Genomic DNA, 144179 nt, shown 5'->3' with positions numbered 1-144179 from the left:
TGGTGACTTCCCCCTAACTATTTTGTCAACCACATACTTTAGCTCTTCTTCAAAGAAAGGGCGACCTAGTATAACAGTCTCCCCCTAAGAGACCAGGCCCCTACTTGGGTATAGGAAAGCTACCAGTTTAGCATCATAGTCATCCGGGACATCAACCTCCAAGCCTACAATAGCATAAAGGTGTTTAGTGAAGGCTTGGGCGATCTCTGCACTATCCTTTAAGATCTTCCCGTTGCCTTCATCAAACATGGTGATTAACTCTCTTTGCTTTTTCATTTTAAGTGCTCTAAAGCATGCTGCAGGTGCATCTCCCACGACACGCCACCTACTCTTCAACTAGATCTTAGTTGCCTCTATCTTGTGCTTCTGTAGAGCTTCTAGGAACCCTTCCACCTCCATTCACAAACATTGTAGGATTGGGTCATCCGACTGCACGTGCAATGACCACAGTATGCATTCCCTAGCATGACTACCACCTTCCCATCTTTTCCATCTCATTGTAGCCTATTTCCTACCATGCTACTTGGCAAGGTTAGTGATGCTTCTCATGTTCAGCACCCACTTTTGTGCATGGCCCTTTGCAGCAACCCTATTCTCAACCCCTCCAATCTTGAGCTGCTTACAAAAGGCTTCTTTCTGTAAGAAAGAGGTGTTAAACTTGAACAATGGTGGGCATTCCCTATCTTGTTTTGCATTGTGACTAGCCTTACAGTGCATAGGAGGGGCATGTGATCAAAAAGATTCTGAGTCCGGACATCTAGCATTGCCTACCACCCACCCCAGTACACCCTATCGAGCCTCGCGGCCCACCAATGTTCTCACATTTGTTTGTTGTGCCACGTAAAAGGAGGGGGGGTATCCCTACTAAAGACTGTGGCCACGTCAACTAATTCTTGCTCTACCTCCAAGTCATTCCAGTTCTCTCTTTCTTGGGCCATCATAGTACATTTTCCATGGGACCGATCCACTTCCTGCAAGGTCATATTCCAGTCACCTAGGAGCATTGCATTCTCATCTCCCCCAATAGCAGACAAGCGCTTCCATAATAAGGCTGCCCTCTCAGCGGAGACATTAGGGCCATAGATGGCAATCAACACGAGTTTATCCCTCCCTAATCCAACCATTACCGCAAGCATGATTCCATCACCTCTTGCAAAGACTACCTTAGGCATTAAGGTCTCCTTGATGATCACTAAGGTGCCTCTTTGACCCTGTTGGCAATAATCTCCTAGCACACAATACCCCTTGAAGATGAGTTTCTTTGCCTCATCCTCCCCTAGCTTGACCTCTTGCAACACCAGTGCGTCAGGTTTCCTCTACTTTTCCTTTTTGGCGTCACTTCCCAAACCTCTGATGTTACAGGTGATCGTTGTGTATCTATGCATTGGGCTATTCATAAATGATGATCTCAGTATCCTTGTTGTCTTCTTCTTCATCCAGTATGGTGAAGATGTTTCTATCCACCAGAGGTTTGCACGCAAGCTGCTTGAGAGATGGCTTTTTCCTCTTGACCTTCGCATCTTTATGCTTCCAAGGCAAAGGGGTCTCCTTCCCATCCATCGTACCCTTACTAGACTTCTTGCATGTCGTGTCTTGTTGGTTGCTACTCAACTCTTCTCTTTTCTCCTTCCCCTCGCCATTGATGTCTTTAATCTGACCGGGCTGCTTCCTCTCTCGCTTCAAAGTTAGTCCCTTGGTCAACCTTCAGCTGTTGTTGCTGCCCACTTTTGGGTTGCTCGCTTTGGTTACCTATGCACATTGGTCCGATTCGACAATGTAATCAAATAGTTGATTCATTTCTACCATTAGCAATTGGACTAGTGTTTTATCGATTATTGTTAATTGATTAATGGTTTTATCGATTAATTAAATAATGCCCTTAGATCATTCATTAGGTGATTAAAAAATTAGTTGAATGTCATTAAATTATCAATGTCCTTACGTGTGAGATGATTAATGCCATTAGATAATTGACTAGTAAATATTGTTAGTCAATTAATGTTATGTCCATTAAGTAAGCAATTAATCGTGGTCTTTGTCGATTAATTAATAAATATCGTTAGATGATCAGTTATAAAACTAATGTGATATTGTTAATCGAATTAATAGACAGTGTTTCTACCAACACACACACACGCACACACAGTGTGCTTGAATGTGAAACTAATAATTGTTGTACTTAAAATGAATGTAGTTTGTTCATTCAATTATGTCTCATCATTGCAAGCTTCGTTTTAACAAAGGCACTTGCAATCGTATGTAGTTAAAAATTTGCATAAATGTAATGGCTCGGGTAGTTGTATCTCCAACACATCCAGATCAACAATGTCCACATCTATGAAATCTTGTAGTATTCCGGCCAACAATATTGTTGTAACTCATTGGGTTGAACTCGTAGCATTTTTATAAGTCCCTTTAGTCTTTCCACTTGCTCCTCTTGCATTCTCCTAAAAATGTAAGCCTATATCTCGTGTTATGCCCATCAAGTAACATTCTAAATTTATTATAAGCATACCCATGGGTGATGAAGAATGAAGCCTAATGCCGATAAACCTTCGATTTTGTGTTGCATCACTATATCTGAAATAATGTCATAACATGATTTGCATATAACCAAAAAATTTAGAAATTGTAGGTAATGATGCAAAACTATTCAAATATAAATCTATACACCCTTAGAGATCACAACTAGTAGAAATTTGTTAAAAGTTTTAATTAAGTTTGAATAACTATGTGCATAAAGCTTTAAAGGAAAGCACTAAAAATAAATTATATTAAGTGCATGAATTACTTATAAGTTCCAACCCATCTCAAAAAATATCTTTAATGTGTAGATTTTTCCAATCTTGTTGGCTCTGAAAGGGGGGTAAAACCTCAAGACACCTGCTTAGAATTCTCTTGGATCGCTTCTTCTTCTTCTTCCTATCCAAAGTGCTCTTTGCTACCTAAAAACTACGATTGTGCGTTGCATGAATTCAGGAGCCCTTCTTTTTGCATGAGATCTCCCAAACTAGTTGAAAAGAAACTTGTTTTTTGCATGTCACCCTATTCTAGACACTTTCTACACCTTTTTAAGATATTTACAAGAAATAATATCAAAAATATCAAAAATAGGCTAAAATTGTCTAAAAATCTCGTATTTTTGAACCATTCATACTATGGACATTAACACTAATGACTGACATGACATTGGCTCTCTAGATTAATAAGAAAACCAGATGATGATGCACTCCAAGGTTTTTCACACTATAACTGTGCAGCGGCATGACAACATTATATCTTGACAAGAATTGAAAAGCTATATTTTCAACTAACATTGAAAATATCCATTTTTACACTTTGCATTATCTCATGTACATATTTGACAAGTTATTGAAGGTTGCATATCAATTATGTATACACAATGAAATCTCCCTCTAGATTGGAAGGAGCTATTGAGAAAGTAGAAGAGCTACTAAATTCATTAGGTGTATATGGAGGAAAGATAAAGATTAAAAAGGACCAAAAAATATCAAACCTAACTTATAACATAGCACACAAAATATCAATGAGAAATAATATAATCACACAGTAGCATCTTCAAAAAATGATACATCATTTATATACTCTTGACTCTTCATACAATATAGATGTTTGATTGTTTTTACATTGTCTAGATTTCAACGTGCTCACATTGTCTAGATTTCAACGTGCTCTCTTTATTCATCCAACCTTTAAAAAGTGTTAAAACTAACATAGTGTTAAACTCAATGTTCACAAAATTGTTAAAACATGTATTCAGAAACCCATTAAATGCAGCGTTTAATCAAAGCAAACCCTAATAGTAGGCTTACATAATAGAAATTGCATTTAAAAATAAGTTCAAGCAAGCATTAACATAACCTTTTATGAAACCATTCAATCAAGCATTAAACTCAAAGTTTAACAAATCGTTAAAACAAGCATTCAAAAATCCAATAAAGTGGTATTTAATCAAAGCAAAGAAACCTTTGTGGTAGGGTTTGCATAGCCAACATCATGTTTAATAACAAGTTTAAGCAAGCATTAGCATGCCCATTTATAAGATCATTAAAAATATCTACCTAAAACATGTTGACTTGAGCATTGGAAAGAAATGTAATGTATGAATAGAAATTTGAGATCCTTCAACAATAAACAATGAAGAACAATAACAACGAACGAGCTTTACATAAGCAAAAGAAATTGATGCAAACCATAGATTCTTGTGATAATTGAAGTGAGTCAAACCCTTCGATCTTTCAAGAAAAGGGTTCTCTCCACCTGACGAAAGCTCCCATGCTTGGATATACAAGCTCGAGCACCTACTAGCACCATGGATGATCTCTCTCTCTCTCTCTCTCTCTCTCTCTCTCTCTCTCTCTCTCTCTCTCTCTCTCTCTCTCTCTCTCTCTCTCTCTCTCTCTCTCTCTCTCTCTCTCTCTCTCTCTCTCTCTCTCATCTTATTTCATTTCTATTTGCACCAATGTTTCTCCTTTCTTTTCAGGGGGGAGGGGGGTTTGGAATACTTAAGTTTGACTTGCATTGAATTTACCATGCATGTTAAATGTTGTGGAAATATTGTTCCTTTTATTCATGTATAATTACTCATTTATAAGAGTGTGTTTTTCATTCACAACCATGCAAGGTTAAATGAGGGATGCATTAGGTTGGTAAATGTTCCCACATATGTATGTCAACCTTTTAAATCTCTGCTTCCATTCTCTTGTAGTAATTTAACTTCCCTCAAAATATTAGAGCCTAACATTGTGGAACATTTTCAAAACATCCAAAAATGACTTGCAATCATGCAATGGACACATAGAGGATGGACTAAGTATGTTTTATACATTATAGTAGACATGATTGATCTCAAAGTTTTTGGCAACTAAGGACCAAATATTGTAAGGGATAGTGTTTCAAGGTTTTCCCTCATGATTAGTGGGTTGTTACTTGGAACCATGGCTATTCATAGGGACTTTTGGGATTTTGGGCTTGATATGAAGGCCATTCATATTTTGAAGATTTTACGTTTGATGTCTTTTGTTTTTAGAGCATGTGTATCATCATCAACATAATGATAAGGTTATTGAAGCATTGAGCAATCATAAGTTCCAAGGTTTTTGAGAACTAGTTGTTCATCTACAAGCTATATCCAATCCTTAACTTGACCACCCTAATCTTTTTTTATACTATATAGCTCGACATGCTATGGCTAATGTCAAGCTAATCTAGGCATTTTTATCCAAGTTTCATTCTCAATTATAGCGTTTCCCCCTTGCATTTGATCTTTTGAACTCATCTTATTTATCACTATGCCATTGTTATACTTTTTTGAAAAGAGAGTACCCTTAGACTGCTTATGGTTAGGATTTTGTATGATTGTTAGAGTGCATAGTTGCTTACTTGGTCTTTTCATAGCATAGGATTTCTTGGATGTGTGATTTGACTTTGATTTTTATCATTTTGATTTTGTTTTGCATGGCATACTTGATGTTCTTGGCCAAGAGGGTGTTTGTTTTGGTCACTGGTGGAACTTGGACTTTGATGGGAGTTGCTCAATGTGGAGATCAAGTATATTTTCTTTGCCTTTTGCATATCGCCGATCTGGGTTTCATGAGCAAATCACTTGCACATCTTGTCGATTCACTACACTGCGAGGTCGTCTCCCATTCTTTGAAATTGCTTCCATGCCATGAGATGGGTTTTTTCACATTGCACCATAGTTGAGCACAGCATGACATGAGGCCCACTACAACTATATGGCACAAACACATTGAGAGTGTACCATTCAATGAGCACACATATTCCTTGCACATGCACTATTGGGAAACCCATTACTCAATTAAGAATATTAAGTAGAGAGTTTAAGGTGAATGAAGGATTGTGAAGGACTCCGGCAGTCATAAGCTCAGATTGTTCTTATTGATCTACATCATATGTCCAATTTTTTCCTCATGGGTTGTGAGTTTGGATTGGTGGAGTGAAACATTAATTTCCTTTCTCAATGGAGAGGTTTAGATAATAGTAAAGGATCTAGTTTAAACCAAGAAATCGTGTGTTGCATTGTTGTGTAGCACACAACACCTTAGATAGACTAGGCACAATTTTTCTCTGTGTATCCATCTCTTTGTGTGGTGCATTGTATGAATGGGTTGCATCACATTGATCTTGAATCGTACTCCTTTGACAATCATGAGTGCTAGAGCATGAAATTCATCTTCAAAGATATTTTCATTAGGAAGCGCCACATTCACAAATTCAAACAAAAGTTGAAGAAATTTTTGAAGGACCAAATCTCTTCTCATGCAAAGTTCTATTATGTTCACGCTTAGCATGGCTCTAGAGCATGCATGACATTGGCAGCACCTTGATACAGTAGTGAATGAAGCTTTGATAGCATTATAAGAGAAGTGATATTGAAATTCTCACTTCAAGCTTCTAGCAAATGCGTACTCCAGTGTAATGGACAATATGTGGTACTATAACATACTAAGACTTTTGTACATAGGCAAATTAGAGAACCTTTTTCATAATGTGATTTTATTTTTATATTTAAAAAGAAGAAAAGCTCAAATTATTTTTCAAAAATCATCAACTAAAAATCCAAAAGAAGAAAAAATGTAGGAACAAAGAATGGAGAAGGACGCATACTAAAGGCTAAGGCTCTCTAGCAAAATAGGCAAGGGTGGTGCTTATTAGGGGGGATAAGCAACTTGAGGTAGAGTTCCAATAGGTAGATGTTACATAAGATTACGAGTGTCAATATCTGAAGTGTATATGTAGTCTGAAGGCACTAAGGAGTCAGGGTACTAATATGTTAGTGGGATGACTATTATCTAGGGAGCTAATGCAAATTTTCACGCTAAGGCCAATGGCAATAGTGAGAGCTAATCATAATTTTCGAATACTACTCTCCTTTGGAAAATGTGATTATACAAAGGGATTACTAGCCATGACCTTTAGTGTGATGTCAACTGAAGTTGTTGTGGTGACATTCGAGAAGGTGGCACATGTGATGTGCCCAATGGTTATTGTAAAGGATGCAATTTGTTTTTTTGATGGGCATCAATGCTGTAGAAGTGATAGCATTGTTTATGGTTGTTCCTCTACTGGAGATGGCTAATGTAGATGCAGTTAGAGAGTGAGAGTTCTCTTCCATTAGGTGGTAGAGATTCTTTCACAAGGTAGCATTATTGAAGGGATTTTTTACCATTGCGATTGAGAATTTATGCTTTATATGAAGGTAAAGTTGTAGGGTAGCAATTGACCATTGGACTTGGAGATTGAGTTTCAAAGTTTGTAGTCGTATTTTATTATATGTTGGTAGTGATTTCTTGGATGGTGGTTGTCCAAGGAAAAAGGTGATAGTTTTTAACTTGGAGGAGGTTATTTCATCAACTCAATCAATAACTTTTAAAGCATGGTTGTGAAAGCTAGCATCCTTAGAGTGAAAAGCTAAGACCTTGCAAAGTTCGCATTTATTGTGAATGTGGATCATAAGGCTATTGGTGGTGAACCAAGGGATTAGCCTTGTTGGGATGACATGCTACTTTGAAAGACCAACCACTTGTTGGAATGATGGTAATTGTTACATGAAGCCTTGGCAATGTTCTAATGACTTGTGGATCTAGGGTCACACTTGCCTTGCGACATTGGCTTTCAAGTTTGTACGAGGCAACTTCTCCTCTTCTTTGCTATTTCAAACCCAAAGTTGGCATTGTTCAACTTTTTTCTTAAGTATAAGGTTCTTTTGAAGAATTTGGATTATTTTTTTGTTAGATTGGAATAGAATATTTTATATTTGTACATAGTAGCAAGCTTTTTTGGTTGGTGTTGGAATTGGATAGTAAGATTGTTTTGTGCTTCATTGCTTCCCTTTAAAGACAATACTTCTTCATATTCTTGTTGGAATTGAGGGTGAAAACAAAAAGGGCGCAAACTTTTATGTTCTTTTGTAGTTCTCTTTACAAGAACTACAATAGATATGTTGCTTTTGGGTGGTTTTGTGATTAGATGTTATCCCCTAAGTATTGTTTGTGTCATTATTTGAGTTTTGAGCAAAATAGATAAAGAACTCAAGACCTTCACATTGTATTGTTGCTTTACCCTAACTACTAGAGGCACTTGGGGCTATTATATTGAGTTTTTCCTCGGTTGGGTTGTGAGTCATTTATTTTTTCATTGAATTTAACATCTAGTCAAGGTCAATCTTATATGTTGTCACTCCACTCCACAATGTCAAGTTGTAGATAGTGTTTTCGTTGTCTTTCGCTTGCTTGTCCTATGAGAGACCATATTGAATGTCTTAATCTTGATCATGAGCTTCAAGAGTCCTCCATTAATTAAAGAGGTCATAGAGATAGTCTATACATGATCCAGATTCTTCCTTAATGTGTGTATCTTCTACACCAAATTTCAATATAATAAGACTAGCCTCTTCCATTATTTTGAATACACCAATATATCTTGGTCTTTTCTTGACCATTTAGTTATAATGACAAGTCTAAGTCTTCTTGCCATGTGGCATCCATTACAATGTTAACAATTGTTATAATAACAACTAGTGCTCCTTGCACGTGGAATGCTATGCCGCTTCACAACAACTGCATGCTATCACACAAAGTAGCATCATGAGGAAAGCGTTGTCATGCTACCAAAGTTACCATGCGTTCCCTTGCCAATTTTTTTCACTCTTGCATGTGGAATGTTATGCCGCTTCACAACTACACACTATCATGTGAAGTAGCATCGTGAAGAAAGTGAAGTTGTCATGCTACCAAAGTTACCATGCGTTCCGTTGCCAATTTTTTTTCACTCTCCAAATGTTTTTAATTCTTTAAATCTCTCTCTCTCTCTCTCTCTCTCTCTCTCTCTCTCTCTCTCTCTCTCTCTCTCTCTCTCTCTCTCTCTCTCTCTCTCTCTCTCTCTCTCTCTCTCTCTCTCTCTCTCTCTCTCTCCCTCTTTATATCCTTCAATATATATTTATATTTATATCTCCATTAAAAAAATTATCTTTTGTAATTGCAACTCACAACTCTCTTCAAAATTTTATGCTCTCTCTCTCTCTCTCTCTCTCTCTCCCCACTCTTTATATCCTTTCTTAAATATATATTTATATTTATATCTCCATAAAAGAATTTATCTTCTATAATTGCAACTCACAACTCTCTTCAAAATTTTATTCTCTCTCTCTCTCTCTCTCTCTCTCTCTCTCTCTCTCTCTCTCTCTCTCTCTCTCTCTCTCTCTCTCTCTCTCTCTCTCTCTCTCTCTCTCTCTCTCTCTCTCTCTTCGTACTCTCTCTCTCTCTCTCTCCTGCCTCTTTATATTCTCTTCAAAATTTTACACACATACACAACACACACAAAGGTTGGCCACAAAGTGTGATTCACTAATTTTTGCATACTAATTCTTGGATTTTGGGCCAATACTTGTCTTTATAGCCTACGTTAAGCATAGGCTCATGCTAAGTGTAGGCATGGACATGGATATGCATTATAAGATGTAATCCAAGCTCACATATGCTAGGCAAGATATCATGCAGATGTAGTATAGGCATAGATGTAACAAAGGTTATGTGTAGATGTAGATGTCTATTAAGCATGGGATATATAAGTGTAGTTATAAATGCGAAAGTAGTTTCATCTCCACTCCTAACACTTTCTCTTTCTCCATCCCACCATCTATCTACCCTCCATTCACTCCACCTCTTGGTGCATCATTAGGGGGAATGTCACCCTTTACACTATACCTTCTACATACCCCCATTTTACCACATCTTCCACTCTGGGATGGTTGTGATGGGAATCCCCCTCACTACCCCCAAACACTCACAAATCCTCCACATGACCTTTTAGAAGGAGGGATATCCATCATGTGCTTATGGACTGTCGTCACATATCCCTTGGGTCACTCCTACATAGGGATTTCCATCCTCTGCTCCCTGTGTTCCTATCCCTCCACCATGGGCTCCACAAGCGATTACCATGCCCATACCATGCTTGTTGTCATAGTGGGTTCAACCAACCTCATATAGCACCTAAGGGCCCCATCATGGCCATGGCAAAAAATAGATCTCTAATGAAATACATGACTACTTGTTGAAGGTTGGAATTGTCCCATACAAATTTCAAAATGTATCTCTTTAAGTAGAGTTTCAAAATGACATGATAACAAAACATAAGCATCATTCGAATCTGGCTTTAAGACTTTCATCACCATATTCAAAGGCCAACATGTTCCTTTGATGCTTTTGTAGATGAGATTTCAATCCCACATCCCATGGCTCAATGCAATGTGCCTTTAGTTTCTACCAACTTATTTGATCTATCTAACCCAAAGGTTAAACCCACAGAAGGCCACATTTTTGCCATCTGATCACATAGACCTCATCTAATATACAAGTCAGGACAACCACCGATGGCCTCACACACGGCTTCTCATCATAATTGGGTCCTTATAGCTTTGAGCACCATGTATCATTAGTGACATCTTTCAAGGGTGGAGCATTAAGCATGCTAAACATCTCCCTTGTCCCCCCTCCCCCCCTTTAAAACCCCCAATGCACTCCAAGGAAGAGATGGTCATGAATACATGTAAGTGCAAAAATATATCCATATATGCATGTTGCTTTTTGTATAAATTATTAGTGTGAATGTGTGCATAAGAGCTATACCAGAATTTGTTACTTTAGTCTTAAGGAAAGAGGTCATACAAAATATGGATATTTTTGTGATGGAATTGAAAACACAATGCACCTTTATGGATAGTAGTTCCTATATGATTTGTTATCAAGTCCCATTTTAGAGGATTTGACCACCGCTCATTTCAAAGCTATTCAAGAGGCGAAAGATCTCAAGATCTTCAATGTTTATCCAATCTCCTCAATCTAGAACATAATGATTTGGCTTTTTTCTTCTTATTGAGATATGGTAGAATGGATAGGAATGAAACATCGTTCTATGAAAAAGCTATTGATCTAAAAACTTTGTCTCACTTGTCAAATCTTCTCAAACAAGTGGGTCTTTTGTGCCTCTTGATTTTTACTAATTCTTTCTATCTTTCACATTTAGAAGGTATTTGAAATATACTTAAATATATATGTGGCTTACATACAATCTTTTTTGCCTTCAATGATGTTTTAAAAGCAAAGAGATTGTGTGTTTCATGCCCACTATTGTTGTGCCTTAATTAATTAGCATAGAGTTCATTAACATAACTTTTAACTATGTGCAAGTAAAATCCAATTCTCACTTGTTAATGGTTGTTTTCTCAATCGTATATGCATAATGTACATTGACGACAGTGTTTAGCATATTCAAAGAAAAAGCATTGTGTACAACTATCACCTATCATCACACAAATATAATGCATTTTTGTAAATTCAAAAATTAGCCTAACTATGAGTTTCCTTTTTATTTATTCTCCACCAAAAGTGCATAGACATATTGTGGGCTTAAACTAGAGAGAAAGAAAAATGGCTTAGAGTTCATTTTTTAAAGATAAGACATACATACTCAATCGCTTTAGAGGGAGGGGTGCCTCCCCTCCAAATACTAGCTAAGAGAGCAAGCAAAAGCTAGACTAGCATTTTTCTTTTATGCAAATACAATAGCTTGTAGGTCAAATGAACAATGGTGCTTGATCACACTAAACCCTCCTTAGTGACCCTACCAAAGAGAAGGGTCAATTCAATGTTCGAGCAGCTCACGCTTACATGAATGCACCATGTCAACATATGTGTTCAACTTAGTGATACACCTAGTAAGACTTGAACCCAAAGCCTAAGAGCCCCAATCATAAGTGTGAACTACTCAACAATCACCTATCGGACAAGTTGCTAGAGTTCCTTTTCTTCTTCTTTTTTCAAAAGGGCATATATCCTAAATTCTAGATTTTAGCGAATCATTTGAACATCAATGAGGCTTAGCACAATAAATCAAATGGTACACAAGGTATATGCATATCCAAAAAGTATGTTTTGATATAAATACAATAAAATTTAATTAATTATTTATTTACTAGAGATAGATATTCTAATAATGACCACAGTAATAACATTCAATGTCAAGTTCATTGAAGTTCTTAGAGGAGCAATAAAAAAAGCCACTCAATCAAGAGGCTTGGTCTTTCATAAAGTTGACTCATAGTGACCACATGTAAGCACACAAGGCTTTGATACTAAACCCTTAATAGTTGAAACTTATATTACATGTTATGCTCACGTTAAAATATTTGAGCATTTTAATCTCTTTATCAAGTAGAATATATTGTTTAAAGCTTTTAAAAAACAAGATGTTTAAATACATACATGGTTGAATTGCTTAATTCATGTAAATCATAATATCAATCTCTAAGAATCACTAGCATAGCATCAATTAGTTAAAAATTAACCTATATACGATGTTGTCACTGAATTGGGGTGAGGTGTGTTTTACTTTTGAGGGCGTCACCCAACATGTCGATATTCATCTCCTTCAATTGCTACTCCCCATCCTATAGGTATGATTATGTTGTAAAGGCCCTCCTTAGTTCTCTTAGATTCTTCTATGGAGCCCTCTATTTGTGAGCTATAGTCATCTACAAATACTCCAAAGATTCATATAACTAATCACTTGCAATCACTCCAACTATTCTTATTGTACCATTGTATCATGCTGCCCCTGAGCTCGCACTTCCTTCCACCAAAAAGAATGGAGGTGTGAAGGGACAAGTATGAGTCTTTTTTCTTAGCTTTTGACCCTATGATTCAAAGTTTCTATCTACCTATGTTACTTGAAAAGAATATTAAGGGATGGAAGTTTTACAATTCACTAATTGTCCTGTGCATCTATGTCTGCGTCCAATGTGGGCAAACAATCTGAACAGCATAGTAACCAATATTATAAAGAAAATGCTAGTAGAAAACAGCTCTCCACAGTAACACAGCCCATTATGTTCTTTTCATCAATATTCACCACACGTGCACTTACCATCATCAAAAATGTGAAATTGGTTTTTATCTTTAACCATGATTTTGCACTCCTCCGTTTTGGATGTAAGTAGTGTAGCAAAATCGAATCATAACATAATCTGAAATGTTTTGAGACACCCATTATAAACTTGGGGAAGATCCTACTGTGATATTCTTGGACCACTATCTGTTAGCTTTGCAAAGATATTGCTTTGGGGATGACTAGTATCCCCAACAAAGGAATGAACATTTTCTACTGAAATCTGTACACCAACATCGTCCTCACATCTTCCATGATTCGTTTTTAAACCTCAGAGCTTCAACCTTATCTGCTTGCTCTTGCATGCTAGAATCTGCATAAATATCACCCATTAAGACATATGCTGCAGCATCCTTTTCATCAAGTTGTGTTACATGTTCAAAGGCCAACTTTCCAATTTTCACATTTCCCCATTTTCGACAAGCACCTAACAGAGCAGACCACAGTAAAAAATATTCAGAAGAATGAGAAAGTGGCAACTTCTCAACCAATCCAATTGCCTTTTCAAGGTGTCCTGCACGGCCATAAAGGTCAACCATGCAAATGTAATGGTCTAGAGTCGGGATAACACCATAACTTGTGCTCATTGTCACAAAGTACATTCGACCCTGATCAATGAGACCTGAGTGACTGCATGCATTGAGCAAAATAATGAATGTGACTGCATCTGGCTTCGTACTTTCCCTTACCATTCTGTTAAATAGGTCAAAAACCATTTCAACCTTCCCAAGCTGGGCATATCCTGCAATTAGTGCATTCCAGGAGCCCACATTTTGAACAGGAAGCTCATCAAACACTTCTTGTGCTTTTGCAAGTGCACCACACTTGGCGTACATATCCACCAATGCAGTGCTTAGAAGAATATCTTTTTTAAGTAAACCCTGTCTGACAACCTCAGCATGTGTTTCCTCACCTTTTCCAGCTGCTCCTATGCTTCCACAAGCTTTCAAGATGCAGGTAAAGGTGACAGCATCTGGAGAGAGTCCCTGCTGTTGCATTTTTTCAAAACAAAGAATCGCTTCATTACCATGCCCATGTTGGGCATACCCTGCAATTAATGCATTCCAAGAAACCAGATCTTGAACTGGAAGCTCTTCAAACACTTCTTGTGCTTTAGGAAGTGCACCACATTTAGCATACATATCCACCAATGCATTGGCAAGGATAGTACTTGTTTCCAGCAACCCTTGTCTAACAACCTCAGCATGTATTTCTTCACCTTTTTCAACTGCTCCAGTGCAGCCGCACGCTTTTAAGCTGCAGATAAAGGTGACACTGTCTGGAGAGAGGCCCTGCTGTTTCATCTGCTCAAAACAGTTTATTGCTTCGTGTCCATAACCATGCTGGGAATATCCTGCAATAAGTGCATTCCAGGAGGCCAAATTCTGAACTGGAAGCTCATCAAACACTTCCTGTGCTTTAGCAAGTGCACCACACTTGGCATACATGTCCACCAATGCAGTGCCAAGATTAGGATGTTTTACTAGCAACCCCTGTCTGACAACCTCAGCATGTACTTCTTCACCCTTCTGAGCTGCTCCTACACGGCTGCAGGCTTTAAACACACAGGTAAAGGTAACAGCATCTGGAGCAAGCCCTAGCTGTTCCATTTCTTCAAAGCATTTCAGTGCCTCATGACCCTGCCCTTGTTGGGCATACACTGCTATTAGTGCATTCCAGGATTCCACATGCTGGACAGGAAGGTTGTTGATAACTTCCCGCGATTTAGCAAACGCACCACATTTGGCATACATATCTACCAATGCCGTGCTAAGAAGGGTGTTCCTGTCAAGCAACTGCTGCCTGACAGCCTCAGCATGTATTTCCTCACCCTTCTCAGCTGCTCCTATGGTGCTGCAGGCTTTCAAAACACTGAGAAAGGTGACGGCATCTGGAGATAGACCCTGCTGTTGCATCTGTTCAAAGCAGTTTAGTGCTTCATGACCATGCCCATGTTGGGCATACCCTGCAATTAGCACATTCCAACAAACAACATCTTGAACCAGAAGGCCCTCAAACGCTTCTCGTGCTTTTGCAAGTACACCACATTTGGCATACATATCAACCAACGCTGTGCCAAGAACCGTATTATTATCCAGCAGCCTTTGTCTGGCAACCTCAGCATGTATAGCTTCACCTTTTTCAGCTGCCGCCATGCTGCCACAGGCTTTCAACATGCAAGTGAAGGTGACAGCGTCTGGAGAGAGGCCTTGCTTTTGCATTTTTTCAAAACAGTTCAAGGCTTCATGGCCATGCCCATGTTGGACATACCCTGCGATAAGTGCATTCCAAGCGACCACATCTTGCACTGGAAGTTTGTCAAACACTTCTTGTGCTTTTGCAAGTGCACCACATTTTGCGTACATGTCCACCAATGCAGTGCCAAGAATAGTATTGTTTTCCAGCAGTCCCTGCCTAATGATTTCAGCATGTATTTCTTCCCCCTTCCCAGCTTCTCCTATGCTACCACAGGCTTTCAATATGCAGGTAAATGTGACAGCATTTGGAGAGAAGTCCTGCTGTTGCATCTGTTCAAAACAGCTGAGTGCTTCTCGACCCTGCCCCTGCTTAGTATACCCTGCGATTAGGGCATTCCATAAGACCACATTATGGGCTGGAAGCTCATCAAATACTTCCTGCGCTTTTGCCATGGCACCACATTTAGCATACATATTAAGTATGCCAGAGGCAACATAAACATTTGATCCAAGCAACCCAGATTCATGAATATCATTATGTATTCTGCTACCTTTGGAGAGGTCCTTTTGCTTGGCACAGGCCTTCAAGGAGGCCAGAAGAGCTGCAGTATCCCCTTGATACAGCCGGTCACTGTTGCTGGTGATAGCCATCTGGTTCAACCCTTGCGGATCAATTTGCAGCCCTCGCCTTGCCAGCTCCTCTCCAACCCACGCTGGATTGTTCCGGCCATCGATCCACAAGGGCTCCTTGGTCCGTTTGTGCTTAAAGTCTGGGAACCTTGAGTTGGTCTGCGAGGGCAAGACCACATCCTCATCAACACAGCAAGAGCATGACTTATATACATGTCAAGCAGATGCGTCATGCATACCTTGGTGTTTCGATAATCTTGCCACTGCGAGGGGTCTCGGAAGTAATCCGTCCACAGGGAATCAATGTCTCTGCACTGTACTGCCATTGCTAAGAGTTCAAGCGTTGTTTCCTTTGCAAGGTAGAGGTAAAAGGGACCGACATGCTGTTAATCTGCATCTGCAAGAAGACCGGCCCTCTTATGAGGTCTCTTTTATGAAGTTTCTATCTGCAAGAAGATCTGCCTTCCTATGAGGCCTCTCTGTTATGGCCATAGGCGCTATGGCAAGTGAAAATTCGGACTGCTGCCGTGATTCCAATGTTGTCGTACAGTGTCTTGGGAGGAGATGGACTGGGGACAGTTGCGCAAATGCATGCTCTCATAAGAGACTTCCCGTAGCTAGCGTATGCTGCAAAGATCATACTTCAAAACTCCTGCCGGACTATCTGTCGATGCCACTAGTGAAGCCATGGAAACCCGCTCCCGTGCCGGATATTTACTGCGCTGCAAGACCTGCAGTTGGTATCCATCCATATGTGCTTTACACTCAGAAGGACTATCCATATGTGCTTAAGAATGTGACACTAACACGGACAGAAAACGAAAAACTATACCGGTTTGCCTGGGTGTTTCTTGAGGCCGGATTCACCTTCATCCGGATTCCCTTCCAGCACTTTTCCCCAGCTTCACACTTCTGAGGCTTGAGCTTTCTCTGCATGTGAAATTAGTTAATCTCATATCAATGGCATCATAATCAGCATTAATCAATTATTGACACAGAAATTAAAACTAACAGCACTTATTAACACAATAGATCACGTAAGTTGTGCGATTAACACAAAAGACACATTGAATTAACAAAAGTAACATGATTAATTACAAACATTGACACATTACATTGACGTTAATATTCAGCAATCCACATTGACATTGAACATGGCTCTCTACGAGAGAAGGTGGAAAGAGGGAAATTTTATTTATAATACACCATCCCACCTATAATGCATACGAGTGGGACAAGAGGTTGCACTTGTGAACGAGGCCCCATCCGTACCAACTTCTATTTAGGTGCCTTTGGAAATATTTAAATGAATTTTGATTGAATAAAATGATTGATTTATTGATTAAATTGTCTAAATCTAGTTGGCTATTCTGACTACTTGCAACAATGAAGGGTAAAGAGTAGTTTTGTCCATGTAGTTAAGACCCTTGAATATGATTAAATTATTGTGCATTTAGGAGGGAATTACACCTTACAACATCCTGAGAATATGGAAATGAATTGTTCATTAGGAATTAATCATGATTATCCCTTAAAGGACATAATTACTAGGAGTAAAGATAGATGCATTACTAATGCATGCTAAACTATTGTACGTTAAAGCATTGCATCATTTAGAGGAAAGCTTATGATCTTTGAAAAATATAAAGAGGGTTTGAGAAATATCGTATCCTAAACACTAGGGGGACTATCATATACCGATTTATGTGATTGCGCTCTAAGGAGAAATAAATTTTGGATTGTATCTTCTCTTTTAGGATATTCAAAGGGGATTATTTTGGTTTTGATGAGATGTTTTAAGATATACTTGTTGCTTAGAAAAGAGATGGTTTCCTAGTTGGAAACAACTTGATTACCTTGTTTATGGATTTTAGAAATGAGATATTGTGCCCACATGGGCAGATTCTTGGATGGAGCCCCAAGAGGAATACCAAGGAAAAGGGGATTCTACTGCAAGAAAATCTATCTTGTAACATCAACAAGCTTTTGTTTCATTCTTTAGATGACCAAAACAAAGAAAACAACAAATCTTCACACGGCATCATAGTAGATATCTCCCACGGATTTGATAGAATCAACTATAATCTTCAACATCTTCATAAAATCCATCAATAGAACAAGGAACATAAAATAATACACTATTTTTTAATGGAAATCAATCACATAGTATTCATCTTCAATGTCTTCATAGTTTTCTCTCAATCTCTCATATACAAATACACTATTTTGATAGAATTGGCTCTCTCTCTCTCTCTCTCTCTCTCTCTCTCTCTCTCTCTCTCTCTCAATAGTACATCATCTCCTCACTACAATACTCAATAATTACTCTCAATAATTCCTCTTAGATCGAGGATGCACATCCCAAGATGTATGTTTGATGCGAAGAGGCACCAGAGCCACTACAGTGTCTCTTCATAGCTCACTACTGTCACTATCACTTCAGTCTTCAATAGCTGTTTCTTCCATTTGTTTTTAGCTCTTTTGAACTTAGATTCGTCATTTCCAAAAGTTGGAAAACTTTTCCAAAGTCACTTATACATTCTACAGAACACTTACAGAAGATTTACAGAACAGAACAGAACTCGAACAAAACATAGACAGAGCAGAGACAGAGGCTCTACAAAAGATTTACAGAGGGTCATCAAAGAACATCAAATCCTCATAACTCATACTAAAACCATTCCAAAATATCAAAAACTATTCAATAAGCTTTCAAAAGATTTCAACCTTCATCAATCATCAATCCATGCTTCATACAGAAGAAAATCAGAACAAAACAGAAGCTATACAAAAGGTATCAGAACCTTAACAGAACCTATCAGAATATCACAGAGCTTCATATTTCCACTAAGAATCATCATGAACTTTCAAAACATAATCAATATCATTCAAAACACTCTCAAACACTTCCATTATCAACCATACATCACTCTAAATCCATCAAAAATCAATTATTCAGACCTCAAAAATCAATCAAAAATTCAGTCTTTTTCCACTCTCAACATATCCCTACTCTTAGAAAGGAAGCATCCTCGCGACCTAAGGAAAAGAAGAATATAAGTTTGATAAAGAGCTCAATTTTGATCTTTTGTAGTGTCTTCAACAATCACTCCACCACGACCCCAACTTATCACATGTATATTTAGAAAAGAATACTACTAAAGGAAAACTTCATTATTCATTCACACATTTGATAAACAATAAAAAGTCATAACAAATTTGTAAATGATATAAGAGGTTCTTCAACTCCCCATCGTAGGCTTGCCATCCACCATCACCATCAATAGTTGAAAAGAGAGCTCTCGAACAAATTATTCAACCAGCACGAACTCGTCACATACAAATTATTACAACACACACACAAACACAACCATATGAATGGCACCTCCAAAAAAAATGTCTCATTAAGAAGCACAAAAGATACATCCAAGGGTATCAATGAAGATGATCCCTCTTAAAGGCTTGATGATTTCGAAAGCGATCCAGGGATAAAGACTTATCTACAAAGGATTTTGGAGGATTTTGAAAGAATTGAAGGCAGCACATCCTTTCTAGCAAAACAAGGTATGTGCTAGGTAGACAAAGAGCATGAAAATATAGGACATCCAACTGTTGGGAATCAATGTTCACATTGACATTCATACAAAGCTTTGGAATGGCCTTTTGATCGTTATGGGAATGCCTATACATATATGCTAAGTACCAAGCAAAATGGGATGTCAATCTCACTGAAGGATCTAAAGATTGTGAATATTGTTGAGAAAAATGGAGATAATTTTGGTATGCTTGACTAGCATTTGTCCAATTCCCTCGAATTAATGGCCAATTAATCTATGGTCCCGTGAGAGAATCAGTTGAGCTCCATCCTCTTCTTCTGATCATAATCTGATGATCAAATCCTTCGTACCCACTAACCAACTGAGGGGGTTGAGAAATAGTAGCAGGAGATGGAAGTGGGATAGGTAAAAGAGGATAAAGAGATGGGTAGGCAAAATCATAAAATGAGGAATAAGCTAAAGAAGAAGTGGCTGAAAATTTAAGCGAATCAGTTAGGAAAGGTGTCAATTGAGCAGGAAAAGTAGAAGGTATATGGATAGATGGAGAAGGGCATGGCGAAGAAGGGAAAAAGACTCGATCTTCAATGAAAGAACAATAGGTAAAGATTGTAATTTGAGGAAAACCCTGAGATTGGAAAATGAGAGGTAAGATAGCTGTTGAGTTGGATTTATAAAGGGAAAAATAAGCATCATAGTGATGAGCTATTTGTTGGTAGTACAATAAGCTAAGAACAGAGGGACCTAAAACAGATCGTCGATGGTAGGCATCAAAGAAGGATGAATCAAATGGATGGTTCTTGGAAAGATAAGCTAGGAGATCCACCCTCAGTTGATTAGTGCTCTGCACATAAGTAGAAGTTGTATTCTGGCATTGGTTTAGGACTACAAAATCAATCATTGAATGCCATGAAGTGTCAGGGCAAGTAGCCACTTTAGAAGAATAGCATTGGAACATGTCATCTATCCACAACTCCAAATAATTGACATATAAGACAGCTTGTAAGACCACATCCCCCACATACCAAGCCAGATCTACATCATCTGAAATTAACAGATCACCTTGTAGATATATATAAGACAGTGACATGGTATCCGTCGTCACGGAATCTTCAAAGACCATACGGACAACTTCTGTCAACAAATCAGAAGACCAAGCCCCACTCCAACCATCCCCTGGAAGAGGGAGATCCATCGTTGAGAGCTTAATATAGAAGGCCAACTTCTGCAATTGATAGTGGACAAAGAAGGAATGGTCGGGAGGAACATACTCTTGAAATTGCTCAAATATAGACCATAATAAATCCATCTTGGACTACAATCTTTCCACTTTATCTTGAAATAACGGACATAATGTGGCCTGTCTCTGGAGAACTGCCAAGTCCTGTTGAGATATAAAAGGAATCATAGGAACACTGGGGCTTGGAGGAATGGACCGTGACTGCACCAGTTGGTTCTGCAACTGCTTAATCTGGGAAGCTTGCGATTCCAATGTATTGTGAGCAATCTGTAAAGCTGAGAGTTTCATATCTAAAAGAGTCTTAAACTCTTGAGCTTCTTTGGACATTTTCTATTTCTCTTTCGAAACTCGAGTGACCTCTGACTGAGCTTCTACTAACTGGATTTTCAAAGAAGATATTTCTTCTCTCTGGATCTCAATCATTTGGGTTTGCCGCTCTATCTGCTTAAACAAATCGGCAAGAGTGTCTCTAGCAGAGGCTAACTCTGTGGTTGCCTTATGCAGCTAGTCTTTGGATTGCATCAATTCTTCATGGAAGGAAGCATATAACTGTTGAACACAAGCTGTCACAGAGAGTTCAATAGAACTCTGGATGTCGTTACAAAGGAAAGGAATGGCATCTCGTGACACTAAACTGTTCAGCGAAGGAACTAATATGTCCAAAGAACCCTCTCATTGTGCCCTGAATAAATTGTTGCATGTGAGGTAGGCAGGGAGGTCACTTCCAGAGGTAGCAGAAACTGTCATTGAAGGAATGACTGGTGAAACTTTCTCTGCTACATGCTTCAAGCGCTTCCGCTGAATGACCAATGGAGGAGGGGAATCAAGATCCTCGATGTCAATGGGTTCTGAATCCTTTGAAGGTGGAGAGGGATGAACTGGATCAGATGGAGGAGGAGGAAGCACAACCTTCTTAAGGCTTGAATATGTCAAGAAAGCATATAAATATAAACCATAGGTTACATTGGTAACATTCCCTCTAGTCACTTTGACAAAATATTGGTCCATCTTCGTAAGCAGGTAAATACTCCAGTCAATGGCAACCCCTTTTAACACCATCTTGGAAGCTGTGAAGAGCTCCTTGGACAAATAGTGAGATGGTGTCTTGGCATGCATAAACCTGTCTTGGAGAAATTGGTAGACTAGCTTCCAAAGAGGATCAGTAATCATTGAAAAAGACACTCTTTAAGTGTTAATCACCTTCTTGACATCAAGGACCTCTTTGGTCTGCTTCTATAACAACTTGAGAATCTTGTCATTTGAGAATAACTGTCTGGCTGTAACAAAGGGTTCTCCTTTGTAGGGAAGAGACAAAGCCTTCCCTAACCCTCTAGGTGTCAAAACTATGGAAGTACCACGAACCAAGCTTGATTTCTTATTGTAGGATGCAAGAAACTCATCACATAGGGCTGGATCGTCTAGAATCAAAGGTAGTGAAGCAACCACAAAAGTTGCAAGGCCTGCTTTCGTGATAGGCTCAAAAGTCAGTGGGGAAGAATAATCCCTATTGATCAATGGAACATACTGAATAGGAGGAGGAGCGTGAGGCACCATTCAGATGGCATACACACACCCCACAAACACAGACAATCACAGAGAATGCTTGTAAAACAACAAAATAGCTATAAAAAAGAAATCGATCAAAATAAGCACACACAGGCGTAACTAACCAATTGACCACCCAAACAACCCACATCCTAGAAAAAATTCAGCATGACCCTTGCACATATGCGATCGAAAGCTTCATGCTATGCAATAAGCAGGCACCCAAGACCCCGTATCAGGCAAAAAAGAGAAAAAACTACAAACCGCACCCGTAATCGTATCACACAAGCAAACCATAATACCTCAAAAACCTAAGAATTTGATAAACAATATTAGCTTAAAGAACAGTACGTGCCCATCCCACGAAGAGTATTTATTAAAAAGGGAAAAAAAAGTGCAATGAGGGGAATGATTTTAGTGAAGGGTTCATTTTAAGAAATTATTAACAATGGTTGAAATTTTATTAGGTGGTAAACCTTAATAAGAAAACAGCAGTTCATTTTTTAATTGTTAGTTACAATTTATTAATGTGAAACGGTGCCTTTAACAAAACTCAAACTGCAATCCCCAGACTCAGGTCTCTAAATGCATACTCATTAATTAAAAATTTAATGTGCCTGAAGCGCTCTTCTTTTTCAGCGCCTGTATTTTTGTGACGGCTAGTTCATTTTTATTTAAAATTAAAGTACCTCTGAAGCGTAGGTAGCGCGTGTAAAGTGAACGGCAGGTTGATTTTAAGTTATTAGAAAAATGTGTGTTTAGCGCGAGCATGCGTGGAAAAGTAGGTGGATAAAGTTCATTTTAACAATTAATTGTGATTAAGGGATGACCAAAAATTAAAAAAATATGAAAAATAAATACATGGTAGGGGTGTGTATGCAAGAGACTAAGGGCGCACTAAGTAGTCCCAAATGCAAGGAATCCAATAAAAAAAGCAAAAACCATTGACTAGAAAAAATAAAGCACCTTAGTTGTTTTAGTTTTTTTATTTGTTTTTTAAAAAATAAATAAATATCAAAGCAATATTAGGGGAATCACATTTGGTATAGGCAATGTTCATTAGTGTTTGGGTGAAATTGTTATTAGTATTTTTTAATTGTAATTTAGGTATGTTTTAATTTTGTATTTTGTATTTTTTTCTTTTTTGGGTATAATTTTTATTTTTAAAATATTCCAAAAGTAGTCAAATGCATTGATGGAATTTTTTGTGATTTTTTGAATTTAATTCTGATTTTTAGGGTTTTTAATGAAATTTTCTCAATTTTTAGTGAATTTTAAAAGGATTTTAAATATTGTTATTTTTTGGAATTAATTTCCTATATTATAATCAGCAAGGTCAACCAAAAAATTACCCAATTTAGTAAGAAAAATTTTAGTATTTTTTTGTTTTTAAATTGAATTTGTATGATTTTTAAAATATATTTTAAGGTATTTTTAGTGGGTTTGTGGAAAATCAAAAGAGATACCCAACTGCGTGTGAAGAGCCGTGTGTGCTTGGGGACGGCACGCACCACCGCACGGAGAAGACCAAACGCACGTCCTCGCGCATGAACACCTGCTGGCCACTCCCGTACGCACAGGCACACTAGGACGTTCGCGCTGCATGTGACGAGGGGGGGTAGAATGGAGAAGGGGTAGGAAAGGGGGGCTAAAACGAGTGGAAACAGGGGTTGGTTGAGGATAGTTAATTAGATGATCTAAGTGAGGTTAGGTTAGGTTAGGTTAAGTAACCTAGGTGAGTTAAGTGAATTAAGGTAAGTTAAGTTAATTAGGTGAAGTAAGTAAATTAGGTTAATTAAGTTAATTAAGGGAGTTAGGTAGGTTGATTAAGCTAGTTAGGTTAATTAGGCTGATTAAGTTAGTTAGGTGAAGTTAGTAACTTAAGTTAATGAGGTGAATTAGGGTAAGTAAATGAAGTAAGGTAAGTAGGTTAATGAAATTACTTAAGTAAATTAAGTAGGGTAATTAGGTCAATGAAATTAAGTAAGTAAATTAACAAAGAAACTAACCTAGAGAGGCGGCGGAGGGACGAGAGGAGGAAGGGAGGCGGCGGCACGGAGGCGCAGATGAGGCGGAGAGGCGTAGAGGAGGAAGAAGAGAGGGAGCATGACGAGATGTGGTGGAGGGAGAGGGAGTGCGGCGAGGAGGAGGAAGCAAGCGGCGTGGAGGTGCAGGACCGAGGGGAGGAGGACGAGGGGGGAGTGTGCCGGCGGGGCTGTGCAGAAGAGAGTGAGAGAGGCGGCGACGTCACAGAGTAGATAGGGGAAGAGGATGTGCGCAGGAGGAGGGAGGGGAGGAGGCTTGTGGGGGAGGGAGTCAAAGGAGGAGGGAAGGAGCGTTCGGAGGAGGGAGTCGTGGGGTAAGAGACAGGGCCGAGGGGAGGGAGATTGGCGCGTGGGGGAGGAAGGAGGCCACCGAATCGACATGTAAGTTGCTTTTTTTTCTTATTCTTATTCTTTTTCATTTTTTGTTTTTTTTAAAGTGTTGTTAATTAAGAAAAGTGGTGGGATGTTTTTTTAAAGTATTTTTTTTTTGGGTTTGCCTATTGTTGTTAGGATTGGTGTTTGTTGTTTTTTTTTTTTTTGGGTTTTTGTTTTGTTTTGTTTTTTTTTGTGCCTTTTTTGGTTGGTTGTTAATTTTGATGTTTTTAATTGATTGTGTGTTTTTAATTTGGGTGTAGTTTTTGTTTTTCCATTAAAAAGGGAGCGCACCCCCGACTCGCGCGTATGTGTAGGGCGGAAGTAAAAAAATTTGCATCGACAAGATCAGACAGGGCAAGGACGGCAACACGCGAGGCACGGAAGCGTCCCGAGGTGCTGAAAACCAAAAATAGGCGCGTTCACGCGCGACACAAGAGACGCGGCCACACGGCGAGAGGAAGAAAATTTAATAAAACCCAAACCATACATCGGATCGAAAAATCGTAAAAAGGAAAAATGTGCTGGGAGATGAGAGGAAGATGATAGAAAAATGAGACATGGGTTCTGGGGAAAAATCAGGGTGGTCACATGGAAAAAACACGAAAAACGGCTCTAAAAATACATACGAGGATTAACGTGGAAAAATCCACTCGCCGGAACGCAGGGCGAAAAGAAGGAAAAATGTGCAAAATAACGTGCCTGACAAATCTATCATAGCAAAACACAGTTCCGATCAAGATAGGATGCGTTCACATGGAAAAAACCCAAAAATTGTAATCGAAAATGGACTCGGAAATCAATATGAGAAGAACCAATTGCCGGAACGAAGTGCGGTAAATAGGAAAAATGTCTAGAGGGAAGGGGATTCACATGGTTGGCATATCAAAACTCAGTTTGGGGGGAATTAGGAGGGGTTCACATGGGAAAAATGTGAAAAATATGCACGAAAAGGTCCCGAAAAACCACAAAATGAATAGCGGATGAACCGTGCATCGGAATGACAAGGAGTAAAAAGAAAAAATGTCAGGGGGAATGGGTAGGACAGGGCTGGCACATCAGATCGGTGTTTCGAAGCAATAGAGGTGCATTCACATGAAAAAACCATCAAATTTACGAGAATTGCGTAAAAAATTAATAACTCAAGAACCATCGGTCGGAACACGGGTTGGTAGAAATGAAAAATGGGTAGTTCGAAGGGACGAACAGGGCTGTAAGGTTGGATGTGAGTCTCAGTGAATGTAGGATGCATTCACATAGAAAAATCACAAAATAAAGGATAAAGGCAAATGGACAAGGAACAGCCCTGGGGACAGGATGAAATAGAATAAAGGAGTGGGGAAGGGACCCATCATAGCATAAAAAAATGAATTTCCGCCTTTTGGAGGTGGATATATGTATTTCGATGATGATATGCAGAACTGATACGTAGGGACGCGTCCCCACACTTAAGACCTTACCGGGCAGGGGTAGATGCAGCAACATAACCTAGGACTCGTCAACCGACTGGATGCTAGCGTCCCCACACTTAAGACATTGCATACACTTGCAATCATAAGAATAGAGTTAGAAAGACTTGGCCCGTTTCGCGTATGGTTGAAGGAACCATCACTACTACAGAAGGGTTGGAGTCGGCTTCAGGAGGTACCACGGCTCGCTCCAGTGTTCAGCCAGCATAGTAGGGATCATGCAGCAGCACCCAGGGAGGTAGCTGGTTGATGAAGCCCGTCAGGGGAGATGTCGTTGACGAAGGATAGTCACTCAACTCATTGGCACTCAGATGGGATGAGAGAACAGTCGCTCGCCCCATAACTTACATCACTCGAGGTAATATTGATAGAAACCTAGATCTCACATCCGGTTTAAAAATTGACAAGGGGATGGTACATAGGGAGTATGCCAAGGTGCACAGTTGACGGTGCATCAGTGCGTCCAACCCGTTTGGCATAGGTGCAAGCAATAAGACCAGGGAGCCTTGCAGTACAGTGTACAGAACAGAGTGACGTGTCTTGTGCTGATAGCAAAGTCCCATCCTGTGGGTGCATAGGGAAACATAAACGTACCTGACTCCAATGGTCGTAACGTCCCTCAATCCTCACCTCTCAATAATTGAATGAAAAAACACCAATCACACTCAACCCACCCTCTGTCTCACGCTCTATTGAAAGATACAGAGGGTAGCCCATTCCTAAAACCCATTAATGTAATCCTCACTATCACTTGTGCAGAGATTGTATGCCTTATGCGCATTTGATGGTGCAACTGTGCATCCCGCCCTGTGTCGTCATACAGTGCAAGAAGGAAGGCCAGGGAGCCTTATGGTGCAGTGCATAGAAACAGATCGTGCATTGTGCATTGAGAGGCCCATCCCATGCGTACAACACTCCGTTCACACATCTCACCTCTCATTTGATTTGAAGGGAAAGACTGGTCACTCACCCCACCCTCTATCTCACGCTCTCTAATATATACAGAGGGCAGCCCATACTCACGTCCCTATCCTGTTAGGATGAAAGCTCACATCACTAAGGGGTTGGTGATGAAGATCATATCAGCTGTTGTTGTCATTAGGATATTGAAGACAAGGCATACCCAGGGAGGCAGCCAACAAGTCTCGTACTTCAATGATTTGTAAGAAAGGTTATCTGTTAAGAAGGACAAACAGACTGATATTGTAGAGACAGCGCATCGAGGGAGGTGGCTTCAAATTACTTGCTGAAAAGGTTCTGTTGATGAATCATCTATCCTGAATTGCGGGGTGTTACCACCTTTTCCATAGTCAGCTTTCCGCCCAAGGGTGTTTCCACCTTTTCTTGGATGAGGCCTGTTATGACAGGTAATTTCTTCCTTTTCTCCTATAACAGTTTTGTTTGTTTGTTTTTTCTTTTCTTTTTTTTCGTTAAGAAAGAGAATGGTAGAAATACCATGTGTCAGGACCAACCTCGCCATCGTTGTTTTGGATCAGACAAGAAGAGAACAAGGTTGGGTTGAGAGGTATCGCTAATAGAACGAGACCGCCTCATGAGGAGAATCATAAGGGCTATCAGAAGCACGAAGAGAAGGATAGTGCAACTCCCGAAAGGGAGAGGATAGGTCAACTGTGATTGTCAAGATCCCCAAAAGGAGGGAAGTACTTATTTAGACAATAGCCATTGATCAGGAAAGGATCATTAGAGGCATCAACGATCTGCACTTGAACAAAGCCATTAGGATTGACAGCAAGTACCTTGTATGGGCCCATCCACCGTTGTTGAAGCTTGCCAGGAAACTTGCCAGATCTCGAATCATAGACTAGGACAAGATCACCTTCTTTGAACTCTTTGTGCTTGATGAAACTGTCATGATAGGCCTTGCATCGTGCTTGAGTGGTTTCTCATCCAAGCATTCCAAGTGTAGGAGGCAGCGTTGCAGTGACTCATCATCTCCCAAGAGTTCTTTAACTGCCACTTGCAAAGAGGGCAATTCCAATTCAACAGGGAAGACAGTTCTGTACTATACACTAACAAAGGGGTCTATCCTATAGCTGCCTTATGGGAGGTTCTGTATGCCCAGAGGGCCTCTGTAAGTCGATTGTTGTAGTCGCAAGGATGTGCGGCAATCGTTCTTGTCAGGATCGAGCAAAGGATGCGATTGATGACTTCAACTTGGCCATTGGCTCTAGGGTAGTAAGGAGTGGACTTGTGATGGCAGATCTTATACAACTCCGTCAGCTCCTCCATGATTTTGTTAAGGAAATGAGTACCTCTGTCACTTACCAGCTCGAGGGGACTGCCAAAATGGGTGATAATATTCTCGTACATGAACATGGCTACGCTGTTACCATCGTCCCACTTCAGGGCTTTAGCTTCATACCACTTTGTGACATAATCCATACATACTAAGATGTATCTATTCTCCTTCCGTCTGATGGGTGGATCAATGGGACCCACAAAATCAATCCCCCACTTCTCGAACGTCTTTAGGAGAAGAATAGGTTGCAGTGGCATGGCACTTGTTTTGGTGGGTTTCCCCATTTGCTGACAAGCATCACATCTCTTACAATAGTCATATGCATCTTTGTGGAGGGTAGGCCACCAGTATCCTACTAATAGAGCTTTCTTGACTATCGCTTCTCCTGCGAAGTGTCCACCACATGGTTCATCATGGCAGGCTTTCAATATTATGCCGATTTCATCCCCTGCAACACATCTTCGCAGCACTTCATCTTTGCCTCTCTTGTACAGTGCACCGCCTAGCAAAGTGTAGGGGGCTGATTCTAACAGAAGCTTCTTCTTCTCATAGCTTGAGATGCCAAGAGGATATTGTTGAGTTGCCAGGAGGTTGGCTATGTCTACATACCAGGGAGTAACTGTTTCAACTAGAAACAAGGAAGCATCAGGAAGGTCTGGATCATCTTGTTCCTCTTCTGTAGTTTGAGGGATCCGTGATAGATGGTCAGCTAGGACATGGGAACGGCCAGGCTTAGTGACCACTTCAAAATCGAACTCCTGGAATGCAACCATCTCATTACTCGTCCTTTAACATCTGCTTTGTTCATCAAGAAGAACAGGGCTTCATGATCCACGTAGAACTTGAAATGTGTGGACAGTAGATAGTGTCAAAACTTCTCCAGTGCAAACACCATTGCCAAGCACTCAAGCTTTGTCACTGTATAGTTCCATTCCCTATCAGTGACCTTACAGCTTGCATAATATATTGGTTGATCTAATTTAGAGGGGCCCTTTTGACATAGGACAGCACCTAGCCCTTCAACTAATGCATTTGTGTGCACATGAAACTCCTTCGTCCAATTAGGAGGCTGTAAGATAGGTGCTTGGATAAGGCACTGTTTTAGGGTATTAAAGGCTTCTTCACAGTCATCAGTCCAAAGGAAATCCGCATCTTTCCTTAGGAGCTTGTGCAGAGGGGCTGCCTTGGTTGCAAAATGTGCAATAAATCTTATGTAGTAGCCCACATGGCCAAGAAATCCTCTCAATTTCTTGAGGTTTGTTGTTGTTGTCAAGGTGGTAATCTTGTCAATCTTCACCGGGTCTGTTGCAATCCCTTGTGCAGAGACAATATGGCCCAAAAGAAGTCCCGAGGAGATGCCACAGACACATTTGTCGGGGTTGAGAGAAATCCCATTCTCTCGGCATCTATCAAAACATTGCTCTAGGTGTCCCCAATGCTCTTGTATTAAGCTATAGACACAGAAGTCATCAAGATACACCTCAATGAAATCATGAAGATGATTCTGGAAGGCAGCCATCATTACTCATTGGAAGGTGGCATGAGCATTAAAAAGCCCAAATGGCATCGCTCTATAGGCATAGGTCCCCCATTTCGTGGTGAAGGTTGTTTTGGATTGGTCCTCTTCTGCAATTTGGACTTGGTTATATCCGTTGAATCCATCCAAGAGAGAATACAGCTCATGACATGCCATTGTGTCCAGTAGTTGGTCTGTAAAAGGGATAGGGGAATGATCCTTCTTTGTCTTCAGGTTGAGCTTTCGAAAGTCTACACATATTCGAAGTTTCCTGTTCTTGTTGGTCAGAGGTGATTTCAGAAGTTAATTCTAGTTGAGGCAGGAGGTATTCTCCCATGGACAAGGACTTTGCTTCCTTTGGTAGTTGGCTTACAGTGCCCACTGTTAGGGACTGTACCTCTATTTTCTTGAAAAAGATTTGTTTAACAGCCTCTTCGTCTCTTGATGTACCATCTGTTACCTTGTTGGAGGAGTCGGTTATGACTTTGATGGATGTGGATCCATTGCCTTTTTGCGATCCATATAATTTCAACACCACTTTGGTGGGTCCTCTGCCTAGGGTTAGGTTCCTTTGAACAAGTCCGTCCTGGCTCTTGCGTCAAAAAGCCAAGGTCTTCCCAACAGCAAAGAATATGAGGTCCCATAAGAATTTGGTTTGACCACCAAATATGTCAACCAATAGTATCTTCCTGCAAGGGTTGTTTTTACGTATGGGAGGATGCCCAACGGCTCAATTCTACTTTGGTCTGCCAATCTGATAAGTCACTGTGTAGATTGAATTCCTTGCAACCCTAAGTCCTTCATTGTCACATCCGTCATTATGTTTACTGATGAGCCTCCATCAATCAATGCATCTGATATAAAGCATCCTTCAATCCATACACTAATCTCTGGGGTTCCAAGATCTAGAAAGGCATTAGCCACATCTACTTCCTTTACAGGCTTTGGGGCTCTGTTGGACTTTATTGTTGTTGGGGAAGAAATCCTTAGTCTGCGTCTTCTTGTCAAGATGCTTCTGAATTTCTTTTGATAGTTGGGAGATAGCATCAGCAACTGCAGAAATGTTAAGTTTGGTTTAAAAGTATCTAGGTCTTTTACCAAGTCATATTCTTTGATAGAATCCACAAGCTTCTCCAACCTGCTGGGGAATGGGGTTACACCCATTTTCATCTTTCCTTTTTCTTCTAGTAATGGCAGTATTGACACTTCTTTTGTTTCAGGAGGTGCTTCTGCATCATTTATCTCCTAGACCTCTAGTCCTGTTTCTGGGACTGTCTCTGTGACTCTCCGTGGCACTACAATGCTCTGTAGTACTACACTGTTCTATCCTGTACTGCTCTATCCCTCTGTTGGCAGGTTGAAATTCACAGTCTTGGCAGGAGAATTATTTTCGTTCGGAACAACTGGTTCCTTCTTCTTGGCATGCGTGACAACGGCAACTTCCAACTCTACCAAATTGGAGGCAGGCTCTTGTACCTTCTGTTGGCTATCAATGGCATTCCTTGACAGGGGCTGGACTTGGACAGTCCTTTGTAGTGTGGCCTTCTCCTTTGCATCGGATGCATACGGGCTTGTAATCCAAAGATCGTTTAGGGTTTGGATAATTTGGGGAGATATGACCCTTTTCTCCACACCTGTAATATTCCACCTTTGATCTCTGACCACCGCCAGACTGTCGTCCTCTGTAACTTTGAGAGGGAAACCTCCTTGGATCAAAATTAGGACCAAACTCCCTAGGCTTTGGTCCAATATCCTGTGTTGTCATTTTGGATTATAGCAAGTTGAATCTTGCATTTTCATCCTTCTGTCTTCGTTCGTGCATCTCTTTCAGAGAGCAAATATCCTCTGTATCGTTCTTTCGCAAACAGTAGGAATAGAAGACTATAGGAATGGTTGGTTTTTGGGTACATTCAGTGGCTAAATGTCCCACTTGATGACACTTTCTGCACCATGTATTAGAATGCATCACATCTCTCCCAGCTCCCACAGGAGTGGATATATTGACGGTATTCACCTTCAGCGTCTGTAGCTGCTCTGTATCACATCCATAAGCTCTTTCTTGATACTTGCAACTGAGTTGGATAAGTAGTCCTTCAAATTTTCACCTCCTGAAGTACTTGTAGTAGGGTTTTGGGAAGCTTCTGTAATTACTGCATACACTGGTTGGGTCGATCCAGAGGGTCCTCTATTTTGGTTATGATTATTTAGAGCTCTTGCTGAGACTTCGGATTATTGATTCCAGTTGGTAGGGTCCCACTATTGTTGAGTCGCCATTGGAGGAACTGTTTGAGGCCACTATTGTTGTGGTTGAACCATCATTTGAGGCATTGTTGTCTGTGGTGACCACAGTGGATTAGGTGCACTATATTGCGGCATTATTTGCATCTGGGGATAGGGGTAGGGAACTGTCCCTGGAACTGCATTTGGTGGGTATACCATTCCTGGCATGGGAGAAGGTGAGACTCATGTTCCTGGAGTCATTGACAGCCTTGCTTCAACTTCGTCATACAATCTTGCACCTTCCATTGTAGCTTGCAAATTGACTAGTCTTCTCAATTCCACGAACTTGCGAACTTCTGGTTGTAGGCCTCTAAGAAACACTCCTTTCTGGATGCCTTTGTCCAAATGATGGTTATTCCATCTCTTCAGGATGGATTCCATTTGCGAGACATAAGCTTCTACTCTTTCTCTAGAGGACTGACTTAGGTTCATGAACTCCTCTCGCATCCGCTCTTCAAAACCTTCATGCTTGAATTTAGTGAGGAAGGCCAACCAAAAGTTGCTGCTGCTGCTTGTCTCTCATAGCATTGAAATGTCGCGCCCTTGAAAGTGACGGGGAATATCGCTAACCAATGCTCAGGGGTTCTGGCATTGTTAGCCACATATGCTACCATAAATTCTACTACATGAAGATCAAGGTCTTCATTGTACTCTCCCTTAAAAACTGGCAATGGGACTACATTTGCTGGACTATCATCAATATTTCCAGGACGAATCTGACTAGGAAGGGGACCTTGAGTCGCCATGGGGACTCTTGTAAAGAGTGCTTTTAGGGCGTCAAAGGAGGCTTCTGCTCTGCGAACTCGTTCTCAGCCTTGATTTTTTCCTTCTCTCTTCTCACGTACCTCTGGACTCGTTCTAACGCTTGCCTCTTGATTGCGTCATTCATTAGGGGCTTGGCTCCAACTAGTTGTTTAGTACTCAATAGAATAGAATCAGAGAGGGGCTTCAGTCTCTGGGGGATTCTCTGGCCAACATCTCCTCTACTTCTTTTCAACATCTTTGAATTCAGCTTTCAAACCACTACAGAGGCGGAGATATTCCATTTTAAAAGTATCAAAACTCATTCTTCTTAGGATCGTTGTTATGCCATTATAATAATGCCAGCTTCTGAGGGTTTCAACAGTGTATGTTATGAAAAACACTCTTTCTACCAACTTCCAGTGGGTTGCTAATTGGACAAACAGAAGATTGTCAGTGCACCAAGCATCCCACGTATCTTGCTGTTGAGCATCCACGAACAATTTTCAACTCTTTTCCTTCTTGTTTTCGTGAACCTCCACAGACCACGACTCCTGAAACTTCTTCACAATCTCCCACTTGATGATGTCTGGAAACTTCTCAATGAATACCAAATCTTCCATGGATAGTCATTATCCCTGCTTCTGCTCTTTAGTTTGTTTCCAAACAATTTGCTACCAAGATGCACGTTTCTGCTGCCTCAATAGGAAGAGGAAATAGTCCACCACATAGAGCTTGCATTATGATGCTAATATGTTTTCGCCATTGTGGGATAAACTTCTTGTGGAAAGTGGCTTTGATAATGAGAATCTCCAACTCTTCAGTGGAAGAAGGAACTTTGCAAACATCCATTGAATTCTTTTCTTCTTGGCAATGCCATTTCCTTCATTTTCAGCCTCTTCTGATGCTTGTTGATGGCAAGTTTCCTTGGCTGAGCACAAAAAACATGGAGCCCCAAGAGGAACACCAAGGAAAAGGGGATTCTACTACAAGAAAATCTATCTTGTAACATCAACAAGCTTTTGTTTCATTCTTTAGATGACCAAAACAAAGAAAACAACAAATCTTCACGCATCATCATAGTAGATATCTCCCACGGATTTGATAGAATCAACCACAATCTTCAATATCTTTATAAAATCCATCAATAGAACAGGGAACATAAAATAATATACTATTTTTGAATGGAAATCAATCACATAGTATTCATCTTCAATGTCTTCATAGTTTTCTCTCAATCTCTCATATACAAATACACTGTTTTGATAGAATTGGCTATCTCTGGCTCTCTCTCTCTCTCTCTCAATAATACATCATCTTCTCACTAAAATACTCAATAATTACTCTCAATAATCCCTCTTAGGTCGTGGATGCACCTCCCAAGTGGTATGTTTGATGCGAAGAGGCACCAGAACCACTATAGTGTCTCTTCATAGCTCACTACTGTCACTGTCACTTTAGTCTTCTCTTCAGTCTTCAATTGCTACTTCTTCCATTTGTTTTAGCTCTTTTGAACTTAGATTCATCATTTCAAAAAGTTAGAAAACTTTTCCAAAGTCACTCATACATTCTAAAAGCATTACAGAAGATCTACATAATCAAATAGAACTGGAACAGAACAGAGACAGAGCAGAGACATAGGCTCTATAGAAGGTTTATAGAGGGTCATCAGAGAACATCAAATCCTCATAACTCGTACTAAAACCATTACAAACTATAAAAAACTATTCAATAAGCTTTCAAAAGATTTCAACCTTCATCAATCATCAATCCATGCTTCATACAGAAGAAAATCAAAACAAAACAGAAGCTATATAGAAGGTATCAGAACCAATCAGAACCTTAATAGAACCTATTAGAATATCACAGAGCTTCATATTTCCACTAAGAATCATCATGAACTTCCAAAGCATAATCAATATAATTCAAAACACTCTCAAAAACTTCCATTATCAACCATACATCACTCTAAATCCATAAAAAATCAATCATTCAGACCTCAAAAATAACAAAAATCAGTCAAAAATTCAGTCTTTTTCCACTCTCAACATTGGATATGCCCTAGGTCTCTCCCAAGGCTAGTGGTAGAGCCTTTCACCAAGGGGCTAGATTTTCTTGCACTGAGTGCTAGGATTGGCCTTGGATGTAAGAGGTCTCTCTATAGGGAGGATGTTAGGTTAGGAGGAGACAATCATGCCAAGGGGCTCTAGCCATAAATCCCTTGGGCATCAAAGTGTGGCCTAACCCTTACAAGCCTAGGATAGGTTTTCCCAAATGGCCCAATGCTAGAAAAGATATGGTTTCCTAGTTGGAAACAAGCTAATTGCCTTGTTTATGGATTTTAGAAAAGAGATATTGTGCCCATATGGGCGGATTCTTGGATATGCCCTAGGTCTCTCCCAAGGCTAGTGGTTGGCAAAGCCTTTCACCAAGGGGCTGGATTTGCTTGCATTGAGTGCTAGGACTGGCCCTGGATGTGAGTGGTCTCTCTATAAGGAGGATGTTAGGTTAGGAGGAGACAATCATGCCAAGGGGCTCTAGCCATAAATCCTTTGGGTATCGAGGCGCGGCCTAACCCTTGCAAGCCTAGGACAAGTTCTCCCAAAAGGTCGATGCTAGTTAAGAGTGGATTGGTGGATTGTGTCCATGGCAATCGAACATAAGTATCAATGTACTTTAGATACAAGTCTCGATGGGATAGAATACTGACACACCATTCCACCTTGGAGAAGGTGTGGATAGATACTCAGTTGCAATTATTTTCAAAATACTATATGAATTATATTCGTATCCATACCTAATTTACACAAATAACATTGTTTAAAGGGATTAATTAATAAATATGATTTCTATATGTGCAACTAAACTGTGCTAGAGTAATTAGAAAACTAAAGAAAACCTTTGAGAAAAGTAGGTGATTAGATCCATGACATGCCCTTCGAATGGTAGGGTGGCCTTGGTTAGCTGAGAGACTTTCATCATAACTCAAACAATAGATTATGCAAGTCTAAGAAGGACCAAACATTGACTATCCTAGTGTGTTATCATTAAAACTCAACCAATGCTATTTTAGGGAACCAAAGTTAAGACTATATCCTATGGGTAGAGGGGTCATTAAGAATTGCTTCTCCTTATTTCTTATTTGCTTCGAACCAATTGTGGCAATGGTTCACTCTTTGGCTTGAGGGATAATAGCAATGTAGTCACCTCAAAAGTTGGCACTAGATGGCTGATAAGAGACTATATCATTTAAATTAGGTCCTCGTTTTTATTCAATCCTTGTTGGGTTGAGGTGAAGCTTCCCCTACAAGGTAGACTCAAGTGGTTCAAGGTTATGAATGTCTGGTTATTCTAACGAGTTCTAAACATTAGTAATCTTGATTACTTCTTTATGGGCCAGTAAAACATATACTATTGATGTTTGTTTAGGTAGGCATGTTGCACCTAGTAATAGAGCCAATAAAATTTTGCATTTAAATCGAGACATTGTTGCAAACTGTTAAAATTAAACAAGAGTCAATTGATTCTTTATACCACTAATGCTCAATGAATTTGGATTGGAGTGATAAAGCATGGCAAATATTCTAGTATTTTGAGCTATATTCATGTCAACCATGTAGCCTTTGAACTCCAACATGAGAGATTGATTCATGCTTATTTTGAATCAAATTTATAACCCATCTTCATTGTATGAGGGAAGGCACTGTGTAAAAGACACTAGACACATGAAGGCATATACTACCTCATCAATGCTGATCATCTTGGTTACATCCAAACAGACCTAAAGTGAATTTATTGGATGGAAATTCTCATGTTTATGTACTTATTTATTTTTGAAGAATCTAAATCAAACTCTATCCTCCACAACATAGATGGATGATTGATTCGACAAAACTACTATGTCTATGAGCAAGTGATTCGAGTTGTTTTGGTTGATAAAGTTGCTATCATATGTTGCTCTCACCATGAAAAGTATTCTAAAGAAGAATACCCAAACTTCCCTCCAAATATAGAATCCTAGAAGTATCATACTATTTTGATGTATCAGATTTCCATGGGTGAATCTTCATGGTAGAACCTTCATCATGATGTAGTACCTCTCACCACTGTACATAATCTAAATAAAAGGTGATTTTCTCTCTTCAATGTATGCAAAAACTATAGTCCTTAAAGAAAATGTTAAGATAAAATATAAGTAAGCTTTATGGCATGTATTAACCTAGTTCCTTACATATTGTGAAGTTAGGACATTCCAATCATCAATGATCCTATCAAACTACAAGATAAGAAATCTATTCTCAAACAGATCAACCTCTTGAGTTTGATGGGAAGGGTAAGGATGTGGAAACCAGTGCTGAAGTGAGGATTGAATCTATGGAAGATTGTTGTCAAGCTGTAGGGACAAGCACCCCTAACCAAGCCATGTTGGCTAAACTAAAACTAATCGAGGAAGTGCATCTTTGGTGGAAGTAGTGGTGTAGATATATTGGAGTCTAAAAAATTGTTGCTACATGGGAACTCATAAAAGAAGTTGTGCATGGAAGGTATCTTCCACCTTTCTATCACGCCTTAAAGATGAATGAGTTCTTCAAGCTTTGCTAGCTATAAGGATGAGCTTAGAAACATATTACTCCTAATTTGTAACTCTCCAGAAATATGCTTTGGCTATGGATATTGCCCAACAAGTGGCTAAGTTTTACGGAGCATTTGTATGGTGTGTGTTTGGTATAGTTGCTCAAGCAAGTCCCCCCGCCACGCAATTCTGACATGGCATCACAATTGCACCATTGATAGAGGTTGATTTTGGAGGGTGAAGTGAAGGAGAAGAAGCAAGGATTTAAGCAAGCAAGCAACAAGTAAGAACCTGTCCTATTATGTTACTCTTTCTCTTGGATAGTGCATGTGGAGGCACTAGTAGAAGGTAGAGAAAAAATATGATATATATGTGAGATTTAATGTGTGAGCAAAGCACATTATATCCTACAAGTTAGCTATCTAAGGCCATTTTGGGTTGCATTTTAGATGCGCAAGGTTGCAAACAATAGTTTTCTGGTATACAATGATTTTGGTTATGTCAATCGAAAGTGATTGCATAGGTTATGAATTTCAAATTTGTAAGCTCTAAGGTGTTTATGCTTCTACCCTAGTTTTGTGTTTCTTTCTATTCGTGGGAGAGTTGCTTTCATTTTGGTGCATATCCAAGGAAGAAGCTAATCTCAACAACTACAATTGCAAAGAGATTGTATGATGACTAAAAAAGCTAATATAGCAATGCAATGATAAGTTAATAGCATACTGATAGTTCACATAAGAAGAAGAGATTGACCTGAAATTTGGGCTCCTAGTGGCCAAGGTCTCCTAACAACATTCTAGCATCGGATCCCGGACATCTTACTTTACGTAGAGATACCCAAGCCAAAGCAGATCCTTCCTGCACTTGGTTCAAAGAGAATGGGAAACGAGAGGGATGCGCCACTCAACCTCTCTACCCGTAGGGCATAGTCCCATTCCGGTCCCCTAAAACGGCATGAATCGGGTTCTAACCTAACAATACCTAAAGATCAAATGATAGTAAAATCTTGTGAGAAGCCTCCCAATTCTCTAGACCCACCTTGCCGTAGGATAGACCCGTCGGGGGTTCTGCCCACCCGCTTCCCTTAATAACTTTAGTTTTCTAATTAGGTTCTACTACATTTATGTGTTGAAAGGTGAGAAGGATCGAAGCTTGCACGCGAGCTATGGCGGGAGAGCAAGAGCAAGAAAGAGAGAGACAAGAAATGAGAACTCCAACAGTCACAATGTGTGACCGGCACTAAAAGAATAAAGGATAAAGTGATGTGATGGGCGCCCGCCACCTGCAGTGTGCAGTGGCGGGTACTGTCAGTGTAGTAATACACGGGGCGGCACGGCGGAGGCGCCTTTACCCCCAACAACCTCCCACTTAAAGGCGAATTTGCCCTAGTGAGAGAGAAAAGAAAAAGAAAAGACAGTACAAATGTACATAGGTACAAGGGATGAGGAAAGGCGACATCTCATCCAACGCCCATCAACCTCTTGAGGAAGGCAAAGAGCTCAGTAGTGAGGCTCTTCGTGAGCAGATCTGCAGGATTCTCGTCAGTGGAGATCTTGACAAGGTCAACATACCTGTCCTCCACGACACCATGTATGAAGTGATACCTCACCTCAATGTGTTTCGTCTTCGCATGGAAGACCGGATTCTTAGCCAACTGAATGGCACTCATAGAATCCGAATGCAGTGTAGGTGTAGCATCAATCCCAAGGTCAGCAACTAGAAGGCCTAACCATATGGCCTCCTTGCAAGCCTCAGTGGCTGCAACATACTCGGCCTCAGTGGTAGACAAAGCCGTGCACTTCTGAACCCTGGACATCCAAGAGACAGCCCCTCCAACATAGGTGAATACATAGCCAGAAGTGGACTTCCTACTATCTGCATGTCCTGCATAATCGGAGTCAGTGTACCCCATGACCCTTGTATCCTGGCTGCCATAGCAAATACACATATCTGTTGTGCCCTTCAGGTACCTCATGATACCCTTCATGGCATCCCAATGTCTGCTGCCAGGTGTAGCCATATAGCATGCCACAACACCAACTGCATGCGCAATATCTGGACGAGTGGCTATCATGGCATACATCAAACTGCCCACGGCTGAAGCATAAGGGATCTTGGCCATCTCGGCCCTCTGCTCATCTGTCTACGGACAATCGGCCTGTGATACCTTCACATAAGAAGGTAATGGACAGCCAATAGGCTTTACGTCCTGCATGTGGAAGCGCTCAAGGACTTTATGAATGTACTCCCGCTGTGAGAGATACAAAAGCCCCTGATGCCTATCGCGCTTAATGCACATCCCAAGTATATGTGAGGCCTGTCCCAAATCCTTCATCTCAAAGCTCTTCTTCAGTTGAGATTTAAGAGCATTTAGCTCATCATGAGCTTTCCCTGCTATCAGCATATCATCAACATAGAGTACCAAGATAAGCAAACTGCCATCACGGGCTTTCTTCGTGTAAAGACACGGATCCATAGCACTCCTGCTATAGCCCTGTGACTGCATAAAGGCATCAAACTTATGATACCATTCCCTAGGTGCCTGCTTCAAGCCATACAAGCTCTTCTTCAACTTGCACACTAGGTGCTCCCTGCTAGGTTCTGCAAAGCCCTTAGGCTGATCCATATAGATCTCATCATGCAAGTCCCCATGTAGAAAAGCCGTCTTGACATCCATCTGATATAGATCTAAGTCAAGCTGTGCAACCAAAGCCAAGACTAAGTCCAGGGTGGTCATCTTAACCACAGGAGAGAAGACCTCATCAAAGTCCACACCATGTTCCTGCTTAAAACCCTTTGCTACCAATCTAGCCTTGTATGCCGGCTTGGGGTGTCCAGGGGTACTTTTCAGCTTGTACACCCACTTGCATGGCAAAGCCTTCTTGCCCTTAGGCAAGGCAACCAAATCCCAAGTCTCATTCTTATGCAGGGAGTCTATCTCAGACTGCATAGCCCTCTCCCAGGAGTGACTGTCACCCCTGCGCATAGCCTCATCATAAGTGAAAGGCTCTCCTGCATCTGTAACCAAAACATAATGCATAGAGGGCTGAAATCTGTCAGGTGGACGTCTGTCTCTAGCAGACCGTCTCACCGCAAGCTCTGCTGCCGTCTAACTGCCTGTCCAACACCCTAGCCCTGCGGAGGAACTGCTGTAGGCTGTACTACTGGCTGTGCTGGAGCTCTAGGCTCCTCCTGAAAGATCACTCTATGGATCTCAACCACCTTCTCAGGCTGCCTGTGCATCTTGTCTTCATGGAAGATGACATCATGGCTGTGTACTATTTTCTGCGCCTGCGGATCCCATAGGCGATAGCCCATCTCTCCTGACTCACCATAGCCAAGGAATATGCATTTAATGCTCTTTGGATCCAATTTAATCCTCTTGTCCTTGGGCACATGGCAGAATGCCTCACATCCAAAGACACGGAGATGCGCATAAGAGGGTGGTTTACCAGCCCAAACTTCCTCTGCAACCTGGAAATCCAATCCACTGGAAGACGATCAGTTTATGACATGCATTGCCGTACTAACTGCCTCAGCCCAAAAACTCTGGGGTAGGCCTGCATGGCTAAGCATAGAGCGCACACGCTCTTGAATAGTCCTGTTCATGCGCTCAGGCAAACCATTCTGGGGTGGGGTGTAAGGGGCGGTCAACTGAAGCTTAATACCCCTGTCATCACAAAACTGCTCAAAAGCATGCGAGACATATTCTCCCCCATTATCTGTCTTAAGGCATTTCAGCCTATACCCAGTCTGGTTCTCAACAAGAGCAAGCCAACGCTGAAAGACTGCCAAGACATCGGACTTTTGCTTTATGGGACAAGCCCACACTTTCCTAGAAAAATCATCAATGAAGGTAACAAAGCACTTCGCGCCACCCATAGACATGCAAGGCATAGGCCTACAAACATCGGAATGCACTAATGCCAAGGGCTCACTCATGCGTGGCCTACCCGATTTCTTATGCGTAGACCTATTCTGCTTACCATAAAGACAATGATTACACGAGTCAAAACATGCATAATCCAAAGGCGGAAGATACTGCAAACCAGATAACATTTTCATTCCCTTTAAAGACATATGCCCCAAACGGGCATGCCAAAGTGATACATGTGGGATAGAGCCCATTGCCAAAACATGGTCTACAGAAGACCCAGATACAACAAGAGGATAGAGGCTGCCAGCCTTGGCACCTCTAGCAAGCACAAGTCTGCCTTTGGTGATCTTCCAGGCAGAATCCCCAAAATAGACATGAAACCCTGCATCATCCAACTGCCCTGCAGACATAAGACTACGCGTAAGCGTAGGTACATGACGTACATCCCTGAGCAAAAAGGAACTACCAGTGGAAAACCGCAACTGAATATCTCCACAGCCCACAATATCAAGAGACCTGTCATCTCCAAGTCTAACTGATCCAGATACAGTACGGTAAGAGTGAAACCACTCATGGTAAGGCGTCACATGGAAGGACGCACCTGAATCCAATAACCAGCACTGTGCATACATACTAGGTGTCTCAGTTAAGTGTGAAGCATTAGAAGAACTAGCTGCAAGTATAAACTCATCACCACCATCGGACTCCTCAGTCTGCGTGACATTAATTTCCTCAATCTTGACGTTGGACTTCGCAGGTACTATGCTGCGATCAGAGGACTTCTCCTGCACTTTCTCTTTGCCCTTATCCTTGCGCTTCTCATTGCGCAACTCATGACACTGTGGTCTAATATGGCCCTTTTTCCCACAATGATGACAAGTGACATTTGCATTGCACCCAAGCGACTTACTACGCGACTTGCCACGAGATTTAGACCGACCCTTCTGCGAGTCATGGCCTTGGCCATTACCACGGTCATACCTGTCATTCCTGCCTCTAACTGTCAAAGCATGACTACCACGAGAGGCATCCAAGTTTTTGCGATTCACCTCTTCCTGAAGAAGAGCACTCTCAACATCTGCCAATTTTAGAGTAGCACTAGAGGCACAAAGAGCAGTACGGAAAACATCCCATGACTCATTCAAAGTCCCAAGCAAGAAAAGAGGAGTTACTTCCTCTCCAAAGGTGATATCCTGTGAAGTCAGGTTCTTCAGTATAGCATGGAACTGGCTCAAGTGAGCAGACATAGTCGCATTATCCTTCATGCGCAGATCCATAAGCTGCTTCAACCAGTACATCTGACTCGCCGGACTTTTCTTATCATAAAGATTCTTGATCTTATTCCATAGATCCCATGCACTCTGTGCTTCCTCAAATACATTATAATGTACCTGTTCAGTGAGAGACAATACAATCGTGGACTTGCATAGCTCATCAAGTTCAAGCTAGTCGTCATTGTCCATAGTTTCAGGCTGCTCCCCACTCAACCAAGTGGCTTAATCTGAGATTTCTACACCAAGACCTGCCAAATTTGACTCTTCCAGTAAGAGTAGTTGGTACCATCCAACTTTGTAATGTTAAAGATGGCACTATCATGCGAAGATGATGCCATTATGCAGGCTGGAAATGCCCAAACAGTCCAAAACTGCTTGCTGTTTTACTGCAGAAACTGCCCAAAAATGACCAAAACGGGGTCCAAAGGGCGAGCAAAGTGTGCCAAAAGTTGCTGCCCACTTAGTACTAGGTGCGGTACACCAAATCAGGATATTTCAGCATGAAAAGTACACCTCAGTCCACCAATAACTGCTTGCTGTAATAAATTGCAGGTATGCAGTCTAGAGAGCAAACTGTCCCAAAATAGGATCCAATGTCAAGGAAACAATGCTAGGTCCAAAGCCGGCATGAAACAGACACAAGCAAGGCCAATGACAGTGAAAAGAACATGAGCTCAACACCGAAGCATATCAAAATAACATCTGCCAGTGAAAGGCACACCCCCAGACACTCTAGGCAAAGTGTTCCTGTAACTGCCAAAACCTGACACAAATAGGTGTCTGCTCAAAGAGAAAGATCCAAATATGAGACTCAGCTCATAAGCATCCTGTGAACCAAGAGTACATCAATGCATATCTATAAAGATCGGAGTATGATCCCAAATTCTCAATGCGTATGTAGCTGCTCAAGACATAAACTGCTCCAAATACATGTAAGTGCTCCAATAGCATGCAACTATCAAAGGTCAAGCAAGCATGTAAAATGCTCCCACTGGAACAAAAGGCGTACAAAGCGAGCTCAGAAGCTCAAACAACCCAAGAGAAAGCACCAGTGATAAGTGACCCTGCCAATGCATCAAGCGCATCCAAGAGAGCATGACATACATGAAGCACCGATCGTATTAACCATGAAGCAATACATAAGCCCAAATAAGCTCTCGGTCAACTCAATGACATCCAAATAGCAACCAAGATCAGTGATCAAGTAAGTCGGGAATGCTCAAATACATCCAAATCCAAGCTCCAAATGTCAGTATGGCATACACGAACCAAATAGCATATGTCACAAACCAAAGCATGTAATGCAAAAGCCTAACTGTCAAGTAGAGACATGAGGCATAGGCGGTCCACGAGCATGCCAAGTCGGTCCAAATGCCAGTGAAGACGGAGCTAATGCAAAGCTCAAAAGCATCCCATAATCTCATACATATGCCCAAGCCGTCCCCAAATGTCAGAGACATCATGCCAAAGCTCATAGCATACATCCGGTATTGGTAGGTAAGTGCCAAAGCATGTAAAGTACCTTTAGCCCACTGTTATTCCAGCATGTATTTACTGTCCTAAATAGTAGATTTCAGCCCCAAATTCAATCCAAAATCATGGTCAAACCAAATGCATACATCCCCAATACATCCGGGTAGGAAGTAGACCGCATACGGGCATCAAATAAGGTAACCGGAGTAGAGTATAAGCATCAAATGCCAATGCCAAGTGTGGCTGCCCTGTTTCCAGCACTGTATAACAATAAATAACAGTCCCAAATCAGCCAATATTTCAGGCCAAAATCATGGCATAATCATGTGCATACATTCCCAAGGCACTAGGCATCATGTAGACCGCATACGGGCATCAAATAGCACAACCGGAATGGAGTATAAGCAACAAATGCTAATGCCAATGGTGCTGCCCTGTTTTCAGCCTATTATGACAGTTTATGATAGTCCCAAATTTGAAGAGATGAGCCCCAAATGATCAAGACCAATGCCCAAAGCTTGAATGACATCAAACATGAAGTCTATAGCCCTCTTGATCAAGGTAGAGAGCAAGAAGCAATGGCCAAGTGTGGAGCTGAAGTAGATGAGTGCTCACAGCGTGGAAAAAAATGATGCAATCTGCCCTGTGGGTGCTGAACTTGCTGCTGCTCCACGTGGGCTGAAAAGGGGGTAATGGGGGGCTCAAGAAGGGCCTATCGAAGGCCTATGACAAGCCTCTTTGAGCCTTGATAGGTGTAAGGCACAATATGAGGGGAATAAGCTTCAAGGGTTTGAAGCCATGGCTGCCCTTGCTGTTTGCAACCTGTAGACTGAAATAAAACCCTGAAAGAATGATCAAATACCTCAGTATCAATGCCTTGAAGGTGCCTCAATAGGCTGGGAAGGTGCTCGGGAAGCCGGGGAGTGACGGGAGCTCGGGGAGATCGGATATGGCTGCTGGGATGGAGATCCAATGCGTGAAGGGAGTTGATGCAAAGGTAGAGAAGCATCGAGTCGAGCTCGAGCAAGAGGAAGCCAAGCTCTGATACCAGTTGAAAGGTGAGAAGGATCGAAGCTTGCACGCGAGCTATGGCGGGAGAGCAAGAGCAAGAAAGAGAGAGACAAGAAATGGGAACTCCAACAGTCACAATGTGTGACCGGGCCTTCCTTTATTCAAACTGTCACTAAAAGAATAAAGAATAAAGTGATGTGACGGGCGCCCGCCACCTGCAGTGTGCAGTGGCGGGTATTGTCAGTGTAGTAATACACGGGGCGGCACGGCGGAGGCGCCTTTACCCCCAACATGTGTGACACTTAAAGTTAGCTTCATTAATTAAGCCTTTTAGGGAATAGGGTTTGTTTGCATAACTTACAACACATATACAAAAACAAAGCAAAGAAATCTATTGACAAACAAGTTCCTTAACTTATCTTCAAGTTAATCTTTATCTCCCACCCATACAAGAGAATTATGTATCCCTTCTGTCCAACAAAAGTATCCCTTCTGCCCTGCAGAAGTAACCGGTCCAAATCACATGGCACCACAAATTCAATCCTTTATCTAGAATAGGATCTCCCAACATGCCTAGATGTTGGGGGCCACGGAGGTCTTCAACTCCATTCTAGACCTAGCAAGGGGTGTCCAGAGCTCCACCTGACTTGCAAGCTGTCTAGGAGCGAAACATCATTCCCGTGGTTGGCCTTTTCACCACTTGACCTTCAGCCCATGAATTGAGCAGTGCCCTCTCATGTTAATCCATGGAGCGATCATGGAGGTGATCCACGCATGCAATATATCCTTCATTAATTAAATCCTTTAAGAATCCAGCATAACAAGGCATTCAGCCCTAATATCAATTTCTAGGAAAACATTCATTTATCCCCATGGCAACTTGTCATCACATACCCTTGCCATGCATTTAACATAAATCACAAGCACTTGGAACAATCATCCAAACAACAAACTAACAACCAGTTGAATGTAAAAGCATTTAGGATGTTGTTCAATCAACCAACAAAAAAACCAATTGTATTCTTCATAAACAATACAAGAATAGTTGTGATAATATTTCCATCACATATCTACTCTTCCCCTTGGGATCAAAGAGTGATTCTATGTAAAATTTACTTAACTCTTGTATGCATAATTTTTAATGTCATGATTATACCATCCATAACCCCAAACCAACTCTTTCTTGTAGTTGATCTATCAACGAATAAGCTATATGCAACTAGTTGCAATTAACTTTCCTTAATACAGGAACTTTGCAAGCTCGATCTTTTGAACATGTGAGAAAAAATTTATCCCTTCTGATGACCTATACTCGTGCATCATAGCATGGGCCTAACGTATCTCATACAAGAATTAAAACAAGCATCTATCAATTTGGAAATACATTACTTACGACTAGAACCGCAGTTGGATTGAAGGTGATGCCTTCATTTGAAGCTTCATTGTTGGTTATGACATTGCCATCTGCACGTGACATTCTTTGCTTCGGGGCCATCGTCCGCAGTAGACTCAAGAGATTAAGAAGGCAGAATAGATTAGAGATGGGAGAGTGTAAGAGAAGATGGTTAAGTCGAGGATTGAGATAGAGGGAATTGAGCTAACTCTTTCCCTTGCAGCCTCTTAGGGTAACTACTCTCTCTCTCTCTCTTAAGCTCTCTTTCACAATCTCTTGGAGGGGTATCCTTCTCTCTACCTCTCTCTCGCAGCCTCTCGGGGTCTCCTTATCCTTCTTGTGCCTCTCCATGCCTCATATTTATAGTGAATTAGAAAAGAGGCTTGTGGCGAAGAAGAGGAGCTCTTTGTGGAGGGGCATCTTGGAAAAATTAGTGATCTGATGCTCATATAATAAATTTGATGGTTCCATTGGCTCGGAAAGGGAGGTAAAACTCCAAGACACTTGATTAGAAAGCTCTTAGTTCACTCCTTCTTTTCTCTGTTCGAAGTGGTATTGTTTGTTTGTAGACTGCAATCGTGGCGTGAGTGATTTCGCAAATCTCTCTCTTTATTTTTTCTTTTGATAAAATCTCCAAAACTAACTAAAACATCACTTGCCTTTTTTTTAAAACAACATCAAGTTCTAGAAATCTCCATATCTTTTGAGGATAATATCTAAAATATCTAAAATATACTAGTTTTGCCCAAAATCTAATATTTTTGGACCATTCAAACTATACGTATTAATACTAGTGATTAATATAGCTCATAAGTCTCGTTCATGTTGTAACTTTTGTGAAGGGTGGCTACAGTCCTTGTCAATCCGAGAAAAATATCGGATTTACGACTCTAAAAAAATTTAACATATATTTTTAATTAAATTAAAATCCTTAATTATTAAGGTTAGTTAGTTTTTTTTCTTTTCTTTTTTTAGTTAGTCTTTAGTTAGTAATCTTACTAACTTATTAATTGACTAACAAGCTTTCAAACTAACCAACTAACTTTTATTGTGTGGAAATATTACATCCTCCTCCCCTTAGAGAAATCGAGATGTCCTTATCTCGAGAGAAACCAAGGGTATCATTATGGAACCTGTGGGTTATGGGCCCATCACGCTTCCGCTGTGCTACTTGGATTACTCATAGGCATGCGGTCTTTTGAAACAACAACCTATTGTATTTGATATATCAGAGTCTTGATTACAATAGAAAATTTATTGTAGTTACATCTCATGGATATCCTCTAGGTTTTTCCTAAGCACCTGGTATTTTCTGGATCACTGGAGCTTGTACAACTTCATTTCTTGTAAGCTCAAGTTCTCTTCAAGTTCTGTTGGGACAATTGATGTAGTTATGTCCAATGTTGTGGCACGCAGAGCATTGGTGTTTAGGGTGCTTTGGACATTCCCTTTTGAAATGACCTAACTCCTTGCAATAGAAACATCGCGGAACTTTATCACTTGTGGTCACAAGATTCTTGGTTGTCTTTGGTAGGATTTTCTTCTTTAGACCGAATTGTCCGAGGATCCTTTTAGCAGATTGGAGTGGTCCTTTATCTCGGAAACTATGTTTCCAGATTGTCCTCTTCTCAGTTCGGGACCGAGCTCCATGGACAATTGGCTTTGCTTGTAATACTAAAGAATAATTACAAGCTTCGACATTCTGGTAAGACCCAATCTATATTAGTTGAGAAGGAATGACTAAATAAAAATTCGTTGCAATTTATAACTGTCATTCCTTGCCAATGTATCTCTAATCATTTACAGGTTCTAGGTTCAAAATAGATGCAACTCATATTCCTCAGGTTAACTGTAGTTACAAGATTAAAGTTTTATTCCAATACAAGTTGTATTTCATGTCGATAAAATTTGTAGGATTTCTAGTCATCCTGAAGAGGTGTTGTCAGTTTTAGGTCTTCATCTTCATCTAATTCCTCTATATATCCATAGACTGCACCTGTGTAGCTTCGTTTTCTTGGAGGCTCAATGTCTTCAGGACTTAGATCAGGACAGTCTGCTTGGATGTGTCCTAGCTCATTACAATGGAAGCATTGACAGTAGAGATATCTCCTACGGATGTGCCCTATCTCTCCACATGTTACCCAGATCTTGGGAGTCATCTTTGCTACAATTGCCCAATTTAAGTTCTTGGACGATTGGATTTGCTCAGAGTAATGCATCTTGCAAGTCTGTTGGATGCATTTCTTCAAGACAGTGGTTCAAAGGAGTGTTTAGGCCATGGCAAAACTTGGATACTTGTTGCACAATATCCATAGGTGGCACATATTTTAGTAGGGTTACAAACTTTGAGTAGTAAGCTTCCAAGGTTAATTCCAGCTGCTTGAGCTTGAAAAATTCATTCATCCTCAAAGTCTGGTAGGTTGGCGGAAGGTATCGTCCACGTACAGCATCCTTCAGCTAAGCCCAAGTGATAGGAGCTTCGAAAATACCTTGATCCTTGCATTATTTCTTCCACCATAACCGGGCCTGGCCAACTAGCTTAAGTTTGGCTATCATTGCTGGATTGGTAGAAGCAGTTCCCGAAGCAAATAAATAATCATCCATCGACTCAATCCATATCTCTGCCTCTGCTGCGACGTTTATTCCTTCTCCATCAAACTCGAGTGGCTTAATTTTCTTGAGAAGACATTTCTTCTCTTGCATGTCAGCATTTGTGGGCGCAGGACATGCCTAACAATCAAGCCATACCATTTAGCTTATTTTGTTTAGGATATGTCTATGAACCATACATTAATCAATCAGACATCATTACGAAGTTTTGCTATGATACCAACTGTAAGGTGCCCGCCCACCGACTATCTAGGCACACTTTTAGCGGTCTATCGAGAAACGAATCTAAGCCTCACTGCCCGGCACTCCCATGGAATGTTTCGAGTTTTGTCGCCCAATGGGTTCTGATCGTGAGCGTTCCATTGTGAGGCGGATTCGGGGAACCCTAGGCAACAAAACTCAGAACATTCCATGGGAATGTTGGGCAGCAACGCTTAGATTCGTTTCTTGATAGATTGCTAAAAGCGTGCCTGGACTGCCGGTGGGCGGACACCTTACATTGTCTATGTCAAGTACTTGAAGTACTTGTCTAAAATTGGTTTTTATGGTGAAAAAATTGACTAAAATAGAAGGAAAAATGGATCAAAGATCAATGCTTTGATACCACTTGTCAAGAAATGATCTGGAGACAGAGAAGAGGAGAGAGAAGACTAATTAGAGAGAAGAAAAAGTGAAAAAGTGAGAGAAAGAGAGTGATGAGGAGAGAGAAAGATCAAAAAGAGAAAGAAGCCATTGAAGCTAAGAGCAAGGTAATGAGAAGAAGGACAGTATTGTATTAATGTGTCAAAAGATAAGAAAAATTACATGTCCCCTTCTTTTAATACCAATGTCAATGTGACATGGCATCAATATTATTTGCACACTAAATCCTTATTCTTCCTAGCTTCTTATATGTAAAGCACCTAGGAAGGGATTTGATGCAAGAGAAAGGAAATGAGATTATTTAAAGCATTTATTTTCCTATTTTGTCGACATTGAGAGACAAAAGCTAGGGAAGCGAATAGGATTAGATACCCTAGTAGTCCTAGCCATAAACATTGGATACTAAGTGCTATGCATATCGACCCATATAGTGCTGTAGCATTAGCATTAAATATTTGGGAGTACTTGAGTGGCTAGGGGTGAATCAAAAAGATATGACTATGTTCCTTTATTAAATTTTGAAGAGCCATAAGAACCTACAAGTGGGAAAAGAAGTCCTCCTTTACCCCAGAAGCATGTGACCATGGCAAAATAGATCTAGGTCCCAATACAACCAATGCCAAATAATAGCAAGAAACAACAAGCTAAATAGTATGATAGCTACACCTTGTAACTCCAAATACCTGCATTAGTTACGGTATCTCTGGTAAAGCTTCTATCGGCCCATGACTTTGTTACTTCGATGTGAGTCATAAGTGGAATAAAAAGCATGCCTTTTTGGGAAGAAAGCCCTGAATAGAGACCTTTTATGATGAAATGTATTGGCTACAAGCCAACAAGGACATGCAAGAATAATTGCTCAATATGCATTAGTGCTTGAACATTTGTGGCATTGAAGAAGGGAGAAACACAATTTTTTTAAAAAATATTGTCTAAAGCTAGAAATTACAAGCTATTATACTAAATTGTTAGTGGATGGGACCGGTTAGGTGAGAACAGTTAGGGATAGAACCACATGTGTTTATGGATTGAACAAAACTTAAGTAGTGGAAATGGTAGAATTTGCATATGGTGGTGTCAAAGGAATGGCTTTCAAATCGGGTTCAAATATTATAAACAAATCATAGTTGTGCTTTGTTTGTTGTTTGGATTCCCCTTACTTGCTCATGCTTTTATAACACAAGTTTTTACCACCCACTTTATACCCATCATCAATATATTGTTGGGTTTATCATGGTAGGGGCCATATTCTTCATTAGGGATTATGATCCAGAACAAAACAAAGACAATGCATTATCAAGAATGTTAGAGCATAAAGAAGAGATAATATCTCATTTAAGTTGGGCTAGCTTATTTCTAGGTTTCCACACTCTAGGTCTTTATGTACATAATGATGTCATGTTAGAGTTTGGAACTCCAGAAAAAGAGACTCTTATTGAGCCTGTTTTTCCACAATGGATACAATCCACTCATGGCAAAGTCTCATATGGTTTTGACATGCTTCTATCATCTATAGACATCCCAACATTAAAAGGTGCTCAAAGCTTATGGTTATGCATAACTTTTTTTTTGCATTTGCATTATTGAAAAAGAAATATGGTTATGGATGAAAAAGCTGGATCTTTCTTAACTTTACAAAATACTGTAACCACATTTTAAACATCCATTAGGTTTAAAGTTGTTATTTCATTTAGAAATCAATCCTGTCTTATAGTGAAAATATCTAGATTGTAAGCATTTATCTCTTGAAAAAAACGAGATTGGTTTATCATACGGTCAACTATAATGCATTAAAATGGCACACTATAAGAAAAACAATGTTAGTTATAATAGAAACAATGCCTATTTTAAAACCTAGCAAGAATTAAGACAAAGAGATCGAATTCAATGTTAAAAGATCAATTGAGCCGAACTTTAAGGGCTTTCCCTTGATTTATTACCAGAAGACAATAGCTAAAGAGTGTAGTATTTGACTATTTATTTGGCATTTCCTTCAATCGAAAAAGTGGCCATTGGTTCACGATAAGAATAATATGCACCGAGATGTTGCTAACAATTTTTGCTAGATATAAGTATTGTTTTGAATGGGTTGGCTCAATAGCAACTCCTGGTAATATAGCCATGGAAATGATGGTTTGGTACTCAACTGAGCCTAGGGGTTGTCTTTCATAACAATTGATATGTACAAATAGGATTGTTTTTATACAAGTTTGACAAAAAAGGAAAAGCAATAAATCCTTTAGTTTCTAGTCCCAGGGGGTCCACTAGGATTTACCGTATGGTACCACGTGAGTGTAAGGGAGGGGGGTTATTTAAGGGAAGGAAGGCACATTTTTTAAGGTAAGGTCCCATAAATAGGGGATAGATAAGGGGTATTTTCATATATTTCTTGCATGCAAGTGACGTCTCCTTATTTCTACTAGTGAATCCCCCGTGTTTCTAGTACATGGAAGATCTACATGAGTGATACAAGAATATTTAAAAAACAATCAATTAATAAGAACATATTCTTTTGGCCAATCCAACTAGTGCCATAGCAATCTTTGTTGTTAAAAAAGTGCTAGTTTTTTATTTCCTTTTTTACATAATTCTCTTCGAAATCGATGAGTCTTCTTTAAAGTACTAATGTTGCAGTAGCTTGAGCTATGCTCCACATATGGCCCTCGAGAGTACGTCTCCACAAGCTGAGGGTTAGAGTCTAGGTACTTGACCAAACGATATATTGACATTTGAGAACACTTGGTCTGATTGGTCCCCAACCTTTTATCTAATTCTTTGCATCAACTCTTACTACATGGAGCAGCATCAGCAATATCCTAAAGATTATGCCAATTATACCCCTTTTCTATGCTCAAATACCGGTAAGTGACTCGGGTCATGTCATAAATGCCTTAGCTTAACTGATTGATACTCGAATCCCAACAAGTATGTGATCAATCAAATCTCCTATGATGAACTTAGCTTTTGTAAACATTATTGTATAATAATGGATTTTCTTTAAATGAAAGGCTACATTCCATTGGTAATGGGCTTATGTGCAATATATTTTGTGCAACCCATGTTTGTAATAGATGTGCCTATCCTTGCCTTTGCATAAGAGGAATTGACCCCCTTGTAGCCTTGTGATATATGTGATTAGACTATTTTCAAATCAATGCAAAGAAAACCATAGAAAGAAGAAAGAAGCTTTGTGTGTCGTTGGAGCTATATGTGGATCAATTGGGCTCTTGCCATGTTGAAAAGAGTGGACCCATATAGGTCAAAACACAGAGACTTTGTGTAGCCTAGATAATTTGATTTTCACTTGTTGGCAGATGAGGTGGGGTATAGCATGGGGAAGGTGAAAGAAACTCTCTCATGAATAGAAACAAGCACAAAACCAAGGTAGAATCATGCAAAATCTATGCACATGGCTAAGTCATTAATCTCAAAAGCTGAAACAAACCACAAAGCTCTCTCTTAATAGAAAAAACGGAGACTCATCATCTTCATGATCTTTCGGTTCCATTGCACAAAAGAAAGAGCGAAGAGAGAAAAAAGGAAAATAGAAACTTTTACTTAGATAAGAGAGAGGAGAGATAAAAAATTTTACCACACAAAAGGAGAATGTGTCTTGGAAGAAAGGACATAAAGAGGCACACAATTAGCCATGCACTCCACCCCGCATTTTTCCCAAAAGACACACAACCCTTCATATTTATTATTATTATTATTTTGAATTGTTTTGATATATTTTTATTCGTAAGGCTTTAGCCTTCACATTTCAATTTTTCTAGCTCTTTAGAAGTGCATGCACCTATACTTTTATGCATACCATTTCTTTATGATGGATGTGGATGCGGGCCCCTCATATGTAAGGGTGTATTTTAGTGATTTTGAAACAATGTAAATGTTATTTCCTTTACAAAAGATGGAATTGTAATATATGCAAGGGCATTTTTGTGCCTTGTTTTTATGCTTCTTTTAGTGTCATCATTTCCTCCCAGATTGAAACATGAAGTATCCTCATGAACCTTGTCAAAGAAGAATCACTATCTAACACAAAACACTTCCAAAAATTTTAGTGAAACTACTTCGATTATGAGGCCTAGCCATGGTAGGTATGGGACTCCAAAGCCATGACCACGAGAGTACCTCTATCACTCCCACACTAAAAAGATTACTAGTCTTTCAAGGATAGGGTTCTTTGTCACAAGGGATCACAAGGGCAACATCTCCATCCAATGGAGAAAGAAGGTTGATGCCCTTCATCATATAACACAAAGACAATGGAAGAAAAAGACTATTGATTTAAAATGGGTCTTCTTATACCCTATAAAATTAGACCTTTGTCTCAACTTTTGAAGGCTAAGGGACCATCAATGGAATCACAAAGAACATGGAAATGATATTGCATGCGAGATTGTTGTTGTTTAAAAAATAAATAAAATAAAAAGGTTAATCAATCATTTTTATTCTTATTTGTTCTCTAGTGGGAATTAAAAGCACAATGGGAATAAGCCCTTTTCATGAGATTATTTTAAGGATAAAACTTATCTTGTTTTTTGCATTGTCTTTTCTTATGTGAGATAAGGTGGGGGTAGTCGGGTGGAAAATGGGGGTTGGGGTAATTGAATTGGTATAGGAAAATGAGAATGGGGATAGAGGAGGCACATGTTAGAGGATAAGATAGGGGAAGGGAAGGACATCGGAACAAAGTTTTCCCTTTCCTTTGAGAAAGGGTGGTTCAATGTATTGAATAGGTATACTATGACTTTTATTAAAAATTTAGGGTTACAGGATGGGATGAGGCATTGGGCAAAGAAAGGAAGGATAAGTCATGATGCTTGGTATGCAAGGGAACTGCCATGGCAAAGCAATCAGAAGGCATGCTTATTCTTGTTAGCCCTCTACTTGGTAGACCTCTTACTAGTCTTCCTCAAAACTTCCATTATCTCTTTTGTGCTCATAGATATTGGATTTCTTCCACAAGACTAAGGAAACACTTTCAAGGGTTGGATAAGAGGAATGGATGATGAGGAAGAAGAAAAGGAGGGAAAAAACCACTGTGTTATAGCCTTTTCCTTCTACTTCTACCTCTTCTTTTGGGAATATGGAAATGGACCTTCTTATACACAACAAGAGAGGTAGCAAGAAGGGGAAGATAATCACAAAGCAATGAAGTAGGTGATGAGAAAGGCTCAGATGGGTGGCATCCTACTATATTAACCAGTGAAGAAGATGTCAAATATAGTGATGGTAGGCCGATTAGAAGGCATTCTCTCTTCCACCTCTCTCTCTCCCCATGTGTGCCAATGATGTCTTCTCCTTCAATTGTTTATTTCCCCTACTTCTTCTCTATCTTATTAGATTGTGCATTGTTCAAAATTAAGCACACTTAGGCGACATGACTATAGGGGCTCCTTCTTCAAGGAGGAGGCATTAAGAGAATATGGTTTGGCTTTGAAATTGGAAGATGGAGAGACAAGGCTGCAAGCGTTTAATGAGGGCTACATTGTGGGGAGTGATGCCCGTGAACCCCTTCTACTTCTTCTTCCTATTATTTCTTCTTATTTCTTATTCATCTTATCAACATCTATAACATGATGACAACCAAAGTATGGAGACATGCTAGGCTAGGATAAGTCTTCCATATTGGCTCCAAGTCACTGCTATTGGAGAAAGGCCAGATGGCAATGGTAGGGGTAAGGCAGGGAAAGGTGTTTAATCACAAGATCTTAGGCCACATGCCATTCCCATACTTTGCAAAGGACAAGAGAATAGGGATGCAAAAAGGATTCCATTCAATGTAGATATTTGAGCAATGGTGTTTGTTAGGGCTCACAGCATAGAAGAAGGACATGATGTAGGCATCTACTTCTTCTTTTTCTCTATACTCATCCTTCTCTAGATTCATCTGCCTCTACTGTGCCTTTGGTAGGGATTATTGCAACCATATCTACAGTCTCTTCCTCTCTACCTCCAATTGCCTCTGTCTCTCCTTCAAATTCCAATTGCACATGTTGGCTAGAACTAAGGTTGGGTTGCTTGCCTTTCTTCTCCTCTCTCTTCATGCCTTTGTTCTTTCTTGTTGCTTCGGCCTCTGGCTTTCCCAATTCTAGGATTGGTGTAAGCTATGTGCCATAGAGGGTATTAAAGTTGAGAGCTTGTGTTTTAGGAAGGTGGGGGTGGGAGAAAAGAAAAGGTGCCAAAAGCAAAGACAAGAATGTAACAGAAAGGTGCCATGCTACTCTTTCATTTTATCCTCCTTCCTTCTTCTTCCTCTTCTTCTTATCTTCCTATTCTTTCTTCTTTCATCTTATCATTGGCATACTCAGTGGAGAATACCTTTAGCAAGTTTCAACAAGATTGGAGCCCTGATCTTCATTCCCTTTGGTAGAAACCCTAACACACAATAGGGAAGCCATAGCCACAAACCTGGAAGCTGATGGATGCCAAGGGAGATTGTGGGACAAAAGAGAGGTGACCTGATGGAAACTTTGCCCACCTCCCGGTGTTTTGGAGCTTGTGTAGGGAGCTTGTCCTACCATCACTATGTATGGCTATAAGGTGCCATGATCCATAGTCATCTTTAATGGAAGAATCGATCCTCATGGGAAAGAAGAATTGAAAATAATGCATACCCTTCTTCGGCAATGTAAGATGAATCTTAGGAAAGCTCAAGACCAAATGAAGATGTATGCAGATGAGAAGAGGTGACCTTTAGAGTTTTAAGAAGGAGAATTGGTTTTGTTGAAGGTGCCCAAGTCTCAGTATTCTACTTTGAAGGATGGATCTAGTAACAAGCTTGCTCATAGATTTTATGGCCCCTATCAGATCATGAAGTGCATTGGAGACTTGGCATATAGATTGGAGCTATCATCTTCCACTAAGATTCATAATGTATTCCATGTTAGTTAGCTCAAGCCTTTCTCTAGTGATCTTGCTGATATAGTTGATGAGCTACTACCTATTGATGAAGAAGGTCTTATTCAATACATCCTAGAGGTTTTCATAGGTCAACGTGAGAAGAAGCTTTGATCTCATTCCAACATAGAGTATTTGATCAAATGGAGAGGTCTACCACATGAGGAAGCTTCTTGGAGGCCTAATTCCATATTAGATGAGTTCTCTTTCCTAAGGGACTGAACAACACCCTACCACGGCACAAAATGAACCTCAAACTGGCCAAGAGAGACTGCAAATAGCTTGTTGGCTACAAAAACCTACAAGAAAACCCTCTTCTTTACCAAGAAACCATTGCTCCAAGAACACACAAGAGAAAGGCACATAAGAAATTGAACAATGCTTCCATCCTCACTCTCTTTTCTCTTCCTCACTCTCCATGAGATCTAGCAATGAAAGTACAAGAGAGAAAGAAACAAGAATGAGAGAGAAAGTGTTGTGCCAAATGAGCGAGAGAGGGAAATGAACCGTAAGGTGAGAAGATAAAGGAAGAGAGGGTATAACAACCTCAATGTCCCGCCTCTTTCTTGGCCAGTGCACCAAAGGAACAACACTTTGCCACGCCAAAGAGAGGCTGCAAAGAGCTTGCTGGATACTACAAAAGCCTACAAGAAAAGCATCTTCTTCACCAAGAAACCATTGCTCCAAGAACACACAAGAGGAAGGCACACAAGAAATTGAACAACTCTTCCATCCTCACTCTCTTTCTCTTCCTCACTCTCCATGAGATCTAGCAATGAAAGCACAAGAGAGAAAGAAACAAGGATGAGAGAGCAAGTGTTATGCCAAATGAGCGAGAGAGGGAAATGAATAGTAAGGTGAGAAGATAAAGGAAGAGAGGGTGTAACCACCTCAACCTCCCACCTCCTCAAATCACCTGACAAGCCTCCTCATTTTCCTTTCTTCATATTATAATATTGAGTTGCATACATTTTGGCTAAGGTCTAAAGGGCCTCTCATTTTAGCATGAGACAAAAGGTGTTTGACCTTTCTTTTCCTTTCAAAAATTTTTAATGTGAACCTTTTGGACTACACATTTTACATTGCTTCATAAATGAATTTTTACAAGAGAGTACAAAAGAAAAATGCAATTTCATAAAAGATGTTCCAATGTTGAGTACATTTTGGTGCCTATATTTGCACAAATTTCTTGGTTATCATTCCTTCCGCACTTAAGTGTGAAGCATCCCCACAAACAAATTGGAGAAGAACCATGATCAACACTTGAAAAAAAAAAATCATCTTCATAATCATTCTTTGAATCTTTGTCTTCTTGATTATTTATGCTTTCCTTGGGGGGAAAAGAGTTCAACACATATCACATAAAAAGAAACATCATATTTAGGTCGTATTTGCCTAGGTTTGAAGCACACCACATAAAATCACATGCAAAACCCGAAAGATAGGGCTCTTAATCCAACTTGCACACAAAGATAACATCATACCCAAGATATGTTGAAATAAAACTGTACTCTGAAGCACAATAATAAACCCGAGAAGGAGATAAACATCAAGCATTCCCTCACAAAGGCTATTCCAATGAAGTTCTCCACCCAGTTGAAAGGAAAAGAGATGTAAGTTTTATTGAAAATAAAAACTTAAAAGAAAAAAGGAAAGCAATCTCTTGTATGGTGTGATGAAGATGGAAATTCTTGATAATAAGGGGGTAGGTAAAAGAAGAAAATCGACCATATGAACAATGTATTTTGATTTTTTGTTTAAAGGCTAGATGGCTTGTAATTTTCCTTTAGATTAGATATTGAGGATAAGGCAAAGAAGTAGGAGCTGACGATGATGTTATGCGGAAGAAGAGGAGCCAAAGTTGAGCCACTGGAGTTATGAGGATTGAAACTATTGCAACTACGAAGAGGAGAGGAGACGAGTAGATTTGACGACTGATGGAAGTACACTCACCATGATTACCACCGAATGCAGGTCTGGAGAGTTTTCCAAGAGAGATCACATAGTTGATGCAAAAGATCAGTATAGAAGGCACAATAATTTGAAGGCTAGTTGCAGTGCATATGGAGCTCAGGATACGAAGGAAGGCATAGTAATAACAAAGGGGGGGAGTGATGAGGGACAACGCTATGCCTTTGTGGTTGAGAGGCATGATGGACATGAGTATGATAGGTACTTTGGCACATGGACAAGAACATATGGAGTGTGGAATAAGGGAGGTGAGTGATGTTAAGGGAAACCTCTACTAGGCAAAACAAACGAGACTTGGTTGGGTGAGGTCTTTCATAAAGGTAGCCTATTTGAAGGACCCTTACACTTGATTATTTTCTCTTCTTTGATCCACCATGGTTGAAACATTCCTCTTCATGAAAATCTTGAAGCTGCAACTTTTTGAGACAGTGCAGCAAATGAACAGCACCTTGCCACGGCACAAAATGAACCTCGAACCTGTCAAGAGAGGCTACAAACAACTTGCTAGCTACAAAAACCTACAAGAAAACCATCTTCTTCACCAAGAAACCATTGCTCCAAGAACACACGAGGAAAGCACACAAGAAATTGAACAATGGTTCCATCCTCACTCTCTTTCTCTTCCTCACTCTCCATGAGATCTAGCAATGAAAGCATAAGAGAGAAAGTAATAAGAATGAGAGAGCAAGTGTTGTGCCAAATGAGCAAGAGAGGGAAATGAACCGTAAGGTGAGAAGATAAAGGAAGAGAGGGTGTAACCACCTCAACCTTCCACCTCCTCAAATCACTTGACAAGCCTCGTCCTTTTCCTTTCTTGATATTATAAGATTGAGTTGCATACGTTCTGGCTAAGGTCTAAAGGGCCTCTCATTTTAACATGAGACAAAAGGTGTTAGACCTTTCTTTTCCTTTCAAAAACTTTTAATGTCAGCCTTTTGGACTACACATTTTACATTGCTTCATAAATGAATTTTTACAAGAGAGTACAAAAGCAAAATGCCATTTCATAAAAGATGTTCCCATGTTGAGCACAATTTGGTGCCTATATTTGCACAAATATCCTCATTATCATTCCTCTCGCAGTTAAGTGTGAATCATCCCCGCAAAAAAATTGGAGAAGAACCACGATCAACACTTGAAAAAAAATCTTAATCTTCATCATCATTCTTTGGATCTTTGTCTTCTTGATTATTTATGCTTTCCTTGGGGGGAAAAGAGTTGAGCACATATCACACAAAAAGAAACATCACATTTAGGTCGTATTTGCCTAGGTTTGAAGCACACTACATAAAATCACATGCAAAACCCAAAAGATAGGGCTCTTAATCCAACTTGCACATAAAGATAACGTTGAAATAAAACTGTACTCTGAAGCACAATAATAAACCCGAGAAGGATATAAACATAAAGCATGCCCTCACGTTTAAAGGCTAGATGGCTTATAATTTCCCTTTAGATTAGATATTGAGGATAAGTCAAAGAAGTAGGAGCTGACGATGATGTTATGTGAAAGACGAGGAGGTAGAGTTGAGCTACTAGAGTTATGAGGATCGAAACTATTGCAACTCAGAAGAGGAGAGGAGGCCACTAAAGGAAGTACACTCGCGATGCACGTCTGGAGAGTTTTCCAAGAGAGATCGCATAGTCGATGCAAAAGATCAGTACAGAAGCACAAGAATTTGAAGGCCGGTTGCAATGCATATGGAGCTTAGGATACAAAGGAAGGCATAGTAATAACAAGGGTGGGGGTGATGAGGGAAAACGCCATGCCTTTGTGGTTGAGAGGCATGATGGACAAGAGTATGATAGGCACTTTGGCACGTGGAGAAGAACGTATGGAGTGTCGAATAAGGGAGGTGAGTGATGCTAAGGGCAGTCTCTACTAGGTGAAACAAATGAGACTTGGTTGGGTGAGGTCTTTCGTAAAGGCAGCCTATTTGAAGGACCCTTACACTTGATTATTTTCTCTTCTTTGATCCACCATGGTCGCAACATTCCTTTTCTTGAAACTCTTGAAGCCGCCTCTTTCCTAGGCAGTGCACCAAATAAACAACACCCTACCACCGCACAAAATGAACCTCAAATTGGCCAAGAGAGGTTGCAAATAGCTTGGTGGCTACTACAAAAACCTGCAAGAAAACCATCTTCTTCACCAAGAAACAATTGCTCCAAGAACACATAAGAAATTGAACAATTTTTCCATCCTCACTCTCTTTCTCTTCCTCACTCTCCATGAGATCTAGCAATGAAAGCATAAGAGAGAAAGTAATAAGAATGAGAGAGCAAGTGTTGTGCCAAATGAGCAAGAGAGGGAAATGAACCGTAAGGTGAGAAGATAAAGGAAGAGAGGGTGTAACCACCTCAACCTTCCACCTCCTCAAATCACTTGACAAGCCTCGTCCTTTTCCTTTCTTGATATTATAAGATTGAGTTGCATACGTTCTGGCTAAGGTCTAAAGGGCCTCTCATTTTAACATGAGACAAAAGGTGTTAGACCTTTCTTTTCCTTTCAAAAACTTTTAATGTCAGCCTTTTGGACTACACATTTTACATTGCTTCATAAATGAATTTTTACAAGAGAGTACAAAAGCAAAATGCCATTTCATAAAAGATGTTCCCATGTTGAGCACAATTTGGTGCCTATATTTGCACAAATATCCTCATTATCATTCCTCTCGCAGTTAAGTGTGAATCATCCCCGCAAAAAAATTGGAGAAGAACCACGATCAACACTTGAAAAAAAATCTTAATCTTCATCATCATTCTTTATTATTTATGCTTTCCTTGGGGGGAAAAGAGTTGAGCACATATCACACAAAAAGAAACATCACATTTAGGTCGTATTTACCTCGGTTTGAAGCACACCACATAAAATCACATGCAAAACCCAAAATATAGGGCTCTTAATCCAACTTGCACACAAAGATAACATCATACCCAAGATATGTTGAAATAAAACTGTACTCTGAAGCACAATAATAAACTTGAGAAGGATATAAACATCAAGCATTCCCTCACAAAGGCTATTCCAATGAAGTTCTCCACCTGGTTGAAAGGAAAAGAGAGGTAAGTTTTATTGAAAAGAAAACTTTTAGAAAAAGGAAAGCAATCTCTTGTATGATGTGATGAAGATGAAAATTGTTGGTAATAAGTGGGGTAGGTAAAAGAAGAAAATCGACCATATGAACAAGGTATTTTGATTTTTTATTTAAAGGCTAGATGGCTTACAATTTCCCTTTAGATTAGATATTGAGGATGAGGCAAAGAAGTAGGAGCTGACGATGACATTATGCGAAAGACGAGGAGGTAGAGTTGAGCTACTAGAGTTATGAGGATCGAAATTGTTGCAACTCAAAAGAGGAGAGGAGGCGAGTAGGTTTGATGAATGATGGAAGTACACTCGCCATGATTACCCACTGAACGCAGGTCTAGAGAGTTTTCCAAGAGAGATCGCATAGTCGATGCAAAAGATTAGTACAAAAGGCGCAATAATTTGAAGGCTGGTTGCAATGCATATGGAGCTTAGGATATGAAAGAAGGCATAGTAATAACAAGGGTGGGGGTGATGAGGGACAATGCCATGCCTTTGTGGTTTGAGAGGCATGACAGATAGGAGTATGATCGGTACTTTGGCACGTGGAGAAGAACATATGGAGTGTGGAATAAGGGAGGTGAGTGATGCTAAGGGCAAGTGTTGTGCCAAATGAGTGAGTGATGCTAAGGGCAAGTGTAAAGGCAGCCTATTTGAAGGACCCTTAGACTTGATTATTTTCTCTTCTTTGATCAACCATGGTCGCAACATTCCTCTTCTTGAAAATCTTGAAGTTGCGTCTTTCCCAGCCAGTGCACCAAATGAAGAGCACCCTGCCATGGCACAAAATGAACCTCAATCCAGCCAAGAGAGGCTGCAAACAACTTGTTGGCTACAAAAACCTGTAAGAAAACCATCTTCTTCACCAAAAAACCATTTCTCCAAGAACGCATAAGAGGAAGGCACACAAGAAATTGAACAACACTTCCATCCTCACTCTCTTTCTCTTCCTCACTCTCCATGAGATCTAGTAATGAAAGCACAAGAGAGAAAGAAACAAGAATGAGAGAGCAAGTGTTGTGCCAAATGAGTGAGAGAGGGAAATGAAATGTAAGGTGAGAAGATAAAGGATCAAATCACCTGACAAGCCTCCTCCTTTTCCTTTCTTGATACTATAAGATTGAGTTTCATACATTTTGGCTAGGGTCTAAAGGGCCTCTCATTTTAGCATGAGACAAAAGGTGTTTGACATTTCTTTTCCTTTCAAAAAATTTTAATGTGAACCTTTTGGACTACACATTTTACATTGCTTCATAAATGAATTTTTACAAGAGAGTACAAAAGCAAAATGCCATTTCATAAAAGATGTTCCCACGTTGAGCACATTTTGGTGCCTATATTTGAACAAATTTCCTAGTTATCATTCCTCCCTCACTTAAGTGTGAAGCATCCCCTGAACAAATTGGAGAAGAACCATGATCAAAACTTGAAAAAAAATCTTCATCTTCATCATCATTCTTTGGATCTTTGTCTTCTTGATTATTTTTGCTTTCCTTGGGGGGGAAAGAGTTGAACACATATCACACAAAAAGAAACATCACATTTAGGTCGTATTTACCTCGGTTTGAAGCACACCACATAAAATCACATACAAAACCCGAAAGATAGGGCTCTTAATCCAACTTGCACACAAAGATAACATCGCACCCAAGATATGTTCATATAAAGCTGCATGATGAAGCACAATAATAAACCCGTGAAGGATATGAACATCAAGCATTCCCTCACAAAGGCTATTCCAATGAAGTTCTCCACCTGGTTGAAAGGAAAAGAGAGGTAAGTTTTATTGAAAACAAAACTTCAAAAAAACGGAAAGCAATCTCTTGTATGGTGTGATGAAGATGGAAATTCTTGATAATAAGGGGGGTAGGTAAAAGAAGAAAATCGACCATATGAACAAGGTATTTGTATTTTTTGTTTAAAGGCTAGATGGCTTATAATTTCCCTTTAGATTAGATATTGAAGATAAGGCAAAGAAGTAGGAGCTGACGACGACATTACGTGAAAGATGAGGAGCCAGAGTCGAGCCACTCGAGTTATGAGGATCGAAATTGTTGCAATTCAGAAGAGGAGAGGAGGTGAGTAGATTTGATGATGCGACTGATGGAAGTACACTCGCCATGATTACCACCGAATGCAGTTCTAGAGAGTTTTCCAAGAGAGATCACATAGTTGATGAAAAAGATAAGCATAGAAGGCGCAATAATTTGAAGGCTAGTTGTAGTGCATATGGAGCTCAAGATATGAAGGAAGGCATAGTAATAACAAGGGTGGGGGTGATAAGGGACAACACCATGCCTTTGTGATTGAGAGGCATGATGGATAGGAGTATGATAGGTACTTTGGCTCGTGGAGAAGAACATATGGAGTGTGGAATAAGGGAGGCGAGTGATGCTAAGGGCAACCTCTACTAGGCGAAACAAACCAGACTTGGTTGGGTGAGGTCTTTTGTAAAGGCAGGCTATTTGAAGGACCCTTACACTTGATTATTTCCTCTTCTTTGATCCACCATGGTCACAACATTCCTCTTCTTGAAAATCTTGAAGCCACCTCTTTCTTGGCCAGTGCACCAAAGGAACAACACTTTGCCATGGCACAAAATGAACCTCAAACCAGCCAAGAGAGGATGCAAAGAGCTTGCTGGCTACTACAAAAACCTACAAGAAAACCATCTTCTTCACCAAGAAACCATTGCTCCAAGAACACACAAGAGGAAGGCACACAAGAAATTGAACAACTCTTCCATCCTTACTCTCTTTCTCTTCCTCACTCTCCATGAGATCTAGTAATGAAAGCACAAGAGAGAAAGAAACAAGGATGAGAGAGCAAGTGTTATGCCGAATGAGCGAGAGAGGGAAATGAACAGTAAGGTGAAAAGATAAAGGAAGAGAGGGTGTAACCACCTCAACCTCCCACCTCCTCAAATCACCTCACAAGCCTCCTCCTTTTCCTTTCTTGATATTATAAGATTGAGTTGCATACATTTTGGCTAAGGTCTAAAGGGCCTCTCATTTTAGCATGAGACAAAAGGTATTTGACCTTTCTTTTCCTTTCAAAAATTTTTAGTGTGAACCTTTTGGACTACACATTTTACATTGCTTCATAAATGAATTTTTACAAGAGAGTACAAAAGAAAAATGCAATTTCATAAAAGATGTTCCCATGTTGAGCACATTTTGGTGCCTATATTTGCACAAATTTCCTGGTTATCAGGGACACATTGGTGGTTGAAGCTTACTGACTATGGAGCCAGCTATGGTGCAGACAAGGTCTTGACAACAAACTATTTTAGAATAGTTTTTATTCTTCCTAATTTTTAGAATTATGCCACCTACATCAAGTCAAAGTACTCTTCAAGAGCTACGTTTTAACATGTGGCATGTCTCATTTGGACACTTCTACCAGAAGTTATGGCAAATTTGGTTCAGCAGGGTTTGTTTATACAACAAGTTGTCTACTTCATTTTGAGCTCATCAGTTGAAGACTTTAAGGTTCCAAATACCTTTGAAACATTCTTGATCATGTATATAGTTGAGGCCTACTCTTATTCTTCCATTTCAGTCCATATTTCTTTCATCTTTCATTCATTTTCCCATTTGTAAAGCTGAAAACAAAGTAGTACTCTATTCTATCCATCCTTTTCCTATCTTTGTAAGGTTGTTTTTTAGGGCAAAAACCTTTGGGACGGGATGGATTGTAAGAAGCTAGGAAGAATAAGGATTTAGTGTGTAAATAATATTGATGCCATGTCACACTGACATTGATATGAAAGGAGGGGACATGTAATTTTTCTTATCTTTTGACACATTAATACATTAATGTCCTTCTTTTCATTACCTTGCTCTCAACTTCAATGGCTTCTTTCTCTTTCCTATCTTTCTCTCTCCTTGTCACTTTCTTTCTCTCTCTTCTATACTTATTCTCTCTCTTTTGCAATCTTCTCTCTCCTCTTTCTCTCTCTCTAGTTCACTTCTTGACATTACACTAGCAAGCAACATTCATGGCAGTTCTTTTCTATGCCAACTAAATAATTAAGGATGCTGTGAGCAAGGATCATATGGCATGATTAACTACAAATTAGATAAGCTACGAAAATGGAGAATTTAAATAGAAGCTTAAGTAGTCATATGGACAATCATAAAGCATTCCATGCCACTATTCTTATATTATACAATGTAAATAAATTGAATTCTCATAGCAATTAGCCATTAGCTTCAAATTGTCACAATTACTATGTGTTTTTGCCCACTAAAAGAGATTCGAACTCTTAACCATCAGTAGGCGCTCTCCTTATTAAGATATTAGTGTGGGTGGAAGGATCTCTTTGTGGCAATCCTTAGAGTGCTAGAACAGAATGTGTGTTTCGAAGATGCATCTAAAATTGAGACTTTTGACTTAAAAGGAGATGAACAAAAGGTTCAACACCCTTTTGATTGCACGGTTGATGAGCATGTTCAACATAATCCTCCTTTTGCTAAATCAAAAGATGTTGAGGCAGAAGCTGAATCAAAAGTAGGGCGATTAGGATGCTCGAAAGCAACCTCTCTTTAATTAAGGAACGGTTATAAACATCAGAAACAAACCATAGAGCCTAAGTAAGTATTTTCTATGCCATTGTATTTTAAAGAATGATTTGGATGTTAGAAATGATTGCCAAGACAATTACGATAAAGTCTTTTGAAAGACTATCAATAGGGCATTTGCATAATACATGCTAGATTAGATTTTTTTGTAAATGGGTATTACATTGTGTTATGGTTATTGCATATTGATAAGAAATCTAGAAAATAATTTGAGATGAGAATACATAAAGAATTGCCAGTCATCAAAACGAAAGCACATAAATTGCATGAAAAGTTACTTTGGTTGAAACTTCACCGTACACTTGAAATTTAATCAAAAATATCTTTTTCATATCAAATTGCTCTAGGGATCTTTGCTATTCCCTAGTAAATCCAAACATAGCAAAATCAAACATAAAGAAAAAATGGTATGTAGAAAAAAAGAAAAATGCATTACCTTAGCTTAAAGCCTAGTCAATGGGAGACAATTAATTAAGAAGAATCTAGGCTTACTTACTTTCAAAAAGGCAAAATCACATTGCCTTTTAATTGGTGGCTGTTTGGGATCTATTTGAGATTGACATAAGTGAGTTCAATAAATCACATGCGAGCTCCACATAGGCTTGGCCTCAGATTGTATACAGTCATAGCCACATATACAATTATGATTATGCATCTATATGAAATCATGGTAGTTGATTGGGTAGATAAGTTGGGAATTGACTAAAAACATGAGCCCAATTTTACTGTACTAGTCCAGTTATAGATAACATCAACTATATTTTACGTTTCTTGCTGACAACATAAAGTGATTGATCTTTGCATCTCTGATTAATGAGGTCAACTTTAAAGCATACTCATGGCACTATCTATATTCTGACATTATGGACACCTTGAGTAAAGGAAAAATATTAGAGAACTTATGAATGGTTACTAGAAGGGTCAGGGTGTATCATGGCTTTTTACTAGGGAGGTGGATTGGGGTGATTGTAGTGAAGAATTGATTGGAAACGAAGTGCTTCGTCATTGGGCATTGTAAAAAGGACCGAATATGACTTAAATTGTTCTTCTTGGATTGCTTTAGTATGGTGGATCAAAAGAATGCTATGTGCCAGTGAGTGCAACTTGCTATCCTAGATCAAATTGCTATGCAAGTGGGGGATGTGCAGCTTCCTACGGGTGAAAATAATTTGGTGCAAAATGCTAAGAAGGGATAAAAAAGAAACTATTAAATCTACGCATAGTCTTAAAAAATAGTCAAAGATAAAAAAAGAGTCTATTATTGAGGCATGTAGAATAGATTGTACATCTTTCGTGTGACCTATTGGTCTTAAACAATGTCTTTCCTATAGCAATCTACGTTGTTCACATATGCAACAATAACTTCAAACAGATGTGGATATTTGATTCTCCCAAAATAAAAAATGCACAATAAATAGATTTTTGGGCCTTGAAAAGGTGATGGATGCTTTTACAATTATAGAAACAAAAGACCCAAATCATAGTGCAATGAAGTCATGCGAATGAGCATAAGCTCTGTAGCCTAAACACAGTTGGTGCTAACCACATTAAAGGCCAACTATCTTATTGTGATGGTAAAAGAGGCCAAAATGGTGACAACTAAAAGCCTATCACTAAGTAGCCTTCCCAATCATATGCGAAGAGAGGTCAATTGGCAAAGCCATATACTCATAGATTGTCTTGCAGGCATAGCTCACATTCAAAATCTAATCGAGAAATGGGGCAACACCCACGAAGCTCCATAAATGGAAGGCTTTTTGGGCTACATATTCGTGAGTGCAATAGGATTCTATGAGAAGAATGGGCCAACTTAAAGCCCTAAAATCTCAACCATGAAGGCTTATAATAAAATGAACATACTTTAAGCATATCGATATTGGTGCAATCAACCATTAAAAATGGGTCTTTAGTAAAAGCAAGTGGTTATTTTAGTTCTTAGGAAGAGCCATATGAGGCCATCAATTTTATGTATGGTTTGGAAGCCAAGATTTATAAGTAATAATGCATCTTAGGTTAACACTCATATATTGGCTAGTTAATGATTAGAATCGACCAGGATGATAATAAATTGTAGTGAATCTAATCTTTTTACCTTGCCTGACACAGCTCATGAAGGCCCAAAATGGTTACTCCACCATCTAAATGGTTCTCGATTGTGCCTTTTAGAGTGGGTAAATTCTTATAGTGACAATAAATATGTATTTGACTCATATTTATGAATAATGGAAAATTGCACACTATTAGCCCGTATGGCTAAAGGTTCATGGGTACATAGTATTGAACAAAATCCAAGTTAAGGTGCAAAATCAACTTGAGCCATGGGAATCAAAGCCAAAATAACCAAGAAGGAGAGCACATCATGTATCGTGCAACCATTTTTAGGTGTTCACAAATATATAGATTCTTGGTGTCGAGCCATGCTTGGTATAATATCCAATTCTAATCATAGTTATGTAAGCTTGCTAAAGTGGGGTAATGCTAATGGTTAGGCAGACATCTTATCATTCAAGGTGTTGATGTGAATCTTGTTGATTATCTATATGGAGGAGGCAAGAGACATATGAAAGGAGGTAGACCTTCAGTGTCATCTTGGGGAAAGCCCACTAAATGTAGTTTTAAAACAGTAGTGAGAAAGCATAGAAATTAGTTTATGGAATGATTTGTATGAGAAAGCATTTTTATTGATGCATGCTTATTTGGTTGAAAGCAAAAAAATAATGTTTAATTTAGGAATTGATCCTTTTGTTAAGAGAGAACCTATATTTGAGGAAAATGGTTTATGGATATATATCTTACCAAAAAATAATGTAGACTCAAAAGTCAATGAAACTGATAAGCCAATCAATGGAATTGACTATTCAATTCTTGAATTACCATTTTCTAATCAATTAGAGCCTTTATTACAATTTGACAAACATTTGTCATTAATTAGTGCCTTAGAGTGGAACCTACATGAGCTTAAAGAAGAACTATGAATAGAACATTTCAAACGTAAGAAACTTAAAGAAAAACTTAAGGCTTTAGAGAAAAATAACAAAGAAGACTTGGAACAAAGGGTACAAGAACACGTAGCACAAACCTTGAAAGATAAAAAATAGCACAAAAAATAGTTTTCTTCTATATGAAAAACCTAAAAAATAATCCAAATAAAAACACTAATAATAAAATATGGCACAAAAGGCAAATTTGCTTTTGGTCAGATTAATCTAGAATTATCATTCAGATTTTAATTCTTCACCAACATTATAGCCTTTTGATACATGTGTAGATTGTTGGTGGATATATTTAGACATAAAAGGTTAGAGCCCTTTGTTTTCCCTGCAACTTTGTGCATTTGAAAGAAAACTATGCTTCAATAAAGAATGAGATCATTTAGGGAAACCATTGAACCACCCATCTAACCTGCATGCTAAGACATGAGACCGATAGGTTGTAGTACCTATTGATCAATTTTGATCTTAGTTACAAGATTAGCCGTGAGAGGAAAGGAACCTAAATTAATGTACCTATTTGACAAGGACATTGTACACTTAACCAATATACAAAAAAAAAGATATTTGGATGGATTTTGAGACATGCTAATTAATTTTGGTTTTTTATTCTAGTGATGTGTTGAGAGACTTTGATCTATAAATCAATCAAGCTATCCGATCATGATGTTTTTTTAAAATAGTTAATAGCTCCAATTGTTCTATAGGAAGCTCCATGTCTTCATTTTGCTTTCATCTCAGTCTCCTTTGCCATTTGGAATCCATTTGACTAATATAGAAATGTTATAATGATCAAACAAACCTCAATTGATTTGTTTGGGAAACAATAGAGCTTAGTATCTTATTGTGATAGCTACAGTGTTTGATAATATTGTTTCATTTAGCAAGCATATCTAAGAGAATTTTATGTTTACCAAATAGTAGGACACATTGCATGCCTTTTGTGAAGCTTACGATAAATGAGGGGTATGTTCAAAACCAAGAGCCATGGCTCAATTCCTTATCCATCTGCCACACCATTGTTATTTGACTTACAATGAAGTATTAGTGGGTTTTCCAATACTTTTTGCATACAAATAATATGGAATAAGAGTTTACAAGGTGAAGCAGTTGATTTGCAGGTGTAATTTGGCTAGGAAGACTCATGAATTCAAATGCTAACCTAAAACTAAAAGTAATACAAATGGAAATTAAATGAGATGGAAACAAAATGGGCAAAAAATCTCTAAAGGATAAAGAAAATGCTCTTTCCCACATTGATAAAAATCAAAATTATTAAAATCAAGCCACATTTTCATTCAATCACTAAAGAGAAGTAGGTGCAAGGAAAGCAAGTGTTTGTATTTCCTTTCTTTCAACCCATCCTGAAATAGGCAACTTGAGTGAAAGAGCCATATAATAGGCGGCCATCTCATACAATTTGGAGAGCACTTCATTTGGCTTATGCCAAAAAGTGGTGGTTGACTCTATTTATTATTATAGGGAATTATTATTTTAAAATGTTGATCTTAAAAGGTCCAAGGAAAGGACCAAGGCATGCGTAATAATAAAAAATGACTTTAAAGAACTTTAGGCGTTGACATGACAAAAAAAGACAATTTTCTATACCAAAGAGTCTATAGGTTTTGAAGGATAAGCCCAAAGCCTAAAGCGAGCTTGTTTTTGACACAGAGATAAGAGCAAGAGTTGACAAATCAAAGTTTTTCTTAGAATCAATGATGATAGCTAATCATTAGTATGAAGTTTTGGGGCTTGAATGCATGCTACCTTACCCTATGTCTACCTGAGGTTTCAAATGGTTAGGCTAAATGACTTTACCTTAATCTACTCATAGCACAAAAATGGAAGGGAAAAATAGGAGGAACTACCTATATTATTGGGAACAAAATACTAAATGACATCCCAACATAGGGCATTTCATTAAGAAATAGACAAGACATATAGGAAACAATAGTGAGATCTTTGAAAGGAAAATCCCTGGTAAGAAATCAGGGACCCCATATCATTTGCTAACCCCCTAAGGACTTAAAAGTAAGAAATAGCTTAGTGGATGTTAAGTTAAAAAAAGGGGGCCTATATACTTGTTATGATTTGCAAGCTAAGGGAAGTTGAAAAATTGAAAGAAAATAGCTTTATGGGGCATAAATGCCAAAACATGCCTTATTACTTAACAAACAAGCGCTCTTGCTAAAATGAAGAGATAGCCTTAAGATAAAGCAATAAAGTGGCCTAATGGTTTTGATTCACATTTAAAGGAAAAAAATGGGTAAGTTGAAAGCAAGCAAAAGGCCCTTTATTATAAAGAATAAAAGTGATTTAGAACTATCCCCATTCCATTTAACACTAACTAACTATTTTCTCTTTTGATAAAGTGGTTGGGAATTAAGTATGCTTTTGGAGCCTACAAACTTCATTTGTAACTTCTTTTTTTCAAGAAGATTTGATTGAAATTTGAGAAGTTTCTCTAATTCTACAAAGGAACAATGAAAAGAATCTATTTCATGAGTTGGAAAAGGAAGGACAAGGTAATGTTCGAAAAAGATTTGTCAAGCATAAATAAAAAAGTTGTATGATGGGTGACTCACATGTTCAACTTGGAGAGCACTTATTTAGCTTGCATTATTCATTTACATAGGTTGGATAGTGTTTAAAAGACATAGATTTGTTTCTATGATATCTACATTTTATCATCATTTAGTTAATCATATAAAAATCTTACGTCCTCTATTGTTAAAGCCCTAGTAAATGATTGACTCTATCCTATTGGTTAGGGAACTATACAAAGAATAAGAAAATTAATTAGCAGATATATCAACAAGGCCTTCGAAAACCCTTTGACAACCGCACCTTTCATACCTTTGGTTGCACAATATTATCTCCATGTGAAGAACTAAATTAATTTTGATCCTACTATGGTTAACATAATCGATGATAATATTTTACTTTTCTCTCCTCTCTTCTTTAGTGGCAAAGATATTACCCGATTTTCTAGTACAATGGACAAGAAATGGAACTAATTTGAAGGAAGGAAATGATGCCTATATATAGCTAATGTCTTATGTGAGAAAGCTAAAAATCTCTAATGTCGATACTATTGTAATAAAGATACCTAATGTGAATTTATGAAACTTGTAGAAAAGGATTTATGTAGTAGTTACTCTTTTTTAAAAGGAGATGTCTATTGATGCTTGTATATAGTGAATGCTTGATTTAAGGGCTATAAAGTATCCACGCTACTATGAGTGCTTATATGTGTCCTTGCTCTACAAAATGCTATGCAAAGTGTCTTTTCAAAGTTATCTCAACTATAAATATATTTAAAGAAAACATCACACTAGTATAAAAAGAAAACAAATGTAAACATTATGAAACTAAATAAGAAGGAGAAGAGAAATGCATCTCTATAAGAGCTTGCCTCCTTTTATAAATATGGAGCAAGGGAATGAAGGGGAAATGAAACTCACCTTCATGTGTGAAGAATAATACATGAAGAATAAAATGTCATCTCTCCATGGAAGCTCTCAACCATGACATCTTTCACATAGGAGCTCATGGTCTCATCTTGCATCTCGTCCATCACACAGTCCTACTCCTAGGCGCCTTCTTATAGTCATCATTGCCAGAAAAGGATTAGATCTTAGTGGTCCAAAGTGTAATCCTTGTCACTTAATGAAACAAACATCAATACTTTGATTAAGACAGTAAGAGTTGATTTTCCTTATTAAAGTGCTTTCTTAATTGCTTAGCAAATAGATTGGGGACTAGAAAGAGGAAAATTATATGTGTAAATTCATGCATCCATATTCCAACAAATTGGAAATTGTGAGTATGTGAGAGGAATCTGCATTTGTTGTTCGGGTTGATTAAATGGTGTAGAAATTGCTTAAACTAAATATACTAGATATGGTTTGACCTCCCTATATGTATTTGCTGATTATATTGATTATGTGAGGGTAGAGGCATTTATTTGTTATGGGATCTGAAGCATAAAAGTGTGGCTTCCACATTCGGTTTTGATATTTCAAAGGTAGCAATTTTATTTGGATGTGATGTTCTTTACCTACAAAGTTTTGGAAATGTTTAAAGGGCAGATGTAAAGGTTGCAGAATGAATATACATGACCTAGTTATGGAAAATGTGGTATTAAAAGTTGCTTGCTAGGTCGTATTTTATATTAAACCATTGAAGCAGCATGTTACATTATAAGCTGGCATTTTCAAAGAAATGGTTAAATACAGATAAGGATTATTGCATATATTTTGATTATTCATGAGCTTATAGCACTAAGAATGGACAAAGGAAAAGGGAATCCTATAAGTTGGATGGCTCATGTGGTGACGAGATAGATTTCATTTGAGATAGACAGTGCACCTTTGTCAAATGCTTGAGAAGAGGCAATATTAGCAGTGCATAGGCTATGTGTGTCAACTAAGTTTTTTTATTAGTGATAATTGCAATGGCATTGCCCACTTCGTAAAGTGGGCGCCCAAAAAAAAAAGTGTTTAATAATAAAATTTTTTATTAGGTCCAAAAATTATGAATGTATGCTTATTATTTAACTATGACATAAAATATTGTATTCAGTATAGTTTTTGTTTGAAGGCAGGTTTAGGCAAATCAACTGATTGGTGCACCGATTTTATTATAGTATCATAGCTTTAGATGATATCAAATATGGTCTTGATGCATCCATATTGCTTTATATGTTAGAAGGTGCAGAATTTATTGGAGTAGGAGCAAACTACCATGGTCTTGGCAGAAGTAGCAATTGGTATTGGAAACACATTTGGTCTCTTGATAACTTCTATGGTGTGAAATATTTTATTAGCTAAATAACTATTCAGTTATGTGATTTGAAGTTTTGTCTCGGCAGAATTGATTGCCTTGTTTTCTTTGATGATGGCATTTTTGACATTATTTGTATTTTTTAAAAATGAACCGAATAATGGATGGGTACGGGAGCTGGAAGAGATGTGATGTGCTCTAATACATGGTGCGGAAAGTGTCATCAAGCGGGACATTTAGCCACTGAATGTACCCAAAAACCAACCATTCCTGGAGCCTTATGTTCCTACTGTTTGCGGAGGAACCATACATAGGATATTTTCTCTCTGAAAGAGATGCATGAATGAAGAAAGAAGGATGAAAATGCAAGATTCAACTTGCTAGAATCCAAAATGACAACACAGGATATTGGACCAAAGCCTAGGGAGTTTGGTCCTAATTTTGGTCCAAGGAGGTTTCCCTCTCAAAGTTACAGAGGCCGATAGTCTGGCGGTGGTTAGAGATCAGAGGTGGAATTTATAGGTGTGGAGAAAATGGTCATATCTCCCCAATTGTCCAAAACCTAGATGATCTATGGATTACAAGCCCTTATGCAGCCAATGCAAAGGCGAAGGCCACACTGCAATTTGACATAGAAAAAAATTATGAAAAGTTTGGAACCGCCAGTTGGTGTATCTTTAAAGCACTTTAGGAACTCGACTCTGACTTGCCGCTTAAAATCGAACTAACTGCAGATGCCACCTTCGATGTAGTCTATTTTTTCCTTGAAATTTGGATGTTTTGGCTATTTTTAAGCACTTCTCAGAGTAAAAAATTAGCTCTCATGTTATAGGGTGTAAACTTACTATAGCAGATCTTGTACAACTTTGTCAATTCTTCCATAATCTTGTTAAGGAAGTGAATACCTCTATCACTTACAAGCTCTAGGGGACTGCCAAAATGAGTGATGATGTTCTCGTACATGAATAGGGCCACATTGTTGCCATCATCTTGCTTCAGAGCTTTGGCTTCACACCACTTTGTCACGTAGTCCGTAGAAACCAAGATGTATCTACTATGTTTCCTTCTAGTTGGTGGAGCAATGGGGCCCACAAAATCAATTCCCCACTTCTCAAACGACTTTAGGAGAAAGATAGGTTGCAGGGGCATGGTGTTGGATTTGGTAGGCTTTCCCATTCATTGACAAGCATCACACTGTTTGCAGTAGTCATAGGCGTCCTTATGGAGGGCCAGCCACCACCAATATCCTACAAGCAAGGCCTTTATGGCTATCATTTCTCCTACAAAATGTGTGCCACAGGGCTCGTCATGGCATGCTTTCAATATGATTCCAATCTCTTCTCTTGCAACACATCTTTGCAATACTTTGTCTTTGCCTTTCTTGTATAGAGCACCACCTAACAGGGTGTAGGGGGCTGATTCCAATAGAAGCTTCTTCTTCTCACAGCTCCAGATACTAGGGGGATATTCTTAGGTTGTTTTGGAGATTGGCCATATCTACATAATATGGGGTAACAATTTTGACTAGAAACAAGGAAGCATCAGCAAGGTCTGGATAATCCTACTCTTCGTCATCGCTTTGAGGGATTCATGACAGATGATCAACGAAGACATGGGAGTGATCGGGTTTGGTAACCACTTCAAAATTGAACTCCTAAAATAAAAGGAGCCATCTCATCATTCTTTCCTTCATATCGGTCTTGTTCATCATGAAGAACAGGGCTTCATGGTCCACGTAAATTTGAAGTGCATCGACAGCAGGTAGTGTTGGAACTTCTTCAAGGCAAACACCATTGCTAGGCACTCCAACTCTGTCATTGTGTATTTTCATTCTCTATCAGTTACTTTTTGACTTGCATAATAGATATGTTGATCTAACTTCAACGGTCCCTTTTGGCATAAGGCTGCACCTAGGCCTTTGAGTGATGCATCATTGTTGTGCACATGGAACTCCTTTATCCAATCAGAAGGCTGCAAGATGGTGCTTTAATCAGGCACTTCTTCAGGGTGTTGAATGCCTCATTGCACTCAGTGGTCCACGTAAACTCTGTATCTTTTCTCAGGAGTTTATGCAAAGGGGCTGCCTGTGTCGCAAAGTGTGCAACAAACCTTTTGTAATAGCCTCCATGGCCTAGGAATCCCCTCAATTGTTTGAGGTTGGTTGGCACTATCAAGGCAGAAATCTTCTTAATCTTTGTAAGATCTATCACTATCCCTTGTGCAGAGACAATGTGGCCTAGAAAAACTCCTAACGAGATGCTAAAGACACATTTATCGAGGTTGAGAGAAATCCCATACTCTTGACATCTATTAAAACACTGCTCTAGGTGTCCCCAATGCTCACAAATTAGGCTATAGACACAGAAGTCATCTAGGTACACCTCAATGAAATCATGCAGATGGTTTTGGAATGCAGTCATCATCACTCATTAGAAGGTAGTAGGGGCATTGCAGAGCCCAAATGGCATCACTCTATAAGCATAGGTTTCTCATTCTATTGTGAAGGTCATTTTGGATTGATTTTCTTCTATGATTTGGACTTGGTTATATCCACTAAATCCATACAAGAGGGAAAAGATATCATGGCCTTCCACTGTGTCCAGCAGTTGGTCTGTGAAAGGAATGTGGAAATGATTCTTCTTTGTCTTGGAATTTAGCTTTCAGAAGTCCATACATATTTGCAGCTTTCCATTCTTTGTGGGTACTACCACAATGGATGAAACCCATTCACTATTAGCCACTGGATAAATAAACTCGACTTCAAGGAGCTTCAATAATTCGGCCTTTAGTGAGGCAAATTAATTTGGATTCATACACCTATGTCTTTGCCTCAAAGGTTTGGCATCAGGCTCTAGATTAATGTGATGTTCACATACTACGGGATCAATCCCCTTCAGATCTTTGTACGACCATGCAAACACATCCAAGTTCTCCTTCAATAGGTCATGCAGGACCACTAGTTTTTCTTCTGGAAGATTTATACCCACCCTTTGTAGGTGACGTTCAATACCTTCTGCATCCACAAACGTTAGTTGCTTTTCTCCTTCCACTTCACGGATGAATGTCCATGGATAGCTTCTGGGGACTCCTTCAAGGGAGTGTTCTCCTCTTTTGATGATTCACTAGAACTTATGTCCTCTTTTGGTAGCAATTTAGTGCACTCCTTAGGGAGCGGAAGGGTATTAGAGCAGTTTCGAGTTTGGTTTGGGGAAGAGTTACTTCATGTCTTGAGGATTCATCCTCGGAGGATGCATCCAACAACGTCACATAATAGGAACCTTCTAAGTTCTATTTAAACTACCAAGCTGGTGGTTATTGACAAGGTGCATTGTCATCATGTTCTCTTAGGAGGGGTAACTTTGGGCGATTAGAGCCATTGCCAAAGGAAGGCTTATTCTTCTTAATCCATTTCTTATGGATATTTTTCATATGATATGACTCATTAGTTAGTCCAAAGGATACCATAGTCATTTTGTCAAGCAGTAAGGGATATTTAACTTTTGAGGCTTTTAAAACACAGTCCTGATCTGTGCCTTCTGCAAGTATGAGAGATTCTTCTATCTCGCTTTCATAGTCTTCTTCTGCATTATCATCTTCTTCCTCTTTAGATTCTATTTCTGCCTCTGTGGGGGCTCAATAAGAGAAGAACAGACTCTCTATTATATCCTCTACTTCTGCTTCTGTGTCTGTCTCTACTTCTATCTCTGTCTCAATATGGATTCCATTCATGAGACATAAGCTTCTACTCTTCCAGAGGATCGACTTAGGTTCATGAACTCCTCTCGCATCCCCTCTTCAAAACCTTCACGCCTGAATTTAGTGAGGAAGGCTAATTTTAGGTCATCCCATGTGCCAAAAGTTACTGCTTCTTGTCTCTCACACCATTGAAATGCCGCGCCTTTGAAAGTGGTAGGAAATATTGCCAACCAATGCTTAAGCGTTTTGGAATTGTTAGCCACACACACTACCATAAACTTTGTTACATGAAATTCAGGGTCTTCATTGTACTCTCCCTTAAAGATGGGCAACATGACTACATTCATTGGCATGTCATCAATATTTCTAGGATGGATCTGACTAGGAAGGAAACCTTGAGTCACCATGGGGACTTTTGTAAAGAGTGCTACTACTAGGACATCAAAGGAGGCTTTTGCTACAAGCTCCTTTTCTACTTTGATTTTTGCCTTCTCTCTTCTCACATACCTCTGGACTTGTTCTAGTGCTTGCCTCTTGATTGCGGCATTCATCAGGGAGTTAGCTCCACCTAGTTGGTCTGTACTCAATAGAACAAAATCTGAGAGGGCTTCAACCTAGAGGATTCTCTTGCCAACATTTCTTTTACTTCCTACTTTTCAATGTCTTTGAATTCAGCTTTCAAACCACTACAAAGGGGAAGATATTCCGTTTTGAAAGTGACAAAACTTATTCTTCTGAGGATGGTTGTGGTCCCGTCACCATAATAATGTCAACTTTTGATGGTTTCATTAGTGTATATTGTGAATAATAATCTATCTACTAGCTTCCAGTGGATTGCCAATTGGATAAATAGGAGATTGTCAGTGCACCATGTATCCCACGTGTCCTACTGTTGAGCATCCACAAACAAATTCTAACTCTTTTCTTTCTTGTTCTCATGAACCTCCATTGACCTCGACTCCTGAAGATTCTTCATGATTTTCCACTTGATGATGTGCAATAGAAGAAGGATAAGAATCGAGTAGGAAAATCAATGCAAATTTTGGGCTGAATGATCGTCCATTCACTGCATCAGTTGCTTGAAAATAGTGCTCAATCTGATGTGGAAGAGATGAGGAATCTTTGCCCCATGGTTTGGCTAGAAGAAATGATCATTGAAGAACAAGCTTGAAGGATTTCTTGGCAACCACCATTGAAGATTTAGCCAAAATCTCGGAACAGAGAGAAAGAGAAGCTCCACTTGAAAAGTAATCATAGTTTATTTCCCTTCTAAGCCCGATTAACTCCCATTTAACCAAGTTACCTCACAATTGCATGAAAATTTGGTGACGGGTTGCTATTTTAGCCTTCCACTGCCATATCTGTCCTTGAAGATCCCTAGATATAGTCTCTTGCTAACTGTAGGTGACCTACAAACCTCTGCTAGTAGTCACTGTCTGTAAGGTTCCCGTCCATCAGTTGTCCAGGCATGCTTTTACCAGTCTATCGTGAAACGAATCTAAGCGTTGCTGCCTGACACTCCCATGGAATGTTCCGAGTTTTGTTGCTTAGGGTTCCTCGAATCCGCCTCGCAACGGAACGCTCACGGCCAAACCCACTTAGAAACTTCTCAATGAATGCCAAATCTCCCATGAATTATCATTCTCTCTGTTTCCACACTTCAGTTTGTTCCCAAATAATTTGCCACCAAGATGCACGTCTCTGTTGCTTCAACACAGGAAGAGGAAATAGTCCACCACATAGAGCCTGCATCATAATGGTAATATGTTTTCGCCATTGTGGAATGAAATTCTTGTAAAAAGTGGATTTGGCAATGAGAATATCCAATTCTTCAGTGGTAGAAAGAACTTTGCAAGCATCCATTGAATTCTTCTCCTCTTGGTAATGCCATTTCCTTCATTTTCAACCTCTTCTGATGCTTGTTGATGGTAGTTTTCCCCAACTCCACACCAAAAACATGGAGCCACAAGAGAGACACTAAGGAAAAGGAGTTTCTACTACAAGAAAATCTATCTTGTACTATCAATAACCATATTTTTCATATTTGATATGATCTCAACAAATAAAACAACACCAAGAATAAAAAACTTCACGCAACTTCATAGGAACAGTTCTCCCATAGCTTTAACTTTTGTCAAGAATCGTGTGGTGGGAGACTTGCTTGAGCTACTATGCCAAACACACACTATATACACAAGAGGAAGCTCACTCAAGAACATAAGAAGAGAGATGGAGGCCAAAACGTTTTCTTGCTGGTTTCTTCTTCTTCTTCCACACACTATACAATGTACACAAAGTATAGATAAGATACAACATAAAGAAAAGTAGCCTACTAAGTTAAACAGTGCATAACCAACTACACTAATCGACTGGCGTCATATCTTTACCAGCTATAGGTAGGTGTAACAAACTAAATATAATAAGTGATAAGTCAGTGGCCATGTGAGTATCATAATGATCACCAACGTGCTAAGTGTAGACGTGCAGACCCATCTAGCCAGGCAGTCCATCATCAATGTATGCACGTGTTGAGCTTGCCATCTCAACACTCCCCCTCAAGCTTAGCTCTATCTCTGCAACTCCAAGTAAGCTTCGGAACTTTTGAAGCTTCTCTGCACCCAATGCCTTTGTGAAAATGTCAGCTATTTGATCCTGTGTGCTGACATATACCAAGTCAATCTCTCCTACAAGTACCTTCTCTCTCACAAATGGTAGTGCACCTCAATGTGTTTTGTCCTAGCATGGAACACTAGATTCCTAGCTAGTTGTATGCTACTCATGTTGTCACAATGAATGACAATTGGACCATCTCCTTGCACGTCCAAATTACCTAATAACTTTTGCAACCATACCACCTCACATGCTACTATATTAGCACCTCTATACTCAGCCTCTGTACTGGATAAAGCAACTGTAGGTTGCTTTTTGCTGCTCCATGTAACTGCTGACCTACAAAGGGAAAACATGAATCCACTTGTAGATCTTTTGTCTGACATGCTACCAGCCCAATCTGCATCTGTGTATCCAAAGACCTGTATGTCCTTACCTGCCTCATAAAAAAAGTCCATAATGTAAAGTGGACTTCACATACCTCAGTAACTGCATCCAAATGAGGCTTTCTAGGCATCTGCATAAACTGACTGACAAGGCCAATATCATAGCTCAAGTCTGCCTTGTGATAGTCATGTAAATCAAACTCCCTACTATCCTCCTGAACATAGTAGGGTCTTCTATCTCATTCCCAACATCAGCACTCAACTTCACATTTTGCTCCAATTGTACTGAAAGAGGCTTGCATGCTTTCATACCATACTTGGATAACATATCCAAGCCATACTGCCTTTGGGATAGCCATATACCATCATCACATCTGATCACCTCAATACCAAGAAAGTATCTCAGCTCACCCAAATCTTTCATCTCAAACTTCTTCTTCAAGAAGTCCTTAACTTCAGCAATCCCATTGTCACTGTCACCTGTAATAATCAAGTCATCCACATAGATGACTATGATGACCAAACTTGCATCTCCCTTTCTCACATAAAGTGAGTGATTAGCATTAGAAATACAAAATCCAATATTGACAAGATACTCTTCAATCTTGTCAGACCATGCTCTAGGTGCTTGCTTCAGCCCATAGAGTGCCTTCTTTAACTTGCACACATATGTGGGATCCTCATAACCTGCTGGCTGCTCCATATACACTTCTTCTTGCAATTCACCAGGAAAGAAGGCATTCTTAACATCCATTTGTTGCAAACTCCAACCTTTCGCTACTGCCAAGGCAATCACACACCTAACAGTTTCCATCCTAGCAATTGGACTGAATGTCTCTTCATAATCTATGCCATATGTTTGAGCATAGTCTTTTGCAACCAGCCTAGCCTTATACTTGCTAACTAAACCATCTGCTTTATGCTTGACTTTGTAAACCCACTTACAGCCAATAGCTTTCTTACCTTTAGGTAAGGGTACCAAATCCCAAGTCTTATTGGCTTCTAATGCAGCCATCTCCTCATCCATTGCTGCATCCCAATGAGCATGACCAATAGCATCCTCAAAACAAGTGGGCTCAACATCCTCAACTAGTTTCACCATATAAGCATAATGGTGAGCTACATAACCTTCAAAACCAAATCTTTTAACAGGGTATCTAACCCTGCTAGATCTGCGTACCACCAGATCACTCAATGGAGCCTTTACATTACTATGAGCTCTCTGTACACCTGGCGTCTTGACTGAAGGAATGCCAAGCTCATCATCCAAACTCTCCGAACCACTAGAATATCTATCAAATCCCAAATGACTGGTAGATGCATCATTACCATCCAGTACTTTCTTCTTTCCTTTGTCCTTCCCTGCAACACTTATAGATCCACCTGAAGATGTGGGGCTACTCCTTAGTCTCCCAGACTAAGGGCTCACTGTAGGTGTAGTACCATATGATGTTTCTGGTCCACTAAGACTCCGTGATTCTTGTTTATCTTTTTGCACATAGTTGTCCTAATCATTATCATCATCCAAAACATCACCAGCAGGTGTATACCAACTTCCCATCTCATCAAAGATAACATCCTTGCTCACTCTGAACTCACCTATGAAAGGGTTATAACAACGATACCCTTTCTGCTCTAAAGAGTATCCAATAAAAACACATTTTTATGCCTTTGGATCAAGCTTCTTCAGTAGCTCATCTGGCACATGAACATATGAAACACAACCAAATACCTTTAAGTGCGATACATCAGGCTTCTTGCCAGTAAAGCATTCTTCAGGAGTAATCCCATGAATTGCAGATGTGGGAGTTCTGTTCATAATGTAAATAGCAGTATGGATAGCCTCAGACTAAAAATGTTTGGGCATATTCTTTTCAGCCATTAATCCCCGTGCAACTTTTTCAATATGCCTGTTTTTTCTTTCGGCAACACCATTTTGCTGTGGGGTATACCTGCATGTAAATTGCCTCTTTATCCCATGAGTCCTCAAGAAACCACTAAACTCATTAGAGAGGTACTCTCCCCCTCCATCTGATCTCAAGCACTTCACTTTTGAGCTTGTTTATGTTTCTCAATAGCTGCCTTAAAAGATTTGAAGTGCTCAAACACATCACTTTTTTCCTTCATGAAGTATACCCCATAACTTCCTTGAACAGTCATCAATAAATGTGACAAAGTATTTGCTGCCACCAAGAGATATATTCTATGTAGGCCCCCAAACATATGTATGCACTACATCAAGTATTTTTCTACTCACTTCTCTATCATGCAAGAAGGGTTGCCTTGCCTGCTTACCAAATTGGCATGCTTCACAGACTTTATGCAATTCTGCAACTCTAAATGAAGGCAACCCTATAACCAATCCTCTAGACTGCATTAATTTTAGCCTTTGCACATTTGCATATCCAATACGTTTATGCCATATTTCAATATCTGCAACTACTCCTTTTTCTTTAGCATCTACCATTGCAGGAATTCTAGCATCTAAAGTGAACATTCGGCCAACTCTACTTCCTTTTGCGACCAACCTGCACTTATCATTAAGGTCTTCTACAAAACAATCTTTTGCATTGAATCGGACCTACAACCCCTGCTCTACCATTTGGCCAACAGATACTAGATTATTTGTAATTGATGGCACATGTAATACATCTGTCAGACTCTTTGTCTGGACATCATACAAGGACAAGGAAACCTTTCCAATGTGTAAAATTGGGTGGCATGAATCATCACCTATCTACACATAACTTGGGTTTTGTAAGTTCTGCATCTCTCCAAACCATTCAACATGACTGGTCATGTGATTAGATGCACCTGAATTAACATACCATGCATCATCATGTGTCCCCTTTCTTGAGCTGCATTCATCATATGCTGCATAACAAACAGATGCTCATTTTTGTCTTCATTCTGTCATGAAGACGATGTATAGTTTCCTTACTGCAGTTTACCACTGCGAATATCATCCTTCTTTGCATAGCAATGGACTGTAATATGGCCTATTTTGCCACAATAATGGCAAACAATAGCAGAATTTCCAGAACCTCTATTTTGCCATCCACCTCTTCCTCTAGAGCTCCACGGCCACTGTTTAGTGGCCATTGTTTTGATGGTTATTGCCAACACGTCCCATACCACGGCCTCTCAAAGAGGATCTACCATGTCTCCTTCCTGAACTCGAGTAAAATGCTTGGACCTATTCACCATTTCTTTCAAGCGAATCACCCTGCATATTGATCTCTTCAGTAATCATGCGAAAGATCAACTCATCAAAATCTGGAAATGGCTTCCATACGTATACTGAAGTAACAAATGATTTGCATGACTTCTCATTGTTAAGGCCACTCAGAGTGGATGAAACCAAATCATCATTATCCGGCATTGCATCAATCACTGCTAAAGCATCTACAATGCTCCTCACCTTCAACACATACTCATTGTGACAGACATTTTCCCTTTCTTCAAGGCATTCAACTCTTGCTTGAGTTGAATCTTTCGTGCCTTTGTATTTATTGAAAACATACTCTCAAAAATTGTCCAAGTTGCATGTAAAGTTTTTGCATTCCTGATATGTCCCAACATAGTATTATCAATGACTGCAGATTGCCAGTACATTACCTTTTTGTCTTTCGCATTCCACTCTTTCCATACTTTTAACTCATCTGCAGTGGGCAGATCTGGCTCCTTTTCTTCACCTGAAACAAACTCATAGAGGCCCTTTCCAATGAGGAAGTTCATCACATGGAACTTCCATGAAGGGTAGCTGTTCTTGTTGAGCTTCTCAATAATGGGATTTCCACTGTTCTCTACCATTATCACAAACAAGGATACAACACAACAAGCTAGTCTTTTGCAATCTATCACAACACGTGCACAACACTACACCAAGCAACCTTTTTCACTGATTGCTCAATAGTACATGTAATCTGCAACCTGTTTGCAGATAAACCTTATGTTTGCTTCTTGCAAACACGTCAAAAATTACAGATTCGCAATTTATAACCTGTGCACACACTTTCGGTCAATACAGCCAAAATCACAGTGTACCCTGAAACTGTTGTCCGCAACCTTGCGGCTCTAAAACAAGGCCTGAAATGGCCTCAGATGCCCAAAATAAATCTCACAGTAGTTTGAGATTTTTGCTCGACCCTGCTTTGGGTGCCTCCACACCAAATCTCACAGCAATCTGAGATTTTTGCTTGACCCTGCTTTCTGTGCCTTCACAGGCACTATCCAAGAGAGAGAGTGGAAGAATGGGAGAGCTTCTTACCCATTGCTTGCTTGCTCGAACCTTGCTTCTTCTCCTTCACTTTAGCCTTCGAAATCGGCCTCTCTTAGTGGCGCGGCTCTGATACCATGTCAAGAATCGCATGGTGGGGAGACTTGCTTGAGCTGCTGCGCCAAACACACACTGTATACACAAGAGGAAGCTCACTCAAGAATACAAGAAGAGAGATGGAGGCCAAAACTTTTTCTTGCCGGTTTCTTCTTCTTCTTCCACACACTATACAATGTACACAAAGTATAGATAAGATACAACATAAAGGAAAGTGGCCTACTAAGTCAAACAATGCATAGCCGACTACACTCTGGCGTCATATCTTTGCCAGCTATAGGTAGGTGTAACAAACTAAATATAATAAGTGATAAGTAAATGGCCATGTGAGTATCATAATGACCACCAACATGCTAAGTGTAGATGTGCGGACCCATCTAGCCAGGCGGTCCATCATCAATGTCTGCATGTGTTGAGCTTGCCATCTCAACAACTTTAACAAAATCCATCATTCTCTTCATATTCTTCATAGGATTCTTTTTTAGACTATAAAACCACAAAATAATACTCCACTTTGAATGGAAATATATGACATATGATTCATCTTTAGGGTTTCCATAGCTTCCTCTCATAGTCTATCATATATAGATACATTGTCTTGCATAAAATTGGCTATCCCTAACTCTCTCTCTCTTTCTCTCTCAATAGTACATCATATCCTCACTAAAATACTCAATAATCACTCACAATAACCCTTCTTTGGTCTTGAACAGGCCTCCCAAGAGGTGTGTCTAATATGAAAGGTCACCATAGCCACTATAGTGACTCTTCATAACTCACTACTATCACTTCACTCCAATCTTCTCTTGAGTCTTCAGCAGCTACTTCTTCCACTTCCTTGAGCTCTTTTGAACTTACATTCACCTCTTTCCAAGGCTATTAAACTTTCCCAAAGTCACACCCTCATCCAACAAAACACATACAGATGAAACATAATAGGAATAGAGGCTCTACTGAAGCTCAACAGAGGGTTACAAAAGGTCAACAGAAAGTATCCAGCTCAACTAAAACCAATTAGAGCCATAAAAACCCATTGAATGAGCTTTCAAAAAACCTCAAACTTAATTAATCATTATACCCGTCCATCCATATAGAAGAAAAACATAACAAAACAAAAGCTATCAAAACCAAATAAAATCTCAAGGGAAGATAGTGCTGGTATTCTTCATTGGACGTCCACTCAAATCCATAGAGGTGGCAACCTAGTTTAATACAATCCTTAAAGGAGATGGAGGTGTGGTGGATTAGATCTACTATGGTGGCAATGGCTTTTTTGAGGTAATTTTCAACATCAAGGAACAACCAATAAGGCACAATATTAAGGAGTTTATTTATGGAGACTTGATCTTGTTTATATCATGCCTTGGCAGCTAGTGGACATTGGTCACGATCATCTAAAGCATGATCACCTTGTATGGATGGAGATTTTGAATCTATCTACTTACTTGTGGAATATGCTATTTGATATTACTAATGGATTGGGCAAGTCATTATACATTCTTCCTTTGCAAGCCCCTTTTGAAACCAAATATATCTACTTTGGAACACTAGTGAGCCATAACCAGAATACTTACTCATTACAAAACTGCTCAAATGCTTTAGAGACATATTCATCCCCTTAGGTATTTTAGCCTATACCCAAACTAGTTCTCAACAAGAGCAAGCAAAGGCTAAAAGGTAGCAAATACATTTGATTGTTGCTTTATGGGATATGCCTAGATCTTATGTGAATAATCATCAATGAAAGTCATAAGATATTTCACAACACCTAGTGACGATTGATAGGACATCGACAGACCACAAACATTAGAATGAACAAGAGTTAGAGACTCACCCATGCACATATGTTGAGTGTGAAATATGTTGGTTTTTGGGCTGATTTTTTGTTGTTTTTGATGATAAACGGTTGTTTATTTTGAAGTGTTTGGAAAGGTTTGGATAAGTTTGAAGGGTTTTTTATGGTTTTTGATGAGGATGTTTGGTTTTGTAAGGTCTGATTTTCTTCTGTTTTTTTCTGTTTTGTTTCTGTTTTGGTAGTAGAGATCGTTGAATGAATGTTTTGAGAGATAATTGAAGTTGTGTGAAGAGGTTTATGAAAGATTGAATTGGTTTCGTTTTGGTTTTTATGATTTTTATGGGTTCTGTAAGCTTCTGTAGCTCTATTGTTCTGCACTTCTGTTGCTATGTGGTTCTGTTCTGTTGTTTCTGTTGAGTGTTATGATGGATGTGTGGATATTTTGGGAAGTGTTTTTGTCTTAGGAAAGGATGAATGTAATCTCTATCCAAGCTAATTGAAGTGAAGAAGTAACTACTGAAGATTCACAGAAGATTTACAGAATGTTACAAAAGACAGTGACAGAAGACAGATATCACAGGACACTATGAAGTCTCTAGTGACCTTTCATATCAGACATACCTTTTGGAAGGTGTATCCACAACCTAAGAAGGATTATTGAGAGTGATTATTGAGTATTGTAGTGAGGATATGATGTACTATTGATGGAGAGTGAGAAAAAGAGTCAGAGATAGTCTATTTTATCAAAATAGTGTAATTATATATGAGAGATTGAGAGAGAGGACTATGAAGATATTGAAGATGAATACTATGTGATGTATTTCCATTCAAAGATGGTGTATTCCTTTGTGTTCTTTGTTCTTTTGATGGAGATTATGAAGATTATGAAGAATATGGTTGATTTTATAAAATCCGTGGGAGATCTACATGATGTTGCATGAAGATTTGTTGTGCCTGGTGTTCTTTTCTTCATTGTGATCATATAAAATCTAATAAAAAATCTTGTTGATGATGACAATATAGATTTTCTTGCAGTAGAAACCCTATTTCCTTGGTGTCTCTCTTGGAGCTCCATGTTTTTGGTGCGCAGCCGGGGAAAATTGCCATCAACAAGCACAAACAGAGGCTGAAAATGGAAGAAGTGGCACTGTGGAAAAAGAAGTAAATCAATGGATAGTAGAGTTCCTGCCACTGTTGAAGAATTGCAAGCCGTCATTGCCAAGGCAACATTCTACAAAAGATTCATTCCCCAATGGAGAAAGCACAATGCCATTCTGATGAAGTCCCTCTGTGACGGTTTGTTTTCACTATCCTCTGAAGCTGTAGAAAGTTGCATCACAGTTGCAAAGTTCCTCCCACAAAACTGAAGAGTAGAACAAAGAGAATGAGTATCAATGGAGGATTTGGCCTTCATTGAAGAATTTACATACATCATCAAGTGGGAAATAGTCAAGAAGCTTCAAGAGTCGTAGTCTGTGGAGGTTCACAAAAATAAGAAGGAACAGAGCTGGGACTTGTTCATAGACGCTCAATAGCAAGATACGTGGGATGCTTGGTGTTCTGACAATCTTTTGTTTGTCCAATTGGCAACCCACTGGAAGTTGGTAGATAGAGTGTTCTTTACAACATATACTGTTGAAACCATCAGAAGCTGGCATTACTATGATGATGGCACCACCACAATGCTTAGACGTATGCATTTTGACACCTTCAGAACCGAATACCTTCCTCTGTGCAGTGGCATGAAAGCATAATTCAGAGACGTTGAAAAGGAAGAACCAGAAGAAATGTTGGCAAGAGAGTCCTCCAGAGATTGAAGCCTTCTGTTATCCCTCTATGGAGCACTAACAACATAGTGGAGTCAACCCCCTGATGAATGATGCAATAAAGAGGCAAGCGTTAGAACGAGTCCAGAGGTACGTGAGAAGAGAGAAAGCAAGAATCAAAGCCGAGAACGAGCTAGCAGGAGAAGCCGCCTTTGACGCCCTTGCGAAACTCTTTACAAAAGTCCCAATGGCACATCAAGCCCTTCCTCCTCCTGCTGGAGGTCCACTTCCAAGCCAGATCCATCCTGGAAATATTGATGACAGGCCAGCGAATGTAGTCCCATTGCAATTTTTAAGGGAGAGTACAATGAAGACCCCGATCTTCATGTAGCAGAGTTTATGGTAGCATGTGTGGCTAACAATGCCAGAACCCCTAAGCATTGGTTAGCAATATTCTCCGCCACTTTCAAGGGCACGGCGTTTCAGTGGTATGAGAGAGAAGCAGCAGGAACTTTTGGCACATGGGACGACCCGAAGTTGGCCTTCCTCACTAAATTCAGGCATGAAGGTTTTGAAGAGCGGATGCAAGAGGAGTTTATGAATTTAAGTCAGTCCTCTGGAGAAAGAGTAGAAGCTTATGTCTCGCGAATGGAATCCATCCTCAAGAGATGGACCAACCATAATCTAGATGATGGCATTTAGAAGGGAGTCTTCCTCAGAGGATTACAACCAGAAGTCCGTAAGTTTGTGGAGCTGCAAAGACCAGCCACACTGCAAGCTGCAACAGAAGGTGCAAGACTGTACGATGAAGTGGAAGCTAGATTGGGGATGAATCCAAGAAGAGGAGTCCCACCTCCTCTGATGCTAGGAATGATGTACCCACCAAATACAATCCCAGGGAGGATTGTCCCCTATCCCTACCAACAGATGCCCCCAGTATCATAGTACAGTGCACCAAATCCACAGTGGCCACAATCAATGCCTCAAATGATGGTTCAACCACAACAACAATAGTCCCAAACAATTCTCCCAATGCCAAATCAGCAGCAACAGTGGAACCCTACCAACTGGAGCCAACAGCCAATAGTTCAAACAGGAGCTCTGAATCAGAATCAGAACAGAGACCCCTCTGCACCAGCCCAACCTATTTATGCAGTGATTACAGAGACTCCTCAAAACCCTACTGCCAGTGCCTCAGGAGGAGAAAGCTTGAAGGATTATTTATCCAACTCAGTTGCAAATATCAAAAAGGAGTTGATGGATATGATTACAAAGCAGTTGCAGACACTGAAAGTGAATACCACTAGCATATCCAACGTTGCAGGAGTAACAAGAGATGTGATGCGGTCAAATACTTGGTGTGGTAAGTATCATCAAGCAGGCCATTTAGCCACTGAATGCACATGAAAGCCAACAGTCCCTGGAGCTTTCTGCTCCTACTGCCTTAGGAAGAACCACACAGAGGATATTTGCTCTTTAAAGGAGATGCATGATAGGAGAAGGAAGGAAGAAGACGCAAGATTCAACCTGCTAGAATCTAAAATGACAACACATGTTACTTAGTCAGTTTCCTGTCAATGGTCTCAGTCTGGGTTTTGTTTTTGGGTTTTGTAGGTTTTCTTTTTGTTTTCTTGGTTGTGTGTGTGGGTTTTTTTTTACCATAGTCTGAATGGCACCTCTTTCTATGCCTCCAATTGCGGTCCAGCATGTTCCTCTTGTGGTCCATGACTATTCTCTTCTGTTAGAGGCAGATTGTATTCGACGAGCTGGTCTTCGCCCATTTGTGGCTCTCACTTTACCACCTGTGGATGAGAAGCTATGTTATTCTTTCCTTGCTTCTTACAAAAATCAGTCTAGCCAGGCTTACAACCGGACATTCTGTTTATCAGTAGCCAATATCAGTGAAGCATTATGTTTGCCCTTATCTGCTTCCTTTGTGCCCAGTGGTAACCAACTCTACTGCGGCTGAGGAGATAGTCACACTGATGAAGAAGGAAACTTCCACCCCCTTGCTCCTTAACCAGCTCATTAATAGCTCAGGGGTGTCTGTTGCCCACATTTCTTCTCCAGTCTGGAAGCAGTTATGCTAGTTTCTATAGGACGGGTTTATGTCAGGAAAGAATGCATCCAAATACCTGTCAAAAGAATTATTCATAGCTTCTGTGAAGATTCTGAAGGGAGCTAAATTCAACTGGGAAAGTTTCCTGTTATCTAAGATGGATCAGCACTTCCAGCGTGTCAGGAAGGGTCAAAATAGTACTGTTTCTTATGGTGCCTTCCTACATAAGATCCTTACTTTTTCACCTCCTCCTGGTGGTGTTCCAGTGACAGATCTAGCTCCTTTACCAATGCAGCCTATAGTATCAGTTTCTTCTCCTAGGCCCATGCAGCTTAATTCAGAAGATGAGGAGTTGCCTGTTATTTTTTCTAGAAAGAAACGCCTTCACACAAAGGGACCTTCCCATCCTTCTGTCCAAGATCCACTGGTGCAAACATCCACTCCTGCTGTGTCTGGCAGTGCCCTTTCTTCATTCCTTTCCTGTACTGATCTATTTGCCGCTCAAAAGGAAGGAAAATTAGATTCACAGATCCCTTCATCATTACAAACCATTTTAGCTGGACCCATGCTTCCACAGATGGTTTCCAATGTCCAGTCTACTCTAGAAACTTCCCTTACTTCCTGTCTTAAGACAATGTACACCATTGTTTACACTTCCATACAAGACAAGGTGGATTCCCTCACTAGTCAATTGAGTAAGGCACTAGAGGATCTGTCTTCAAAAAGGGCTATCCTCAGTGATATCCACAATCAGATGACTACTGCCACAGCCTTAATGGACTCACAGAAGGTCACTCTTCAGGAGCTAGAAACTAAGGTTGTTAAATTAGAGGAAGAGAATGCATCTTTGATGCTTGAGAAGAATTCTGCCCTTGCAGAGATGGTCACTTTGGCTAGTAAGCTTGCACTAGTGAGGGTTAGTTCCAGCAATCTCAGGACATTGTAGAGTCCCAACAAAAACTCATTGAAGAACTTAATCAGAAGGTGGATGTTCTTTCTGTTTCTCCTCCTACTCCTATATCTTCTGTTGTGTCATCCCAAGAGGAGCTTAATCAGTTGCAACATAAGGCTAAGCTCTGTGATGGGTTCTCAATTAAGGTTGATCGCCTTCAGTAGCGGATGGATTGTGTGCATAATGATTTTGTCCGTTATATTGAATTGGTATCACCTCCTCCATTCTTTTGGGTGAAATATCATCAACAGAGGTTTGCCTTATATATTTCTTTGAACAATGTGGATTTAGAGCCTCCAGAGGATGGATGGTCCAATCTCTGGCCTGTGGATCTCTTACGAGCTGTTTTTGACAAATTTGTGGATGACTTGATTTCCCATGAGGTCCAATTACTCTCTTTCATGTATCTTACAAGCTATCTATAGATCCTTGATGAGGAAGATTTAAACGTTTATGTGGGAGATGTCATCTTACAGGCAGTGATGTATGTACATTCAGCTGAGCTTCTGTTAGCAAAGAGTTTACGAACTTATCATGAGTAGACGTCTTGGTGCAAGGGATATGCTTGGCATCCACCTTTGGAGGATGTTGCTTTGGAACCTCGCCGACTCAGAAGTGTCTTTCATAAATCAGATATCCAGCCTCTTCAATCTCAGTTGTTGAGCTTCATTGCTGATAACCCATTATTTACTGAGTCTTTCTTTTAGGATTTAAATTTCCGATGTTCTATTTATCCTTTAGATCCTACTGATCTTTTATCATATTCCCTAATGTCTTATCATTTTCCATTATATGTTTCTCTTCTTTCATCTATTCCTGATAATATTCCTCTCTTATCATTTACCCCTTCAGGATTTTCTCACATTCCAGTGTTCACTACATGTCCTTTTATTGCTGATCCTACACTATCTCCTACTCCTTCTGACATTCCACCTACTATTCCTCCTGTTCCTTCAGTTTTTCCAATAGAATCCCTTAATACATTTTTTATGTATTCTCCATCTTTTCCACCTTCTTTATCCCTTCAATTACCCTCTTTTTATGATCTGTCCTATCCTCCATTACAATGCTCTCCTTTCATTCCATTACAATCTCCGACAGATTACATTAACCTTCCTCCCCAAACAGTGCTGGATACCCCAGGGTATGATGGTGACATCCTTCGTAGAAGACAGTGGACATTACATGATTCAGTGACAAGTCCAGTGTTTAATTGGCCTCTCATTCCAGGGTCTTGGGATACTTTTGCAGTGTGTTCCAATTCTTACCTCCACTTTCCTAGGGTACATGGTACTTCTGGAGATACCACAGTTCGTCTTGCTACTCATTTTTGCTGGTATCTTGCGTTCATGCATCATCAGTCACATTTGAATACTTGTAAGGGTATCCCCCAGATGCTGATTAATCCAAATGAGGATTTAGTAGTTGCTTAAATGGATCTCTTATATTATTTTTCACAGGCCTTCCCTACTAGATTCATCATTTTATTGGAAAGGATGTGTTGCCTACAGTTCCTCCAAAATGTACCTCAGTACTTTGTGGATGAAAACAAAGCCTTGGACCGTCTTAAAATTAGTCTGCAGTTTAAGAAGAAATACCTTCATCCTACTTAGTAGGAGGGTTATCTTGATTGTATCCACTCTCTTCTTTTTAATGGAAATTTCTTCTTTTTCTTTAACATTTTTAAGGAGTTGTGCCATTCAGATTATATTTGTGTATGGGTATTTTTTGTATTGGGTATTGTTGTTTTTCTTTGTGGATGAGGAGCTGATGAAGATGGAGCTGTGAAGATTGATGATGTTGCTTATTAGCTGGATGAAGTTGCAGTTGAAGATTTGGAAGCTGAAACATATTATATAGGTTTTATGAAGCTGATGATGGGGTTGTGATTGTAGTTGGTACATTGTGCTGATTGAAGATTTTTTTTAGCAAAGAGATTAGAGCTTTTATTCATTTTTTCCTGAGGTCGCAAGGACGCTTCCTTGTCTAAGTGTGGGGATATGTTGAGTGTGAAATATGTTGGTTTTTGGGCTAATTTTTTGTTGTTTTTGATGATAAATGGTTGTTTATTTTGAATTTTTTGGAAAGTTTTGGATAAGTTTGAAGGGTTTTTTATGGTTTTTGATGAGGATGTTTGGTTCTGTAAGGTCTGATTTTCTTCTGTTTTGGTAGTAGAGATGGTTGAATGAATGTTTTGAGAGATGATTGAAGTTGTGTGAAGAGGTTTATGGGTTTCTACTGCAAGAAAATCTATATTGTCATTATCAACAAGCTTTTTTATTAGATTTTATATGATCACAATGAAGAAAAGAACACCAGGCACAACAAATCTTCATGTAGCATCATGTAGATCTCCCACGGATTTTATAAAATCAGCCATATTCTTCATAACCTTCATAATCTCCATCAAAAGAACAAAGAACACAAAGGAATACACCATCTTTGAATGGAAATATATCACATAGTATTCATCTTCAATATCTTCATAGTTCTCTCTCTCAATCTCTCATATACAATTACACTATTTTGATAAAATTGACTATCTCTGACTCTTTTTCTCACTCTCCATCAATAGTACATCATATCCTCACTACAATACTCAATAATCACTCTCAATAATCCTTCTTAGGTCGTGGATACACCTTCCAAAAGGTATGTCTAATATGAAAGGTCACCAAAGACTTCATAGTGTCCTGTGATATCTGTCTTTTGTCACTGTCTTCTGTAACCTTGTGTAAATCTTCTGTGAATCTTCAGCAGTTACTTCTTCACTTCAATTAGCTTGGATCGAGCTTCCATTCATCCTTTCCTAAGACAAAAACACTTCCCAAAATATCCACACATCCATCATAACACTCAACAGAAACAACAGAACAGAACCACAGAGCAACAGAAGTACAGAACAACAGAGCTATAGAAGCTTACAGAACCCATAAAAATCATAAAAACCAAAACAAAATCAATTCAATCTTTCATAAACCTCTTCACACAACTTCAATCATCTCTCAAAACATTCATTCAACCATCTCTACTACCAAAACAGAAACAAAACAGAAGAAAACAGAAGAAAATCAGACCTTACAGAACCAAACATCCTCATCAAAAACCATAAAAAACCCTTCAAACTTATCCAAACCTTTCCAAACACTTCAAAATAAACAACCATTTATCATCAAAAACAACAAAAAATCAATCCAAAAACCAACATATTTCACACTCAACATATCCCCACACTTAGAAAGGAAGCGTCCTCGTGACCTCAGGAAAAAATGAATAAAAGCTCTAATCTCTTTGCTAAAAAATCTTCAATCAGCACAATATACTAGCTACAATCACGACCCCAACATCAGCTTCATAAAATCTATATAATATGTTTCAACTTCCAAATCTTCAGTGAAGAAGTAACTGCTGAAGATTCACAGAAGATTTACACAAGGTTACAGAAGACAATGACAGAAGACAGATATCACAGGACACTATGAAGTCTCTAGTGACCTTTCATATCAGAAATACCTTTTGGAAGGTGTTTCCACGACCTAAGAAGGATTATTGAGAGTGATTATTGAGTATTGTAGTGAGGATATGATGTACTATTGATGGAGAGTGAGAAAAAGAGTCAGAGATAGTCAATTTTATCAAAATAGTGTAATTGTATATGAGAGATTGAGAGAGAGAACTATGAAGATATTGAAGATGAATACTATGTGATGTATTTCCATTCAAAGATGGTGTATTCCTTTGTGTTCTTTGTTCTTTTGATGGAGATTATGAAGATTATGAAGAATATGATTGATTTTATAAAATCCGTGGAAGATCTACATGATGCTGCATGAAGATTTGTTGTGCCTAGTGTTCTTTTCTTCATTGTGGTCATATAAAATCTAATAAAAAAGCTTGTTGATGATGACAAGATAGATTTTCTTGCAATAGAAACCCTATTTCCTTGGTGTCTCTCTTGGGGCTCCAACATAATGTCAAACTTATGAAAATTGCATATCTACCTATCATAAAAACAATTATAACATGAATCATAACCTTTGTAGTTAAGGATAGAAGATACTACAAACAAAAAAGCATATTCATATATTTTAAGGTCATGTGCCCAAGGTGATGATGCCATAAAGATATATGTGGTATGTCAGCCAAAACATGATCAGTAGACCCAAATACAAGCAAGGGATAGAGGCTGCTAACCTTGGCACCTTGAGCAAAGACAAGATTCCCACAAGTAATCTTCCATATAGAATCATCAAAAGATACATGATATCCTACATCATCCAACTATCTATAGTAGAGAGTAGACTCTTGGTCAAAGTCAGAACATGGTGTACATCATGCAAAACAAAAGTGCCCCCTAAAGCAAATTGTAATCATACATCCCCAATACCAATGATATTTGGTGCCAAGTCATTTTCCAGTCTAATAGAACCTGTCATCCTATAATAATAATAAAACCAATCCCTATCCAAGGTAACATGGAAAGCAGCCCCCAAATCAAGCAACCAACACTAATAAAGAGTGGATGAGGCATTCGCTAACTAACTAATATGAAGAGAAGAAGTTTCCAAGCTATAATCATCATAAAACTTAGGCTCTAAGTCATTTATCTCCTCAAATTTCCCATTGGACTTACTAGGAATAATGCTATGATCACCAAAATTTTCCTATACTTTGCCCTTGCCTTTCTCTTTGTGCTTATTGTCATGCATCTTATGGTATTGCGGCTGAATATGACCCTACTTACCATAGTAATAACTTATAAGAGAGGCCTTACGACCAAGGGACTTATTGTGAGACTACCTACGAGATTGAGTCCTGTTAGCTCAGGTAAGTTACTCGTGAATATATGTGTGCATCACGTGGGTTCAAAATAAGGTATTTTTAAAATACCATTTTTATACATTTTTTACATACAGAAGGGTGTAATATAAAGGGGCTATTTACAGATTGAATAGAAAATGGTTATGTTTTATTCAAGAAAATTTCATAGATTAGGATATTTATAAATAGGCCTTGAACGTACGTGATGTAGAGGATATACATATAGTAACTTCCCCAAGCCTGTTAGTCTCTACCATGGTGGTCATTACCACTCTTACCGTCATGTCTGTTCCTAACAATAAATGCACAAGTACAAGTTGCATCCACATTCTTTCTGTTTATCTTCTTCGTGAGTAAGGCATCGTCAACATCTTGGAGTTTCAAACCATCCCTAGGTATATTAGCACACATGGCAGTATAGAAAGTGTCCCATGACTCAAGAAGTGTCACCTGAAATAAACCTATTTAGATAATGATAATATAAGAATGGATTTGCAAAGCTCATCCAACTCATCCCAAGTATCATGATCAATGCCTTTAAGCTTTACACTCTTTTCTTTCAAAGGCCTAACCTACTTCTTTTGAATTGGTACCTACCATATTTTGCATCTTCCAATAGGTGAAATTTGTGTCATCAAGCTTTTCAATATGGTAAATAGAACTATCATTAAAAGAACCATTCATAATGACAATATACCAATGTAAAATCCAAGAGAATGGGATATTATAAATGATTGCAAAATAGCCCCCAAAACTATGCCAAAATAAGGGCAAAAAATAAGGGAATACTAAAGTATAGAGCTCTCCACTAGTTGCAAGCAATAGAGTGCCAAAGTAGAATGCTGAAAGCTATAATTACAACAATGTTGAAATAAAAACAATAGTATATGTCAATCCAACTATGGGCAAATAGCCAAGAAATCAAGCTCCCACTACGAGGGATATCTGAGTAGCAACTAGGATACAAAGAATATAACTAGTAGGGACTAAGCATAGACCATCGGTGCCAAAGACTATCACAAACTCAATTATTAGTAAGCCATACATCCCACAAGCATATATATCAATGACAAACTACTGATAGAGATAAATGCTGGTGTCCAAAGCATACCAAATCAAATCATCATGCAAGCAAAGGTAACTACATTGAATAGCAAACAAGAGAGAAAATGCAAGAATTGAAAGTCCCATGGTCTCAAAGAATAAAGCTCCACCAAGTACAAGTATCTCCCAATGGAAGTAAATCCAAAATGCAAACTAAGAAACCAAAGCTCAAGACATATACATCAAAGTAGTTGGGAAGCCCAAATGCATCACAAATACATCCAAGAGCATAAGTGTGCAATGAAGCTTCAATAACCATAAGTTAGTAAGCATAAAATCTCAAAGAAGATGACCAAATCCCAAGTACATAAAATATAGCTCAATCCAAGTTCCAAAGCATGTCATAACCATATTTGGGCTCATACATCAATATTAGGCATCACCATAAACATGTAGCAAACTCGAAATACCATGTAAACACAATACACATTCAAAGCATAAAGTTCATTATTATATACTTGTTGCTCAAATTCTTATGATAACAATAAACCATTGTAAAACTGAGCTAATCAAGCTTTAAAAAATCCAAATAGCATTCCAAAGCATGGCCTATTCTTAGTAGCCCATGAAGAGATATCCTAGACAATGCCGTTTGGGATTCCGTGGAATACCTCAAAGTTTGCTATTTAGGCTCACTTGAATCTACCTCGCATTGGAAGTTTCGATCGTTCCCATGAGGATTGACCTGAGTTTAGGTTCTTATTATTGGTCAAGTCACCTAACGATTAGCTAGCATCATTAATTCGAGTTTCCACTTCTTATAGGATTTTACTCAAGCTGAAGTGGACTTTCATTGCACTTGGTTCAAAGAGAATGGGAGATGAAGGGGAGTGCAACACGTCGACCCTTCTACCCATAAGGCAAATCCTATTTTGGCCTCCTAAAACAATGCAAGTTGGGTTTATCTAATATCTAGGGGTCATTCATTTACCTATCTATGAACATAAACTTTTCCTTTTGAGAAAAGCTCTTGACTTACCGAGGCCACCCAACCGTAGGTCTGAACATCCACCCGCTTCTCTCGATAGAGTATTTTTAATTACCTAATTAATGATTTTAGGTTTGACATATAAAAATAGATCCTTTTATCATCTCCTGACACAAATTGGTTATACGTCTTTATTTCATGACACAAAATCAATGTAAAGCAATTCTTTCTCAATAGTTCCTTTGAGAAAAATATATTTTTACTATATTCCTTATCTTACTGGACATAATATCAACCCGAAGGTATTATTTCTACCAAGATTAGTCCCTCGACTAGTATTGGGACTCCTAGAAAACTATTTGGGTTTGAAGGATAATTGACAGTTCGTAAAAGTCTAGGGAATCTATGAACAGAGCCCCTTGGTATCCTCATCTCCTCCTGCCAACTAGAATTTCCTACAATAGGACCTTTTGCATCTGATTGATGACACAAAAAATAAAAACCCCTTACAGTAGGTTTTATTCATGCTGACCTTAGGGAGATCTAACACCAGACAGAGAACACTGCCTCAGCCAGCATTCTGTGCTCATTGGAATATTGCGTCAGTCAGCAATTTATTCTTAATATCCATCTTTATCATGATAATTTAAGAAATTTCAATAAAAAATATAATTTACAACCACATACACCTTACTCAAATCTATTATATGCAACAAATTTATTTAACGAATTTCCCTCTGGGACAAACCCTTTCCCTCCTAGAATAACAACATCAGGGGGCTAAACTTAACATAAGTGGCAACATCTCCAAATAATCCTCTCAGATTGCACTTCTCCTTGGGATCTAGCTCCATATAAATTTTAACAAGAGTTCTATTTTTCCAAAACTTCCATCTTTGAGAGCGGACTCTTGTGATTATCTTTTTTTTTTTGTCTTAATGAAATTTTGTAGATCCTTATCTAGTGATAATTTTCTAGATTCAAAATTCCTAGATGTTTTATTATGGAAAGTATTTTAATAATTCCATCTCAACACTTTTCAAGGGATTAGCATTTGTTCTTATCAATCAAAGCTTCCATTAGTTTAATACAAATTAGATTCAACATTTTAACTACTTAAATATTTTTTAATTACAAAAATCTTTGTCCCCAAATCCAGTTCTTGGAAGAATCCTACCTTGATGCAGAAAAATCATAAATTCTTTTAGGTAGTGCAATATCATCACTACGTCCTATTCTTACTATATCTCCTATAATCCCAAATTGATTTTTATGAATTCACAATTAAGAATTTCCTTTGGAATTTTTTATGTCTGAGATTATGGAAAAATCCTACTCTTACAGATGCAATGTTTCTTTACTAGCCCATGAGATGATGATCTATTTTCCATATTTAATATTTGAAATAATAGTCAAATATGGCAATGGGGATTTATGATGAGCACTTGGTTGCTGTTGGTATTTGCAGCTTCATTTGTAATCCATGTACTTGCCATTCCATTTGTAGTGGTTGTACAAATAGTGTTATTAGCAGCTCTTGCTTTTGTAGCCTTCGTAATTTTCTTCTTTGGGGCCATAGTCTCTGATCAAGGATTGTAGAGAAGACTTTGATAATAGAGCTTTTGGGCCATCTCGATTGGGTTGATGGAGATGGCGACAATAGGAATTGAGAAGAAATCAAGTAGAGTCTCGATTTTATAGGGATTGAAGGTAGAAGGAACATGATTCGATCTAAAAAGTCGACAGAGTATTCTCCTTGCCTTCGCAATAAGAATTTCCTCTCTCACTCTCCTCTTGCCTCTCTCTCTCTCTCTCTCTCTCTCTCTCTCTCTCTCTCTCTCTCTCTCTCTCTCTCTCTCTCTCTCTCTCTCTCTCTCTCTCTCTCTCTCTCTCTCTCTCTCTCTCTCTCTCTCTCTCTCTCTCTCTCTCTCTCTCTCTCTCTCTCTCTCTCTCTCTCTCTCTCTCTCTCTCTCTCTCTCTCTCTCTCTCTCTCTCTCTCTCTCTCTCTCTCTCTCTCTCTCTCTCTCTCTCTCTCTCTCTCTCTCTCTCTCTTTGTGCTCGAGAATAGTCTCTCCTCTTGATTTTGGGCTAATCTCTATGGCTATTCATGCCCTATTTTTATAATTAAATTAAAGGGAGGGGAATCTCATGAGTTGTGGCAAGAAGAGGAGTTCTTTATGGATGGTAACTTGCAAATCTAGCTATCTAAAAACTTTGAAGATGCAACTTGATGCTGACGGCAATATGATCTTTGATGTCTAGAGAGGTTGCCACAACTAATTCACCTGGCTTTCAAGTGATCTTGCTTCAATCTCGGCCTCTTGTTGAAGTGAGAAAAGGGGGAGATTGTTGGAGTTTTTGTTGAGATCGAAGGAGAACATTTCAGGCTTTTTCTCTATCTTTTAATTTTTTGATTTGAGAGGGGAGAAGATGATGGTGACGATTTGCCAAAAAGGGAGGGGAGGGGGGCGATGAAATTAGTCGATGTCTCCTCTCCCTTATAAGTTTTTCTCTTTTTAAAGTTTTGAGGCTTAAAGATTTTGTTTTTCTCTTCCTTAGTCTCCACAAGTCAAATTACTCAAGTTTTAAACATGTTTAGTTAATCTCGGGGACTTATTGTCATAATCATCGTGCATATGACAATTCTCGTGTAGAGATGTTGACAGTCTTATCAGTCTCAGAGGTGTCGGGGTTCAAGATATGGATTATTTTATTTGTGATCTTGCTCTTAATAGTCTAACTCTCCAAATCTTAATTATAAGAAGTGAGAAACCAAGGTGGACAAAGTCATGTAGGTGCGATGCTGGTATGAGAAAGAGACTGATTTGAGGATCAATATGCTCAAATACTCCTTGATGAGTGCCACGAGGGACTTTCTTGGTGGACTAGGATGGAAAAGACATGTAATCAACAAAGGCAAGATCTTTAGACACCTTGGATAGCTGATTGGCATCAAGATACCTAAAGCCTGCAGGTCTAATTGGATGTTGGAAAAAATAAGGAAGAAGATTAGAACTTGGAGCACCACAGCATAGCCATTACATATCAAACAAAGATCTTGAAAATCTTTGTCTTTTTGCCAGAAATCAAGAACATATATTAACAAGAGAAGTATTGACATCTTAAGGAAAATATATCTTATGTTGTAGTTACACATCTTTACTAGTTTTTATACTTGCATCATATGCTATATTAATGTATGCTCGCTCATACCAACTATAACGTGCTTGCTCGAGCCGCTTCCTCATTGGCGCATTCTTAGTAGCCCATCAAGAGATATCCTAGACAACGTCATTTGGGATTCTGTGGAATACCTCAGAGTTTGCTATCTTGGCTCGCTTGAGTCTATCTCACAGTGGAAGTTTTGGCCATTCCCAAGAAAATCAACCTAAATTTTAGGTTATTATTATTTGTCAAGTCACCTAACGGTCAGCAAGTGTCAGTAATTTAAGTTCCCACTTCTTACAGGATTATTCGAAGTGAAGCGAGCTTGCATTGCTCTTGGTTCAAAGAGAATGGGAGATGAAGGGAGTGCAACATGTCGACCCTTCTATCCATATGGTAAAATCCCCTTTTTGCCCCATAAGATGATACAAATCAAGTTTTCCTAATATCTACAGGTGATTCATTTACCTATCTATGAATGCAAACTTTTCCTTTTGAGAAAAGCTCTTCGCTTACTAAGACCACCCAACTATAGGTTTGGACCTGTCGGGGATCCATCCACCTGCATTCCTCCATAAAGTATTTTTAATTACATGATTATCTGCCACTTTAGGTTTGACATATAAAAACAACTCCTTTGATCATCTCCTAACATAGATTCATTATACATCTTTATCTCATGACACAAAATCAGTGTAAAGCAATTCTTTCTCAATAGTTCATTAAAGAAAAATATCTATTTACAATGTTCACTATCTTGACTAGATAAAATATCAACCCAAAGGTATTATTCCTACCAAGTTGAGTCCCTTGACTAGTATCGGGACTTCCAGAATACTATCTGGGTTTGAAGGGTAATTGACAATTCGTAAGAGTCTAGGAAATTTATGACCAGAGCCCCCTAGTGTCCTCATCTTCTCCTGCCAACTAGAATTCCCTACAATAGGACCTTTCACATCATGATCGGTTCATACTCATTGATGCAAAAAATAAAAGCCCTTGGAGTAGGTTATATTCATGCTGATCTTGGGGAGGTCTAGCACTATTAGAGAACACTGTCTCAATCGGCGATCTGTATTCCATATCCATCTTTATCATGATAATTTTTAAAAAATAAAAAATCTAATTTACAACCATAGATAGCTTACTCAAATGTATTGTACGCAACAATTTTAACTAATTTTCTTCCAAGACAAACCCTTTTTCTAGAATAATAGTATCAGGGCTAAACTTAGCGTAAAAGGCAATATCTCCTAATAATCCTCTCAGATTACTCTTCCCCGCTGGGGATCTAGCTCAAGATAAATTTTAATAAGAGTTTTATTTTTCCAAAACTTCCGTCTTTGAGAGCGGACTCCCGTGATGATCTTTTTTTTATTCTTAATGAAATTTGTTAGGTCCTTATCCAATGATAATTTACCAAATTCAAAATTCTTGGATATTTTATTATGAAAAGTATTTTAATAATCCATCTCAAGACTTTTCAAGGGATTAGAATTTGTTCTTATCAATTGAAGGTTTCATCAGTTTAATACAAATTGAATTCAACATTTTCAACTACTTAAATATTTTTTAATTACAAAAATCTTAGTGCATGAATTCGGTTCTTGGAAAAATCCTATCTTGATGCAAAAAAATCATAAAATCTCTCAGGTAGTGCAATATCATCATTATGTCCTATTCTTAGTATATCTCCTTCAATCCCAAATTGATTTTTATGAATTCGTGAAGATTAAGAATTTCCTTTGAAATTTTCTATGTATGAGATTATGAAAAAAAATCCTACTCTTACATATACAATTTTTCCTTACTAATCCATGAGATGCTGATCTATTTACCATATTTAATATTTAAAATAATATTCAAATGTGGTGCTTGGGGATTTACAAGTGCTTGGTTGTTGTTGGTATTCGCAACTTTGTTTGTAATTCATGTACTTGCCATTTCGTTTGTCGTGGTCATACCCGTAGCATTATTAGCAACTCCCTTGCAGCCTTCATAATTTTCTTCTTCGGGGCCATGGTCTCTGATCAAGGATTGTAGAGAAGACTTTGACAATAGAGCTTTTGGGCTGTCTCAATTGGATTGATGGAGATGGCGATAGTAGGAATTGAGAAGAAATCGAGTAGAGTCTCGATTTTACAGGGGATTGAAGGTAGAAGGAACATGATTGGATCTAAAAAGTTGGTAGAGCATCCTCCTTGCCTTCGCAATAAGAATTTCCTTTCTCACTCTCCTCCCTCCCTCCCTCCCTCCCTCCCTCCCTCCCTCCCTCCCTCCCTCCCTCTCTCTCTCTCTCTCTCTCTCTCTCTCTCTCTCTCTCTCTCTCTCTCTCTCTCTCTCTCTCTCTCTCTCTCTCTCTCTCTCTCTCTCTACTTGAGAAGAGTCTCTCAACTCATGATATTGATGCTCTCGCTAATATAATCATTAATATTAACATTGCATGTGTTTTCAGTAAGAGAATCATTTTTATTTTATTTTACTCATATTCTATGGTTTAATCAACGATGTCTGACCATTTGCCGAACTTTCAACATTATCTAGAAGGATTAATTTTCATTTAGCTATGTCCTAAGTGCAATGCTAATTGTTTTTCTAAAAACTTTATTCGAGGCAATGCAAAAATCATAAGTGCAATTTTTCTTTTATCTTTCAGGTATTGAATTATATTTCCACACACTTGATTTATGTGTGTCTAATATATATTTTTCTATCTAAATTTTTATTGATTTAATGCATTGATTATTTCATGATATTATGTAAATTATTTTTTATAAATTATTATAAAATTCATATGCATCTATTTATGATTAGCAAAATGAAATAAAGATAGCCACTTTTAGGGAAAATTTATAAAATACCCCCTTTCCTAACAACATCTACCATTTTTCTATTATTTTGATCATATGTATCATTAATGAAATAACAATAATTATCACAAAATAAACCATAATTAAGATATTTTATTAATGAAAAACATATAATCTTTTTCCAAGTGAAAGAGTCTTTTTACTAAATAGCTAATTAATATATTATTTAGGTTATTTTCATAAGTGACAGTTCATATGCATTTTCTTTAGAATGTGTTTATAATCATTTAAAGCCAAATATAGAGATAAGCTTAAAAAAAATAATTTTTTTCCAAACTGATGAGATGTTACCTCTCTCATGTTTGCTATAACGAGAGTTTCGCCAATTTCTACTATGTCATTTTCTCCATCGGTCACATTCCCTACTTCCCTTGGTTCAAATGGACTTCTTGAATTTATGCAACCTTGTGGAGCAAGGCGAAATTGACATGGTAGTTCAGGGAGAGTTGAAGGTAGTCCAAAAAAATTTCTCCAATGTTTTGCTTAGCGATATGGTCGTATGGGACAAAGGCATAACAAGGGATAGAGAAAATGAAAATGGGGTAGAAGTTTAGCAAGAGGGGATCAAAATGGCCTCTGCCCCTGACGTTTAGAAGGCCTATCTCTCTCCTACACTCTCATACTCTCCAATTTCCACAATATTATGGCCTATGAATCTCTCTCTCTCTCTCTCTCTCTCTCTCTCTCTCTCTCTCTCTCTCTCTCTCTCTCTCTCTCTCTCTCTCTCTCTCTCTCTCTCTCTCTCTCTCCATGAAGGGGGGGTATTTTTCTCTTTCAAGCTTCAAAGCTTCAATGGATAAGAGAAGTAGAGAAATTTTTCCAATAATAGGAAGTCTTCATTCTTGCCTTTTTTTGTGAAGGAGGGGGGGTGTATTTATAGGCATGAGGGGGAGCATGCCATTGACTCATTCTTTTGGCTACTTGTCAAGAGCCAATTGAGCTTTATTAAAAATGCATTTTGATTGTCTACCTATTGGACGGTGGCATGGGGATGATTATTTTATTCTTTCTCTCCCTCCAGGCATTAAAAATGTCATGAATTTTGGTCTATTTTTAACATCTTTTTTTCTTCAAAACGACCTCATCTTGTGGTTTTTGGCCAAGTTACCTCATGACTTATCTAGTTTATAAAGTCATGCCATATCTTTGATACTTAACTTACTCAATATCATGCTCGTTCTTGCACGTTTTTTGTCTACCGATTAAGGCTTTTGAGATTTGTCTTGCAGTTATGAAATCAATGTGATCTGTGATGCATTAAATGGAATGAAAATGCTAAATCAAATATAATGCAGGAAAATTTATGATCAAGCCGTCGTAATGTTATTTACGAGGCATCTTTGCTTTTTGTGAGCTGGAAACATTGAGGCATCTTCTTATGTCGAATTGTGGAATTGATTTAATGAGAGACTCGATATTTAAAAAATTACGTGTGGTCACTTATGTGATAGCTCGATGAGTAATTTTTAAAACGCCTCAAGCACGAATTCGTTTCTTGATATGGAGTGATGTGGCAGGAATATTACATCCTCTCCTCCTTAGAGGAATCGAGATGTACTCATCTTGAAAAGAATTAGGAAAACTGTTTTTCTAGAGATATCTCTTCTATCCAGGTGGCATCCTCTCAAGATAGTCTTTTCACTGGATAAGATATTCTCTAATGGTCTTGTTTCTCAGAGATTTCTCTTTTACATCTAGAATCTTATCAGACTGGAGCTCAATTAGGGCTCCTTGACTAGGCATTATAATTTGCTGGTCATCAAGAATATGATCTTGATTTGCCACATAAGCTTTCAGAAGACTAATGTGAAATACATTGTGGACTTTCACATGATTTTTGAACTTTCCTAATGATAGAGAACTCTTCTTTGGGCGTACATGGATGAAAACCATGTCTCCCTCTTAGAAGATACGCTCTTGCTATCCTAGATCAGCATAAACTTTTTGGATGTCTTTGGCAGCTTGGATGTCTTGTCTGATAGTTTTGACTTGATCATCCATGTCTTCTAACATTTTCTTAAAAGGCTCAACCTTTAGGGTTGGATCTGAGATACTCAATGGTGTCAAACAATCTTGCTCATACACAACGCTTGAAATGGAGTCATTTGAATACTCTAGTTATATGATGCATTGTAGGAAAATTCTACTAAGAGCAAATACTATATCCACCTTGTCGGTTCTCTAGAATAGTAAGCTCTTAGTATATCTTCAATGGCTTGATTAACCCACTCAATTTGATCATTAGTTTGGGGATGGTAAGCTGTATTAAAGTAAAGTTGGGTTCCGATTGCTTCAAATAGTTTTCTCCAGAAATATGACGTGAACAAAGAGTTGTGGTCATTAACGATCCATTTAGGCAATCCATGAAGCCTAAAGATTTCTTTCACAAACAATCGTGCAATATCTGAAGCTTTGTAGTTGGTCTTGACTGGGATAAGATGAGTGACCTTTGTCAGCATATCCACAATCACCATAATTGAATTATACCCTCCTTGAATAGAAGGTAAGCCAACTACGAAATCCATATTGATGAACTCCCATTTCATCTGTGGAATGTCAAGTGGCTGGCAACTTAGACATTTAGTAATATATATGAGTACATCATGCTTCATTATTTCCCAGTAGTAATTTTTATTGACTGCATTAAGAGTTTTTGCATAGCCAGGGTGTATTGAGAATGAGGAGTCATGGGCTTCCCATAATATCTTCTTTTTCAACACTTGACTGAGGGGAATGTAGAGCCTTGTCCTGAAATAGACAAGTCCATCATCTGCAATGAAATTTTGGTATTTGACTCTGAGCTTAGGGTTAGTGTCCTTAACTAGGATTTCTCTAAGCATTATCTTATACTTAGGATCCTTGTTGTATGCCTCTTCTTTGGCTAGCTCAATGACTAGATTGTTAGGCATCAATATCATGGTAGCTAAATTCTCTCATTTAGATGGCTCTTCCATGATAAGTGCATTAAAAAAAGCTTTATGACTTAATGCATCAGCAATCACATTCTCTTTTCTAAGTCTGAACTTGATTTCAAAATCAAATTTTTACAAGACTTCAATTCACCGATGCTACCTCATGTTGAGGTCTGGTGTGGTTGAGTAAAGATCCATTTGAGACTTTTGTGGTTAGTGACCAAGGTAAACTTGCTTCCAAGCAGATAGTGTCGCCACAATTTGAGAGCATGGTTCAAAACTAACAGCTCGAGATCATGGGTGGCATAATTCATCTCATGGATTTTCAGTTTCCTTGAGGAATAGGCTATCGGATGACCTTGCTGCATAAGAGCACAACCTAGTGCAAGAGAACTTGTATCTATTACAACCTCAAACTCTTGACTTAGGTCAGATAGCTTTAAAATGGGTGTTGTTACCATTTTTTTTTAGCTACTCAGAACTGGCTTGCTCAATGGGCGTCCACACAATAACAGTTTGCTTTTTCAACAAATTAATGAGAGGTGCAACTATTAGGATGTAACTTTTTATGAAAATTCTATACCATCCAGTCAGCCCTAAAAAACTTCTCACTTCCTTAACTGTTGTTGGTGGTTGCCACTCTTGAATATCTCTAACTTTGGCTCTACAGAGATTCCTTCAACAAATACTATGAATCCGAGATATTCCATCTATCTTAATGCGCAACTCATGGTCTTCGTCTCTCTTGGAGTATGTTAGGATGTCATCAAAGAAGACTAGGACAAACTCATGAAGATAAGGTTGAAAAATGTCTTGCATTAATCTATTAAATGTAGCAGGGCCATTATTTAGACTAAAAGACATTACAAGAAATTCAAAATGACCATATCTGATATTGAAGGCAGTTTTGGGGATATCTTCTTCCTTGATCCTTATTTGGTAATAACCGATCGGAGATCAATCTTGGAAAAGATTATCACCCCTTGCAGCCTATCAAGTAGCTCATCTATTCTTAGGATCGAATACTTATTCTTAATTGTTACCTAGTTTAGACCTCGATAATCAATGCAAATGTGGAGAGTTCTATCCTTTTTCTTTTGAAACAATATTCGGGCTCCCCATGGCAAATTATTGGGTTTAATATATCCTTGATGCATTAACTACTTGAGTTGCTCTTTCAGCTCAATTGCTTCAAGGATAGAGTCTAAACATTTTATAGAGACTCTTATCAATTGGAGCAGCTCCTAGTTCAAGTATGAACTCGTGATCAACTTCTCTTTGAGGTGGTAATTTAGTTAGCTCTTCTGGGAAGATGTCATCATATTCTTTCAAGGATAGACATTTTATACAGACTCTTAGAAATTGGAGAGGCTCCTAGTTCAAGTCTGATCTCGTGATTGACTTCTTTCGAGGTGGTAATTGAGTTAGCTCTTCTAGGAAGATATCATCATATTCCTTCAACCAATATGGCTCTCCCTCGTCTTGATTATTCAGCTCAACCTTAATTAATTTTATGAGATACGCATGTAATCCTTTTCTTAACCTTTTTATTATGTGAGATGATTTGGCTAGTTGAACCTTCGGTTTTCCTGCCTCACCTTGGGTCATCACTTTTTTCTCTTTAGAGTTTGAAAAGTCACCTGGCTTTTTTTGCACTGAATATGTGTGTCATTGGGGAGTAGCAAGTCCATACCCAATAGACATTCATAGGTCCCTAAATTCATGATCCTAAATTCCATTTCAAAGAGATTGCTTCCCATGCTAAATTTCACTTTGCAAGTTTGTTGAGTGTAGACAGGATTTCTTTTCCATTGGCAAGTTCCACAAGAAACCTAGATGTAGGTATTGTGTCTATATCTAATTTCTTGGCACACATTGGTGACATGAACATGTGTGCTTCTACAGTTAATCAAATTTTTAAAGGACTTACCCTGATATTTTTCTGGTGTTTGAACCATTGAAAACTAGTAATTTAGGCCTTTCTTATATGGAGGGTGGCATGAATTGATGCCCTCTCCATATTGGCTTCCATAGTTGGTTTTCCCTCTTCTTCAAGCTCTTTAAGAATTATAGCAAATGCTTCTCCTTTTGCAATTGAAGCTTGGTTTTGACCTCTGTGTATTGTCCTTGGCGAGGAATTTGGCCATGCTTTGGGCACTATCTTTTAAAGTGGCCTAGCTCATTACAGTGGAAACACCTAGGTATTCCTAAATTACTTCACGTAGGTATGAAGTTCCCGAGTGCCCTCTTTCCTTGACCAGGCAGACACTGACCTTGGGCTCACTTAACATAGCCTCGTGAAGTCCCTTTGTTTTGATTCCAAAGCCTGTTATTCATTGGCTTCGATTGAATCTCCTGAACAAGAGGTGTTGCGCGAATCAAAGCATCTTGCAGGACACCTGCTGAGCAATAGTTATGGAAGGCACATATTTAAGTAGTGAGATAAACTTTGAGTAATATGCCTCCATGCTCATTCCTAGCTATCCTAAGTTAAAGAACTCATTCATTTTTAGTGTGTAATAAGCTGGTGGCAAATATTGACCATGCATAGCTTATTTCAACTTTTCCTAGGTAATAGTTGTCTCAACAAGTCCTTGATCTTTACACCACTGTTTTCACCACAGGCGTGTCTCACCAGTCAATTTCAACTTAGAGATCATAGCCTGATTAGCATGGGTAGTTACCATGGCAATAAAGTAGTTTTCCATGGTCTCAATCCAAATCTCTACCTCGACTTCAATGTCTCTGCCCTTGCCATCGAATTTCTGTGGCTTAACCTGCTTAAGGTGATACTTATTCTCTTGAATTTCAGTCAGACTAGCAATAGCAGTATTACCCTAGGTTATCATAAGTCTCACGAATTAGTTTAGCACCTAAACTTTTCAACTTCATTTTCACATTAACATATCTTACTAGTTTTGTAAAATAATGATGGGCCAAATAGCACAATATTTTTACAAAATCTAATCGCCGTTGTTATCTTTTATTATCAGTAGCTATATGCTACGATTTTTACAATGAATATTTACAAATGGCTGATGTTTACAAGTAGAGATACATCAACATCGATAGGATAGGCTGGATGCTATGTACAATTTCCAAAACAGGATATCATTCTATCTTTCTTTTTCAGGGATGGATATTAGTTACATTCATGTAGAAGAAATTAGGCCAATTGATGTCTATGTCCAGAAACCTATACTGTGGAAATGGCAAATCTGGAAAACCATGGATACGATAATCTCGATACTTGCGACGTCCTTGGATTATAATCCTGTCGGCTGAGATTACCTTCAATACCTTATCATAGGCATAACGGTCTAGACGTATCTGCCAACCACTGGTAATCATAAGTGGATTCCTTCTGGACAGACAAAAGATAAAGGCCTCAACTACTTTTGAATTTTCCATCCACTAAAGGTGTTTTAGATTAGTCTACATGTTGAAGAATCGATCGACCTCGATGTAACAATAAAGCTCATCCCAAAACCATCTTCTTTCGCGATTCAAAAGGGATGGATCATATAGACAATCAAGTATCCTCATCGTTTCTCTTCCTCATCATTTATGGAGTTCAACGCAAATGTGTACATTGCTTGAAAAACAAGAAACTGCTTCTAGGCTTCATTATTCTACCAAAGTTTATCCCTTAATAATTAGCAAGCTGATTATTACTTAGAATAATTTGTCTTAAAAATCATAGATATTTTTAATTCCAATTATGATTTGATACCATGTGTCACGTGCGTGCCTAACAATTCCCTGGCAGCACGTTGTCGAAGCGTTTGGGGTCGAAAGTCTACCACAGGGGTAAGAGACAGTAGGGTGAAAGGGAGATTCAGGTGGAGGAGTAGACAGAAGAGAAGGGGCTCAAAGAAATGAAGATGTAGAAGAATACTCATAGAGGTGAAGCTTGTCAATTTATTTCTACATTATGAGAAGATAAATCTCTTGTAGACAAAAACGTGCATAAAATAATACCTTCCTCTATGTTGCTCAAACCGCCAATTTGATGCTTCCATGGGCTCCGAAAGGGGGGTAAAATACCAAGACACCTAGCTAGAATTCTACCAGATCACTCCTTCTTCATCTCTTGAAGAGCCCAACGACAGCACCAAATTTACCAAGAGAGCAGGCCTCATGGTGGCATCTACAATGCCTATGCCCTCAAAAACCTGCAAGAAACATCCTCGCTCTCACCAAAAACCCATGCTCACACACACAAGAATCTGGCACACAAGAAATTAGCAAATTCTTCCATCCTCACCCTCTTCCTCTTCCTCGCTCTCCATTAAAAATGAGCATGAAGCACAAGAGAGGAAAGCAAGAACAAGAAGGCAAGTGTTGTTCCAAATGAGGGAGAGAGGGAAATGAAGTGTGAGAGGAGAAGGTAAAGGAAGAGAGAGGGTGTAACCACCTCAACCTCCCGCCTCCTCAAATCACCCGACAAGCCTCCTCCTTTTCTTTTCTTGATATTATAAAAATTGTGTTGCATACATTTCGCTAAGGTCTAAAGACCCTTCAATTTTTGAAATGGGACAAAAGGTGTTGACCATCCTTTTCATTTCCATATTTTAAGATGTGAGCCTAAGGACCCACATTGTTACATTATTTCTTATTTGAATTTTTTTACAAGAGAGTACAAAAGAAAAATGTATTTTTGCAAAAGATGTTCCCATGTTGAGCACATTTTGGTGCCTTTATTTGCATTGATTTCCTGGTTATCATTCCTCCCATGCTGAAGTGTGAAGCATCCCCGTGAACAAATTTGAAGAAGAACCACGATCAGCACTTAAAAAACCTTCATCTTCATCTTTATCTTCAATCTTAATTTCTTTTCTTCATCATCTTTGAATTTTCATTGGATAGGGAATGAAAATAACACACAAAAAATACACACAACTAGGACGGGGAGCCTAGGTTTAAGACACACCACATAAAACCACAAACAAAACTTGAAAGATAGGGCTCTTCAACAAATTGAACACGAGCAATATCACACTCAATATAGAATGAAAGATAACCACTAGTGAAGCACAAATAGAAACCCGCAAAAGATATGGAATCAAACTACACCCTTACTAAGGATAAAACATTGAAGTTCTCCCACCCAAAAAAATAAAAAAGGAAAGAGAGGCAGGTTTTATTGAAAACAAAACTAAAAAGTAGAAAAGCAATCTCTTGTGTGATGAGAGTGGGCATGGAAATTCTTGATTGAGAAGAAAGGGCATAAAGAAGATGGAAGCCACCCATACGAAAAAGGCATTATAGAGGAAATGGTTTATTTAGATTAAATAGTTTTATATTAATGTTCATTTTTGAATTAAACCTTTGAGGATAAGGCAGGAATACGAGGCCGATTATGATGATGTTTCGTAAAATATAAGGATTCCTCCATGGGGCACAGAAGGTGAGCTTTCAAGAATACTAGGAACCGCCCCTCCCAATCCAATACTTCTTTGGAAGTTTTTGATCCCACTACGCTTTGAGAAGCGATCAAAAGCCAATGACTGAATAATACAGTTGAATGATTCATGTGCCACAGAGGCATGGCGTGCGGCACAGGCAAAGCACATAGCAAGAGAGAGAGGCAGGCCTTTCTGATTGTGTGTTCTTCTTGCTGAAAATAACAAGATCATGTATTCGGGGCTTTTGATGTGTCCTTTAGCCTCATGGAACCAACGGGGTACTCAAGTCAACCATCTTTGGCTTACACTTGCTCCATTATTGACAGTGTCCACCACGTCTACAGACGTTCATGAAGACTTGCATCTCGTAAGTGCAATATTGAAGCCTCCATCACTTCTAGATGATGATCAGAGTATTCCAACTGTAATGATAACTGGTATGACCAATGATAATATCAATCTGCATCTGCGCTGGCCACCTACAGGAATTCTATGTTTCCGTCTTTTGATTCTGATGTAGGTCGATCAAAGAGAAAAAGAGATTGGATCTCTCTCTCTCTCTCATCCTCCCTTCCTTGGTAGCTTGTTCCATGGCCCAAATGAAATTTCAAATCTTCTACTATCCTCTTCATTGTTAGCACCACCTTCTTGTCACTCTTCTTTGGCTTCATATTTGCAATGGTAGAAGCCCATTTCTTCTTGCAAGCTTCAAGAACTTCCATGAGTCCCCCTGACAAGATCGCCAAAAAATGAAGAGCCCAAGGACAGCACCAAATTTACCAAGAGAGAAAGCCTCATGGTGGCATCTACAATGCCTGTGCCCTCAAAAACCTGCAAGAAACACCCTTGCTCTCTCCAAGAGCCCATGCTCAGCTCTCACCAAGAACCCATGCTCACACACACAAGAATCTGGCACACAAGAAATTAGGAAATTCTTCCATCCTCACCCTCTTCCTCTTCTTCACTCTCCATTAAAATTGAGCATGATGCACAAGAGAGGAAAGCAAGAACAAGAAGGCAAGTGTTGTGCCAAATGAGGGAGAGAGGGAAATGAAGCATGAGAGGAGAAGATAAAGGAAGAGAGAGGGTGTAACCACCTCAACCTCCCACCTCTTCAAATCACCCGACAAGCCTCCTCCTTTTCTTTTCTTGATATTATAAAAATTGGGTTGCAGACATTTTGGCTAAGGTCCAAAGACCCTTTAATTTTTGAAATGGGACAAAAGGTGTTGACCATCCTTTTCCTTTCCATATTTTAAGATGTGAGCCTAAGGATCCACATTGTTACATTGCTTCATATTTGAATTTTTTTGCAAGAGAGTACAAAAGTAAAATGTATTTTTGCAAAAGATGTTCCCATGTTGAGCACATTTTGGTGCCTTTATTTGCATTGATTTCCATGTCAATGTCTTCAACTTCTTCCTCTTCTTCTTCCATATTCTCATATTCATGCTCAACAAACTCTTGAATGACTTCATACATCTTTAAAGTGTCAACATAAACAACCTCTTTTTCTGCCATGTTTTTAGCATTAATTGCTGCATAAATTTCAGCCATTGTATTAACATCAAAGACCTTCATTTTCAGCCATCAAACCATATGTCTTCAGCTCTTTCTCAATCCATCTTACATATTTCTTCTCAACTTGCACATGGCTGAAATATTCTTAAAACTGCCAAGACTACATGTTGACCATTCCTGCAATCCAGATACAAACATAGTTTCCCCCTTTCTTGGAGGCATAATTATCTTCCTAAAAGCACTACCATAGCCTCCACTTATAGCAATGACATCTAAAAATCCTTAAACTCTCATGCATTACATGGCATGGGATTATCATGCAACCTATCCCAATTGTGGAGATGATTCACACAAATAACAAGAAACGGTACTGCCTTTGTATTGTCTTTACTCCAAACCCGAGCATATGAAGAACCATCATCCAAGGCTTTTGTTTCCATCCTTGATTCAAAATATAGGGATGCCCCAAAATCACCAGATAACTACATGGATCCTACACAAAAAAATGATATTCATCCCTAACATCTCCAATAGTCCCGAGTACGTTCAAACAAGCCGCATAAAGTCCCCTAATGAATTGTTGCTGCTCGCATGTGCCATCTTGGATCTATATCAATCGGTCAACCTCCATTCTCATACAAGTTGTGTGCCATAACATTGATTTTAGAACCATGATCTAAGAGAGCTATCCAAGGCGTCTCTCTTTCTCCCACTTTAATAATTGTCTCTGTTGTATCACGAGCTCAATGCATTCGTGAATAATGACTGCTTGGAATAAAATGAGCATCTTCTTCTTTATGTGCTTGTTGATGGACATCCCCATTATGCATAGCCTTCTCTCTATGCTTAGTGCTACCCATAAGACCAATTTCAGCCACAAGCTTGCTATCTACACTCCCATTATTTTCAACATTAGCCTACTTCAAATCAGCATTACATGCATCACCATCTTCCCTCTCAAGTTGTTTCTCTATGTCTTTGTCAACTGCGTCAATGCTTGCAATACTTCACCATCAAACTATCTTTTTCCTTTCAGCATATCAATGATTGCATCATGAAATTCACGCTTTGCAATTCCAAGAACTTTGCCAAGTGTGAATTCCACTCTACTGCCAAGTATGCGATCTTCCAAGACCCTTCTCTATCTGATTATAACATGTAACCGGGTTGCTTGCCCCTCTTCTATCCTTCTTGTTTCTTCTCTTGAGATGCATCCTCCATAACATGATCAGTTATAGCTTTTTCATCCTCTTTCTATTGCTCCATTTTACTTTGTGTTATGCATTTAGATGGGCCTGAAAGAGGAAGGACCAGCACTGTCCTCATCTCTTCTTCACTTTTCTTCCACAAGAGCTTCTTGATTATGAACCTCAACCAAATAAGAATAGGCCGAAAATGAATCCACTCATGCACTCCATCCAGTTCTCCCTCGTATACCCTGACTTGCATCATCCAATTCAGACTTTGTTATTTTGTCCTTTAACATGGAATCTAATGCTTGCATCCAAACACAAGATTTTGCTTCAACCATGCCTTCTTTATGAGCTTCTTTGGTCCTTTCAATTCTCAACCCATATGTGATTGCATCCATGGCAACAAATGCTAGCCTTGTATCCATATCTTCCAACCTCTTCTGCATGCCACCATTTCCAAAATTTGGCCCTATTGGAAGACGAATTTCTATTGCATGTATTTTTCCATCTTTCCAAAAGACTAACCTTTTTGCTTCTGCTTCATGATAGACTTTACAGTCTCACTTTTCATGTTGTAAATTGTTACACCAAATGCATGTCCTCTTGTATTTTTCTTTTCACGATAGACTTTACAGTCTCACTTTTCATGTTGTAAATTGTCACAGCAAATGCATGTCCTCTTGTATCCTTCTTTGTATGGTCTTTGTGTTGGGGGTAAAGGCGCATCTGCCTAGTCACTCGTGTATTACTACATTGATGCCACTGCACACTGAAGGTGGCAGGCGCCTGTCACCGTCACTTTATTCTTTATTCTTTTAGTGACAATTTGAATAAAGAAAGGCCCGGTCACACATTGTGACTGTTGTTCCCATTTGTGTTTCTCTCTCTTCTTGCTCTTACTCTCCGTCATAGCTCACTTTCAAGCAAGCTTCGATCCTTCTCACCTTTCAATTGGGATCAGAGCTTTGGATTAGAGCTTGATCATGGAGCTTGGCCCAGCATTACTTCAGCCTGGATTGAAGACCTAGAGCTTGAAGCTTCAATGCCAGCAATGGCTTCTTCCCCCCGAGGTAAGACTTCATCTCCCGCCTCTCCCCGGCCCTCATAGGCTCTTTGCATGTGTTCCTTGGCTTCATTGGGCACCTTCTATGCCCCCATTTGCCCCCTTATCCTCAGCATAACCAACAGGCCCCACAGTCAACTCACGTTTTTTTTTGCGCTTGTTTCAAAATCTGGCTCAAAAATCCCATTTTTTCTCATATATCGGGCATCCGAAACCCGATTTAGGCAAGGTAAGAGTCTAACTTGGGGTTTTGGCTCCGGATACGATGTTGATATGAGATCTGCCAAATTCTGATCACAACATTTTCTGCAACATATCTGAGTTGATTTACAGCAAGAAAATGTCATGCTCTTAGCTTATTTGGTGCTCTCAAGGCTTCGTATTTGATGCCCATATACTTTGGGGATGTTTGCCCAATCTTTTGAGATGCTTTGGAGCTTGGTTTGAGCTTCCATATCTTGATTTATGCAGGGATTTACTATTGTACATTGTTTGGGCAGCAAGGTTTTATCAGGGACGGCTTATGCATAATGCTCTTTGTTGACATTCGGGTGTCCTTTTGGATGTATCGATGCTTGTTCATCATGGTTAATGCCCGAATATGCTATTTGAGAGCTATTGAGCCTTTTTGTTGTTGGTTGGGATTTATGCTACCTTGGTTGACAAGTTATTTTACCTCCATTTTGGTTATGCCTATTGGTTTCGAGCTATGTCTTTGGGATATGCAATGAAGTATTGACCTCACGATATGACCTCGAGCTTGTCTTTGGTTTTGGATCTTCATTTGAGCTTGATCTCGGCTTTGGAATGCATTTGATGCTCCATCTTGGATGTATTTATGGCATGTATGTTACCTATGTCTGACCGGTCTTGACATGCTTGGCCTATGCTACTACTACATGCTACTTACATTGTTTGGAGACGATTGCTACTAGTGCCTTGACTTGGCTTGCATCTCGCTTCCGAAAACTTACTTGGGATATTTCTTGGCTTGCCAAAGTTGTATTTGGGATACAGTTGATGTCTATGGATGCTCTAATTGGAGGCTACATAGCCTATATCCTCATGATGTCTTATTGATTTGGTCTTGGATCTTTCGCACTGGTGCTCTCATATGCCCTTCTTGAGCTTATTGGCTTGATCCATACGGCTTTTGTGCCAGTGGGAGCATCGTTGGATGTTTGATAGACATTGATCAGGTGGTTTATGCTATTGAGCTTTGAGTCTTCTGAGACTGGGATCTTCTTCACTTGGATGTTGAATGGTTGATATGTCATGGTCCGCATACATGTACTTGGTGTTGGGGGTAAAGGCGCCTCCGCCTAGCCGCCCATATATTACTACACTGACAGTCCACCGCCACTACACACTGCAGGTGGCGGGTGCCTATCACCATCACTTTATTCTTTATTCTTTTAGTGATAGTTTGAATAAAGGAAGGCCTGGTCACACATTGTGATTGTTGGAGTTCCCATTTCTTGTCTCTCTCTTTCTTGCTCTTGCTCTCCTACCATAGCTCTCGAGTGTAAGCTTCAATCCTTCTTTCCTTTCAACTGGTATCAGAGCACGGCTTCTTGACTCTTGAGCTTGGCTCGTGACATTCTCAGCTTCCCATTAACTCTCCACTTGCATTGGGTCTCCTTCCTGGCAGCGATAGCTCATTCTCTTGAGCTCCCGTCACTCCCCGGCTTCCCGAGCTTCTTCCCAGCCTATTGAGGCACCATCAAGGCATTGACATTGAGGTAGTGCTTCATTATTTCAGAGTTTCATTTCAATCCACAGGTCTAAGGGCAGCCACCATTTAAGCTTCCAACCTTCATATCCCTTTGCCCTCGATTATGGGCTGCTAGAGGCTTGTTCCCAAGCCCCCTTGGCTCATGTTTGAGCTCTCCAACCACCCCAGAGTTGCCATGTGGACCAATAGGACCAACAGCAACTCCATGCAGATTTGTGCTTATTTCTAGGCAGCCACAAAGTCAGCCACTTTAGCTCCAGCTCCAGCTTGGCATTGATCACTTGTTTGGGCTCCATTTCGAGATTCTTGCACATGTATTCATACTTGGCACTGATCCTTTGAGATTAGGCATTGGTTGGTGGCTGAAAATAGTGTTTCGGGATTGTTATAAACAGTCCACAGACATTTGATGCTAGTGCTACATTCACAGTTTATGTCTATGCTTGTTTGGGCATGACTACATAACTGGTTTGATGCCTATTGCATCTCGATTGACTTGGGGATTGAAGCTACATGTAATGCTATGATTTTGGCCTAATTTTAGGGCTAGAAATACTTAGTTTATAAGAATAAATGCATGCTGAATACTCCTGGGCTGAAGCTATCTTTCATGCTTTGACATATGCCTATTGGTTCCGGGCGTATGTCTTGGGTTATGCTATGATGTATTGATCATCGAGGGACGACTTCGAGCTTGCCATTGGATCCAAATGCTTTTGGAAGCTTGAGCTTATTTCAGCCCGCACTTATTGACATTGGTCTATGCTTGACAGTGGTCAGTGCTTTGACAGTTATATGCTATTTGGGTACATGCTTACCTGACGCCTACGGCTTGATGCATTTGTCTTAGCACAATGTACCATGTACTTGTTGAGCTTTAGTGCTCTCTGAAGACTTGGCTTGGATTCTCATTTGCTATTCTGTAATTTTGTTTTGGATGTCATTTTGGTTGTCAAAGATTTTTTATTGGGATGTATGTCTTGCTCATGGATGCTACCTACAGTTGCCTTATAACCGTCATGCTCTTGGGATGCTATTGAGGCATTGTCTTGGTTACCTGTCTTTGGCACTTTGACTTGGTTTGATTGACCTGTTGAGCTCGTTTATCCACCTTTTGTGCCAATGGGAGCATCTTGTATGCTTGACCGACATTGAGCAGGAGGTTTATGCTATTTGAGCATTTTGTAGATACTTGAGACTTTGGGATCTCTTACACTTAAATATTGCATAGTTCATGCCCTAATATCTTGGAGTTGCTTTTGACCTGAGCTTGGGCTTTCCACTCTTGTGAGCATACACCTATTGGTGTCAGGTCTTGCCCGTGTTATGTATACTTTGCCCTATTGTCCAGGGGGTATGCCTACTCATCACTGATGGATGCTTTGGTGACATGTTTGAGCGTTTGCTCAGGGTCTTGATGACTGTTTGGTACTGATTTATGCCCGTTTATGGCTAGTCATGTCTTGGTTGTCATTTATTGACTTGGTGCAGTGATTTAGTCAGAAATTGACTCTCACGGTACCCTGTCATTTATTACAGCAAGCATATAACTCCGGACTGACATGGATTTTTCATGCTGAAATATTCTGAAATGATGTACTTTCACTAGTACTTGGTGGGCAGCAGCTTTGGTTACACTTTTCTTGCCATTTTCTCTCGCTTTTGGTGATTTTTTTGTCATTTTCTACAGTAAACAGCAAGCAATTTTTGAACTATCTGCAGTCTTCCAGTCTGCATTATGGCGAGTTCGTCCACTGATCATGCTATTTTCAACATCATTAAGCTTGATTGTACGAATTACTCTTATTGGAAGAGCCAGATTTGGCAGGTATTGGTGTAGAAATCACAGATCAAACCATTGAGGTTCAGCGGGTAGCCGCCTGCAACTATGCTAGATGAGGAATGGTTTGAGCTTGATGAGTTATGCAAGTCCACTATTGTATTATCTCTCACAGAATAGGTTCATTACAATGTATTTGAGGAAGAACAGAGTGCATGGCAGTTGTGGGATAAAATCAAAAATCTCTATGACAAGAAAAGTCCAGCGAATCAGATGTATTGGCTGAAGCAGCTTATGGATCTGTGCATGAAGGAGAATGTGACTATATCTGCTCACTTGAGCCAGTTTCATGCTATAATCAAGAACCTGACTTCACAAGACATCACTTTTGTAGAGGATGTCACTCCTCTTTTCTTGCTCAGTACTCTTAATGAGTCATGGGATGTCTTTCGCACTGCATTATGTGCCTTTGCTGCTACCTTGAAATTATCTGATGTTGAGAGTGCTCTTCTACAGGAAGAGATTAACCGTAAGAATTTGGATGCCTCTCCTATGTTACATGCTATGACAGTTAGAGGCAGGAATGATGGATATGGAAAGCATGGCAGTGGCAGTGGCCGTGGATGGGATTCTCAGAAATCTCGGTCCAAGTCTTGTGGGAAGTCACCTAGCAAATCCCGTGGCAGGAATGCAGCTGTTATTTGTCACCATTATGGGAAAAAGGGCCATATTAGGCCACAATGCCATGAATTGCGCAATGAAAGGCACAAAGATAAGGGGAAAGACAAAGTGCAGGATAAGTCTTCTGATCGCAGCATAGTGCCTACAAAGTCGAGTGTTAAAATTGAAGAGATCAATGTTATGCAGCCTGAGGATGTTAATGATGATGATTATATCCTTGCAGCTTATTCTAGTGCTTCGCAGATGACAGAGATACACTCTATGTATGCACAGTGTTGGCTCTTGGACTCAGGTGCGTCCTTTCATATGACACCTTGCCTAGAGTGGTTTCATTCATACCGTACTGTTTCGGGTTCTATGCGCTTGGGTGATGACAGCTCTCTTGATATTGTGGGCATTTGTGATGTTAGGCTGCACTTTCCTTCTGGCAGCAATTTTGTTATGCAGGATGTACCTCATGTACTTGCTTTGACACGCAGTCTCATGTCAACTGGACAGCTTGATGATGCAGGTTATCATGTATCTTTTGGGGACTCTACATGGAAGATCACTCGTGGGGCAGACTTGTGATTGTGAGAGGTGCCAAGGCTGGCAACCTCTATCCCTTCATTGTATCCGCTTCTTCCCTTGATCATGTTTTGTCTGTGGGTTCTATCCCACATATATCTCTTTGGCATGCCCGTTTGGGCCATATGTCTTTGAAGATAATGAAAATGCTTTCTAGTTTGCAGTACTTACTGCCCCTTGATTATGCATGTTTTTATTCATGTGAGCATTGTCTTTATGGCAGACAGACTATGTCTACGCATAAGAAGTCTAGCAAGCCACGCATGAGTGAGCCCTTAGCATTGGTACATTCGGATGTCTGTGGGCCCATGCCTTGTCAGTCTATGGGCAGTGCAAAATATTTTGTTACTTTCATAGAGGATTTTTCACGAAAAGTTTGGGCTTATCCCATTAAACTGGAATACGATGTCTTGGCTAAGTTTCAGAGATGGCTTGCATTGGTTGAGAACCAGTCTAGGTATAGGCTCAAATGCCTAAGGACAGATAATGGGGGTGAGTATATCTCACATGCTTTTGAGCAGTTATGTGATGAGACGGGTATTAAGCATCTGTTGACCACCCCCTACACACCCCCCCCAGAATGGTTTGGCTGAGCGGATGAATAGAACCATCCAGGAGCATGTATGTAGTATGCTTAGCCATGCAGGCCTACTACAGAGATTTTGGGCTGAGGTAGTTAGTACAATTATGCATATCATAAACAGATCACCTTCTAGTGGTTTGGATTTCCAAGTTGCAAAGGAGGTATGGACTGGAAAACCTCCCTCTTATGCGCATCTCCGTGTCTTTGGATGTGAGGCATTTTGCTATGTGCCTAGAGACAAGAGAAGTAAGGTGGATCCTAAGAGTGTCAAATGCATTTTCCTTGGTTATGGAGATGCAGGCGAGATGGGTTACCATCTCTGGGATCCGCAGGCGCGGAAAGTCATCCGCAGTCATGATGCAGTCTTCCATGAAGACAAGATGCATAGGTAGCCTGAGAGAGCTGTTGAGATCTGCATTGTCATATTTCAAGAGGAGCCGAGAGCTCCCCACAGCCAGTTGGACAGCCTACAGCTGCAGCAGATGCTCATGGTTAGGGTATTGGATAGGCATCTGGGCAGGAAGCAAAGCCTTCCGTGAGACGATCTACTAGAGACAAACGTCCACCTGATAGATTTTAGCCCTCGATGCATTACATCTTGGTTACAGATACAAGAGAGCCTTTCACCTATGATGAGGCTATGCTCAAGGGTGACAATCACTCCTGGGAAAGGGATATACAAGTCTGAGATAGACTCCTTCCATAAGAATAAGACTTGGGATTTAGTTTCCTTGCCTGAGGGCAAGAAGGCTTTGCCATGCAAGTGGGTGTACAAGCTGAAAAGTACCCCTGGATACCCCAAGCCGGCATACAAGGCTAGACTGGTAGCAAAGGGTTTTAAGCAGGAGCATGGTGTGGACTTTGATGAGGTCTTTTCTACTATGGTTAAGATGACCACCCTGCGCTTAGTCTTGGCTTTGGTTGCTGAGATTGACTTGAATTTATGCCAAATGGATGTCAAGACAGCTTTCTTACATGGGGACTTGCATGATGAGATTTATATGGAGCAGCCTAAGGGCTTTGCAGAACCTGGCAGGAAGCACCTAGTTTGCAAATTGAAGAAAAGCCTTTATGGCTTGAAGCAGGCACCTAGGGAGTGGTATCATAAGTTTGATGCCTTTATGCAATTACAGGGCTACAGCAGGAGTGCTATGGATCCGTGCCTTTACACGAAGAAATCCCAAGATGGTTCTTTATTGATTTTGGTACTCTATGTGGATGATATGTTGAGCAGGGAGGAAAGATCATGATGAGCTAGATGCTCTTAAGGCTCAACTCAAGAAGAGCTTTGAGATGAAAGATTTGGGACAGGCCTCTCACATGCTTGGTATGTGCATTAGACGCGACAGGCATCAAGGACTCCTCTACTTGTCACAAAGGGAGTACATTCATAAAGTCCTTGAGCGTTTTCGCATGCAGGATGTAAAGCCTATTGGATGTCCATTGCCTTCTTATGTGAAGGTATCATAGGCTGATTGTCCGCAGATAGATGAGCAGAGGGCTGAGATGGCCAAGATTCCCTATGCATCCGTAGTGGGCAGTCTTATGTATGCCATGATAGCCACTTGTCCAGATATTGCCTTTGCAGTTGGTGTTATGGCACTCTATATGGCTACACCTGGCAAGAAGAATTGGGATGCCGTGAAGGGTATCATGAGGTACCTAAAGGGTACTACAGATATGTGCATATGCTATGGTAGCCAGGATACAGGAGTTGTGGTACACTGACTCTGATTATGCAAGACATGCAGATAGTAGGAAGTCCACTTTCGGCTATGTATTCACCTATGCTGGAGGTGCTATCTCTTGGATGTCCAGGGTGCAAAAATGCATGGCCCTTTCTACTACAAAGACTGAGTATGTTGCAGCCACTGAGGCTTGCAAGGAGGCCATTTGGTTGGGTCATTTGGTTGCTGACCTTGGTATTGATGCTATCCCTACACTGCATTCGGATTCTATGAGTGCTATTCAGTTAGCCAAGAATCCGGTCTTCCATGCGAAGACGAAACATATTGAGGTGAGGTATCACTTCATACGTGGGGTCGTTGAGGACAAGTCTATTGACCTTGTCAAGATCTTGACTGACCAGAATCCTGCGATCTGCTCATGAAAAGCCTCTCTACAGAGCACTTTGCCTTCCTCAGGAGGTTGATGGGCATGGGATGAGATGACGTCTTTCCTCATCCTATTGTATATGTGTCCATGTTGTACTGTCTTTTTTCTTTTTCTCTTTTCACTCCTCACTAGGGAAGATTCGCCTTTAAGTGAGAGGTTTTTGGGGGTAAAGGCACATCCGCCTAGCCACTCGTGTATTACTACACTGACAGTCACCGCCACTGCACACTGCAGGTGGCGAGCGCCCGTCACCATCACTTTATTCTTTATTCTTTTAGTGACAGTTTGAATAAAGGAAGGCCCGGTCACACATTATGACTGTTGGAGTTCCCATTTCTTATCTCTCTCTTTCTTGCTCTTGCTCTCCCGCCTTAGCTCTCGAGTGCAAGCTTTGATCCTTCTCTCCTTTCACTTGAGCCAATTTGGGCTTCGCACTCCCTGAGCATACACCTCTTTGTGTCACGTCTTGCCAATGTTGTGTACACTTTGCCCTATTACACAGGGGGTGTGCCGGCTTACGGACAAACTCATTTGACATGCTTGGATGTTTGCTCGATGTTCGTATGGCTATCATATGCTTATTTATGCCCGCTTGATGCTGGTTATGCTTTGACAGTTAGTGGTTGACTTAGTGCATTGATTTTGCCTACAGTTTGCTCTCATTGTAAATGGTTGTAATTTATTATAGCAAGCAGTTATGTATGGAATGATGTGAAATTTTCATGCTGAATCATCCTGATTTTATGTACTTTTGATGGTACTTGGTGGGCAGCATCATTAGCTATCAATTCATGGTCATTTTGCCTTGGTTTTGGTGGTATTTTTGGATGTTTACAGCAGAAAATAGCAAGCAGTTTTGAACTGTCTGCACTATTTTGGACTAGATTATGGGTTCTTCTTCCACTGATAGTGCTATCTTCAACATCACTAAGCTTGATGGTATGAATTATGCCTATTGGACAAGCCAAGTTTGGTAGGTATTGGTGCAGAAATCGCAGAAAAAGCCACTAAGGATGCATGGCGAGCAGCCTAAAACTATGATTGATGATGAATGGGATGAGCTTGATGAGTTATGCAAGTCCACCCTCATCTTGTCTCTCATTGAACAGGTGCATTACAATGCAGTTGAGAAAGCACAGAGTGCGTGGTAGCTTTGGGATAAAATTAAGAACCTCTATGACAAGAAAAGTCCAACAAGTCAAATGTATTAGCTGAAGCAGCTTATGGACCTACGCATGAAGGAGAATCATGAAGGAGAATATGACAATGTCTGCTCATTTGAGCTAGTTCCATGCTATTCTCAAGAACTTGACTTCACAGGGTATTACCTTTAATGATAAGGTTACTCCATTGTTTTTGCTTGGGACTCTAAGTGATTCATGGGATGTATTCTGCACTGCCTTATGGGAGATAAATGTCATGTAGACTGATGACTCCGATGAGGAGTACATACTGGCAACTAGTTCTTGTGATGCTACATCATTGATGGATGTTCACTCTATGTATGCGCAGTGCTGGCTTTTGGATTTTGGTGCTTCATTTCATGTTACACCATGCCGTGAGTGGTTCCACTCACACCGCGCTGTCTCTGGTTTAGTTCACTTGGGTGATGGACAGGTCACTTGCTATTGTTGGCATTGGGGATGTATGGCTACAGTTCTCTACTAGCAATACTTTTCTATTATAGGATGTACGTCATATACATGCGCTTACATGCAGTCTTATGTCTGCAAGGTAGATTGATGATGCTGGGTTTCATGTTTCATTTGGGGATTCTACCTGGAAGATCACCCATGTGGTAGAATTGTGCTTGCTAGAGGTGCCAAAGTTGGCAGCCTCTATCCTCTTGTAGTTGGTGGGTCCTCTGTTGGCCATGCTTTGTCAATGGGTTCCATCCCACATGTATCTCTTTGGCACTCCCATTTGGGCCATATATCCTTGAAGGGAATGAAAATGCTTTCTGGTTTATAGTACTTACCGTCCCTTGACTACGCATGTTTTGATTCATGTGAGCATTGTCTCTATGACAAACAGACTAGGAATACACATAAGAAGTCTAGTAGGACATGCATTAGTGAGCCCTTGGCATTGGTACATTCGGATGTTTGTGGGCCCATGCCTTGTCAGTCTATGGGTGGTACAAAGTATTTTGTGACGTTCATTGATGATTTTTCACGTAAAGTCTGGGCTTACCTCATTAATCTTAAGTCTGATGTCTTGGCTATATTTCAGAGATGGCTTGCATTTGTTGAAAACCAAACTAGGCATAGGTTGAAATGCCTTAGGACTGACAATGGTGAGAATGTGTCACGTGCTTTTGAGCAACTATGGGATGAAAGGGGTATTAAGCGTCAGTTGACCGCCCCCTATAACCCACCCCAGAATGGTTTGGCTGAGCGGATGAATAGAACCATCCAAGAGTGTGTACGCAATATGCTTAGCCATGCAGGCTTACCACATAGCTTTTGGGCTGAGGTAGTCAGTACAGCTGTGCATATCATAAATAGATCACCTTCTAGTGGTTTGTATTTCTAGGTTGCAGAGGAGGTATAGACTGGGAAACCTCCATCTTATGCTCATCTACATATCTTTGGATGTGAGGCATTCTACCACGTGCCCAAAGACAAGTGTACTAAGTTGGATCCTAAGAGTGTCAAATGCATTTTCCTTGCCATATGGGGATGCAGGCGAGATGGGTTACCGCCTCTGGGATCCGCAAGCACAGAAAGTCATCCGCAGCCATGATGTAGTCTTCCATGAAGACAAGATGCATAGGTGGCCTAAGAAGGTGGTAGAGATACTCAAGGTTACATTCCAAGAGGAGGCACGTGCTCCTGCATAGCCAGTTGGACAGCCTGCAGCAGCAGTTGGTACACATGGCCAGGGTGTTGGACCAATCGCAGAGCCTGCCATGAGACGGTCTACTAGAGATAGATGTTCACTTGATAGATTTGTGCCATCAATGCATTATGTCTTGGTTACATATGCAAGAGAGCCTCTCACCTATGATGAGGCTATGCGCAGGGGTGACAGTCACTCCTGGGAGAGGGCTATGCAGTCTGAGATAGACTCCCTACACAAGAATATGACTTGGGATTTGGTCGCACTACCTCAGGGCAAGAAGGCTTTGCCATGCAAATGGGTGTACAAGGTGAAAAGTACACCTGGAAACCCCAAGCCGGCTTATAAGGCAAGACTTGTAGCTAAGATTTTTAAACAAGAGCATGGAGTTGACTTTGCTGAAGTCTTTTCTCCTGTTGTCAAGATGACCACCCTACGCTTGGTTTTGACCTTAGTCATGCAGCTTGACTTGCACTTGTACCAGATGGATGTCAAGACTGCATTCTTGCATGGGGATTTGCTTTATGAGATATATATGGAGCAGCCTAAGGGCTTTGCAGAACCTGGCAGGGAGCACCTAGTGTGTAAGTTGAAGAAAAGTCTTTATGGCTTGAAGCAAGCACCTAAGGAGTGGTATCATAAGTGATGGGACCTAAAACGGGCCGGCACTGGCTCATGCACTAGCCGGACCTCTATCATGCGCTCAACAACCCCACGGCCTCGCGGCCAGGAGCGTGGATGACACATACATCATCTTCCTAAATATCTTGCATTTGTATCACGTCTTGTAGTCCAACTCTAACCCAATTAACACTCCTCAGAGGGAGTCCCAACACATTGCCAAATAGCACGAAGCACAAACATAGGAGGTCCGCCAACGGCTGAATGCTGCTACCTCACTGCGACTCTCCTACACCTTGGGGATTCGCGTATTTCCAGGAGATATACCATGCTTCCTCACTTTACTTTCCCTTAGACCCAATGCCTAGTCTACAGCTTGGACAATCTTACTCACTCAACGTTGGTCGTATTCCTCTAAAAAGCAATTGCTATGCATCCAGGAGGTATTGTCCGACACCTTTTAAATTTCATGCTTCATGCAAATTGTGAATGTCCATGTGCTCAAACAATTAAGAAAATCAACATTGGTGCTTAGTGCAAAAGCATTCTTTCAATGGATTTTGACTATTGCTCGTATGCGGCGTTGCATGAACCTAGCTTCGAGAAACCCTCGTGCTACTAGGTTCTTATTTTAAATATCGTCCAATATATACGGTATGCATTAAAAAAATAGCAAGCTTTTTGTCATTTCATTCAATGTTTACACACTTTTCATACACTCCACCCCCTCACCCGTTTAGGTTGTGCATGGTGCATAGGTTTAGGGTTCATTTTCCACATTTTTATTGCATAAAAAGCCATAAAACTCACTAAAACATAAAGGTAGGGCTAAACTGAGGCTAAACCTCATACTTCAGACCCCCCATACATCCACAAACATGAATCTTATTTTTCCTTAATTTTCGGCACTCAAAATCCATTTTTTCTCTATTTTTCTCTTATTTTCCTTGTATTTTTCCAATATTTAATGACTGAAAATTCAAAATGGGTTATGGGCTATGGCCCTTAGGTTCATTTGTAGCAAAAAGACAAGTTTAGTTGATGTGTCTTATGATATTTTCCATTGATGTCTCAAAAACACCCAATTTTCCCATATTTTGCATATTTACGGGTTTTTTCACTACTAATTTCATCCACAACACTTATGATTTTCTGATTTTTTGAGCATAAACAGTTGAAAGACATTGAAGACAACATTATAATGCATTATCATCTCATGGGAACAAGAATTCATGAAGCAAATTGCATAAAAATACCATTTTCCTTTATAAAAATGAGATTACCGTTCTTTGCGGGTTTCGGGTTTTTATTTGCCATATCTCGGGACTGATTTCCAGCCACCATTACTACTCATGACAGTCCACATTCAACAATCTTCAATCTTCTTGCACTATGGAGCATCCGGTCTTCATTGGACAAGCATCCATTATCCATTCTTCTTCTTCCTCTTCACCACATGAATCTGCCTTTAGGGGAGAGAGAGGGAGGAGAGAGAAAGACTAGATTTCTATCTCAGCATTCAGGCCATCATTTGACGTGCGAGAGGTGGCGATATGACCAGCATGGAGAAGGAAGACAAGGCCAATGATCAGTTGGATGGGTTATGTGTAGCAGGCAAGTTGCCTCTCCTCCTCTCATGGTGCATTTTTCGGGCGCAGTTTCCTCTCCTTCTTCTTCACGTCTTTTCCACTTCTTCCTCATGCCACGATTTTATTTGGCATAAAATGCTTCCAAGACCCCAAGGGTCACTTACCACTTGGCCCAACTCATGTCCACCTCTTCAAATCTTGACCAATTCTTGGCCATTTCCCCGTCCGGACTCGGAATTGAGCTCTGAAAAATCTTGGGCGTCCGGCTCAGCATCCCGCATTGGCCAGTAACTCGTGTCAACCTGCAGGACTATCTGAAAAATTATGAAAAATCAACAAGTGTCGCTCGGGCGCCTTTAAAGCACTTTGGCGCTTAAAATCATCCTAGATCGAGCCGCCACCTTCGACGTTGAGTATTTTCCCCTTGATATTCATAATTTTTAGCTATTTTTAAGCACTTCTCGGCACCAAAATTCCACTCTCAATAAGTTTGATGCCTTTATGCAATCTCACAGGGCTACAGTAGAAGTGCTATGGATCCATGTCTTTACACGAAGAAAGCCTATGATGGCTCGTTGCTTATTTTGGTACTTTATGTGGATGATATGCTGATAGTAGGGAAAGCTCATGATGAGCTGGATGCTCTTAAATCTCAGCTGAAGAAGAGCTTTGAGATGAAGGATTTGGGACAGGCCTCTCACATTCTTGGTATGCGCATTAAGCGCAACAGGCATCAAGGACTACTCTACCTCTCACAAAGGGAGTACATTCATAAAGTCCTTAAGCATTTCTACATACAGGACGTAAAGCCTATTGGTTGTCCATTACGTTCTTATGTGAAGGTTTCACAGGTTGATTGTCCGCAGACGGATGAGCAGAGGGCCAAGATGTTCAAGATCCCGTATGCATCAACCATGGGCAGTTTGATGTATGCCATGAGAGCCACTCATCCAGATATTGCCTTTGCAATTGGTGTTGTGGCACGGTATATGGCTACACCTTGCAAAAAGCATTGGGATGCCGTAAAGGGTATTATGAGATACCTAAAGGGAATAGCAGATATGTGTATTTGCTATGGCAGTCAGGATACAAGAGTTGTGGGCTACACAGACTTCGATTATGCAGGACATGTAGATAGTAGAAAGTCCACTTCTGGCTATGTCTTTACCTATGCTAGAGGTGCTATTTCTTGGATGTCTAGGGTTCAGAAGTGTACGGTTCTCTCTATCACTATGAGGTCAAGTATGTTGTGGCCACTGAGGCTTGCAAGGAGGCCATATGGTTGGGCCGTTTGGTTCATGACCTTGGGATTGATACTATACCTATACTCCATTCGGATTCTATGAGTGCTATTCAGCTAGCCAAGAATCCGGTCTTCCATGCAAAGACGAAACACATTGAGGTGAGGTATCACTTTATACGTGGCGTTGTGGAGGACAAGTCTGTTGACCTTGTCAGGATCTCCACTGACAAAAATCCTGCAGATCTACTCATGAAAAGCCTCACTACTGAGCTCTTTGCCTTCCTTAGGAGATTGATGGGTGTTGGATGAGATGACGTTTTTCCTGATCCTGTTGTACATGTGTACATTGTACTATCTTTTCTTTTTCTATTCACTCCTCACTGGGGTAGATTCACCTTTAAGTAGGAGGTTACAGGGGGTAAAGGCGTCTTTGCCTAGCTGCCCATGTATTGCTACACTGACACTACCTGCCACTGCACATTGCAAGTGGCGCAGGTGCCCGTCATTGTCACTTTATTCTTTATTCTTTTAGTGATAGTTTGAATAAAGGAAGGCCCGGTCACACATTGTGACTGTTGGAGTTCCCATTTGTGTCTCTCTCTCTTCTTGCTCTTACTCTCCGTCATAGCTCACTGTCGAAGCGTTTGGGGTCAAAATTCTACCACGAAGGTAAGAGACAGTAGTGTGAAGGGAGATTCAGGGAGAGGAGTAGATGAAAGAGAAGGAGCTCAAATAAATAGAAGATGTAAAAGAATATTCACAAAGGTGAAGCTTGTTAATTTATTTCTACATTATGAGAAGATAAATCTCTTGTAGAAAAAAATGTGCATATAACAATACCTTCATCTATGCTGCTCAGACTGCCACTCTGATGCTTCCATTGGCTCCAAAAGGAGGGTAAAATACTAGGACACCTAGCTAGAATTCTGCTAGATCACTCCTTCTTCATCTCCTAGTTTCGAGTATTGTTCACTACCTGAAAACTGCGATCGCACGTCACGTGATTTCGCCAATCCTTATTTTTGCATAAAATCCTCCAAAATGACTGAAAGCTACCCACTTTCTTTTACATGTCATCCTATTCTAGAAGTTTTCTACATTTCTTGGATTTTTACAAGATATAATATCTAAAATATCAAAAATTAGCTAAACTTGTCCAAAAATCTAGTATTTTTGAACCATCCACACTACGAACACTAACATTAATGTCTAATATGGCATTGGCTCTCTAGATCAATAAGAAAGCCGCAGTCTAGAGTTTTTCACACTGTGACTGCGTAGTGGCATGACAATGTTTTAGTGGTCCATTGAGAAACTATCCTAGACGGCTTCTTCCCAGCACTCGTGAGAATGCATGGGGTCTATCATCTAGGTTTCCCAAAGCCCACCCCGTAAAACGGAAGGTATTGGCCATCCCCACACGGATCAACCTATAAGCTTGCGGTCCTAACTTGACAACTGAGGTCTCAATACATCAACTAGCTCCATCAAAGATGTCCCACAAGGGCTTCTTGTCCAACTATAGTGATCATAGTTACCCTTGGTTCATGGAGTGCAACACTTTTTTCTAGTAACTAGTTAAGATTTAGGGAACCTTAACGGAGTTCTGGCACAACCGTTGCACCTTTCCCCCAAGACAATTACTAATCAAGGTTTTAAGGCTTGACCCTAGGTAAGTCAGCACTTGGCTCTACCTAATTTTTCCTAATTAACATTTCTTTCAATCTCTTGAGAGAAGCTCCCAGCTTCTGGGACCACCTATCCGTAGGACAGATCCATTAAGGTTCTTGCCCACCTGCTTTCCACAAATGGTTTTCTTTAGTTTTCTAATTACCTATCACATTAAGTTATGGTATATAAAAGTAGCTTTGTTAATTAATCTCATTATCACAAGTTCCTTCACATAATTTTATGGCACAACACAAAGATAGAGAAAACAGTCTTTTGGTAAATTTTATTTATTTATTATTTCGCAAAGTTATTTACAATGATTTTTCCCTTTTGTCTATGTAGAAGATAAACCTCCATTCATTGGAAAACCCTTTCTATCTACGCGAAAGAGAAGAAACCCTTCAAGATTTTCGTCCCTTCACTAGTACCAAGGACTCCAGGATCCCATCCTGATTCATGGGAGGGTTAGGCAGTTCCTAGGAGCAATCGAGAGATTTATGGCCAGAGCCCCCTCGCACTCCCACCTCCTCCTGCTTGATGGATTCCTCACCGAGTGACCTCTCGCCGTCATGGCCGGTCCAAAGCTCCTCGTGGCAATACAAAACAATCCCCCTTGGAGTAAGGTCCTGTATCTAGCATGGGGGAGGGGGAGGCATAGCGCGATCTTTTCTCTTATTATCCTGATTATATATTTACAATCATATCTAACTATTGCAAACACAATCAATATTTCATGTGCAACTATCAATGCATGCACAAATAAAAAAGAAACAGCAACAAGTGTTTTTAGTATAGGAAGCAATCCACCCAAATCTAGGGTTTCTCTTTTAAGGTCCCACTTTATTCTTAGGGTTTCATTTCCTACTTGCAACTCTTTTTCGAGATCCACAAGTAATTTCGCAAATCTAAAGTCTGTTTTATCCTTATGAAAATTTTGGTATTTTCACCCTAAAAGATAATATGGGCATTTATACCTATGGCAGGCAATTCATGCACTACCCTGCCCCAACCCACGCTTAGCAAGATTTCAAATGTTTTTCCAAGTCTATTTAGACTTTAGAATTTGTATCAAAAATTTATTATCAATGTCCAACAAGTTCTACAAATTTTTTATATTTATTTAATTTTTTGATACTAACAATTTCAAGGTTGTCAAGTATTTCATAGTTATTTTTGCGTCAACATTCTTGATATTTTAGGTTAAGTTTTCTCGTTAATTCATACGTGGGTCAACTCATGATATTGACGCTCTCACTAGTATAATCATTAATATTAATATTGCATGTGTTTTCAGTCAAAAAATAATTTTTATTTTATTCTACTTATATTTTTTGGTTTAATCAATGATGTCCAAACTTTCAAAATTATCTAAAAAGATCAATTGTCATTTAGTTATGTCTTAAGTGCAATGCTAATTGTTTTTCTAAAAATTTTATTTGAGGCAATGCAAAAATCATAAGTGTAATTTTTCTTTCATCTTTCAGATATTAAATTATATTTTTACATACATAATTTATGTACATCTAATATATTTTTTTCTATATAACTTTTTGTTGATTTAATGCATTGATTATTTTATGATCTTATGTAAATTATTTTCTATAAATTATTATAAAATTCATATACATCTATTTATGATTGGCAAAATAAAATAGAGATAGTCACTTTCAAGAAAAATTTATAAAATATTCCATTCCCTAACAACATCTACCATTTTTCTGTTATTTTGATCACATGCATCATTAATAAAATAACAATAAATATCACAAAATAAACTATAATTAAGATGTTTTCTTAATGACAAACATATAATCCTTTTCTAAGTGAGATAGTATTTTTACTAAATAACTAATTATTATATTGCTTAGGTTATTTTCATAAGTGATAGTTTATATGCATTTTCATTAGAATGTGTTTATAATCATTTAAAGCTAAATATAGCAATAAGCTTATAAAACATTATTTTTTTTCCAACTGCTTAAAACCCTTTGCTACCAATCTAGCCTTGTATGCTAGCTTAGGGTGCCCAAGGGTACTTTTTAGCTTGTACACCCACTTACATGGCAAAGCCTTCTTGCCCTTAGGCAAGGAAACCAAATCCCAAGTCTCATTCTTATGCAAGGAGTCTATCTCAGACTGCATAGCCCTCTCCCAGGAGTGATTGTCACCCCTACGCATAGCTTCATCATAAGTGAAATGCATCGAGGGCTGAAATCTATCAGGTGAACGTCTGTCTCTAGTAGACCCCGTCTCACGGCAAGCTCTGCTGCCTACCCAACTGCATGTCCAACACCCAGACCATGAGCATTTGCTATAGCTGTAGGCTATCCAACTGGCTATGTGGGAGCCCTCGGCTCCTCCTGAAATATGATCCTACGGATTTCAACAACTCTCCAGGTTGCCGATGCATCTTGTTTTCATGGAAGACTACATCATGACTGCGGATGACTTTCCGCCCCTGCGGATCCCAGAGATGGTAACCCATCTCGCCTGCATCCCCATAACCAAGGAAAATGCATTTGACACTCTTAGGATCTAGCTTACTTCTCTTGTCCTTGGGCACATGGCAAAATGTCTCGCATCCAAAGACACAGAGATGCGCATAAGAGGGAGGTTTTCCAATCCATACCTCCTCTGCAACTTGGAAATCCAAACCACTAGAAGGTGATCTGTTTATGATATGCACAGCTGTACTAACTACCTTAGCCCAAAAGCTCTATGGTAGGTCTGTATGGCTAAGCATACTGCATACACGCTCCTGGATGGTTCTATTCATCCGCTCAGCCAAACCATTCTGGGGGGGTGTAGGGGGCAGTCAACTGACGCTTAATACCCCTCTCATCACATAACTAATCAAAAGCACGTGAGACATGCTCATCCCCATTATCTGTCCTTAGGCATTTTAACCTATACCCAGACTGGTTCTCAACCAATGCAAGCCATCTCTAAAACACAGCCAAGACATTGGATTTCAGCTTAATGAGATAAGCCCAAACTTTCCGTGAAAAATCATCTATGAACGTAACAAAATACTTTGCACCAGCCATAGACTGACAAGGCATGGGCCCACAGATATCCGAATGTACCAATGCCAAGGGCTCACTCATGCGTGGCCTGCTAGACTTATTATGCATAGACCTAGTCTGCCTCCCATAAAGACAATGCTCACATAAATCAAAACATGCATAATCAAGGGGCGGTAAGTATTGCAAACTAAAAAGCATTTTCATTCCCTTCAAAGACATATGGCCCAAACGGGCATGCCAAAGAGATACATGTGGGATAGGACCCCCAGACAAAACATGATCAAGGGAAGAAGCAGATACAATGAAGGGATAGAGGCTGCCAGCCTTGACACCTCTCGCAATCACAAGTCTGCCACAAGTGATCTTCCATGTAGAGTCTCCAAAAGATACATGATAACCTGCGTCATCAAGCTGTCCAGCTAACATGAGACTGCGTGTCAAAGCAGGTACATGAAATACATCCTGCATAATAAAACTGCTGCAAGAAGGAAACTGCAGCCTAACATCACCAATGCCCACAATATCAAGAGAGCTGTCATCACCCAAGCGCACAAAACCCGAAATAGTACGGTATGAATGAAACCATTCTCGACAAGGTGTCACATGAAAGGACGCACCTAAGTCCAAGAGCCAACACTATGTATACATAGAGTGTATCTTTGTCATCTGTGAAGCACTAGAAGAAGCTGCAAGGATATAATCATCATCATCAACATCCTCAGGCTGCATAACATTGATCTCTTCAATTTTAACACTGGACTTTGCAAGCACTATGCTGCGATCAGAAGACTTATCCTGCACTTTGTCTTTCCCCTTATCTTTGTGCCTTTCATTGTGCAGTTCATGGCATTGTGGCCTAATATGGCCCTTTTTCCCACAATGGTGACAAGTAACATCTGCATTCCTACCACAGGATTTGCTAGGTGACTTCCCACAAGACTTGGACCGAGATTTCTGAGAATCCCATCCACGGCCACTGCCATTGCCATGCTTTCCATATCCATCATTCCTGCCTCTAACTGTCATAGCATGCAACACACGAGAGGCATCCAAATTCTTATGATTAACCTCTTCCTGCAGAAGAGCACTCTCAACATCAGATAATTTCAAGATAGCAGTAGAGGCACATAATGCAGTGCAAAATACATCCCATGACTCATTAAGAGTACCAAGCAAGAAAAGAGGAGTGACATCCTCTGCAAAAGTGATGTCCTGCGAAGTCAAGTTCTTGAATATAGCATGGAACTGGCTCAAGTGAGCAGACATAGTCACATTCTCCTTCATGCGCAGATCCATAAGCTGCTTTAGCCAATACATCTGACTCGCTGGACTTTTCTTGTCATAGAGATTCTTGATTTTATCCCACAACTGTCATGCACTCTGTTCTTCCTCAAATACATTGTAATGAACCTATTCTGTGAGAGATAATACAATAGTGGACTTGCATAACTCATCAAGCTCAAGCCATTCCTCATTTGGCATAGTTGCAGGCGGATGCCCGCTCAACCTCAAAGGCTTGATCTGCGATTTCTACACCAATACCTGCCAAATCTAGCTCTTCCAATAAGAGTATTTCATACCATCAAGCTTAATGATGTTGAAAATAGCATGATCAGTTGACGAACTCGCCATAATGCAGGCTGGAAGACTGTAGACAATTCAAAACTACTTGCTGTTTACTGCAAAAAATCACCAAAAAATCACCAAAATCGAGAGAAAATGGCGAGAAAAGTGTAACCAAAGTTGCTGCCCACCAAGTACTAGTGAAAGTACATCATTTCAGAATATTTCACCATGAAAAATCCATATCAATCCGGAGTTATATGCTTACTGTAATAAATGACAGCATGGTACTGTAAGAGTCAATTGCTGACCAAATCACTACACCAAGTCAATAAATGACAGCCAAGACATGACCAGCCATAAACGGGCATAAATCAATACCAAACAGTCATCAAGACCCTGAGCAAACACCCAAACATGTCACCAAAGCATCCATCAGTGAGTAGGCATACCCCCTGGACAATAGGGCAAAGTATACATAACACGGGCAAGACCTGACACCAATAGGTGTATGCTCACTAGAGTGCAAAGCCCAAGCTCAGGTCAAAAGCAATTCCAAGATATCAGTGCATGAACCATGCAACATGTAAGTGTAAGAGATCCCAAAGTCTCAAGTATCTACAAAATGCTCAAATAGCATAAACCTCCTGCTCAATGTCAGTCAAGCATACAAGATGCTCCCACTGGCTCAAAAGGCAGATAAATGAGCTCAACAGCTCAAGCAAACCAAGTCAAAGTACCAAAGACAGGTAACCAAGACAATGCCTCAATAGCATCCCAAGAGCATGACGGCTACAAAGCAACTATAGGTAGCATCCATGAGCAAGACATACATCCCATTAAATATCTCTGACAACCAAAGTGACACCCAATACAAAATTCTGGAATAGCAAATGAGAATCCAAGCCAAGTCTTCAGAGAGCATTGAAGCTCAACAAGTACATGGTACACTGTGCCAAGACAAATGCATCAAGCAGTAGGCATCGAGTAACCATGTACCCAAAGAGCATGTAACTGTCAAAGCACTGACCATTGTCAAGCATAGACCAATGTCAATAAGTGTGGGCTGAAATAAGCTCAAGCTTCCAAAAGCATCCCGATCCAATGACTAGCTCGAAGTCGTCCGTCGAGGATCAATACATCATAGCATAACCCAAGACATACATCCAGAACCAATAGGCATATGTCAAAGCATGAAAGATAGCTTCAGCCCAAGAGTATTCAGCATGCATTTACTATTATAAAGTAAGTATTTCCAGCCCTACAATCAGGCCAGAATCATAACATTACATGTAGCTTCAATCCCCCAATCAATCGACATCAGTAGAAGCATCACATAAGCCATAGGTATACAAATATATGCTGTCTCAGACCTGAAATCTGTTGCAAAATATTCTATCATCAGAATATGGCAAATCTAACATCACCATCGTGTCCGAAGCATGTCAAAACCCCAACTTAGACTCTTACCTTACCTGAATCGGGTTCCGAATGCCTGAGATATGACAAAAAGAGTGATTTTTGGGCCAGATTTTGAAACAGGTGCAAAATAAATGTGAGCTGATTGGGGGGTCTGCTATCTCACGTGTCAATAATGGGGCCCAAAGGGGGCACAAATGGAGGCCAAAGAAGGCCTACACCAAGCCTCAGCAAGCCTTAATATGCTGGAAGCAAGATCCAGGTGAAGGAAGCTCCAAGAGGTGTGAGCTATGGCTGCCCACAACCTATGAAAACCCTGTTTATCTAGACCTGTGGACTGAGATAAATCTCTGAGATAATGAAGAAATACCTCAATGTCAATGCCCTGATGGTGCCTCAATAGGCCAGGAAGAAGCTCGGGAAGCCGGGGAGTGACGGGAGTTCAAGAGAATGAGATATGGCTGCTGGGAAGGAGACCCAATGCGAGTGGGGCGTCAATGGGAAGTTGAGAATGCCACGAGCCAAGCTCAAGAGTCATGAAGTCGTGCTCTGATACTAGTTGAAAGGTGAGAGGGATCGAAGCTTGCACTTGAGAGCTATGGTGGGAGAGCAAGAGCAAGAGAGAGAGAGACAAGAAATGGGAACTCCAACAGTCACAATGTGTGACCGGGCCTTCCTTTATTCAAACTGTCACTAAAAGAATAAAGAATAAAGTGACAATGATGAGCGCATGCCACCTGCAGTGTGCAGTGGCGATGACTATCAGTGTAGTAATACACCGGCGGCTAGGCGAAGGCGCCTTTACCCCCAACATTATGTTGAATCCACATGATACATACATATATTTATGACTGAACTCCTCGAGGAGATTTATGAGCTTAGAGACCTATCAATATCCCTTGTAGTTTAAGATCCATCTTACATTATGGGCCCATTACCACTTAGTCCTTTGCTCTATAAGGTACTCTAGTAGTATCTTATTTATGATGTCACCTCAAGAGGTGGAGAACGTCATCTTGAAATATGAGCTGTTAGTATTCCTTGAAGTACTCAAAAACTTGTCGACTTCTAGAATCCAATGATCCCTTGAATTGAATCCTTTCCTCACATTTCATTATGAAAACCATGAATTTGAGGGTTAATCATAGCATTCAAAGAAAAAGTAGTCACTTCAAACATCTTTTCATTACATTACCTAGAGAGATCTTATGATATGCACATTCCTTTGGATTTTCTCTTAATAAGAGCGCAAGGCGGGTGCACCACGATTTATTTTATGAGTGTCGGACTCTCACCCATGCAAATTGTAAAAGTAGATGGGTACATTTCCACTTGGATCAAAAGGAAAGCAATGTGATGGGTCATATAATTGATCCCACTCAAAGTCCTCATCATGATCTTCAATTTCAACATGCCCAACCACATTTTGATCCTTAACTTCTTTTTCATCAACATCTTCAAGAATAGTCATGTTATAATTCTTGGATTTAGCATTCTTGAAAGTGCAATCGAGGCATGGTTAGCTATATACGTTTCTCCACATTTAAAGCATAGATCCTTTTCTTTCCTTTCTCAAAAGAGATCTATGGGTATAATTTTTTCTCCGCCACTTGTTGATTATTTTTGGGCCTATTGTCACCTTGCTTATGCTCCAATTTAGGGTTGATTGTTGCTGCCTTAAAATTGCTTTGTTGCCTTGAAACATTAAAGGGTGGGTATATAGGGGCTTTAGGGTTTCCAAAAGACATGCTAGATTCACCAATATTTCCTCCAAAATTATCCTATCTATTTATAGCCTTATGCTATCCCAAAGTGGGCTAAGTAGGAATGTACTTTCTATACTTAAGAGCATACCTTTCATGTAATTCAATTGCTTGGAAAAGTGTGCTTGGTTTTTGGGCTATAATATCAATTGAGAGGCTAGGCTCCAAACCATAAATGTATTTTTGTAACTTTGTATTTTCACTTACACTTTCCACATACACAATAAGATTTAGAAACTGATTGGTATACTTTCTAATAGTCATAGTTTTTTAATATAGTTAATACCACCACCTAGCCAATTTTTCCTTCTTCTCGATCAAGGATGCAAATACTTGAGCTATCTTTGCCTTGAACTCTTCTCAACAATCAACTTACTCGTTTTCCCTCTTAACATACCTCTACTACGTATGAGTAAAGCCCTCCAGGTGAAGAGTGGCAAGTTATATCTTTTGATCATTTGATCTAGGAAAGATGTCAAAATATGACTCCAACTTAGATTATCAATAATCTTATTTGAAGGGGAAGATGAGTGCCCACTGTACTTGGTCAATAATCATATCACAAAGTTAACTTTCAACAAATTCTTGTTGTACATTAGAAGTTTGGGGATTGTGTCCATGTAAGTTCTAGTGGGGATTGAATATTTGAAGCACTCATTTGATAAGATATCTGAAATCTACTTGGAGTTAAAGGTGGCTGAATTCTTATTCCTTGAGGATTGGATTCATGAATGCTCTTCATTTCTATAAGATGGTTCTCATGTTTCATAGGTGGTACTGGGTACTCCTTTTCATCCAATAATCCTAGGATATGAATTAATATTAGGATTGGAAATGATTGTTTTAATTCATTCTTGTCCATACTTTCTTTATTAGCTATTTGTGCTACCACAAGTTGTGAAATTTTGGTCGTGAGTTTATCTAACGAATCCTTGGTAGAAGTCATGAACTTCAAAGAATATTTGGTGGAATGAGCCATCTACTCAATTGCCTCAGTTTGCGCATTAGATTGTACCATTTTCTCAACCATCTAATCCAATTTTGGCACAAGCTCAAGATGTCTAACTAAATGCCTAGTCTCATGGTTGCATAGAGTGGCATTTAAAGTGGTATATGTCCCATACTCTTGAGAATCCTCTTTCTCATGTTGTTGCTTAGTCACTGCATTTGTAGATTCCTTTATTTGTTTACTGAGCATCTTAATTTGCCTTATTCTTTCATTTGTTACCTACCATTTCTCTATTCTATCCAAGTATTGTCCAAACAAACCATTTGTTAGAAAATTGGTTATAACTTTTGACTCCATTATGCCAATGACCTACTTTTTGACTCAAATCAAAACCAAGGGTAAGTCTTTGATCTATCAAGCACTTTGTTAGATATAATATTCTAGGAATATTCATTTGTGGCTATACAAACTTATCTAGCAACCTGCAAATGCCATGTTTTAGAGATCTAACCACCCATAGGTCCAAAGTAAGTTGTCCAAACCATGTAAGAACCTTTGTAGGATCTATAAGGGACTGAACGCAACCTAGTGTGACTTGTAATCAACCTATATATATCTTGTAATATCCTACAACACTTTCAAACAAATGAGAATTGTCTCTAAAATGGCATTTAATTCTCTATTTCTTTTGTGAACTTCTACAATGTGTTCTTGAAGGTCAAGATAAAATATAAACCCCATATGTTGATCAGTAATCACCCTATTTCTAGCTCAAATAATCAATGCTCCTCTTGCAGTACTTGTGTGAGGGATAAAGCAATATGTTGAGCTCCTTACACAAGCTTCAAATCACTGGGAGATGGGCAAAGTTTCCCTTCTGTTGGGTTATCATGGCCCTTTGGGATCTTTAGTAATGATAGAGGGTCAACTCTCTTTTGTCCCATTGTCTCCTTCGCATCCAACTTTTTCCTCAATTGGAATATTTCACATGGAAAGAGCATACTAATTTAAGAAACTAGGCATGATATGCATTTTCAAAAATAAAGCTTTTAGCATTTAATGAAGTGCAATGATTAATTGAAAAAAGAGAATTGAATCCAAAGATTGGATAAGGGTTGTACCATTGTAATTTAGTGACTCGCTCATTGCATTAGCTTACGCTTTACAATATACTTTTGGACCAATAAAAATCCAAGCACAAATCAGGTTTATTCAATCAATGGATAAGATATATAAATATGATTTCAGCCAATTGAGATTGATGCTAATAATTGATCAACAAGATTATGTCAATCTAAAGGAGGTACCTCTCTTTGATTTATGATGCATTAGAAGCCTATGAATGCCATAATCTCCCCATCAACAAGTCGATAAAGCTTTAATAATTGAATTAAGAGAGATTTTAGAAATAAAATGAGTGGATTATCTCTTTTAGAGATTGAAGAAGATTGGGGAACCAATATTGATCAAACTTCAGCGATTAACATGGAATGAATATGCTAATTTGCTTATAATGCTCCATAGCTTTAATGTCCATTGATTGGCCAATGCCAATGCATATATATTGAAGAACCTTGAATTAGAAGAGTATTCAGACCCTTTGAAAGCTCACTTATGACAAGAAATTTGAGTTTGAAGCATAAAGCCCCCAAAATATTGGACCACAATACCCTTTGATGCTTGAATCCTCTTCAATGTATGCAATCTTGGCCCGTTCTTGGAGTAAAATCACTATAAAGAAGTGTTGAAGATTGGAGATTGATAAATCTTGAAGAATAGGATAGCTTCAAGCTATTGGCTATGGATGCCCTATTGTGATTTAGGGTTTTCATAGAAAATGGCTTCCAAAGATTGAAGAAGAAAGGTCAAATCATTGAGAAATAGGCAGTGGATGATTGCTTGAAGCCTTGATGAGCACCAATGTGATGATCACTACTAGAGATGGAGCAATAAGGGCTAGTGGATTAGTGCAAAATGCTTTTAAATTTTTGAGCTTGAACTACGTGCTTTCCATTGATAATTCTAGGCCATAAGTGTTATCAACTTGTTGATCAAACTTAAGAGAGTGCTTGCCCCATGATTAGAGAGAAAGATAATGGCTCCACTAAGCAAAGAAGAGAGATGGAAGGTTCTCCATCATGGAAGCTTAGAAGAAAGCTTGTAGAAAAGAAGAGAGAGACAGCCTTTTCCAAAAAGTAATTAGAGTTTAAATGGTGACTAACTCCTAAGACCTCTTCTTTTACCATACCTTCCAAAATGACTTGTATCTTGATGTTAACTTGCTAATTCTTTCTATTTACTTTCAAATTTGTCTCCATGTCTTAAAATAGCCCAAAACTAAGCTATCTTCTTCACTTGAACCTTTGGTCTCTACTTTAGTCTCCTTCAAGATATGTACCACATGCACCTATGTAACCTTGGATTGACTGTTTGAATGGGAAAAGCTTGGTTAGCATGTGATTAAATGGGACCAAAGACCAAAGCTCTAATAGCACTTTTCATGAAGGATACTAGGAAGGAGAGAGAAGAGTGCACAAGAGAGAGAAAAGAGGAGAGAGAAAGATTAACAAGGAGATAGAAATGCTAGAATGAGAGAAAAGAGGTGAGGGAAGCCATGATAGCTTGGAGAAGTTGGAGAGACTTTATTGAATATTACAGATCGGTGAAACATTACAAGTCTCTCACATCTTAATACATATGCATTGTGACATGGAATTATTTCCCAAATACACTAAAAATATAAATCTCTTCCTAGTTTCTTAAAACCTCTTACAATTGTCATTCACCATATAAAAACTTATGAGAAGTCTAATATATTAGCTTTCTCTAATAGAAAATGCACTTTAATGACTCTAGAACTCAAATTAGTAACTTGGGATACATGGCTTTATAAGGTCAATGCGATTGGTACAGTATTTTGTTAGACATGGATCCAGTGACAATCATCAACTCAATTAGTTCCATTAATGTGACAAACCAAGAGGGAGGGTCATGTAGCTTTTTTTCAACCAATGATTAATGATATCATAATTGAAGAGCTACAACTAGTCATACCCCATATGCTGATGCAACCATAAAATATCAAAGGTAAAATAACCAATATTCCATTACCTACACCCCTACAACTTATTAATTAAAACTTCAACCTTCTTTTTGATATAGGAAGTACTCATTCACTTTTTTTGCCAAAGTGTTCAAGGACCCTAGGATTGGATGACAAGAAGTCAAAACAAAATATGATTGTGTTGTTGGCTAGTGGAAATGATACCCAAAAACATTTTAGAGAGAGAATTTTTATTTAAAAATATTTGCACTAAGTTTTTTCCCTATATTTAAATTTATGACATTATGATGGAATTATTGGAATGGACTACCTTAGTACTAATGCTACTACATCCAAAGTGACAAAAGGTACAATCCCATTTTGAG

At 39.4% G+C, this 144179-nt stretch overlaps 1 pseudogene across 1 annotated transcript; it reads right to left on the bottom strand.

Annotated features, from left to right (window-relative positions):
- Nucleotides 1-12657: 12657 nt before the first annotated feature.
- On the bottom strand, nt 12658-16803 carry LOC148027286 (pentatricopeptide repeat-containing protein At2g39620-like; annotated as a pseudogene). Its single transcript, XR_015692967.1, has 3 exons — nt 16651-16803; nt 16058-16549; nt 12658-15977 (listed from the first exon to the last, which is right to left on the bottom strand). The product of XR_015692967.1 is annotated as a pentatricopeptide repeat-containing protein At2g39620-like (transcript).
- Nucleotides 16804-144179: the final 127376 nt, after the last annotated feature.

Source organism: Lygodium microphyllum, chromosome 13 (assembly GCF_053477565.2).
Source record: "Lygodium microphyllum isolate KBCC chromosome 13, Lygodium_microphyllum_v1.1.10, whole genome shotgun sequence".
Lineage (NCBI taxonomy): Eukaryota > Viridiplantae > Streptophyta > Polypodiopsida > Schizaeales > Lygodiaceae > Lygodium > Lygodium microphyllum.
The sequence above is the reverse complement of the archived record's forward strand: the minus strand, read 5'-3'. Positions and strand labels throughout refer to the sequence as shown.